The sequence below is a fragment of the Diadema setosum genome, chromosome 8, assembly GCF_964275005.1.
Source record: "Diadema setosum chromosome 8, eeDiaSeto1, whole genome shotgun sequence".
Lineage (NCBI taxonomy): Eukaryota > Metazoa > Echinodermata > Echinoidea > Diadematoida > Diadematidae > Diadema > Diadema setosum.
The window spans coordinates 13,284,886-13,405,531 of NC_092692.1; the positions used below are offsets into that span (position 1 = coordinate 13,284,886).

At 38.2% G+C, this 120,646-nt stretch overlaps 2 protein-coding genes across 2 annotated transcripts; both read left to right on the plus strand.

Moving 5' to 3' along the window:
- Window positions 1–423: 423 nt before the first annotated feature.
- Window positions 424–90,370, plus strand: LOC140231476 (sodium/calcium exchanger Calx-like). The gene is made up of 10 exons (XM_072311607.1): window positions 424–465; window positions 45,526–46,161; window positions 46,493–46,634; window positions 76,471–76,703; window positions 78,708–78,889; window positions 81,967–82,196; window positions 83,925–84,263; window positions 86,160–86,338; window positions 87,348–87,683; window positions 88,487–90,370. The coding sequence occupies exons 2-10, from the start codon at window positions 45,637–45,639 to the stop codon at window positions 88,721–88,723; spliced, it is 2,403 nt and encodes an 800-aa protein (XP_072167708.1). The 5' UTR covers window positions 424–465; window positions 45,526–45,636; the 3' UTR covers window positions 88,724–90,370.
- A 9,773-nt stretch (window positions 90,371–100,143) lies between these two features.
- Window positions 100,144–117,041, plus strand: LOC140231840 (uncharacterized). Its single transcript, XM_072311991.1, has 13 exons — window positions 100,144–100,369; window positions 101,890–102,084; window positions 102,791–102,947; window positions 104,067–104,240; window positions 104,765–105,660; window positions 106,818–107,008; window positions 107,938–108,053; window positions 108,716–108,814; window positions 110,738–110,887; window positions 111,922–112,040; window positions 114,100–114,258; window positions 115,839–115,954; window positions 116,945–117,041. Exons 1-13 carry the CDS (start codon window positions 100,144–100,146, stop codon window positions 117,002–117,004), a joined length of 2,658 nt encoding a protein of 885 aa, XP_072168092.1. The 3' UTR covers window positions 117,005–117,041.
- Window positions 117,042–120,646: the final 3,605 nt, after the last annotated feature.

Genomic DNA, 120,646 nt, shown 5'->3' on the forward strand with positions numbered 1-120,646 from the left:
CGAAAGAAAGTAAAAGTTACTCCTACGTTTCCCTTGCAACTTTTTACTGTATGTACGTGCCCCTGGAGCGGGTCTCAAGTGCCTAGTGGCAGTACGAGTATTCTTTACCGTATCAATGGACTTAGGCGCGTCCATTAAAATACTATGAGGGGTTAGATTTATGACCGCAACCAATTTTTTTGATTTGACACGCGACAGTTTTCGAGATTGTTTCTCATGAGAAAGATTTTATTTATCATTAAGCTTGCATGAAGATGAATTTGTTTCATTTTAGATCATCAGCAGATTCAGATTTCGTCCACAAATTAGTCTTCTTGAAAAAAATAAAAAGAGAGAAGAACCCCTATTTTGAATGGAGTGTCCCTAACTCCTGTGTTTGGGTGCGGTGGCCGTAGGTACTTGTATGGCATCCAATGGTTGCAGATCGTCACTTTCGGGAAATGGACAATCTTCCAGGAAAGTAAGGTAAATTAGCCCTTTCGTGTGATTTTACATTGTTTTCAGAAATGTTTTGATACCATCAGATATTGCAATTGACTTTTTCGACCTAATGTCGTAGCATTGTGTTGTTTATACTCTAGAAAATAGATTTAGACCTAATATTCTACACGATGAATCGTACGTACTGGCATACGTTAACACAGCGAACTAACCACTTGCCCATTCACGTGAAATTATTTTTGAGTGTACGCTGTGTACCAAACCAACCTGCTGATCTTCGTGGATTAGTATGCGGTCGTGTCTAAATCGCCGGTGCGGTTGGTTGCCCGGGATCTCTGGGTGGGGGACAAGGTCAAATCATACTAGAAAACATCCGGCACTTCAGCAGTAAATTCGGTCGGAAATATTCGTTACTCTGTGTAAATGGGCAATGAAATCACATGAATGCATCTTGATCTAGGAATAAACATTACAGTAATTTTTTTTCTTGTAAAAAGATGCTGTCTAAATAGCATGCTAAGTTGATTAAAGTAAGTTTCACCACACTGTTCGAATTTAATTCTGAAATATTTTGTGGGTAAATTACACTGTATTTCCATGCTCCAAACAGTCGCACACATCAACAATCCTGACAATCTCAGTTTGGTCTGCAAGTCTTGTTTAGGATACCTTACATAGCATTTGAAAAAGATAATGCCTCTGCCAAATGGTTCAGTGAAAGTCTTTTGAGTCTCACTGCTGAAATTATCACCGTCAGTCTTATTACTGCTGCATGCTGTGAACTTGTGTGTACATTCTAGGAACTGATACAAGACTCTACATAAGTAGGTCCAATTTCCATGGAACTTTAATGATATGAGTAAAGTCATAGAGATGGAACATGCAACACACTTCATCTTCCCGTTTGGTGAGATTTTTGCAGAGTCAGTTTCATGTAAGTTAAGATGAGAAACAATGCTGCAAACGTCACTAATATTCAAATAACACACTTAGATCAGGGCACTGTGATATGATAAATGGAATGCTGCTTCGAAAACTGATGTTGTGTTGGAAGTTTATGCATGACTTGGCAAATCATGGAAGGAATTTGCAAGGGGTGTAAATCACAAGATACAGTAGGCCTATAGATCGGCCTACAGGCATACTCTTTCAAATCTTTTGTACGGTAATGTCTTGATACATGTAATAGCAAGACTTTATTTAGTTTCGAATTCGTAGCAAGACTTTATTTAGTTTCTTATTCGAATCAAGAGTCAGCCTTCTGCTGATGAAGATACATATTTTTACATATATAATGACTGCCAAGAATTCTGTCACAACACAGATTTTGTACTTAAAAGGAAGAAGTGCACTCATGAACGACATTAAAACAAATGGAAACATCCACACTGGTACCACAGAAAATACCATGCCGGGGGAAAAAAGACAGCAAAATTAATTGTTTGTTGCTGGATTGATTGAATAAACACATCAATCTTGGTGAAAAAAAATCACTAAATGCAGTTTTCTAAAGGCAAACTTGATCAAATGTGTGGCGTACATTAACCCGTTCTATACTAAATCCTGAAATCCCCATCATATACTTCATACACAGGCCACCAGGTTCTCGTATGGAACAGGTTAAAGTAAATCCTAAAAACCTCCAAACTTTTCTTGTAGTGCTACAGCTGTTACCAAATAACGATCCCCCTAGTGAAAGCAAAGAGGGACTTTTCTACAGTACTAATTTGTGTGGTGAGAGCGATGAGCAATTACTTCTCAGCGTTGACTTTAGTGAGAGCAGAGAGAGTGGATTTGACAGATGACAAGCTGGCAGTTGACTAATGCCATCACATTCGACCTTGGTAGAGCAATTAATAGGAAGTCTGATACAACCTGTAGTGCTCTGTATTAGCCTCGGAGGTCACATCAGCTAAATTGTTCTGTTGTTTCGAAGGGAAAAAAAAAGATAATTTGTGTGCAGGAGGATGAGAAATGGCCCAGAGTTAGCTATCATACTGTATATTGTGCATGAATAATCATGAAAGTAAGCCGAACACACAGAAAACAGCATGAAGTCAGAATCCTGTAAAGATCGTCTGTATTTGCCATCATTCATATACCATACATTATGAGTTTTATTCATCAATGGTGTCCTCATAGAGGTCAAGTATCATATACACGTACCTTGTGTGCCTTGTTAGAATGTAAACCTTAGGGAAACAAAGGACAATGCCACACTAATCCACACTGAATGATATCCCTTTGTGAAAAACAAAAACAAAAACAGTGATCCCGTGCTATTTATAATTTGATTCAGGTGAATAAAAAAAAAAAGATAAAAAGTTGCCAAGGAAATCTATGCATATGCAATGCATAAATTGCTGAAGAGAACAAGTCCTTTGTAGGAAGCAGCAGACTTTTGTTAATACTCACTATGTTATCTGACTTTCTCATCTTTTATGCAGCCATTTGACACTAATGACAGAAAACACCTTGACAAAGTACCATCAATTAATGGACTTCCCCGTTATAAATAGATGTGGAATGATTAAATACATTATATCATATGCAGTCAGTGAACTCAGGGACTGTTTGTTGGGTTTTACACAATTGCACTTAGTCATGTGTTTGCACACGTTGACTGTGGATGCAGTAACAAGTGTTCCATATTTGATACTGTATACGCTATAATTTTCGCGTACATAAATTTTCGCGAATTGCCACTGTCACACATTTTCGCGAGTGGTTAAATTCGCGATTGGGGGACCAGAGAAAATATGAAGTGGCAAAGAAAGTAGTTACGTTCAGATGGCAGGCCCTAACCTCGAGGTTAGGAAACCTCGAGGTTTAGCTCATGCTCTCTAACTACGACTTGTGTCCACACGACGAATCTTAACCTCGAGGTTACGAAACCTCGAGGTTAAGCTTCTGCCCCCCGTAACTACGAGTGGGTCCCACGCGATGTTAAACCCACAAAACCGGAAGATTTAGCCCACACTGCTAACAAGTCGTCCATTTCTTCTTTAGTCCAACCCTGTCGGACTCGCTTACCGGTACTCTTTTTCCCACCGGCGGCACCAGCTTCCTCTGTCATGGTATGCAGAGATAGTACTGCACTGATGACTTTATGCTTTATGAAGATATTCGTCAAAAACAATTTTTTAGCGTCGGAGAAGAATATAGAATACAGTAGCAAGTTCGACGTGTTCAGTTTCAGAGATCAAGCGCATGGGAAGAAAAGATGATGTTGTTGTGATGTGCGTCATAAGTTTTTCACCTCGGGCGCACGTGTAGTGTATTTGTGGTGTACGTTTGGGAGGTTGACCCGGAAGCAGAGGGAAATTGTGGGGGCTGGAGTTCACGGCGAGGTCACTCTTAACTTCGAGTTCGTTGTTTTTTGTGTCCACACGGTGCTTAACTACGAGTGGGGACCCCCCGCGGCTCGTGGTTAGAGCGCTAACCATAAGATTTCTCGTGGCTCGAAACATCGAGCAAACCTCGAGGTTTGCTAACTACGAGTGCGTCTTCACGGTCCCTAACTACAAGCTCTAACCTCGAAGTTTCCTAACCTCGAGGTTAAGGGCTCCCATCTGAACGTAACTAGTGTGAATTTTCAACTTACTAGCAAATAAGAATGATACTAGTTATACACTGCATGAAAAAAAAACTTACCAAACTCTCCGAACTAGTAAGTTAGAATTCAACATTTTTGAAGTGGTTAAGTCCATCGCGCTAGATTTGTGATGAGTGGTCCCCTTGCGATAATGGATTGGCTGTCTACAGTATTCGTAAGTAGACGTGGACGTGCTATATGTACGTAAACAAGCTTAGCCAGTATGGTCTGTTCGGAAAGCCGTGACATGGTATACTAGTACTGAAATGTTCGTATCATCAAGGCAAGGGATTCGTTTTGGAAGGTAATATTTTCGCGTGTTGTTAATTTCGCTAACAGCTCCCGACTCGCGAAATTCGCGAAAATAAAACCCCCGAGAAATATATAGCGTATACAGTAGCTCTTTGATTTTCTCTTTCTTTTTGTTTTTGTTTTTGGTCTGCAGCATTGCAGTGTATATCCATAAATTGCCTGCAGTATATCAATAGGCCAGTAAAGGTTGATGTCCTCATTGTAATATCCTGGCAATGAGTTTACTGTTAGAGGGGCTCTGTGATACATTGCTTGTGTGTGATGATGTGAGGGAACTGATAAAAAATGCATCATGAGCCATATCAATTGCGAAATGTCATTAATGGCAAGTTCCATCATTATGTAATACATGTATGGTGTACTCTTTTCACACTTTGCTTTATTGACTGGACACTGATTTCATGCATATGGAAGATGAAAGTAGCGGGCCTCCGTTGGTCAAGATTTTTGACCATGAATAATGGATGCATCATTACGCTCAGCTGGAGCCAGAGATGCTGGGCATCGCCTTTTTGTGGATGCAGAGTCCATATCGTGTGAGACAGCTACGTTGGCCACAAGTGTACATAGTCATTGGTGTGTTGGGAGTTGTTGCACTCCTTTCTGCATGCTGCTTGTCTACTGTAGCATTCTGAAAGTAATCTTTTTAAGCAGAAAAAGGTGTAATTTGTTTCGTTACAATTCCATCCCATCATACTTTACCTAAACCACAGCATGTATTGTGGCAGAACGTCCTTACTCGAATAGATAGTCTCAAAGATTGGCAAAGTAACATTCATGGCTACTGTGGTAATGACTCAATGACATTGCAGTAAATCCCTGATTGAAAAAAAAAAATTAAAATAAATAACCAGGAGTATTTGTGATTAGATTGATGGATTCTTGATTAACAAGTCTTGTGAGAGAAAAAGAGGTTGATAAATGCATTGATGTGAACACCACTGATTTGACTAGAAGTCATCATATGAAGATAGAGAAAAGATCAACTTTAAAAGCTGTGAATTATTGGAAACATAATGTGAACCTTGCATGGTACGATGTCTAGTTGAGAAGACTAGTAATGATGTTCTGCGTGATCTCGCGGATTTTGAGGGAAGGAAATTTGAAAATCCTGATAAATGTCAGTGTCTGGAGGAAAGAGCAAAAGTTGTGGATTTTCGTAGGAGTAAAAAAAGAAAGAAAAGGTCTTGATATTAATGATAAGGTCACACTGCGAGACAGGGACCGTTCAGGAACGAGTGATCCTTTTAAGGATCATGATTAGGTCTGAATCAACCAAATGTGACAGAGCTAGTCAAATCCTTCATCTCTTCAAGAAGTAACCTTCATGGGCTCACAGGGACCACATGCAGTCGACATATGAACAGTGGGAGGAATGAGATCTAGGATGTTAACTGTTTGTGTACTTTGAGTGCCAATTGACTCAGAAAACTCCAAAGCATCATGCACACTGTCCAAAGTCCTTGGCAAAGAGAGGGTTAAGGGGATCCTCCCCCCCCCCCCACCCCTCACCCCTCAGCATCTGGTCACAAGGTGGCTCTTCACAGATGAAACAGTATCATAATCGACAAAAAGAAGATGTGCACACAAAGTCAAGTGCAATCACTTGTTGCAATAGAATATCAGTTGTGAGTATCAAAATGATATTCCACCTTGTATGTGTAGTATCCTGGAACAGAATGACTAAATGGCTCATCAGTTAATAGTTTCTAAAGTAAAAGAAAAAGTTGAACCCCATGTTATGATGATAGCATGCATGCGGTATTAAATATTTATGAAAATAAATGCTAAAGTAGTGGGGCCACATTGAACACACTTGCCAACTACGTATGCGATGTGGTCATCATGAAAGAGATGATTCGACCGTCATTACTTTTAACATTTAAAGGAGATTTTGCTATCAGAGAGCATAAGCTCCACCAACACATGTTTAGTGGTAATAACTGAATTACCCAGCTGAGTTACCCAGGGGAATTAACAGTCGAGATCATGGCTACGATACTGACCTTTCATAGCTTCACAAGTCGGCAGAAATAAGAAAAGGTCATGTTACGGGTATTGAAGTCTGTCAGAATGACAAAAACCCTCTTGAATATCAAGGCTATGACATTGTGTATATTGTACAAGTGTCGCAGGGAGTCTGAAGTGAGTTATCGTTTACTTGTGCATGCTCCCCCACAGATAATGCAGCTGTTTTCCTCTCAAGCCGATCCCGCGCGACTTCAGACCTTTTCATTAATGTTTTACGTGATGAGAAGCGTTTGGGTGCTGTAGAATTGCTCCCCATCACGATCCTGGCATTTAAAGATCCCTCTGCTTCGCCTCTGTGGGATTTCTTGCGGCCAAAAATATTCTTTGTGGAGATAAACAGCGCCCCGCTCCACTTCAGAAATAAATTTGTGCAGTCTGGGTGTGTGTGTGTGTGTGTGTGTGTGTGTGTATGTGTGTTTTGTGTTTGTGTGTCACAGAAGGAGGGGAAAATTCTGCAGGAGAAGTCTCAAAATTCCAAAGAAAGCAGTAGATTGAACAAAAGGCATCGTTCACATAACCTATTATCTGATATTTGAATCGCAGAGGATAGGAAAAATCTACCCTTACATTGCAATTTCTTCCACTCACATCACAATGAAAGACTTAAAAATTAATTTTGTGTCTTCAGGTCGAAATGTGAGAGCACATTTGAGTTTGTTTGTGTTTTTTTGTTAACATTTGCTCTGTCATGCTCTTTTATTATTCTGACAGTAATGCCCTTTATATTTTTGCATGTCACGTTTACCGCTTACCATTGTTGTGCCCCCCCCCATGGCCGAGGGTGTCCTTGACTCATTCAGGGGTTTCATACTACAGGTACTACCAGCAAATATTTTGGAGCAACTTCACACTGGCTCTACACTGTTCAGATGCAACGTTTATCAATGTTTCCTTTTGATTCAGTGAAACTGTGCTAAATACCAAAAAAAAAAATATTTTCTGCATTCTAATTACAAAAAACATCCTCATGTTGTTGTGGCATTAGCATGCTATATCTCATGGTAACAAAGGGGTTGAAGTCAGTGTATTTCTTTTTTCATGCAGAAAATATTTAATGCGTAAAACAGACAAACTAAATAATTCACAAAACTTACAAAATTTCAGATCTATGCATGTGTTTTTGAAAGTAGTAATGATTTATCATTTTTTTAAATCTTTGGCTGAAAGTGGTGGCTCATGCATTGCAAACTGTCACATGTTGTTGCATAGATATCAGATTGATTATATCCTTTTCTATTGCTAACAACACTCGTGACATTATCATTTTGCCATACATTACAGAATTCTATGTTTCTTTTTAAGTACGTTATAAAAAGTGTTGATATGCTCAGTTTTTGGTAGAGGTCGAACTGTAGTATTTGCCTGGTGCAAAGTACGAATGTAGCCTCCAGCTGCGTTGTAATTTTCTACTTCCTGATATATTTCCCCTTGTGGATACCAAAAAAAGAAAAGAAACTTGAAAAACATAAATAATGTGATACTAAATTGGATTTGCAAGTTCCACGCTCCTTCTAATTGCTTTGATTGAGCGGCAGGGCTTAAGGGAGGAAGTCCTGGCACACTTTGGGTGCAGTATTTTTAGCCGCAACCGTCGCTGTTTATTGGAAACTTCCACGTTAGTTTGCGGTCTTGGCAGAAGTGTGTTGTCATCACGACGTCACATGAAAGGGGGTACGAGCGGAAGCACGTTTTTGACGTAATCTTTGCCTCGGCAGCAGTGGGCGGAAGCGACTTTGACGTCATCTGGGGAGGTCAGGGGAGGCGGATTAAGGCAGGTGATATCCTGGGCCGCAGAAAAGACGGATCGGCCTCGTGCAGTCACATTAGCGTTGGCCCTAGCAGCGCAAACTAAGTTTGGGTCGGATGATTGTTGCTTTGGCAACAGTGTGAATAGGTTGTCAAGGCTTGGGCTTGTACCAGACTTCACACCTCTTCTTTTTTTTTCTTCTTTTCCTTTTTCAGATGTAGGGAGATTATATTCCAATTATCTATTTTTGACTCTGTCTAGCTCATTAAACCGTGACATGTGTTTGATGCTGAAAGTGTTTACAATGTAAATTACAAAGTTGCTGGCAGAAGTGTGGCAGATCAAAAATGTTTGTAGGTATTAAACTTTAGTTCTTTCATGTTGGGTTGTATGGTGGTATTGATTTTGTGCCTGAAAAGTTCTTTGCCAAGTTAGATTTTAGGAGCATTAACTACCGTAATAATGGTGGATTACTCAAGGAGGCCTACTCAAGCATGCACAGAGAAAACTTGCAATTCAATGCATTTCCCTCTTTATGTGCCATTCTTGGTCAGGTTAGCTATCTGATAATTGTCATTGTCTATAACAATTATTTCAGTACTGTTGTAGAAGCTGTCATATGAAAATTGACAAAACTTTCCTCAAACAAAGAAAAAGTCAAATTGTACCATGTGACAATCTGACTTCATTTTTGGTGATTGGCCTTTTGTCATTTTTTTGAATTGACTCTTTTGGCTGTGTGATCATCACGTCGCTTTGCAATGCAGATAAATTGTTTTTCATACAAATAGACCAAAAAGTTTTCTCCCCTAAATCTTTGAAACAAACAGGGAATTGCCCTCCAGAATATTGGAGTGTTATTATGTGTGTATCGTAATACATTGTATATAACACAGGGGCGGATCCAGGAATTCCGTAAAGGGGGGGGGGGGGGGGGGCGGAAACATTTCTGGTGCTACTTCGGGTTTCATCTCATTTTTTTTCTTTTCATTTCTTTTGTTTTAACAACAAATGAAGAGGGGGCACACGCCCGATGCGCCCCCCTCTGGATCCGGAACTGTGACACATTCATTTGTCAGGAGAGGATGTTTCATGGGAAATTATAAAAGGAGTGATATTCTGCATTTTATCCCACAGTACTAAAGGGGAAGCTGTATCATACTACACAGTCACATGAAGTAGATTGCTAATTTGAGGTGCTGATTTTGGCATCAGTACCTTTCAATGCTCTTTGACTTTCAGTATAATAGTTTTGCTGATGTTTCAGCATTTTTTGGGAGCTCTTTAAATTTTAATTATTTTTGTTTCATCATGTAGACTTGTTCCACGTTGGATTGTATTGCTGACTTTTAACATTAAAAAAAAAAAGATATTAAAAATTACCTATTTTGCCTATCTTTGATGCATAAATGCTTAAAGGTCCTGTTAACCTTTGGGAGCAGTGATTTCCAAAGTTTTCAAGATATCACATTTGATGCATATGTGTAGGTCTGTTGTATCACAAAACATCCTACCATATAAAATTTTTGCAATAAAGCCTAAAATATATGGAGATATGTAGTATTTTTCTCAATAAACCATAACTGTAGATGTTTTAATCAGGAAACATTTTTATTATAACTATTGTTCACATTTTGTATATTTAACAATACTTAACATTGAATATACAGATTCAAATTTTTACAGTGGTTGTTTCTATTCCCAACTCACATTTAAGAACTATTTTAAAGCACTAATGCAGGGTTTTTGTTTCATCTGCATATGGTAAATTATGCTTTTAAGTCTGATATGAGTGTATTGGAATTGATGATTATGTTGGTTCGGTTATTCCCTATATCTATGACTTAGAAATATTCATATCAATTTACGCTTGGTCTTCAAACCTGGTTTCTTGTTTAGCACGAACGTCATATTAAACTTTGTTCCTATGAATATGAAATTGATCTTAATGATTGCATGATTTTTAATACAGTATGCTCTGTATCTCTTCTCAAGTACCAGAATTTTCTCTCATACAATGTAACTCCACTTGGGCTGAAAAGGTCATTCACTCAAAGGCACTTTGATGAATACCCTGCAGGCCATAGACAATCAGCGTCAAGAGGTTTGCAAAGTATTTTTAACCACCAAACAATCTCTCTTGACATTCTGCAATTATGGCATCGTGCTCATGTGTAAAAACTGCTAACTGCGGAATGGGGATGATTAATGTTTTTAAAGTAGTGTAGGTTCCAGACCCTCCTCTTTGCTTTTTTTATTTCTATCATAAATAGTTTGTAGACCTACGTGTACAGCTACTGTATGCTGGATTGGAAGTGATGCACTCTCAGAAAGCCTAAAGCTGTCTCACATTGTAATGTACTTGATGACTATCGAATGGTTGTGAGGTGCAATCTTGCTTTGAATATGATCCATTGTGATATTAACAGAATAATTTGAAATAAAATGTAGAAAACACTTGTATGGAAGTCAAACTATCATTTGGCAGGTGATATGAGCCATGACTGTTGTGGTGCTAATGGCCATATGGGCTGCTATAGTATGACTTTTAGTATCAAATACTGTTTACTCTAGTAGCCTCAAAATACATATGTGCGCCTAAGTTTATCACAAAGTGCCTTTTGGACGAACAAAGAATGACAGACACAGTGCAAAGGTCTCCTAGAAAAAGTGAAATACTGTATCCAGGGAATATCATCAACATAAAAAAAAAATAAAATAAATAAAAGCCAAGTAGCAGAGATACAAATGCAACAAGTACCAAAAGTGCAAGCAGTACCACAATATCAACATTTACTGCAGGGGCAACTTTTACCCGTTGAGGACGGGCTGATTTTGGTACAAAATGCATTTCCCATAGACTCTTGCCTGAGTATACCTGAGACTTGTCCTCAACGGGTTAATATAATGTTCCTGCTGCTCATCAGGTCAGATAGACTTCTGCACCTTTCAAATCTTACTGAGCACTATCATGTAACCCATTGAGGATGGGCTGATTTAACTTGCATTTCCCATAGACACCTGCCTGAGTACACTTGTAATTAGTCTTTGACGGGTTTGCTAAGCATTAAAAAAAAAATCCTGACAAACAAAAGATTTCCTTGTATGTGGAAATTTCCTTTGATTCTTGCCACAAGCTGAACGTGAATGTCTGCATTTAACTTGTATCTCTAGATATTATTATTATTATTAGGCCAAGTAAAAAAAGAAACCAGTTTCTCGTCCTCGCGCGCATCGATTTTGGCCGCCGCATCGATTTTGTTTACTATTTACTATTTTCAAAATGGCGCTGAAAATACCAAGAAATTCATAATTCTCGTCCCAGCCCGCTCCCCGCCCGCATCGATTTTCAGTTGCCGAATCAACTTTTTTGATATTTATTATTTTTTCGGCTGCCGAAAAAAGAAATTGACAATAATATTCACCTACCAATGGTGATGTCTCATTTCTAATTACGCCTTGCATCCTCTACTTAGCTGTAGTACAGCTGTAGCTTCTGTAGTGCGTATGTGATAACGCATGCATTTCACACTGCTCCACAAAACAGTCGAACTGTAGTTGGATGGGCGGGCCGCGGGCGGGCCTGGGCTGTGATGTACAGCGCACTCGGTACGTCATGAACGCGATAGCAGCAACATTTTTGCGAACAATCGCTGATATTCCATGCGTATTTCGCGCATTGTTCGTATTTTTCCCCGTTTCTCATATTTTAAGCGGATGAATAACAACTGTACAAATGCTTGTGAGGATTGTATGGAGTTTGTATACATTTTCCTGTCATTGTGACTATGTGCATGTGCGTGCAGTGTCGGAAGGTACGGTAATGCAGTGGCCGTGCCGCACCGTCTATTGGCAAAGTGTGCGTGTCTGTAGCTGTGTAGAGGCCCGTACACTCTGCTCTGTAACGTTGCATCTGACGGCGATGTATTGTTATATTTTGAAGATAAAATGAATGCGCTTTTCCAGCAAATGTAGAATTATTAAATGGGTGTATCTACAAAATAAATAACTTTTCCACGGATTCTGGTTTGTCTCGTATTTCTGCGGGATACTTTTCATTACAATGTAAATTCACGGACACGGCCGTGAGTCGTATCATCTGTAGTGTGGTATACAATCATTCATCATCCAAATGATGAGTGATTATCAAATGTCTTTTTAGAACATGAAGAAACATCTTTAAATGTTTAATGCTATAATGCCATATCAGTATCATTTTGACATCCATCTGCAATTGTACAAGCCAGTTTCCAGTTGAATGTGCTACAATTGTACTGTGAAGAAATGCAGATACATACCAGCTGTGTGGACACAAAAAGTCACAAACACCAATGATAATAAAGCAGTGTTTTGAATATCATGGAATTTATTTCAGTCGTACATTGTTTGTTGAAAGACATGTTTTATACCTGTTTCAATTAATAGCACAATACATCAGAATTGCAAGTACACTGGTATCAGAAATGCCATTACAACACTAAACACCAGTTTTAAGATGGTTATTTTCCCTTGACATCTGTAGTGGAAAGAAAAAGCAAATGTATTTTTGCATGCATGAAGTTTCATTTCAAGTATGGTACATATATATATATTTGTTTGAAAATGCACAGAGTGCAGGCAAGACATACACTTGGGACCTGGTCTCTCATAACATAGCTACCAGAGTGATATTTCATTTCATAAATTGGATATAGAAAATAGTAAAGCCCTCTCGTTACCTTTCTCAGAATTACCGGACGAGAAACACATATTACTTTCATTTTGACAATCCTCGAAAAAATAGTAAGATATCAAATAGTAAGGACCTCCCTCATCGCCTTGCTCAAAAAACCCGGACGAGAAACTACTTTCTTTTTTTACTTGGCCTTATGTTAATTAGTATAATTCTGTGTTTACTTATTTGTATTTGTATTTATTTTTTTTATTATTATCTTTTCTTTTCTTTTTGAGGATCATGAGAAATAGAGCATGTGGTGTCGGTTTCACCCAGAGTTGTCTGGGGTGCCAGTCACATGATCACATGCGACAATCCGCCCAGTGGTGGCGCCTCCTGGGTGCCAGATCTCATGGGGCTGAGCCTGGGGAGTGTGAATTCAGACATGCTGTGTGCATCCTCCCACAGTGACTCTGATGACATCGTCCCTCATGGCAGAGCATTAAAGGCAGCAGTCCTCGTTTGCAAAGCATCTTGGGAACTCTAGAATATCAGCTCGCTTCATCAAAGTATTTTGAAATTGCCGAGATATCAAAAGAAAAAAAAAACAAACAACAACAACAACCAAATTGAGCCTAATAAAAGTTGGGTCCCAACTTTAATTAGGTTTTGAGATATCTCAGTCTTTTTAAAACATCACATACAGTCAAACTCGGATACCTCGAATTCGTCGGGACTGAAGAAAATGGTTCGACGTACGCGAATTTCGAGGTACGCGTACGTCGAATTTTCTTCGACTTATCCGATGTTTATCGATGTTCAACGTTTATCGATGTTCAACATGGTGTCTGTTATAGTGCCTACTGATTGTTTGCATGCTTGTCAATTTGAATTGAATCAACTTTTATATGAATGAATTGAGTGAAAATCGGAAATGAAATCAAAATTTCAGAAATAAAGATTTTGGTGGCCCGATCGCGCCATCAAAAAAAAAAAAGTCGGATGTTTGCCTTTACTTTTCAAAATGAACAGCGGTAACAATCGGCTACGTAAGATGCTAAAATAAATGTCAGAGTTTTGCGTTTAATTGTGGAAATGAATGACGGAAATATTCGTCTCGGTATGATACTAAAATAAATGTCGGATGTTTGCTCATACTTTTGGAAATGAATAACGATAAGACTCAGCTCCGTATGGTGCTAAAACTAATGTTAGATATTTGATTTTGCGTTCGGAAATGAATAAGGATAACATTCGGCTCCGGAAGACGCTGAAATAAATGTCGAATTTTTGCTATGACGTTCGGAAATGAAAAAAATAACATTCAACTCCGTACAATGGTTAAATAAATGTCGGATGTTTCCTTGTACTTTTGAAAGTAAATAGCAATAGCATTCGGCTCCGGAAGATGCTAAAATAGATGTCAGATGATCGTTTTTATGTTCGGAAGAAAATAGCAGTAATATTCTGCTCCATCATGTCTATATGATGCTAAAATAACTGTCTGATGTTTGCTTTTAAATTTCGAAATGAATAACAGTAACATTCAGCTGCGTTTAATGGTAAAATCAATGTTTGATGTTTGCTTTGACGTTCGGAAAAGAGTAACAATAATATTCAACTCCTGAAAATGATGAAATAAATGCTGGATGTTTGCTTTTTATGTTCGAAAGTAAATTGCAATAACATTTAGCTCCGGAAGATGCTAAAATAAATGTCGAATGTTTGCTTTGATGTTCTGAAGTGAATAACAATAATATTCAACTTCGTACGCTGATAAAATAAATGCCGGATGTGTGCTTTTACGTTCGAAAGTAAATGTCAATAGCATTCAGCTCCAGAAGATGCTAAAATACATATCGAATGATTGCTTTTATGTTTGGCATGTTTGGAAGTGAACAGCAGTAACATTCTGCCCCATACGATGATAAAAAAAAAAAATATTGGATATTTGCTACGGTACATTTCAAAATAAATATCAGTAACATTCAGCTATACGTTTCATAGTCCAAAATGTCTGATGTCTGTCTTGACGTTCAAAAATGAAAAACAGTAACATTCGCCTCCGTGCGATGATAGAATAATTGTCAGATGATTCATTTCACTTTCGGAAGTGGACAGCAATAACATTCGGCTCCGTTCGATAATGAAATAAATGTCGGATGTTTGAAATGAATAACGGTAATATTCTGCTCCGTACGATGCAAAAATGAATAACAGATTGTTGCTTTAACATTTGGAAATGATTAATGGTATTAATCCGCTCAGTTAGATGCTAAAACAAATAGCGGATGTTTGCTTTCACGTTTGGAAATGGATTAGGATAGTATTCAGCTCCGTAAGATTCTAAAATGAATGTCGGTTGTTTGCTTTTACATTCAAAAATGAATAACGGTAACTTTCGGCTTTTTACAATGCTAAAACAAATGTCGGATGCTAACAAATGTCAGCAAATGCTCCCATTTTCTCATTCCAAACGTAAGTTTTGACCTCCTCAATATATGGGCATCAACTTTTATTATAATATCTACGCCTATTGTCAAATCTTTAAACACAGAGTAAGATGATTGAATTTTCTATTCATTTGTTTTAGACATGGACATCTGTATCACTTCAATAATGCTTAATATTAATTTGTCTATGTTTAGTAGGACCGATTTAGTTTTTCTAATGTTTTTCCTGATTTTTTTTTTTGTCACCAGAAAATAAAAATCAATGATATTGGTGGCCCGATAAAACTTAGTGCGGAGCCCTGTGTATTCTATTCTTCATTGTGATCGGCCTATACTTCCAGATTTTCATAATCGCATTGCTGGAAAAAAAAAAAGTTTCAGTGCTTGCGTTCTCGGGGAAGTAAACTTTGTGAAAGGCAAAAAAAAAAAAATAGTTAAAAAAAGGCACTACGAGGTAGATTGATGTTTTGACAGTGGAGCGTGATTAATGGCACAGATATAACTGTAAACGTAAGCAGGTGCGCCCCGACGGTTGAGAAATCTACGCGCACGGTATGACTGTCTCGATCAAAAATCAAAACACAGTGGTTAAAGAAAAGCAAATGATGGGGCAGCGTGTAGTGCTATATCGTAAAGCACTCCATTGGCACGGGTGCTATGTGCATACCATGTACGTGTGTTGGTAGGTGTTGTGGATTTTCCTTGTCAGCTGTGTATCGGGTATTTCTTCTTGGGCGCGCGATTGTTCTGGTCTCAGAATATTTACAATCGAGTGTGAAAACATGTGACATGTCTTCGCTGTCCACGCGCACTTAATCGGAGATACTGAGTGATGTTTACAATTTCGATTCGAGCAACATGCTGGGAAAAACAATAAGTTAATTAAGATCGGGACATTAGATTTCCCTTCGAGGTAACCGAACTTCGAGTTATCTTTTTCGAGCTACGCGAATTTTAATACACGGAAACTCCATAGGAACAATCGGGACTTTCATTTTGCCCCCGAGGTAAGTGATATTCGGCTTATCCGACGTCGAGGTATCCGAGTTTGACTGTAAATGGTGTCCCCAATTTCTGGATACGCTGAGTTGCATCAGACTCACTCTTTTCTTGTTCCTTGTTCAGCAATGATGTTACATGCAGGGGCAAGTTTTACAACTGAAACAACTACTTCAAATTATATGGAAAAATTTTGTCCTGTTCTCACCCTGTATTCAATATAGACTTGCACACACATACACAAATGTGATTCCCAAACCCAGCACTCTACAGGTGCTGTACTATTAAGTAGGGCTTGTAACCACACCACTATGTATCACTATGCTACAGGCCTCATACAGAGATCCAATCTGTCTGTCCGTCAATCTTGAGAAGTAACAAGTCGGTGATAGTCGCTGCAGTCCAGACCAGAGCAGATGCATTAAAAGTGTCTGTCAGACGAGATGCTCTCATGCTGACGATAGATGGATGTGGTGGTTGTGCGCGTCACGACTCCTGCATGTTGCGAGGGATAACCCCGCCAGCACTCAGTATCGTGATTAAGGCCACGCTTGACCATCAATGATGGATGTCTTGGTGTGTGCTTATCCAGCTGTGTCCTGTTCCTCCATGGAGGCAGTCAAAGTTTGACAATCTCATAATTGCCTCCTGGGAATTTACTATTTGATGTGTTTCCTTTTCCCCTGTCATGCAATAAAAAAGGACAATTATAGCTCTAGCAGTGGATGTGGTCATGTCACCTTGTGATGGCATCTAATGGCAAATCACCTGAATGTGTGATTATCATCGTTTTGTAAAGTACCAATTTTGAAATTTCATATTTTTTGTCTTTATGATACTGTCTTTGATTCTACCAATCTTGTTGTCTTTTCTCAATTTGAGTTTCCCCGCGCCCTGTTGCATAAAAATTTATATCAAACGTTAGGCAAGTGGGTTTTATCAACCAATCAGAATTCAGTATTCGGAGACTTTATATGCAAGGCTGCATATACATGTATGTTTGATACATGTGACTTGTGTTTGATTGCAATTTTGTGCCACAAGGCCCTGGTCTTCTAGCTACCAATTTGAGTGTGTGGATCTATTTGCACCATTTGGTTTCGCTGTCCTTTTTCCAATGCTGATTAGATTCTGACCTTCTCCCGTTTCAAGTTCACCTTAATAACTCATTAGTAACTGAACCGCCCGAGACCGCCCATCTAATTACTCCCTAAAACACCCAAAACCACCCGTCTGTTTTTTTGAATAGTTTTATGTTTTGCCATTTTTATTGTTTTCATATAGAATATATAATTACATAGTTTGAAAGAGGTGAAAGGTCAACAAAGGTAGGTCAAAATTACTTCTGTAACCCATAATTCTCTTGGTAAATTCTGAATAGGCTTTCAAATAAACATGATTTACAAAAATAGAAATGCAATGAGCTATTTCACATATATAAAAATTTAGAAATTTGTCGAAATGAGAGTAATATTGCTGTACATTTGTATCTTCCAGGGAACCGTAGGCCATTATGTATTTAATCTTCAGTTGCTAAAGGGTTAAATTTCAGAGTATGAAGTAGGACTGTGGTGGAAGTCCTTATAGGAAATGCTTGCACCTGTATACTGTACTTTACAGGGTTGGAATTTAAGCTGCATAAAGGCTTTGTTGCATAACACTTTGAAATAGAAGCTTCCTATTAAAAGTGACCACCATTATATAGCTCTCGGCTTTTAAGATTTGCTTTTGTTACCTGTTGCATGTCACGGTAACTAGTTTTTGTTTTGGGGTGGGGAGGGGTCCTAATGGGGCCTAAATTGTACATTTTCATCTTCTTCTTGAGAACCCCTTGACCCATTTTCACCAAACTTGGCAGGTAGCATCCCTAGGGGGTTAGGATCTCAATTTTTAAAATGGGCACCATGCCCCACCCAGGGGGCCCTCAGGGGCCCCAAACCCCCCCCCCCCCCCAAAATGAAGGAATCTTTAAAAATCTTCTCTAGAATCAGAAGTTATAGAGCTAAGATAATACTATGAGTGAGTACATTCATGACTGTAGTTTCAAGTTTGTTCATAGCAGATCCAGGGGTGCCTCTCTTGGGGGCGGGGGGGGGGGGGGGAGGTCCAAATGGGGGCCTGAATTGTACATTTTCATCTTCTTCCTGAAAACCTCATGATGGATTTTCGTCAAACTTGGCAGGTAGCATCCCTAGGGGGTCAGGATCTCAATTTATCAAAATGGGCACCATGCCACACCCAGAGGGCCCCAGGGGGCCCCAATCCCCCCAAATTAAGGAATCTTAAAAAATTTGGGCCCTTATTGTACATTTTCATCTTCTACTTGAGAATGCCTGGTCAAATTTTAGTAGAGCTGTGAATAATTTAGATTAGTGACTGCGTGAAGGGTGAACTTGGGATACTAGGTGAGCGCTAGACCCGCGGGTCTCTTGTATGTTTTAGTCCTGCTCCACTGAAACCTGATCAAGCATTGAGTAAGTCTACCAAGGTACTTCTATGCCAGCATAGCCTGCATATATGAATATCACAGGATAAGTTGTTCTTGTATCCCCTACTACTATCCATAGTCAATATGGAAAGGTATATTAGATTCAGTGGTAGATTGATTGACATGATGCATGTCCAATGTGTAATATACAGTGTGTTAGTGATATGTGAACATCTCAAGTACACACACACACACACACACACACACACACACACATGCATACATACTGTATACGCTGTTATTTTCGCGAATAGCGAGGTCATAGACATTTTCGCGCAATGTTGTTTTCACAAATCGACGCAGACGCTTACACTGAACGTTAACGCTCTATACACAGTGCATGGAGACATTTTTGTGCGTTGTTAAATTGTCGATCCAACTGTGATTCGCGAAATTCGCAAAAATTAAACCCTCGCGAAAATAATAGCTTATACAGTATACAGTGTACGTACAATTTTTTTTTTTGACAATGTGTATAAAGGCAATATGAATGTCAACACTTTTGTGGCTGTATGTCAGAACAATGTAAACAATGGACGTTTGGATCTATTGTTTGTAACTGACTTTGATACCACTGAGTGGCTGCCATATGTTTTACCAGATGTGTAGTTCTAATTTCTATGGCTTCTGCTTTATGAATATAATATTCATGTTGTCTTTGCAGTCAGTGCTGTATAAACAGTGGCGTATCTAGGGAAAACGGTGCCCGGGGCAAGCACGAAAATTGCGCCCCTAATTTCTGAAAAAGTGTTCAACCCCAACCCCATCCCGGTAGGGACTTCAAAGAAGGTCCACATGATGCTTTTTCAAGCACTTAAAAGGGATCTTTTGAGGGTGATTTAAATGTACTGAATGTTGACAGATTTTGGCGAGCGAGCGCAGCAAGCGAGCCGAAAATTTTTGTATTTCAGCTTACAAAACATGGAATTCTTGTCATTTTTTGCTTACCAAATCTTACAATTCTAAACAAGATATATAGTGACGGCCTTATAGATAACGATTCATACCAAAAAAACTGAGGACTTTAAAAAATACTCTACATTAGTACGCGCGAGTGAGCTGAAATTTGTATAATATGTCCTCGTCATCATCACGTATTGTTCTTATCTTTTTTAATATAAATTTTGGCGAGCGAGCGCAGCGAGCGAGCCGAAAATTTTTGTATTTCAGCTTACAAAACATGGAATTCTTGTCATTTTTTGCTTATTAAATCTCACAATTATAGTGACGACCTTATAGATAACGATTTATACCAACAAAGTGAGGACTTGAAAAAATACTCTAAATTCGTACGAGCGAGTGAGCCGAAATTTGTATATTTCCGCGTCATCATTACGTTTTGTTATTATCTTATTTGATTCGGGGTTTTTTGCGCCCCCTCCCCCTTTATGTTCGAACCGTTGGCGTTCTCTTTTGATAAAATCGGCGATCGCTTCAGAACGAATGAAATTGCAGACGCTGCTCCGTGTAACATTTTTCCTGCTAAATATAAAATGACATGAGTGAACACAATAGACATTGTCATTTTGTCCGCGTCATCGTCACGTTTTGTTATCTTCTTCTCTTTTTTATACAAATTTTGGCGAGCGAGCGCAGCGAGCGAGCCGAAAATTTTTGTATTTCAGCTTACAAATCATGAAACTCTTGTCATTACCTTGCTTATTAAATCTTACAAATTCTAATCAAGATAATATTTAGTGACGGCCTTATAGATAACGATTTATTCCAACAAACCGAGGACTTGAAAAAATAATCTAAATTAGTACGAGCGAGTGAGCCGAAATTTGTATATTTCCGCGTCATCATTACATTTTGTTATTATCTTGTTTGATTCGGGGTTTTTTGCGCCCCCCCCCCCCCCGTATGTTCGAAACCGTTGGCGCCTTCTTTTGATCCAATTGGCGATCGCTTCAGAAGGAAGGAAATTGCAGCCGCTGCTCCGTGAAACATTTTGCCTGCTAAATATAAAATTACATGTGTGAACACAATAGACACTGTCATTTTGTCATCATCACGTTTTGTTCTTACCTTCTTTTTTTATATAAATTTTGGCGAGCGAGTGTAGCGAGCGAGCCGAAAATTTTTGTATTTCAGCTCACAGAACACGGAATTTTTGTGTGAACACAATAAACATTGTGATTTTGTCCGCGTCATCATCATGTTTAGTTTTTTTTCTTGTTTGATTTGGTTTTCTGCCCCCCCCCCCCCCCCCCCCCACCATTCTCCCTCCCCCTTCCGGGAGATTTTTTTTCCCTTCTTCTTCTTCTTTTTTTTTTTTTCTTCTTCTTCCTTTTTTTTTTCTTCTTCTTCTTCGTTTTTTTTTTTTTCCGTTTTTTTTGCGCCCCCAAGGAGTGGCGCCCGGGGCACGTTCCCCCCTTGCCCCCCCCTAGATATGCCACTGTGTATAAATGACATTGATATTTTATTCAAATTCTCATTGCTGCTACTAAATTGGCAGATAGTTTTAAAGCTGAGTACAGTTGAGTTTCATTATCTACTGGATAAAAAAAAAAGCCCAATACCTGCATCATAATTATACCAATACCGTTTGCAGAATATACAGCAGAGTTCGATATTGCTGTCCTCAAAACACTTAACAATAGTGTTATACATGGCAACAATTTTGATTTTAAAAGAAATCATACTGAGGGGGAGGATAGATTTAATAGCAAAATTTTCTTCAGTGCCTATATAATTTGGGTTGTTTTCACCATGTATGGGGCGAGTAGACAGGAGGTATTTATTATCGGTCAGATAAAAGTTTTGTGTAGGAAGTGTGGATCTGTGGCTGTGCATGCTAGCATGTCCACCTACAGTTCTTTGTAAACCCTGGTAAGCAGGCAGGCGTTCAGCTGGGATATGATAAGGATCTCTTTCAACAAAAGCCCATTTATGCTGGTGAAAATGCCAACTCTTGAAAGTCTGTAAAACTGACTTTTAGATCCAATGTTTGTTCACCCATGGTAGAAAAAAACCCCTGTTAAAAAAGCACTCACCACAAAACAGACAGATCTACAATGTACATGCTCTTGGGTTTGATTGAAAGATTTGAAAGTAATGTGCAGTAATACATATATTATATATGCCTTATGCCATGTATACATATGTTGCTGCTTTGTGGTACAGTGTTGAAAGTAATGTGCAGTAATACATTATATGCCTTATGCCATGTATACATATGTTGCTGCTTTGTGGTACAGTGTTGAAAGTCTTCAACAATAACCAAAAAATAATTTTCATATGTGAATGTTCATATAAGGAAATGGCAGAAGATAGTAGTAGTTAGAAAAAAAAATAAGGCTCACTTAGATACAAAACATATCTGTTTGTTAAAAATATCTGTAAGTGAAAATTTATAAGAGATCACATTTCTGGTCAGTTTCCTTTTGTTTACATTTAGTAAAAATGTTTAACACATTCATGATAGACTCGCTCATCGTTCAACCAACTAGACCTTCTTGGACAGTGTGTTTGGTATGTAAAATGCCAAGATCAAATTAGTTTCAAGATTGTAGACAAATTTAGCATCACACTTTTTCAATAGGGTGATGGGGGACCAAACATTTCAGCCATTATATCATTTGACAACTGAACAATATTGCCTCAAGTCTGTTGCATGCATGGCGGCATATTTCTACAGGTATTTTTCATGAGGATGAATTCAGATCAGACTTGAATGAATTGGCAAGGTAACTTGTAGGCCTATCTTGCAGCCCAATATGCTTCCATGCTCTATGCACCTGTCATAATACATGATGATTAGGCCTACTACAGCTGTAGTACATGTATGACTGTTGCACGTATCTGAACATCAGCAGCATGGGGCATGATATCACTTTGAATTATCATTCACAACACATCTGTATAATCACTTCATACTATCCTCAGTACACGTCATGCAATGTACAACATACTGTACATGCTTGTAAATACCCATTTACATTCAAATTACATGATATTATGATTCCCCATGGATGCAATTAATTACACACTGCCCCTCCACACTACAATATCCATTATGTTGTTTGGCTGGAAAGTGATGCCAAGGAGGTATTATACAGGTTCCGCACTATACATGTAAATTGAATCAGGCTTTTTCATAAGGATATATCCTGAAGGACCGGACTGGCTTTCTTCCTACTTTTCCTGTGGTAATCTAATCAACTCGTCAATCTTCCACTTCCAATGGCATTGGCCCCTACATTGGTACCAAGATGTTCAGATACTGAACACGCCTCTCAACTGCCGTACCTTCTTGTGCAGACTAATTACATGTAGGTTGATATGCAGCTGACTGCATGGACCCCATTGAGTCCTTCCTGCCAAGAGATCTCCAAAAAGCTATCAGCGACAGCAAATTGGTTAAAGGGGAGCCCCTCTCCAGAATATTGTTGCGTTCAGTGAATGCAGAAATATTTAGTAGTTACACAATTATCAGTGAAGTTATGGGGAAATTTGACAGTCCACTCAAAAGTTATGAAATGAAGTACCATATGTCCCCCCAAAAAATGACAACGGGACCCTCCGCAATCTTTCAAAATAGTGAATCAGTCTAAATACAAATTCAGGGTATGAATCTATAACTCATTGCCCACATCTTACAGAAAACCCCATTCGATTTGCTTCAGTGGTCAAAGAGAAATGAGGAATTTTGCAGAGGATGTCAGGAATCTCTTCCCCCCCCCCCCCCCAAGTTCTGTCTATTGTATTTACACACAGGAGCATCGAAGTGCTAAAATTGGAAGAATCAGACTCGTGACATGCTTTACAACAATCTACATTTCTCTGTGACCGCTTAACCAAATTGAATGGGGTTTTCTGCAAAATAGAGCTAAGATGTTATATTTTAAGACCCTGAAATAGCATTTAGACAGGTCAATCATATTGGGTGTTATCAATTCGAAAATCTGATTGTAATTTTTTTTTGACATACTGTACAGTTTTGGCAAAGTCCTGGTGCCGTTATCACTGAACAAGAACACTACAACAATTTGTGATGTCACAGTTGGGCAACAATATGAAGCAGATATAACGTGATGTCAACATATTTTTTGTATTTCTAGCATGACGGAAGAGAACCTGACTTTAATACCTTATCCTGAAAGCAGGTGGAATGATTTGTTTGTAACAAGTTGAAGGAAAGGGTATTGTCATAAATTATGAAATCTTGTGGAATTCTCTTTATGTTTTCTTTATTATCGTGGCCCTACTATGACATTACAAAATTGTTGTTGTATATTCATCCAGCTGTGATGGCGCATGGATTTAAAGGCACATGGTCCCGGTGGTTTAGTCAAATGCGTACGCGGGCGCACGGCACAAGTTTCTTATAGAGACCTACTCTATTGACTCTTCTTTAGCGCTTACACTTGACCCATTTCCCCAAGTCCAGAGAAGTCCGATCCACTGTAGTCAGTGGTCCAATCACAGTTCGGCTCATGATTCGGCTGGGGGGGATGACAGCTTTTATAGCAAACTTTTTTTTTAATGTCATACTGAGAAGCACATATGCACGCACCCTGGCATTACTACAGACTGCATGATGCGCAGAGAAGACAACGAAGGCAGCGTTACCTAGCAGCACCTACGCACTTTACTCTTGATGACAGCTCAACTTCGGTAATCTTCGTATCAATGCTAATGGTGATTAGCAGTATCATCAACAACGCCCTCTACACTACCGGGACTATGCGCCTTTAACCAAAATTTATAGAATTCATAACTTTTGCACAGACTGTCCAATTTTCGTCAAAGTTTTGTTTGCTGCTAATACAAATTGTATATCTGCATGCACACTGAATTCACATTTCAATTTTGAGGTAGATACCCCTTTAAACCCATGCCCTGTTCAAGGCTGCATAATGCAGCAAAGATGGCGGACTTTCTGATTTAAGTGGCTAAAAGTGGGTAGGTTTACATCCAGCCTATGTAAGTGTGCAGCTGAAGTAAACCAGACCCATTTGTCTGTAGAAAAAAAGAGCATGGAACATCTGACCTTTTGAAAATGTGAATTATGTACTATTTTGCTTCACCAGAGAGTCAACAAAAAGCAGTGTAGTGCAGTTTGGATTGCAAGCAAAAGCAGGGAAATTAAGCAAAGAAATATGTCAATAGTGTCATATTCATAATCTTTACATTGCTGTACTCAGCCCCAGGGTAGTTCTTTCATAGAATTGACAAGTTACACAAATTTTGACCAGCAGTCATAGATGCTGTGAAAATAAATAAATAAATAAATAAATACAATAATGATAATAATGATGAATAAATGTCTGACACATGACCATGAAATTCTTGGAAAAATACTGCTGTTTTGTGATGTATTTAATAACATTTGTCACTCTTTTTATTTTTAACAAATAAAGACAATAAACTGACCAGAAAGAATATAAATTATTAGTGGAAAAGTGAGCAAAGAAAATGGGATTCCATCGGGAGTCGAACCCGTGACCTCCGGATTGCTAGACCGGTGCTCTACCGACTGAGCTATAGAAAGCCCTCATACAGTGTTCGTCCCAGAAACCCTTAATTCTCAATGGTCGGGTGGTCAGAAGCTATAGCAGTGTGTTTGTGTGTGACACACACGCACACACTTGAACCTGGCATAAACCCGAAGGATAATTCAACTTGGGGATAAATGCGAGGGATCACCAAAGTGATGCAGCTTTTTGAGTTTGTAACAAATAAAGACAGAATAAACTGACCAGAAAGAATATAAATTATTAGTGGAAAAGTGAGCAAAGAAAATGGGATTCCATCGGGAGTCGAACCAAAAAGCTGCATCACTTCGGTGATCCCTCGCATTTATCCCCAAGTTGAATTATCCTTCTTTTTATTTTTGTAGACAAAGTCCTGTTTTCCTTGTGATTCTGCTCAAGGGAAAAATTGGATACCAAATATGTGCCTATTGATTCTTGAATACAAACTGTGCCTGGTTCTTGAAGAAATGTGAACCTAATTTTCAATCTCTACAAAAGATTCATTAATAGAGAAATGCATCACTGTGTCATGAGAATAGTAATGTGAAAATTCTGACAGGTTGTAATATCAGCTGGTCTGTTGATGCATATTGCTGTTGTATAAATAAATATGGTGATAGTTGTGGTAGTAGTGCGAGGGAGGGGGGGGGGGTGAGGTGGGGGGATGTGTGTACACAGCCAGTCTGGCCTGATATACGAGCAAATGAGATATGACCTGCTTTTCGAGCGCCAATTTCAGTTCTGCTGTTCTTTTGTCTGTGTTCGCCATTTATTCAAATACCGAATCAGCTTTTCAAGCACCATTTTCTTTTTTGTTTTTTGCTCTCGCACAAATTTATACTGATCAGGTGCCAAATTGGACTGAGAATGTGATTTTTGCTCTTTTTTTAGCATGTAAAGTGGGGACTGCCAGATATACTGTAAAATGCAATGTATGCACATGATGTTCATTGGATGTGTGCACTCACTGTCTGAGTTATATCATCAGATTTTCTCCTTGCCAACAGCCAATATTAAACAAACACGTTCCACAAGAAGAGTCGTACTTTGGGAAAAGGTCATTGATGAGAATAGTTTGCACAGGGGTGTTGCTCCAATGCCCAGAATGTTTTATTCTTGTCCGGATTGCTATTTTCTTTTTTACTCAAATAAAAACCCACTCCTACCCCAAAATGATGTGTTTGATTTTGCTTATGTAATGACAGGATGTGAGTGATGTTGAATGAATAAAACTGTTTTGACAACGGGGAGTGTTGGCTGCTATCATAGACATGACTACTGCATGCTCTCCTCTCAGTTTCACTAGCGTTTGATTTTTAGTGTAGTATCGACTTTACAAAAGCCACCAGTCTGTTTTGTTTGGTTTTGCTTTTTTAACATTAAAAAAGACTGATCTTTTGATTCTTCTCTCCTTTTCGAAAGTTCAACCATCCCTCAATGTTTCCAGAGATAATGCCGTAGTATTGCCAGACCCCTAATATCCCCAAAGTGCCAGCTTGATTTTGAAACAAGCATTTAGTCGGCTGATAATGGGATCATTACTCGCACAATTCCCTCCCATTGTTTACTCCGTCAAAGCGAGAGAATTACCGCCATGTGCATGCTCTGCAATCAGTTGATTCATTCCTGCCTTGCATTGTGTAGTCAAGATCAGACAGAAAACAAAAATGACTGGAGGAATGTATAACTGACTCTATCATCAGCATACTGGTATATAATACAAGTAAAGACTGCGAACATGATACGTGTACATAGCCTATACATCCGTCTTTGTCAGATTCTCTTCCAACTACATTGTTCTGTAGGTCACGTACCCAACGCGCACACTATGTTGGAAGTGAATGAGAATGTCAAGCTGAGTTCTACCTCTTCAATTTGTATTCAGTTTGAGAAGTCTAGCTATTCACGCTAAAAAAAGTGTGTATCCAGCGTCATGCAAAGCTCAATTGGAAATCACTCCCATACCATCATTTTCCTCTCATGACAGTGGAAAAATTGGACAAAAAAAAACATTGTTCAAGGTTGCTTTCATTCCACCGAAAGCTCGTTCGACGGAGCAAAATACATGTTTCTTTGCTGATCTAAACAGGGAAAACTGTGTCAGAATGCAAGTTGTGTTGGCAACTGTAGACATTTCGCAGAGCATAAAACCACAGTGTACACATGCATCAATGGCATGGTGGGAGTTGTGTGGGAAGTGGTTGCTAGGGCGTTCCCGGGGGAAAAGAACGATCATGGTCTCATATGTGGAAATCTAATCTTCAAAGTTGTACAATGACAGCAAATTGTTGTTTGAAGAGTGAAACGGAAATACGTCAAACATTACCCCCAAAGTGTATAGAATGTGTGCATTTTAAAGTATGGTTTATATGGCTCTATATCATAAATTGAGATGTGGTGGCTTGTAGAATGTGTACACATTGTTACAGCTTGTCATTCGGGAGGTTCATTACTCGTAAAGTATGTTAATCCAAAAATGAAAAAAGAAAGAAAAGATTAATCTGTTATTCTAAAGACCATCTTTACCCAAGAATGAAAAAAAAAAAAGTTGTTATTCCGAAGGTTCATTAGTCTGAAAAGGAAATAAGGTTTGAAATTTAGAAGGTCTCTTGTACACACCTGTGTTATTTCTCTTTTTTGGAATAATGGCTGTTATTTCATTTTAGGAATAAACCTTCGAATAAACAAACATTGTTTCATGTTTGGATTAACAAACCTCTTGGAAGCATGTTACTTGGTTATTGATTTCTATTTTCTAAGTGTTCCTACCTTTAATCAGATGAAGTCATTGTAAGATTTTTCATATTCAAGATAAATGGTAGGATATTTTTATTCTGAGCACTCATAACGTCAGTCATGCTTGTGTCATATAGTTTGTCATCTGTGTATACATCACAAATGTGTTTCTGCAGAAAAGTAGACCTACAAAAGTAGACCTACAAAAAAAAACCCAAAACAAAACAAAAAACTATCTGAGAGAAGTCTTCAACTTGCCAGTGTATGCTTGACATAGCTGTGTAAACATAAAATGCTCTCCAAGTTCTAGTGCAGAAACATACATTGCTCATGGCCAGAAAAGGATGACTGCCTTTGACATTTTTATTGCAATTTTATGGCTGTCAAGCCAGCATGCAGAAGTGTCTACAAAGCATTCTTTTCATTTCATTCTCTTCATTGTTATGAATCCTGTGAGAGCTGAGCTGATACCACACATTCAAAGGAAGTTCTTCTGCAGGAGGGCAAACACGGTTACAGTATTCTGTTTTGTATTGTTTTGTACTGTATTCCACAAGTTGATATAACTTGTCAGTGTATCGTGTACAAATTATATGTGATGAAGCACAGGTTTCTTTCTTAACCCGTTGAGGACGAGTGCCGAGTATGGTACTCTGGCAAGCATCTATGGAAAATGTGTGATGCAGCATAATCAAACCATCCTCAGTGGGTTAAGTATCTCTTTTGTCATCAGAATGCTGTTGAATACTAGTAGTATTTCTCAAGGGTTGGGAAGAGAGAGATCGGTGTATTGCTGTTGATATTTGTAAAAAGAAATGATATGAGGAAAATTGCTGTTTAGCTTCGTAATACATTTCAAAATACCTTTTGATTTTTTTTTTTTTATATAAAGTGCAATTGCTGCCTTTGTTGAATGGGAAGTTGGCTGATTTTTTTTTTCCATCTGTGAAGAATCCTTTGGAAATTTTTTTTTAGCATTTCATTGAATGGATGTGCCTTGCAGAAAAAGGTTTGCTTGTTTGTTTTCACTGAAGGAATGGAGTCATAAAGCCACACAAATTATTGAAATGACAAATGACATGTCCTTCATGGGGGGGGGGGGGAAGTCAGATGATACTTCTTGCAAATCAGAGTGATCTGCTTATTTCCTCCAGAATACCACCCCTCCCTCCCCCCCCCCCCCTCAAAAAAAAAAAAAAAAAATGGGGGAAAAATGAATAGTGGTTGAATAGCAAGAGAGACATCAACATGTTATACAGCAAAATACCAGAAACCAGCCTCCATAGCATGACTGATAACTGCCTGGGGTTGTACACGCCCACTCACAAAATACCACTTCTCATGTCTTCATTCAAACACATGGCTGGTTGGTCACCACACACACATACACACGCTCGCACACACACCTACACACACACACACACACACACACACACACCACAAGCAGCAGCACGCAAGGCAACCACCCCCACAGGACGGGATGACCACTCCTTTGAAACGTGGGTTGGTCTGTTTGTTTACTCAGATACGTACAGTATAACGCGTAGACGTTGTTTGCTGATCGTTTGTCGGAATCTCATTCCAAGTTCGAATTCCTGTATCTACCACCCCAATATGATCAGATCACTCTGCTATTGATCCATTCTTGTGGAAGGTCGCATTTGTGCACGGTCGTATGTTTTGCGGGATCAACAGATGTTGTGCGGATGTATACATGTCAGAGTTTATAGTAGTCTCCAGTGGTATGTACACTTGTTAACCAATATTATGCTTTCATTCATCATAAATAGATTGATGCTGATGTAGCGAGGAACTACATTGTAGCAAAGCGTATGCCCTTGACTACATGCACATAAATATGTGATGAAACTGTTTGAAGTGTGCCAGTTTGTGTAACCTTTATACTATTTATATATAATGATTTTATGACAGATTAAAGTGTTGAAACATATTTACACTGACTACTATGAGCACATATTTGTCTTTTTTGGTGTGCATATTGGGATTGACTTTGCTTCAGTTTCTCTTTACAGTCTACTGTCAGAAACATGAAAATATACACGTGTACAAGAAGGTGCATCATTCACAAAATACTCTACTTAAGGCATACTATAAACACAATATTTTTGAGTGTATGATCTGTTTTCACGAATTGCGACTTATATGCTGATTTTGTGAGTGGCTAATTTCACAATCAAGAACTACACTGCACAGTGATACAGTTCACAAGTTATTAGTGTTCAGTCCTTTTCAGAATAAAATTTACTGATTTCTACCCTTGGAGACAATTTATACAGTGCATTTCTGTATACAGGAGATAATTTTTTGAATATTGATCGACTGACTTGCAAAATTTGCAATTAAGAATGCCACATATTCAGTACTAATTCTCAAAGGGATTATGATCTGTCTCAATCACTCGATGTGATAATACAATTAGCTAAGGTGAACTTTGCTGCATAATTTATCATCTCTTCATCCTTAGATTGGCACCTCTAGGAATTTTCATGAGGGTATGTTGGGGAAATAAAAGGTTAGATATTACTAGTTAAAGGTCAATTCCACGGAAAGGTTGCATTTTATGAAAATCAAACTATTGAGTATAGATGATTAATGAAGCTTAATGAGATGATCTGGTATTGTTTACTCAAAGCAGCCTTTCACAACGGATATTTTGATACCTCATTTGTGAACATCGGTGAACGTGGAGTGGAGTTATGTCCGAAAAACCTTCATTTTTCATGAAAATTGCCAATTTTTTGCAGAATTTATGTATCATTTCTGATACACTATTATGACCATAATACAGCTTGTGTAATTCTCAGATGGCTTATTTTCTGAATGTTCTTTGGTCATAGATTGGTTTCATGATGTTCTAGAACTTGTTCCGGCATCAGTAAATATTATTCTTTCAATCTCAAAATGTGGTAGTTGATAGCGTCCCATAAGTCACGTTTTTGTGTCCCATCAGTCACACTGGTTTTCCCTATCCTGCTACTGTACCAATGAGTAGATATTCATACCACTTGGCTCAGGGTAAGCACCAACCCTTTGCTACACTCAGGAAAGAAAATATCTTTCCAGAGACTCTGTGTGTAAGAATATTTCAGAACTTACTTTCCCATGTGAAAAACGGTGGTCCTCAGATGTCCCATAAGTCACGACAGCAATTTTTCGTTGCTGTACGTAATGCAATGATACTTTTCAAACTAAGTATGGTGTTTTCATAAACTGTGATATGATGGATCTAACCATGAACTGAGAAAAATGCATTTGATGCAACTATTTTCTCAAAATACTGGTTCGAAATTGCCGAAAATTGTCACTTTGTCCCATAAGTCACAATGGAATTGACCTAAAGTCATTAGATGTGCCCCCTCCCCATAAAAAAAAAAAAAATGAGAAAGAAATTAACATTATTTGCCAATTTCAGAGAGAAACAGGAAATTTAATCTTGTAGAATATGTTACCAATTGATGAACCATGTATAAATGTAGCGATTATGTGGCTTTTTAAAATTTTGCACTATAAGTAGACCATCTTATGTGAACAACAATGTGTTCAGATGATATACTTTTTTTCCCTGCTATGCCCTATAAAGTACTTCAGTAAAAAAAAATATAAAAAAATCTTAAACTTATAAAATATACATTTAAAGACAAATATTTGGTTTCTGAGACGTAATACACCAAGGTCATATATGCTAATCTTTCAGGAAAGGAAGTGGTAGCTAATCACATTCTGTGTCTACTCCCTGCCGTTCAATCCTTGCATTACTATTAAAGAAAAGTGTGTACAGTCAGCTAGATTGTACATATATCTTGATGACTCTGGGTAGAAGGCTTCATGAACTATGGCGATCAAGTTTTATTTGTCTTCTCTGAAATAGAGAAGAGAATTGAACTGTGCCATTAGCTTTGCGCAGAGTCAACTGTGTCCATTCTCACTCATGGCTGTCTTGATTACCGTGATTCCATGGCAATTGCTACCAGAGCAGAGTTTCGTAGTTTCCGTTGTTTGTTGTGATCATATTTTTGAGCTTAATGACCTTCATTTGATATCTGTATGTCGGCACTGTATTGATGCTTAGTTAGTTTTTTTTTTGTTGGATCTTTTCTTTTATTTCTCCATTCACTGGATATTGTTATGAGCGGGCCTTGATTATGAACTGTCATGACGTGAGTGTTCTTGACAACAAGTAGGAGTTAATATTATCACGAAGCATGTCCCCCATCTTTGATAGTGAGATGAATGGAATAATTCTGTTTCCTGTTAACATCGTGATGAGTTCGATGAAAAGACACACCCACTCACATACATGTCAATCAAGTTCATGATCTGAATGGATTCATTGAACATACATGCTGTGGCATATTTTATTATCTTTTTTTTTTTTAAACTTTTTATCTTTCTACGGTGAAGTGTAGAAGTTTGAGCCTATTTTTTAAATTGATTTCTCTAAAAAATTGATACAATGTATGTGCACAAGTAATACAGAATTCTGTTTTTAAAATGGTCTAATAATGCTGAATTCCATCTGCAAATCAACATTTTAGGACGTATAGGAGGTATTGATAGAATAAAAAAGTATATAAATGGATGGAGTAAGGCTGCTACAGCTGTATAATAAGACTTGCGTGCCTAATGAATTGTTGTCAGTGAAATGTTAAAGGGATGGTACGGTATTGGTGCAGGCAAGGATTCGTCTTTTAGCTTTTTGTGTGATACCAAGAAACCACTTCTTAGAAAGTACAGAGCATACCATTCTTAAGACAGATTGAAAGTTTATTTGATGAAAATCGGTTTTGGAAAGGCTGAGAAATCAAAAAAAAAAAAAAAGAAAGAAAGAGAAGAAAGTAGATTAAAGCAATCATGATAAAAGGTGGTTCCCACCTTTTATTAGGATTACTCTGTTAGGGTATCTCAGCCATTTCCAAACCAATTTTTAACAAATAAACATTGAATTCCTCTTGGAATTACATGATCTTTCATATTTCAAAGGAGGTTTCTCATTATCTCACCCCAAAATGTTAAAAACGTGAAGTTAGGTCTCAACCAAAACTAAACGTTCCCTTTAAAAGAGGATGTTTGCCTTATGTTTCAAAGTAAAATCACAGTGATGTCATAGGTCTACATGTAACGCTCATAAGATGAGATTGCTATGGCTGCAGATAATTCTGACACTGATAAATTACTGTTGCATATTTGGATATGTGAGATGCATTGATATTCAAATTCATCGTAAAGCTTTATCATGAAAACACTCTCTGAGAGTATTATACATTGTGTGAGAAATTTGATGATAATACAGTGTATACAGGTGGAGGTATCACTTCACCTCCCATGGTATGAAAATCCAATTAAATCGAATGCATAGCTCTACCATGACCAGCGTGGACCACGACACGGCCTCTGATATACCTACTTTGTGTAATTCATTGCACAAGTATGCTAGTGGATAATACTCTAATAAGGACGTCTGTCGCCCTCCAGGTATAGCGTTTCCAATATCACATTCATTATCATAATGATTTTCAGCAGCAGTGTTGTTGGCATCAGCAAGCACGTATCCATGTGTTGCTGACCTTGCGTATGTAATAGGCATGTTCTGAGGCAGGATTTATTATGCAGTAACGGTATTTTATAAAAGCAGCTCATAAATCAAAAATTGCTATTGATACATGCATTCAGTTGAAGGAAAAATTTATTGAACTGAAATCTAAAGGGTGTGTACAGTTCTGGTCGAGGTGAGGATTTAGCTTTTAACGTTTTGCGAGATATTCAGAAACCACTCTATAAGATGTCAAAGAGCATGCAATTCTAAGGGGTATCAAAAGTTTATTTGATGAAAATCGGTTTTGAAATGGCTGAGATATCCAAAAACAAGGTGAAACAAAGAGATCCTAATAAAAGTGTGACCTGTCACCTTTTATTATTATCACTTTTTTGGGTATCTCAGCCGTTTGAAAACCAATTTTCATCAAATAAACGTTGAATCCTTCTTAAAATTACATGTTCTTTCATATTTCATAGGAGGTTTCTCATTTATAAACTGCGCTATGCAATAATTCATGGAGATTTTTGTAGCTGAAAAATCATTCAGTATTATCATTGAGCGAAGTATTTCCTTGCATTTTTAGAGTCATATTGTAAAAATTTCCCCTCAAGCTTTGAGTGACATACCATTTCATCCATTATTATAATTTCAAAAGATAATCGAATGCATGTACTGGGATTTGTTCTTTCATCATTCATATTAGCCTGCTTTATAAACATACTATTGGATTTATTAATTTATCATTCATATTTGCTTGCTATGTGAATCATCTCTGTTGATTTTCCAGTGAAATGTATTTGATTAATAATGATTTATAGTATACTGACCAAAAAAAAAAAAAAAAAGAAAAATTGCAGTATAAAGTATACTGATGGGTAATGAAAGACTTATATGTATCAATTGCCAGAAAAACAGAACAAAACAAAATAAAAATCACAAAGACTTTTACCCAATCCTGTCCCCAAGATCAGATGCCCCTTTAAAGGCATTATTTACCATTTGCAGATGAAACAAAAATGCAGCATTAGTGCTTTAAAACAGTTCCAAAATGTGAGTTTGGGATTGAAACAACCACTGTAAAAATTTGAATTTGTATAATCAATGTTAAGTATTGTTAAATACACAAAATATGAACAATAGTTATAATGAAAATTTTACCAGACTGAAATACTGATATTTCCTTATTTTTTCAGGCTTTATTGCAAAAATTTTATGTGGTAGGATGTTTTGTGATACAACTGACCTACACTTACAAGATGCATCAAATAAAATATCTTAAATAATATTTTTCAAATCACTGTTCTCAATGGTAAACAGTACCTTTAAGTTTCCACTACAGTTATGGTTGACACTCTGCTGCCATTTCAGATTCCAATCAGATTTTTAAAGTGGGCCAGGAATTTTGCAAATGTGAGCTCACGGGCGTGAGTCACGGGAGGAGAGAAGATTGCCAGAGACGCTCTTGAAGATCGAGCAAAATGCGGCGCGGTGCACGGCTGTTTGCCACCCAGCAGCTACTGATGAGTGAGACCATCGGGGAGTGTTGGGATGATGGGGAGAACAGATACCATCTCATGAAGTCATCAACATCTCTCTCTCTCTCTTCTTTGGTGATTTCTTCATTCTCTCACTTTTGACTGTGACACTGACAGAGAGCATGGGAGTGAAGTTACAGGCATTAATTATCATTTGCAGATGAAACAGAAACCCAGTTTTCGTGCTTCAAAATAGTCTAAAATGTGAATTAGGCATAAAAACAACCACTGTAATAATGTTAATCAGTTTATATACACAAAATGTGAACAGTAGTTATAATAAAATTGTTTCTGAATTAAACCATCTGCAGTCATGATTTATTGAGAAAAATAGTGATATCTCCCTAATATATTTTAGGATTTATGGCAATTGGATGTTTTGTGATACAACTGACCTACACATACAAAGTGTATGCATCAAATGTGATAACTCAAACAATTTTTCTTTTAATCTCTGCTCCCAATGGTAAACGGTACCTTTAAAGTCTCTTAATATCTCTCGGTGTTTTAAAGTGGTTGTATGTCCAGTTGCAGGACAAAGATGGGAAAAAAAGAGACAGAGAAAGAAAGAGAGAGAATGAGAAGTATATTGTTGAAGGGAAATTGACAATACACGTTGATTCAGTGAATGTGGCAGTATTGTAATGGTAGACCACAATATTGCTTTTCTGTCAAACGGTAGGAGATACCATTAGATGTTATGGGATTTTCAGTGTTCAGTGTTCAGTGTTTGACATTGATCATTTTGACTTGATTCTATGCAGTGGCCCACTTTTAAATCCATAGTGTTTGATACACTCTAAAACATCATTTGGGTTTCATTTGTCCAAGCACTTGTGAGTTGATCCCTGTACAGCATGCCCCACCCTGTTTTGAGACAACCTTTGATATCAAACCTTATGATACCCAAGGAGCTTACTAGACAAAGATTTTTATTATGAAATACTGCATAAATATGAATTCTTTCCTCTGGTCCCAGTAAATTATTCTAAATTGCTTGTCTTGTATTTCATCCATGTCTAGCTCCCAATATCAGAGCTGCTATTAAAGTCTCCCTTGTGCTGCAGGAGGCTTTCTAAAAACTTCGATAGTGCTTGCTGTCGTTAGGGATATCAGAATATAAAGATCTTCCTGATTCAGGTATTATTGCCCATTGAGATAAATGTAACACACAAGTATGTATACTAGAGTATTTCCCTGTTTGCTTTTTTGAAACAATTCTGATTTTTTTTTTTTTTTTTTTTATAGAACTGTGATATCTTTATCAAAATACATGCAATGATGAAGTTTCCCTATCCAAAGGACCTCTTTTTGCTAACTTTCCACTGTACCTTGCATATGGGATTTTTGACAGTGTTACTTTAGTAAATCAAAGTATGGAAATCAGACTAAGGCAGCACAGATGTCAGGCACCTGACTGTTCAACAGGCTTTTGTTTTCCGCATTGTTTATAATAATAGTCAAGTGATGTTGATGGCTGGATGAGGAGGGATTATTTGATTGAGTAGGAAAGGAAACTCATCATGGCTGGAAACAGGCAGTTTGCACCCATTGCAGTTCTTGTCAGTTTGGCAGACAGTTCATAAACAAGATATGAGACTGATGTTCCTGTCCTGGTACCTTTTTTTTTTTTTTTTCAAAAAGCACTTACTTTGTGAGCAGAAAGGTACAGAGAGCCGAAGCTGAGCATGTAAAAACATGCATGCATGAAACACGTGCATAAAACTTTCACGAATTTCATGAGGAGCCTGGATTCGCGAACCCCAGAGTGCATTGAATGCCAGTGGCAATTTGCAAAAGTTTTGTGCCGCGAAAATGTTGTCGGCTCCAGTGTGCAAAAGTTTCATGCCATGAATGTTTCTGGATTTACAGTAGTGTGAGGGCCTTTGTGGCTTCTGCTGATGTATATTGTGATTTTTGTGACCAAATGCTGGTAGCAAAATTTCATAATTCAAAGGCGTTAGTTGGAAACTGTTGAAAATTAGGTTAACAATAAACATGAAAGAACTTTATACAGATCTCTTACTCCACTGCTGAACATGGATTTATATTCTGAGGTAACAGCCTGCAAAAAAAATTGTTTGTTTGTTTGTTAGGGTGTCTGTGTGAAAAGATTAGTTTTTGAGGATGGCATTTTCAGCTTTTGCCTTGTTCGTTGCCTGGTGTAGGTGATTGGTCATACAGTGTAGTTCATCAAACAGACTTACAAGTACACTGTACCTTGTAATATAAATACCAACTGCTACATGCTCACAAGTCTAGTCCAGTCATAATGTGTTCTTGAGTCATGAGAAGATTGTGTAAGATGACAAGTATGTGTAGCATCTAAGATGCTTGTAACTTGATATAATAAAACAGTTGATAACATGTTTAGAACCCTCTCCAAGAATGAAAATTTGGGGGTTATGTGCGACCTGTGGTGTATCTCTATACAGTGCACTCCCGTTATAAAAAACATAGTTATCTTAAAATAACGAAAATCCAGTTATAACAAAAAAGAATTTCAGGCCGCAACATTATCCTTTCTATGTTTTTATTGCTTGTTCTGTTACAATGAAATTTCGATATTACGAAAGAAAACTGCCGGTCCTGTGGACTTCATTATAATGGGAGTCTAGTGTAATTGTACTTGAGTAGGTAGGTACTGTAGGCTGAGATTGAGGTCATCTGACCAGGCTCCTTAAAATACTCCTCAATGGTTTAAAGTAGGACTTGTAAGCCCCTAATTTCCGTGGACCATTTATTTCCTTTTGTGTTTGTGTGTGTGTGAGGGATGGGATGGTTGAGAGCCCTTCTGCACCGATGCATGAATTCTCTAGCTGATCCATGGGGTTAATAGCACGGTGTGTATAGTATAAGATGCCTACCATGGACCAAGGAGGTCTCTCATACCTCCTTGCATGGCCTTATCTTTTATGGGCATACTGAATTTAAATGTAGGTGCAGGGAAGAAGAGGTAGAGGTGGGCGTGTCAGAGACGGTTGATCTGTACATGACAGTCACCCTGCCTGTCTTCAGTTCACTTACAGTGTACTTCCTTGATAGCATTCAAGAAGGACAGGAGAGTAGGTGGGGTGGGGGGGGGGGGGAGTCTACAGCCTTGTTTTGATGAATAGCTGAAGGCATACCAACAGTTACATTTAGTGGTTTTTTTCCCATTATTTTGTACCATTTTCCCTAAAAAATAATGATAATAACAGTATTTGATAATGCTTTTTACATAGGGTAAAACTCATAGTGTAATTGTCCCTCTGTTTGTGCTCAAGGAAAGGAAAGACTATAATAAACTATATAATTAATTTAAAAATACTGCAGATTTCATTGAAAACACTGTTTTTCCAAAATTGTATAACAACAAACTATTCATGTTTATTGCGCGAAAGGTAAAATGTTGTTTTCAACCATACTCTATGCCCCTTTAGCCCTCAGAATACAGGAATGCTGTTTAACAAGATTGGCTTGTCTGTAGCTTTGATCAGCGAGGCATTTCCAGTAATTAAACACGACCATTTATCAATTATTTTGGATTTGTGAAAGCCTTGAATTTCATATACTGGTAGCTGTTCCTCCACTGGTGTGTATTGAAAATTTCTAAATGATATGCATGGGAGCGATACAATTGTTCACCATTAATTTGTCTGTTCTTTTTTGTCTTAAGAGTACATTGCTTGATGACTCACTTCATACTGCACAGCTATGGAAGAGCACTTTTTAGTGACAGTGTTTACTGATAGTTGCAAGTCCCGTATCATCACAACAATTTGTAACTAATGATAGCTGCTATGGCAAGTTAATTATTAGCCAGTGATTTGAGTGTTGATTTTTGTTTGTTTACAGGGATAGTACACAGTAGAGTAGAGTCTCATAAGATTGATCACCAAACCTGACTACTGCAGAATTATTTCAATCCCAATTACAAATGAGTCTACATATGTACGTGTATTTCCAACATTTCTGAAAAAACATATCACAATCAAACCTGTCTATAGTGGCCAGCCAAGGGAGAAAAAAAAAAAAAGTGGCCAGTGGTGAAAAATTACTCACGCAAAATCAACTTTTACAGTTTTACACTATCTTTTTTTTTTCTCTTTTTTTTTTAAGGTTGTTGTTGTTGTTGTTGTTGTTGTTGTTGCTTTGTTTCTTGTGTGCTGGCTTTTACAAATGTAGGTCAGAAAGAATCCAAAGTGATGCTTTCCTCCACTAACCATGGCGTGTGGTGTCATAGATCTATTATCATCCATCACGTCGTTCAAAGCTAATCAAATTTGTGTGTCTCCTCATTCGATTTCCTGCAGGTAATGCCCAATCTTCTCCTCTGTGCCAAACAATTACGGGGTGCAGTGATTATGAGGGTTAATTGGTGCATTGTGTGAATGATGTAATTATATCGTGCCGTGGTACCATCATCAATTCATAATCGGGCTTGCTCCCCTGCTATTTTTGCTTGACTGCAAAGACAAACATGTAGGCCATTCAGAAATGTGGCAGCCCCCACCTTGTGCCCTCTCACGCTTGGAGCAGAAACCATCTCAACTAAAATGAAGATAAAGGAGCTCAACTGTAATTGCTAGATGCTGGCTGTTTAATACAGAATAGAAAGGATATTGGGTCAAATACATAACATTTTTGTTTGATAATGAAACTTATTATCTATTTTTGTCCCTTTCAAAAATAATTTTCTCTGAAACTGTTCCATCTTGTCATCTTTGCATTGTAGGTAAATGTACATTGTCATATGACTGTAAGCAAGTTAACAATAGGAGCATCAGTGTTTTATTGTCAAAGCAATAAAAGTAACATTTCAACTTACGATCCAACCATATCTTAAAATTGGGGAGAAAAAAATCTCTAACATTATGCATGCTATGAAGGCTAATGAATACTAATCTTCATACCATCAACTCTCTATTCAAGGAATGCTACTGTATTAAAGATGAAGTATCATTAACATGCAGTGTGGATGGTATGCCTGAGGTAATGAAAACGTTATTGATACACGGTCAATACTAGGGTTAATCTTGCATTTGCAGTGTATGCATCCTTACGGGGGTTGCATTAAGAGCGCACTCGCTCGTGCTAAGCATCCGCCGAAGGCAAGGATGTCATCAGGTTAATCAGAGAGATGAATTATTAAGTGGCCTCTGGTAACAAACTCAGCCAGCCAGCTCGCTCGCTGCTTTTACAAATGAGGATTTCTACACAGGTTCCATCATTTTCACCCCACCCCCTCCCCTACAGCTGTATGTGTGTTTTTCGTGTATTTAGGCTCGTCATTTGATTTTAATGAGGCCATCCATGTCATGAACAGACAGTGTGGCCTGAAATACTGTTTACGCTGAATATTTTGTGAGATTTGTATTTTCACAAATTCCACAAACAGATGCTACTCGCGAGCTTAAAAACAAGCACTCATGTTAAAGGACAAGTTCACCTTCATAGACATGTGGGTTGAGTGAATGCAGCAATATTAGTAGAACACATTGCAGTGAGAGTTTGAGCAAAATCGGACAATCCGTTAAAAAGTTATGAATTTTTTAAGTTTCTGCTCAGTCACGGCTGGATGAAAATACTACTATAGCTTGTGATGTCACATGAGTACAACGATATAAAGAAAGAATAAAGAAAATTCAACATATTTCCATTTTTCTCGCATAACAAAAGAACACTCGACTTCTCTCTTTCAGAAGGCAGGGGGAATAATATCACCCTTAACATACGTGAGTAGCAGGTCGAAGAAATGTGCACTTTTTTCAAAAAGTAAAGTTTTGTGAAATTCTCTTTTTATTTTCCTTATATAGTTGTACGCATGTGACATCGTACACTGTAGTAGTCTTCTCTTCCAGCAGTGACTGCGCAGATACTTAAAATATTCGTAACTTTTGAATGGATTGTCCAATTTTCCTCAAACTTTCACTGATGTGTTCTACTAATATTGCTGCATTCTCTCAATCCTTATGTATATGAAGGTGGACTTGTCCTTTAACTCTGATCCCGACATGAATGTGACATTTTACATATATGCATACAATTCTCCATTTAGTACTGTACTTCACAATCATGAATTTAACCACTCTCGAAATTGTCAGAAAGTTCAGATTCTCGAAAAATTTGACTCGCTATTAAAAATGCATGGCATATATACAGTTTATTCACGAGTAGGCCTACTTCCAAGCCTTTCATGCTTCTTCCTCGCTTGCAAGGATCGAAAATGTTAAAAAAAAAGTGGTGAAAATGTTGAATAGGTGTGTGCATCTGTCAAACTACAGCATGATAGTGATTGTACTGTGGCAGTAGGTTGTTTAATAGTGATCTTGTAAAAAGAGCAAAGCAACAGTCCTTTGTGATATTTTCTCTGAACTTTTTGGCTCAGAAAGCAATACACGTACATATTTCAGAGTGCGTCGCTTGGTCTGGGATCTGAACCAGTCCCTGATCTCTGTTTTGGTGTTTTTTCTGGAACTGTAAACATTGGCTTCAAAAACGACTTAAAAGAAAATCAACATGCCTTTAGTGCACTGTATTGTCTGGGATTTAAACCTGTCCCTTTTTGTCTTCCGAGGTAGCTGTGTTTGTAGGGGAAATTATTACTTCTTCATCACAGCTGGAGTTTGTGTGGGGCTTGATTTGGAATGTTGCAGTTGTGACAGTAAAATTTAGTTGAGATTAAAGTTGAGGTGAACAGTGGGAGAGCAGACCCAGCACTTTGCTACTGCTGACACTTTTGAGAATGCTGGAATTATAAGGAAAATGTAATAATTGAGAATGGAAAATATGCAATAATTCGTTGAAGGGTCAGGTTTTAATGTAAACTGCTAACTCATTTCCCAGTGATAATTTGGTATTCTGTCGAAATCCATGCCACAGCACATTTTGTTCTACAGATACCGAGACATACCCATGGAAAAAATATATATCGACACACTTTCTGACGGCAATTTGGTTTACGCAAATCCATGCAGACTGTGTTAAAGAGCACATCCATCTAATCATGACAGAGATACGATTGATGTGGTGCGAGCCCATTTGTCATTTAAATGCGGCAATCAACAGAATTGGGTCCATTAGAGCTAGCGAGCGAGGGAGCTTAGAGTAGGGTGGACCGACGTCGGCGTTGCCTTAGCACCACATGATGCTGGAAAGTAGCATCCAGTTCGGGGTTTAGCCTCGTCTCCCCTCATGCTCCACACCTGTTGCTAGGCAACCCATCCAGCCTGTTGTGACATGATGCCAATGACGGGATGACAGCCTGCATCTCTGATCAAGGGCAATTCAAAGGCTCTTGTCCCAGACAGCCATGTGTACCTGGTTGATAGGAGCATGTTTAGTGCCGCTGCATCATGAATGTGAATTTCCTTGAAATATTGACATTGAATGGTAGTGATCCAGTCAGCTTTATTTTCTGTCATGTTGCAGTGTTGATTGGCAAAGAACATGCAGGCTGCATTTATCATCTTTCCCATGTTTAAAACTCACTTTAATACCCACTGTCAAAATGGTGTTTGCTGAGGCCTTCCGGATCACATTTCTTGAGTTGTTGTGTTTATCAGCTCTATCACGAGGTGAGAGGAAGGCCTTGTTACTGCGCAGCCCCATTCTGCAGTTTTACCACAGGAGCAGAGATGTACTATGTAGATGTGTAATTTGTAGGTGTAAGATGTCCGAGATGTAAGCGTGTTTTAAAACGACTTTACTTTTATCATCTCTACAGAAACACATTTCTGGCCTAAACGCATTTGAGATCACACTTTTTGTTGGGCATTTCAGTATGGCATTTCTAGCCCCACTTACTGGGTGCAGGCAATGTACCAACACAGCGTTGGAATGCTGCGTGTGAAGCATTCCCTGTTCTCCAAAAAAAAAAAAAAAATGCTTGTTTTCACATTTCAAACATTTGATTTGTGTGCTCACTTGGATGTGATGCTTCTGGTAGAATACACTCCAATAGTCGTGCAGGGAGTAAACGGACATTCGTGCTTAACATGTACAAAAGTGAGGAGAAAAATTTGACCAAAAGAAATCTAATGTGTTTTTTTTTTTTCTACCAATGAGCAGCAAGTGAATGTGGCCATTTGCAATTTAACCAGGCAAAGACTGCCAGAGTTTGAAAATATCAAAAACAGCAAAAGCAATAGAAAATACTCCATATTTATTTGCACTTGAAAAAAAAAGAATCTAAGGGGTAGGAAATCTACATGTATGATATAACAGGTCATTGCAGAGCAATTCTAGTGAAAGTACAATATATATTATGACTACCCCTTCCATTATTTTCCTGCAAGTATGAATGCTCCCAGTGGTTGAATGTATGTGTGTTTTGATTTAGAGCCAAATATGGTGAAATGATAGATAACTACATGTATGTTGTAATATTTATATGATCAAACCCAAGCCCATTGACAGATCTTTTGTGCATTGTTGTTTATTTCTAGGAGGCACTAATAATAAGCAAACATTACTGAACTCAGTCCTAAAATCTGTACAGACGGTAGGTCTTGAACACCAGGTTTAGAATTACAGGTCGGTTTGACACCATTATTAGAGCAATGTATGCTGTCTATTCAGGTTAATGATTTGTGTATTAGAATGCTATGATACAGATTCTATAATTAAACACACACACTTAAACTTGTCTGAAGCTTGAGGGGGGGGGGGGGGGGGAGTATGTCACCTACAGCTACGGTACTCATATCTGTGTGAACGCTCACTCGTTCAGTGTGACTGCACAATGCATTGTGTGACCTGTAATTGAAGCTCATCCAACTATTACTGAGGACTCCATATTCACACACATTGTCTGGATAGCCAACCCTGGTGCAAATATTTGTTCTTATCATGTGGATTATTTGACAGCCAGTCTGCGCCTGACAGACGGAATAGTGGTTGTCTATGATGAAACGTATATTTGCACATGACTTTACGCTGTTTTATTCTTTATTATCTGCGTGTAATTGATGCAAGAAGAGTTAGACGGGCTAAGTTTGCTACAACAGGCATTTCCCATAGACTCCTGCCTGAGTGTAGTCGGGCATCCCCAACAGGTTTTCGAGTAGTAATAAGCTGACCCACTGCTGCAGTTATCAATTTACGGAATGATATGATTCCATTTTGAAGAAGGCAAATTAATGAGTCATATTAATATGCAGGAGGGGTGTTGAAAGCAAGTCTTTGGATTTTTAAATAGATAGCAGAATGTTGTGAGGACATGAATTTCTTATGGTGATACGGAGGAATGGAAAGAAGGCAAAAATGCACTTCAGAAAAGAAAAAAAATTGTCACCTCATTCTTACTTCAAGTGTACAATATACAACATTCATACAGTTAGTGTAAAGTTATACAGTAGAGATATTTCTTGTGTGTTTTGTCAGCATGTGTAAGATATCTATTAAAGAACAATCTTTGGAAGGTGGAATATCGTTTTGAACATTGAAAATTTGCCATTTTGTATTTAAAAAAGATGCCGTCTGGCTATAATAGCATTTATAATCATCTCATATCACACATCTTGCACAGTTGCTGTTCAGGAAATGCAAATCAATTATCAAATAGTGACGTTGGAGTGCTGACATATTATCTCTCTCCTATCTACGCTAAATATTCTGCCTAGGGTGTGTCCCCAAGTATCTTTCTGTGATAAACATGTACATAATCTTCATAGAAGATCAAGCAGTGGCGGTCATATTTCCTGGAAAAACAACAGGAAAGGATGTTACCAATAACTCAAAATGACCAAGTGTTTGTTCTTTCTCAAAGACTGACCATCATTTTTGAAGAAAGCTGCTGAATGATTAATGTTAATAATTAATAATTAATGTGAATAATTAATTAATGGTAAATTACTTGTCTGTAGTCAGAAACAGATTATTGTGTAATCACAGCAACAGAAAGCAATGATACTGCACATTATAAAGAAAATAATGTGCTCTTACTGTCTAATCACATTCAGTAATCACAGGAATTCTGTTCCCTTGTTGTTTTCCCAAAAGAGTGCAGTTGGTGGATTTTTTTTTTAAACTCTAATTCATGAGGTCACTCAGATTAAGCCAGAAAACAGTAATTTCCTTGCCACAGGGAAGGTCCATTGAAAGACTGAATCAAATACAATGAATAGAAATAGATAAGGAAAATACACAGGTCGGTAAATCTTCTTTGTGCAGAAAATGTTCAAATTCTATACTTTAGATCAATGCCCCACAACAGTTATCTACATCAAAATATGACTGAAGAGCCATACTTGGGGCAGAAGTTAGTGATTGCGTGATAAGGCAGTTCGAAGCATTCCAGTCAGCTGTGTGATAAGAGCGAATTGCTGAAGTTTGTGTGTCGTTATTTGTCCATATCAAACTAATAAAGTCCTTCTCATTCATCCAGTCAAAGAAGAGGGGATCCAGCTTCATTCGCCTGAGGAAGCCAATTGATCACTGTAAAAATATCACTTTCGAGTTTATTTCTAGTTGTTTGATTCAGACGTATAATTTATTTGTCCACGTCTTTATGCAGGTCATGAGAACGAAAGCCTGAGGCGGTGTCTGCTTTTGTCGGTCCTAAAAAATTCTGTGAGATCACCAGTGGAGTAAAACAGATTGACTGTCCACCCCCCTCTCGGCCGCGATGGACAACTCAACCGATCCCAAGGCCCACTGTACGGGGATCATCCTCCCGCTGACGGACGAGTCGGGATGGAACCTCGGGTTCCGCACCTTCATCTACCTCCTCGGGCTCCTCTGGAGCTTCATGGGCGTGTCCATCATCGCCGACATCTTCATGTGCTCCATCGAGGTCATCACCAGCTCGACCCGGAAGCTGAAGCGGGTCAATGCCAGCGGCGAGGTGGAGGAGGTGGAGATCCGCGTCTGGAACGACACAGTGGCCAACCTGACCCTCATGGCCCTGGGCTCCAGCGCCCCCGAGATCCTCCTCTCCATCATCGAGATCGTCGGCAACGGCTTCGAGTCCGGCGACCTCGGGCCCAGCACGATCGTCGGGTCGGCGGCCTTCAACCTCTTCATGATCACGGCCATCTGCATCTCGGGGCTGCCCGCCGGAGAGACGAGACGCATCAAGAGGATAAAAGTGTTTGCCGTCACCACAAGCTTCTCAATGTTCGCTTATATTTGGCTCTATATCGTACTTCAGGTGAGGGTTTCTTTTCAGTACTTTTCTCTGTCCGATTCAAATTCAAACCTTCCACTTTGCATTAAAGAAAAGGTTAGAAGTACCATAACAGAACTTCTCTGTAATCATATTGTTTTATATAAAGATTTGATGATGATAGATATTATACTGCATCACGTTTATCAACTTCGATCCCACCTGTCATGCCTTTTTCCTTTCTGGGAAGAATCCATCTGCGATTGGTGATAAGTGTACTGCATTCATCAACATTGTAATGTTCCAATGCATATTTCTTTTGGATATTATTCATTTATTGATAAAATCAATTCTTTTTTAATGTGGTCTTGTTCAGGTGCAATCACCCAATATTGTGGAACTCTGGGAGGCAGTGGTAACGTTCATCTGTTTCCCAATCCTTGTACTCATCGCTTACATCATCGACAAGGATTTCTGCGGAGCTAAAGAGCACGAGCAAGATATGGAACTCGGTCTTGGTAAGACGAGGATTACTACCTGTCTCTTCTAACATCCTCCTTTTCATTTCTGCAATTTCTGTTATGATTATTAAAATGATATTCTGTTTTGTTATGCACTTTTTTTATCACTAAAATATTAGAATTAGGTTTTCAGTATTAAGATATAATTTTGTCAAGACTGCAAGACCTTTCTGAGTGGAATTTCAGTATTGTGATCTGTTGTAAAATGGCAGTTTTGTCTCATCACACTTTGGTGTCATGTTAGAGTAAGATACATTGTACACTTTCAGCTCATCAACATATCTGTACAAATTTTATTGTTTGATGGAATTACTGAATTAGAATACAGTATAACTGTATTATGGGATGATTGCTCTAATCTGTGATTAATGTACAATGTTAAAGTGTTAACACTACCTTGAGTATGACTTGTTCATGACTTTTATTGGGAACATAATGTGCACTAGAGTGTGGATGTTGCCCTGGTGCATCTGCTGATACACTGAAGATCATCAAATTATGGGTCAAACAGCTAGTCTCTCATCATGAATTCTGCTGTACATTTTTTTTGCTACCCTAATATGTCTTTTAAGGCAGATGTATAATGAGAGAGCTGCTTTGTTATGTCTTGTCGTATCCCTGTTTGAGATGGCTGCTGTGTATATTGAAGCTGTTTAAAGGGAGACATTCAGTAAGACAGTCCAAGTGTGACGAATCTTTGATGGATGATTTTTTTTTTTTTTTTTTCTAGCGTCAACTTCTACCACCAACTACGGAACGATGCCAGGGTCGCAGAGATGTAGGGAATTCTGACATTTCGTCACTGATTTCTTTTCTTTCTTTTTTTTGTTGTTGTTAATACTAATTAATCATTTTCCTACATATCTTACTTCATACAGGTATAGAATGCTCCATTCACGTAACCAGTCATAACTAATGTCGAAGTTAGTTTTCTGTGTAGGTTGCTTGTCCCGCTGTGGAGACATCTAAAGTGCCTTGTGAAAGTCCTTCCGTGGTAAATTTGTCAGCTGTTGAAAGTTGAGTGTTCATTTGTTTGTTGATTTGTCATCAGCAGTAGCCCGAGTTGTCCACCGAGAGTGAACATTTTCATTTCTTGTCTTGTCTGCAAGATTATCACCCCAAAGATGTCCAGTTATTCTGGATGCAGGCATGCTGATTAGTTATTGTCGAAGTTGTCATCTGCAGATATGTGTACCCTACTCATGATACTCATGTAGTGCGTATAGGTTTCTGTGTTCCATGGTTCATGGAGATACATCATATGTTCTCCGTTAGAAGCAGTGAATAGAGTTGACTGTACTTTGTATGTCTGTTCATATCGATCATCATAGATATAGGAAAACGTGTATGTGCCAGTGTGACCACTGTTCCATGGTGTGTTTGAAGTACATGAAAGGGTTACCGAAAGGCAGGGAGAAAAAAAACCCAAAAAAACATAGAGGAAAATGTATACTTGTAGATAGATAAACAGATAGACAGATAGACAGATAGATAGACAGGCAGACAGGTAGATAGATAGATAGATAGATAGATAGATAGATAGATAATTTAAAGCAAGATATTGTCAAGGCATGAAATTTTCTCGAATTGTCACTGGCATTTAACGCAGAGAGTATAGACAAGAACTTTCGTGTGCATTTTAAATTTGCGAATTTTGGCTCTCGCGAAATTTAAAAAATCAAAACACACGCGAACATTCTTCATTTTACAGTAGATAGATAGATCTCTATAGATAGATAAATAGATGAATAGATAGATAGATAGATAGATAGATAGATAGATAGATAGATAGATGGATAGGTTGATGATAGATAGAAAGAAATACCGGTAGATACTTGAAGCTAGCTAGCTAGCAAGATAGATAGATAGATAAGTATAAGCGAAGAAAAAGATATATCAAAAAATAGAGATATACATAGATAAACCAACATAGATGGAAAGAAAGAGATAGAGAGGTAGGGCTGGGTATTAAACAGAGAGACGGACAACTTTCCAGTAGATTTTATCGTTACATTCCTTCCTACAATCTATCTGCTAGCTAACTCTCTTGGGACCAATTCTGTACAATGTCGTCAATATTTTACGCCGTATGATTACCAGTAGTAATGAAAAGGTTAATGTAGGGCAGCAGTATAATGGATCACTTCCTTCTGTAATATCAGGTTTGAGGTACATGGGTGTTGCCCTTGTGAGATATGGATTTATTAGCTTAGCCAATTCTAGCAGTCATTCCTAATATCTTAATTGAATCGGTGTATCCCGAGGTCTGTTTTATATATAGTATGACCGTGAAAATGCTTACACTTATTTCACTCGAACAGTGACACGATTGAAGCGTACTCTATTAATTTCACTAATGCATTCCAAGTTTTCTGCCACTCTGCAGATATTCTAAGAATGTAACGTCATTGCCCCCGTCATTTTTCTGGGAAACTAAACATAATCAGTTTCAGCATAATATTCCCAATTCTTCCAACGTAGCAGTATAGTTTGCCAATATCGAGGGAGGAGAAAGTTAGAGTACATTATATATGGCTACATGTCATGAGTACTAGTCAAATTACTGTAAACCCAGAAATTTATGCGTGTGTGAAATTTTGCAAGTATGAATTTCGCAAATTTTGCGAGCAGCCAAGATTTGCAAAATTGAAGTGCATGCTACACTATATGCATTGAATGCCAGTGGCAGTTCAAGAAAATTTCATGCTGCGAGAAAGGCTGTCAGCTCCAATTCGCAAACATTCCATGCCACAAATATTTGTGGTTTTACAGTTGGCAGTTTCATCAATTGTTTCATGATTCCTGCCTCCCCCTTAAAAAACAACAACAACAAAACTGTGCCAGTCTTGATTCCTGTGGAAGTAAATCAAGTATGCTGAAATGTAGATAGGGAGGCAGGCACATCAAGTGAAAATGCATAGCTAAATTTAACACATGTAGAACAATGAGTAATTGAACAATGACTATTGATTGTTCATGAACAAAGGAATAAAACTCTACACCCTTCCTCTTTTGCGGACTCTGTTTACATTTTTTTTTTTTCAAAACAGAAACATGAATTTCATATTTCAGCTGAGGGGGCGGGGAAATGTAATGGGGTTTGATGATATCAAAATTAAGACATACATTGTATATATTTCTTCCTCTACCATGAATAAAACTGGATAGCTTTGATTATTCTTTTGGATGTTTTACATTTTGCTTTTCCCTGACAGACCAGTAAAGTTTACATCTTGAAATATTGATGACCAAATGGGAGGTACAAATAGCCTCTTTTTTTTTTTTTGTCTTCCATGGTGCATTTCTGTGCAACACCTATGATGGATTTCGTAGAATATGTGCAAGGGATGTTCACCCTTTTCCAGTTTGCGCACATCTGCAACACAGCTGGAGAAAGTGGGAATGTTTGGGACGTGAGGAGCCATGAGTAATCGGTGAGCCATGCCGCATCGTATCGCCATGGTGCTGTCTACATCAGCCCCACCTGTTTTGAATGGATAGGGGAGAGGGTGGTGGATTGATGGGTGAATAACTGGCTCTCAGTATGCTCCGCTACCTCTGCGGTGCAGGGGTAAGAGGGAGATTAGCATATCTTCGGAGATGACGCAAGGGTTTTCGGCCGTGTGATTAGGTAACCGAATATGCGACAAGTTTATCGGAGGCAGAACGGGAGAGTCGAATTGAGCTATGACTAAGAGGTTTTGATTGACACACCGTGGGATTGTTGAAGGCGCATTAAAAACGATGAAGGATAAGTGGATGTTGCAGCACTAAGATACTGCAAAGTATGTGTGTGTGTGTGTGTGTGGAATTTACCCCTAAAATATTTCATGTTTTGGAAAACAGCAAACAAACCAGTGATAACAAAGATGCTTGTAGGCACTTGAAGGTAGTGTGAACTTTGACAAATTATATGCACAAAGTGATGGCTATATTAAAATAGATCTACATGTATGTATTGCTAGTAAAGATATGTTAGTAAATTACTTGGGAGTTGATTCAAGCTAAGGGCTTATAATCTTTCTTTCTTTTTTTAAATGCATGAAGATTTGATGACTTTGAACCAAACAGTGGTTTGTGTTTTCTCTACATCAATTGTAAAAATTCACAAAGGTATTCTAGAATTTGCACAATGATTTTTTTTGTGTGTCTTTAATAATAGAAAATGCCTTGCACACAACATGCAAGCTGTATTTGCAGAATGAATAATCACCCTCACTACAGTTTTGGAAGCGTGCCCCATTCTAAAATAGCAAGTGCTCTCAATATCTAACACAATTGCTATGACGACATGACCTCCATGAAGTGTTAATAGCAATTATTCCTTTTGTTTTGTACAGCAATGGGCATGGTCCATTGTTGCCTTTGGTTTTCTCCTGGCATTTGTGCTATTTTTGATGCAGCCAGTATCATAGCTCCCCATTACTGTGATTTCAGAATAACTAGCGGCCTCATCAGGGCAAAATCTAATCATTTTTTGGGGGGCTTTTCTCCAGCCAAATTTGTCCTCTGAGGCCCATGAGCAGGTCAAACAAATTGAGTTACATCGCTGTAATGACAATACTATCTACTTCTTTTATATTGATCAACCTTTTAAATCCAGCTGGCACTTTCGTTGAATCATCTGATTTTTCTTTTTATATTAGTTTAGTGTGCCTTTGGTTACCCATGACATAGACGCACTGGGCTACAATGTATTTGTCTTTCTATATTACATTCTCTTTCTCTGTCTGTCTGTATGTTTCCTTCTATCTTTCTATCTATCTCTCTGTCTTTTCATCTATTTATATCTCCATATCTTACTTTCTCTACATTTCTACATACTTTTGCCCTTCTTGGCAATTAAATGCACCATGGTTTATTTTTCAACTCTTTAGAAAGAAAAATAAAAGCAGCTGTCAACTTTTAATGTTTCAATAATTGTTTTATTATATATTTCTCAAAATGAGCAAAATGTTCTGGTAACACAGTAGACCTAGATACATTATTTTTTGTTAAACATGCACAAAGAAACAAAATGCCCAAAACGAAAATGCCACAAAAGCCAATGCTGTAATTGTCATGATTAGTCATATATGCAGATTATTGTAGACTGTGTAAAAGAACAAAAAAAAAAAAAAAACATATTAAAGGAAACCAACAAACAAACAAAAGCTTATAATAGCACCTGTTTCCATGAAGGACATCAATGACATCATGGATGACCTCACATCACATGACATAACGGTGACCTCTCTTGTAGTTTGCAGATGTTATCCATTCTCTCATGCAAAACATCATTGAAAGTTCCAAGTAGAAATCATTGGGCTTTAATATTGTAGTGAAATGATATCTCCCAACAACCCCCTCCCCCTTTTTACCTCATCGTTTGAGTCGTAGTGAGAGTTAGAAATTTCGATCATGCACGAATTGTTATACGTTTACTCTGTTTACCATACACAGTTCTATTTTTTTAGTGTTTTATCCTGTTTTTGCGTCTGAATCACCCCTCCGCCCTCATGCCGTGCAAATGATTGCCAGGTAGGGAGGAACTGAGAACACTGTTAGAGGCAAATTCATTGACACTGTTGTCACGTATAACAAGTATAACAAGGACAACTGCCGTGTTGATGGCTGTACTTTATGTTCGTAGGATCAGGGGCGGATCCAGGAATTCCGTAAAGGGGAGGCGCCTTTACAAAATTAAAGGGGGGTGCACGATCCCCCTCCCCATTTTGTTTTTCTTAATTCTTTTGTTTTAACCAAAAATAAAGAGGGGGCGCCCGATACACCCCCCTCTGGATCTGCCACTGAGGATGGTTGTGGCAAGGTTGCAGCACTGTAAATACCATAGGCAGTTCGAAGGCAGGTTTACATTCAGCTCCATCCTTCAAAATGTCAGATTTTTAAACACCTCTCTATAACTGAGACTGGTGGTAGACCAAAGTAAACTCGCTTCAACAAAAAAAAAAAAAAAAAAAAATCCACAATGTAGTTAATGGTTATTATCAAGACTACAGAGTACTGTCCAGGTGGATATTTTCGTGCTCAGCAGAGTAAGATGACTTTGGCATGGTCTTAATTCCACGGAATCAAGACTTTACATAGTGGTACATATAGCAGGCAAAAATATTTGCGTGCTTTAGGTTTCATGCTAGTTTCCTGTAATGCGAAATGTGCCCAAATTTCCATGAAAATTTCCTCTTTTACAGTATTTATAACTACATGGTGTATACCCCTTGATCTTTGATTTTTTTTTTCTCTCTCCTTCAATCTCTCTCTCTCTGTCACTTACCCTCTCCTGTCATGTATGAATAATTTGATTTCAAGCCCTTTTGCTCATGACCAGATCAAACAAAAACAAAATGGTAGTAATATTTTATGGGTAATCTGGAAATCCAATCTAGAAATTCAGTATTTTTTATGCCATTGCTGCTGGTTGTCTTACATATACCATGGAGCTAGCTCGATGTGTATACTATGCAAGCCTTGTTGTCATACATGTGTATGATGCATTGTATGTCTTTGAGAGAGATGAAAAAAATTATGCAAAATAGCCACTGACAATTTTTGTTGCAATGCTTGACTTTATATACAATGTTGGTCAGTTCTACTATGCTCATAAAAAAACAAAACAAGAACTGCCTGAATGTACAGGCCACACTAAAAAATCCACAAATATTATTATGATTCAATAAGTGTACTTTAATCTACTGAAAGCACAAGGGCACAGCCATTTGCATACCATGCCCCACAAATACCAGCACTGTGAATCGGTCATTCAGGCTGGGGCAAATGTCAGTGATGATGATTTGAAAATTGATAAGGGGTGAGATACTTTTGTGACAAGGGGGGCACAAAGGATTTGGATTTTATATGATAATGGGAAAGGCCCCCTGGGAAATTTGCTGAATGCCTCAAGCCAAGTACCTGACTTATTTGATTTCATACTTTTGTAAAATGTCAATTTTTCATTTTCTTTGCCCCAAAACCTCAGACAGTTGTTTATATCAGTATGAAAGCAGTTGTGGACATAGTGTAGTTATTCTGATTCAAGGTTAGGGGCAGAAATATGGATTTCAATATGTGAAGGGCATGATAATTATATGCAAATAATATATTGATGTTGATCTTTATTTTCTCGAGGTGTAAAATCAGCTTTAACTGGGAGACATCGTCTTTTACAATGTGAGTTGACAGTAGTTGGATGGAACTGTTGCCTGACTCAAAATTTAGAGGCGAAGTTTAAGTTTCAAAGTTAAAAAAAAAAAAGAAAAAGAAAAGAGAGAAAGGAGTTGACAGATGGAAAGTTGAAATAACCTCACACTGCTAGAACTAAGCATAAATTCAGGAATGATGACTTGTTAAATCAAGCCCACACTGAGATGGAAAATTAGTATTACATATAGACAAATGTGGGAGTAGGCAGTTGTTTTGGCTCATGATTCATCCCAGGAATATATCATGCTATGATGATGCGAATAAATTTTTTTCTCTTTTTTAATCATGTCTCAAAATAAAAGAATCTTGGCTTGATAAGCTAGGTTGGGCTGCTATTCCCATTGCTGAGTTGTTGTTGTTGTTTTATTTTCATTTTAAATGACTATCAGCAGAACGATTGTTTATCATGGCAACAACCCTGATAAAAACAAACAAAGACTTCTCCAAGGTAACCGGAGGAGACTTGAGTCGTCACCCGATAAAGGTAAAATAAGAGAGGGCAGCTGCGTTTAGACATCACCTGAAACCAAAAGGAGATTTAGTTGTAACTTGCAAATGACAGCAAGTCATCCCACAAGAGGAAATCTCGTCTTTCTTTTGCGGAAGAACCATTACCGTGACTACCCTTGGAAGGTCTCATAGGTCTCAATAACGTTTTAAGAGACATCTGTGAGATATTAAGAAAACAAGCAAAAGAATTTTTTTCACCCCTCTTTTTTTTTTTTATCCAAGCAGGCAAACATATTTTATGCCACATCTAAAGATTTTCAAGGTTTCTTTCCCCTGTAGTTGTTTTACTTGGGACCTTTTGAAAGAGAAACTGAACATTTAATTAGGTTTTCATTCCCAACTAATACAAGATGATTGTTTTGGGGGTTTTTTTCTCTCTTTTTCCAAGATGGAAACATTTGTTTTGGTGTTTGAAGGAAAACAAGTCCAACCTTTTCTTTTTTCCACTCACTCCTTAGGAGGCTCCTATCCATGTTATATACAAAGTAACACCTCCTTTAATGACTTACCGTGGAAGCTGTTTGCTCAAAATAGCATCCACAGTTTACAGAAATTATAAATGTCACTTGACATTTCTCAAAAGTTTAACTTTTAGTCACTGTTGAGAGTTCACTCACTCCATTTCCTTTCACCAACTTCAAAGATCAGAACAGGAGTTCAAGTTTGGGCCATTGTTCATGCACTTGAATTATAGCTTTGTTTTGTTGTTGTTGTTTTCTTTGCTTCTTGTCTGTGCTCCTTTGTATCTTTTAATCTGTTTACTTCTTTTACATACACATGGTAAATCAAGAAGACAGGAAGTGTTTAGACTACTTGTTGCCATGTCAACATGGAGTTCTATTTCATTTGACACCGGATTTGGAGGATGTGGCTGTAGAGTTGAGGCAGGGTTTTTTTTTTTTCTTTAATATTGAGATTAGTGACAGATTCACTTGCGAAGTCAGCAGAGTATGCCCCTGTAATATTTTGTGATATCATTATTCTTAAAGCTTGACAGTTTGCTGTTTACAAGCAGTTAATATTGCTTGTGATTAGTTTAAAACAGAAAACACAAACCTTTGCTATCATTATGGTTGATTTTTGTAGCTTGTGATTGATAACGAGCTAGCTAGCTGGCTAGCTTGATGGCTCCTGTGATATGATGTGCACTTGGGCTCAAAGTACCAGAATGGATGCCACAAATGTTGGGAATTGTTTTGAATATAGGCACCCAATTATCACAATTCCTCACAAGACAGTTCTCGACTACTTTGCAAATTCAACATGATTTCCTGATTCTGGGCATTGTCCTGAGTTGAGAAACAAATCAAAAAAGAATCAAAGAAGTAAAATGGGCAGCTGTCAAGAACTTGGGCAGTTGCAGACCGATACAGCGCGCATTTTGCTGCTGGCCATTTTTTACGTCCTTTTGGAGCAAACCTCGCAAAAGCACACCAGTCTCGGCGCAGGTCAGTCAACATGATACAGGCAACATCATACATTACTCCTAATACTGACCTTTTCCATCGCCTCCATGCAGTAGTCAGCCCCTACAAGTTTCATAGTGTACAAGGTGTCTCAGTTGGTGGACGCGCCCAGTCGTCCATCCTTCAATCTTGAATACGAGAGGAGACCGAGCGAGACACCCACGGACGACTGACTTCACGGTCTACTTCCATTTTAGAGTTCCGTTTCCTCTGCACGCCTGGGACTTGTGTGCCATTCGACGCTGATCTCTGCACTTGATCATGAATGTAGCCATCAGCTGGTATTCTGTGTCAGAAATGCAGTGTTTGAGTATCTAGATCCATCCCCCCCCCCCCCATGCTTTACACTCCCTAAAGGACGGTACTGTTCAGGCTTTTTTATGATCATTTTATGGGGTATGAGGGTATGGGTTCAAGTATACTCCTTCAAATTTGTTTACTTATTTATATTTGTAGCTGTCGCTACAGAGGTTGCCATAGTAACTGCCAATGTTCTTCTAAAGCATGCTGGAGGCTTGCCTGGCATGGCAACAGATAATGTAGATCACTCAAAGTCCAGCAGTGACTAAGAATAGCAAAAAAACACACAAAAAAAACAACCAACAAACAAAAAGAACAATAAACAGGTTCCATTGGTAATAAGTATAAACAGAACTGGTACATCTGGTACTAATCCAGGAACACTTGTCAACATTTCATTTTTTGCATACATGTATTCAAAGCTACCAGATATGACAGTACCATACCATTTCGTCACTGCAGAACTTGAGAGATGACAAAGTCCATAGACTTTGTACAGAGGTGACGCCTTTCTTTTTGTTCTACGTGTGCCTGATGATTAGCAAAACAGATCATCCACCATATGGAATGGTGTCGTCACTCGGGTGTACCAACTTGAGTTGGCGCCTAACAGTTTCTTACAATGTCAACCTGTACATATCATTCATATATTTCACACTATGGTGTAGTTATATTTTGCATGGGTTTTAATAGACAAATCAGAATTATTTATATTTTCTGTTGATACTTGCTGATCAAAAATTGTGTTATTTATGAACTATATACATGTAGGCAGAGATGCACACATTTGTTGTGACAGATTTCACACCCCCCCCCCCCCACACACACACACACTCACGGTACATGGCTGATTGTATCTCATTTATACAGGCAATTAGAGCACTCCTGGAGTGCCCTAAATTCCGTATAAACAGACAAAGTGGTTCCGAAGTGCTCCAAAATTATGCCCCTATATTTGGCTGTGTTCAGGAGCACTCATAAAGAGCTTTACAAACTCTCAATAAACACCAACACCAACATTTACATGTAGAATACCGTACTCTTTAAGTGGTATGTAGCGGTCGCTGTTCATAGAATGTACATTATGTTCAAAGTTCATACGATTTATATGCTTGCGAACGTTACCATGACAGGTTATGCCTCCCTTGATAGTCACTTTGTGTATACCGGTAGTCTTTATGGAAAGTGACTCTCTGTAAGAACAAACTCAAGCTCAAAGAGGCATATAAGTGGAAGCACTCATGTGCAAATGGGGTGTTGGTGACATTTTAGGGATATCCATCACCAGACCAGGTCGCGAGGTTTTAATTTTCATGAATTTTGCAAATTACTGTTGGACCATACAAAAATGTTACCATATCCTAGAGTGATAGTACACTTAGGATAGCTATGGTATCAATTTGCGTAAACAACATCTCGTGAAAATGCCTGTAACCTCCTCATTTGCGAAAACATCTGTATGTGAAAATAATGGCTTATACAGTACATGCCAAAAAATTCAGTGCATTATATCAAAATCCACAAGCAAATATTTCCTAATTAATAGTTGGAAGGGAGTGAGGGTTTGTATTACAAGTATAAACATGTTTCTTGACAGCAGTCTTCGTCCCAATTACAATAGCGTAACGCATGTACATTTTATGCACTCTATAATTCACTGATATCAGGTAAGGTCGCATGTTGAAAGGGCTTCCTTTACAATCTGTTGTTCTTGGTTATCTCTTGTAGACACACCTTATCATCAAACAATAACAATCTCTGTTGGGTAGTGAGGTATTGGTTTCTAGTTACCAGGTAATATGGGGCGAATGATGTTTGTGGTGTTGTAATTTGAGTGGTTTGGAAATCCTCAAGTTTGTTTTCAGGCAAGAGGAATGACATTAGGCGTGTCTTCATCAGCCCGAAGTTTCAAAATAGCGCGCTATCTTACGGTTACCAAACTAGTCCGATGTCAAAATAGCGCGCTATCTGTGTAGTGAAGACGCAGATAGCGCGCTATTTGATCGGGAAAATTTCCCCCAAAATCTTGGTCTAGTTCGTCAACTAGAGCGCTAATTCGTGAAATAGCGCGCTATCTTGGGTGCGTCTCCATCAGCCCGAAATTTTCTCGATCCCTCCACGCTTCTGGTTAGCCACCTGGCAATGGAAAGCGCATGTACAAGCAGCTAGTGATTGTGTATACTAGTAGTACATTACACGCACGGTGTATTCAAGGATCACATGTGTGTACTACTGAACCAGGGAGGTGATTTCTCTCACCTCCCTATTAAAACTCAGTGCCGTGTGTGCTAGCTCTAGCTGTTCTTTTGTAAACTTCTTCTTTTGGTCCACTCTACCTTAGCTGAAGATTCTTGCAGATTGTGTGCATTTTGGATTTGTTTAAACATTGCAATTTGTTAATTTCATATAAGATGCCTCACTGGACAGAAGAAAGAGCAGCGTTATTAATATCCCTTTGGAGAGAATTTGCTGTACTGCTCACCTCCCTGGTCGTAGAATCGTACATACGGTGATTATGATTTTGAGCGGGGAAATCCACTTTCGAACCGCGAGCCAGGCAGAGTAATATTGCAAAGTGCGCATGCGTCAATTTTCGGACTAATTTCCCGAAGCAGGCTGTCCGAGCTGATGAAGACGCACATTCGCTGTATCGGGCTATTTTCTAAGACCGCAAAATGTCCCGCTAGTTTGAACTTCGGGCTGATGAAGACACGCCTATTAGCAAGCAAACAATCTGGTTTTGGTGGTTATCTTCAAGATTTAGGTTGAATTTTACCAGAAGTGGAACAGTGTAGTTTGTAAATGAGAAATCCTTTGATTTTTCTTCCTTTATTTTCTTTTCAAGTGGCAGGCTTGAAAATGTGTTTATTGTCCTTGTAAGTTTTGCATCTCTGCTGGCAAGAATGTAAAACATACAAGTTATATGTTGTAGCTTTATGATTGTCTGTTTTGAAAGGGTCCTTTCATTTAAGTATTTTCTCAACTTTCTTTTGTGGAATGTAGTGAGCATAGTGATTTTGCCTGCGTTTATCTAAAAAAATTTCTGAGGCAGAATCACGATCCTAAACGTGTTTGAGGCATTTTCAGGGGTTTAGATAAGCGCGACCGTGTTTTCAAACGCGTTTAGAAATGCCGTTTTGAAACGCCTTTCAAAGGGCGTTTTGAAACACGTTTGAGACCACGATCGCCGTTCTGTGAGTAGATAAACGCAATGCCGTTTTGAAACGCGTTTATATCTCAAGGTCAAATTCCAGATGTTTCTGGTTGTGTTCTCTGCCTATTATTTGTGTTTGACTGATGAGGCTTGTTTGGTGGTATGCAGTTGACCTTTGCTTCCCGGGTCAAACGGCGCAAAGCAGCTGCGCAGTGACACCACTTGAATCGCGATTGTATGATGGTTAGATAAACGCGGCACCCGGAGAATCGCGTTTCAAACCACGTTTGCAAACACCGTTCCAAACGCGTTTAGAAGCGCGATTCTCTCTCTCTAAAGTTAGATAAACGCAGCCTTTGACCATACTACTGTAGCTGATTGCTTACCTTGTGTCTGCCATTCGTACATTCCCCTTCTGTGATTTCTTGTTTAATTTTTTTTTTTCCTCACCAAAATTGATGTGAATCAGACTAATATAAATTGATTTTCCAGTGAGTTTACATTTCATTCTAACAAGGGACTGGATGCTATAGATTTTGTCTCACCTTTGTCATGAAAGTATGATCTACAAGAGATACCAGTGGACTTATTTCTAGTCTACAATAGCTGCATTCACATAGATAGGAGTTTTGCAGCATTGGTTTTTGCATCGCGATGTGACACTCTTCATTTACCACCATTCGTGCGTGCAATGTGCGAACAAATTCGTGCGAAAGTTTCAGCAACCAGAAAGTCACCACATGTGTCCGAGTGTACGTGACTGAACTGTGGTGAGTTGAATTATTGGATTTTAAAAAATAGATAACGGTCACCACGTTTCATTCACTTACACACCATAAAAGGCAAATTATCATGATAGTTTGAAAAAACAAACAAACACATTTTTGCATCTGAATGGAACAACAAATAATGGTTTTTCACACACACACACACACACAGAATCCATTTTCAAAAACAGTTAATTTGAACTCCTTATTCTGTGCGAATCATGTCTACAGCAATTTATATTACTCTGTCAAAGATATTGACAAGGGCTGTCTCATTTGTCATCCCATTACTTTATCAAGCTGTTAAACATTAATCTGAAGGATGTTCTTTCCCCTTGGGGTAAGAGTCATACTACCTTCCAGCTCCATTCCAATCCCCAGACAGATAGACAGACAGACAGAGCTATTAAAGTCTTTTCACCTGTTTCCATAAAGACCTAAGGATACGTCAAGGCAGCAAATACATTGCAACTGATTCTGAAAGTAATTAGCAATGTCACGTATGTTTTCTGGATTTCTTAAATGTATTGTTTACCAGTGGGAGCAGTGATTTAAAAAAAAAAAAGTTTGATTTATCACATGTCATGCATATGTGTAGGTTAGTTGTATCACAAAGCATCCTACCGTATAAAAATTTTGCATTAAAGCCTAAAATATAAGGAGATATCACAATTTTTCTCAATAAACCATAACTGTCGACAGTTTATTCTAGGAACAATTCTATTATTACTATTGTTCACATTTTGTATATCTAACAATACTTAAACATTATATAATGATTAACATTTTTACATTTGTTGTTTCTATCCGTAACTGACATTTAAGAGCTATTTAGAAGCACTAAAGTCTGTTTTTTGTTTCATTTGCAAATGTTGATAATGCCTTTAAGGCTATGTGCACATTGTTCAGAAAAAACACACACAGACTGTCAAACACATAAAAGTTTAAGTAGTGGGAAATAATGCCTTCATGTCTTGCAAAATAAAAATATATTTCACAAACTTCCCTCTTTGACAAGATATACGCATCTTTTCAGATTATATGTAGCAAACTTCCTTTTTATTTAAAAGAAAATGTCAAACAAGGAAGACCCCATGAAAAACACTAACTATTGTTCACATTTTGTATATTTATATATATCAATAAAATGTTGAACCCAACCGAGATTTTTAGGTTTATTTAGTGGATTATAATTTACAAGAAGCATTCATTTTAAATGGATTTTCCCCTTGAGTCTTCCAGTTTATAGCAGGATTATGGTGTTAACAGGAAGGCCAGATCAAAAATCTTATCTGTACTTCTTTTTCAATGAAGCTGTCAGTGCTAGAATGTCCCAGGTAATTTTAGATGTACTAATTCCTGTATGCTGCTACTCATATTCATTACAATAAGAAAGCTTGGACCCCCTAATTCCATTGTTACAGTCTATGGCAATATTTTGGCCAGCAGTTCAAATGGATCAATTTACCGGTACCTACTGCATTGTAGGATATAATTGTCTTATGTTCATGGCTTGTCATGCAAGATAGTAATAGGGTCACAGAGAACATATGGCCAGATATTATGAGCTTTGAGGAAATAAATATTTAACTTCATTCAATTTCTCACACAGTAATTATTCCTCTCCCATTATTGTAGTTTATTCTCATGACAATTTTATGATACCACCATATCTCCTTGAGAGCAATATTATTATGTGCTCACTTAGATTTAGTGATGTGGAACTGCACTCAGATTGTGTGGGCAAACCTTGCTTTGTAAATCTCATCTTGACAATAAAATAATGTAATCTTTTCCTCCTCTTTACAAAGCTGTTTTTTACAGACTGGCAACTATGATATAAATTGAAAACTGAACTCATATTTGATCAAAACCTTGATGTCTACATTTTAACCCGTTGAGGATGGACTGATTTTGCTACAACACGCATTTCCCATAGACACCTGCCCGAGTATACTCGGGACTCGTCCTCAACGGGTTAAACAACAATTTCTGTACCTATGCCTGTGAGTCATACAAACTTCTCACAAAATGTTTTATTATGTTCTATGACACTGAGTATTTGATATTGGTATAATTTCATTTTGAAAGCACAGTGTTCATCACCCCAGTGTGAGCTCTTAGTGAAATGAGTACAGTTTCTATTAACCTGGAAAACAAAAGTGATGATAAGAGTTTATGGTCAATAAAAGATTTCAAGCCCTAATCATGCTGTAATTTCATAGTATAAGTATATTTCAAAGGTACGTAGGAGAAATTTACTGGTATAATACATGTACATTATGTACATGTATCTGTGGCAGCGACACCGGCGAGAGTGTGTACGCTGCCATGGTGCCGTAAAGATAACCACTTATCGTGAAATAATTGAACGTACAATGGATATTGATTGCATTGTGTAGTAATGGACACCCTGCCGTACAGGTGCCAGCAGCTATAGTTTATCTCAAAACTGTGTATGGGTGAGTGTGTGTGTGTGTGTGTGTGTGTGTGTGTGTGTGTTGTGTGTCTTAGCAATGAAAAAAAAAAAGAAATCCATGAGGTTTCATTCCCATGTTTTATGTTTAATGACTATTATGTGCAGTTGCTGGTTGTACACAAATTAAGAACATCCCCTGCATGTGGCATATATAATGCATGTTTTTGAAGGTTATGACATTTTGCAGCAAAAGGAACAATCAGATCATCACTGTATGGTACATGGAAGAAAGAAAGAGAGACTTTCAGTTTGAAATTTTTAGCAAAATATGATGCCAAAATTACTCAGTGTCATTTTTGGTGTCCATGAAATTGCATCAAGCCAAGCTGCTGTTTACACTCATACTCCACATGCATTTAATTTCTAGTGTATTTTTTTTTTTTTGGTGGCACTTTTACATGTCAGTTTTGCCCTTGCAAGTGCATTAGCCATGATGAAAATTGCCTTGCAAATGTTCATAGCCAGTTGACAGACTGAATACTCTGCCGTCCGATTTTCTATTGAGATTTTAAAGCTGTTTTGCAAGTTTCATTGAAACATCGAATATTCCAAAAATCATGTTCATTGATGTTAAAAGTTCAGAAAAAATGGCAAATGGTAATATAAGTACTCGCTTATTGCACTAAATTAAAACCTTATGATTGAAGAATAAAGTAGTTGTGGCTTCTTATGCACTGTTGATGTTTTTGGTGGATTTTTTTTTTCTCCTCAGGGCACATAGCAGCTTTTCTGTCCCATCTGTTTGCCAGTTTCTAAAATACACTGATATTAAAATTAATATGCGGCTGAAAGTCAGTACATGCAAGCACAGGTAATTCCATTATATAGCTCCATGTTTCTAGCTCTGTACAAGCTACATACACTTAGACTGTAGATCTGTGTTTCATCATTTTAGGGGGTATGAATCTTAATCCTGAAGCACTATTATGGTGCCTTATTTGATTTTTAATTGCAGACAATATCTTATTGGACTGAAATTATTTCTATTCAGCTTTCCTGCGGCATTTTACTGTCTGCGCCTACCTGACGCTCGATGATTCACTTTATGGTTAGATATCACAGCAGTATTTGGAAATGGTACCATCCCTTTTGGAATAATTCAAAACATCTGAAATGGAGACTACAACTCTGTTGACCAGACCAGAAGTCTGTGTATTTTTACCGTGAACCAAACACTCTGGAAGTTTATTTGAATGAGGTTAGAATATTTGACTTGGAATGCACAGTTTTCACGAGGGAGGCTTGTCTACACTCAATTTTCACCAAGAGAAAATATGTATTTTGATATATTATTAGGCAAAGTGTCATTCAAACAGAGGCTTTTGACAAATATTTTCTGGATTATTGCAGAGGGACGTATTTGGCAGGAGCAAACAACAGCAACCTACCAACTCTCCTTTAAATGCATGTTAGGGAAGAGAAATGAAAAATGTTGACTTTTGTTGAATAATTCCATGTACAGAATCGTGCCTTTCCTGCAAAAATGCAGCCATTGTATGAACAGTCAGACTCCCCCCCCCCCACCCATTTACCTTTAAAGTGTGGAATTTACTGACAAAAATAAAAACAAAGAAAAAAGAAATAAGAAAAAAGAGAAAAACCACTACATAGCTGAGCGTATATACAGTGTATACATTGTAGATATCAAGACATTACTTATGGACAATGGAAATCTTGTCAGTGAAAATATTGCTAACTGCGAGATGTGTACCGGTAACCCTGTGTGTACCTGGAGTGTCCATTGACACAGAAAACCCTATAGCGTTTTTTTTTTTCACTGTCTCCAATGTCCCTGGCACTGAGGGGGTTAAGGTGCACATTCCATTATTCTGTAAACCACATGCACTCACTTAATGCACATTAAAAAAGATAACATGAAGGAAACATAATTATATCAAGCAGAGTGGCAACGAAATGACTTACATGGGCATGGTCTAAATGGGAACTGGTAATTGTTTTCTGTCGAATCTTTGATTTTATGAATATATTCATTTATCATATATACAGAAACTGTCAAAATGTAAAAACAAAAACTTGTTTCCCTGTCTGCACTTTGCTGATGTTTTTAGACAGCATTTTTTATGTGACTGGCGAGTACACCGACAGATGGCAAATAGAAATGCTCTCTCCCTTTCTTTTCCTTTCTTTTCATTCAGTCAATCAGTTAATCTATCTATTGTCTATCTGTCTGTCTGTCCATCTATCTTTCTCTGTCCGTCTTGAGTCAAGTCTGTTTATCTCCCAATCTAAACATATATCTCCATAAATATCTGGATTACATGTTGGAGGATGGTGCAGCTCTTTTCAAAACTACGTACTGGGTAGATGGAATTTACAAGTGGATCTCCCGAATTTGTACAAAGCCGCACATCGCTTCGATGGGAGCTCATTGTCGCCCCACGTGGATTTGAGGTTTGGCCAAGATCCAGCCATATATCATGGTTCTCCTGACTCCCAACCGCAAATGAGGGAAACATTTCATTCTCAGCCAAGTCTATACCAGCCTGCTGGATCTCAGTCACTGTCTGTCATGACATACACCCTCCTCATTAATGTCTCGCCAAAGTTTTCCCCATGTGTAGATGCTCATGGCTTTACAGACCGCAACATGGATTTAAAGAGAGAACAGTGGTGGATCCAGGGGATGGGCATGCACTCCTTCAATTTTGTGGGGTTTTTTTTCTAAATAAAAGAAATAGAAAGAAAAAAATAACATGGTGCACACCCGCTTTAATAAAAAACAAAAATGAAAGTATGCATGAAAATACAATGTAGCACAATGACTCCCTACTGTCCCTCGTCAGCCGATTGTAGTGGCACCAGAAAATTGCCTTTTTTTTTTCTTTTTTTTTGTTGTCAGCTGATGAAACCGGGACTGGCACAAGAAAATTCCTGTTTTGAAAAGGCCTTTTTTTTTTTTTTTTTTGCTTGTCAGCTGATTAAATCTGGAAATGGCGCCAAAAATGTAATCTGCTTTGTTCCCCCCCCCCCTTACAGAATTCCTGGATCTGCCCCTGGATCTGCCCCTTGAGAAGGGGGAGGGGGATACACTTTCTTGGCACCATATTAATTAATAAAGTAATTGCTGTACAATGTATTTTCTAGATGCTTTTGCACTATTTGACATGTGTGCGAGTACAGCTACTCATCAATATCAGTATGATGCCCAAATATAGTGTTTTATCTCTATCATAGATAGTGGATGGAGGGACAGGAGTTTGTAGATTTTCAGGTTCATAAAAATGTTTCCAGTGGATGAAGTAAATACTTTAATCTACATTGTATGTGTTATATAAATTGCTTTACAACCTGTTTTGGCGAGGAAATTACAATTACGTCACTTCTGAGGGTCACTCCGTGCGTGTGCAGTGTGTCAACAGAGGTTGTCGTTGAGTTGTCGTCATAACTTGTCAGAAATGCGTGCAGGTTGTTGCTGGTCAACTTGTCAGGAAATCCACTCATGGTTTTTAATTGTTGCCAACCAAGTCAATGCAGGACTGCCACATGGAGGACACTAGGCTAGTATTAAATCATTGATAATGAGCTCCAGACCCATCTCTCCTGAAATACTTGGGCCCGAATTCAGGAAGGTGGTACGATTGAAACCATGGTTTAAAACCATGGTCTGAGGGTCACTCTGCGCGTGTGCAGTCAACTCAGTGTGTCAACGGAGGTTGTCGTTGTCGTCCTAACTTGTCAGAAATGGATTGAAACCATGGTCTGATGGTCACTCCGTCACTCTCAAATACTTGGGCCCGAATTCAGGAAGGTGGTACGATTGAAACCATGGTTTAAAACCATGGTCTGAGGGTCACTCCGTGCGTACGTGCAGTGTGTCAACGGAGGTTGTCGTTGTCGTCCTAACTTGTCAGAAATGGATTGAAACCATGGTCTGAGGGTCACTCGGTGCGTGTGCAGTGTGTCAACGGAGGTTGTCGTTGTTGTACGATTGAAACCATGGTTTAAACCATGGACAAAGGCCGTAGTTTTGTATGAGGGGCCAAGTGTCGCATGTCCTGTTGCATTAAGAAATCAGTCAGACGTAATGTTTACATTTCGTAAAGAAATGAACATTTCGTCGACGAAATCAACGAAGTGACTGATTTTGTAACGAAATAGGCCATGCAACACCTAGCGCCCCATACAAAACTACGGTCTTTGTCCATGGTTTAAACCATGGTTTCATTTGTACCACCTTCATGAATTCGGGCCTGCTAGTCCAGTCTGTGCTGTCAATGACCGGTACCTGCATGATACCACTGGCAGTCTGAGATGTTGGTAGTGAAATGGTTAAGGGAGGTCATGCACCTGCTAGTGTTGTTCACTCAGTTACCGAGTGCATCCATTCAGCCAGGACAGGACAGGGCTGGTGACTCGCTGTGGCTTCAAGGCTCCAGATGAACCTGCAATTGAGTGGCCTGCTGCACATCCAGGGACTGTTGTTCACACCGTCAGTTGTTCCACGACAGTCGTTCCTCGCCAATGATGGAGGGACACACAAAGATGTGCTTGGCAACCGTATTGGTGTGCATCAGACTTTAGCCCTCATTGCTCATACACTTGTAGCCGGCCGGTGCCATACTTACTATTTCCTCCTTACATCTTTGTTTACTATTTTGACAGAGTTTCCCTATGACAAAATGATGTTCAAAGACAGGACATTCAGATTCGTCTAGTCTCTCTGATTTTTTCTTGTCAGTAAACTATTTCCTTCATGCTCTAGCAGAGGTATGTTCTATACACAGACCTCTCTGATTGGGGGATATCATTATTGTCACCTACTGATGTTCATGTAGCACGTTTTTATGCATTTCATGATGTTTTTATTTATTCATGCAATTCAATTTGAACAGTGCTTAAAATGTACATCATTTATTAGCTTAGAGGAATGCCATTCATGTAATTTGCAGGTTTCATGCAAGTACTATGTGTAATAATAATGCTTTCACATTAAACCTGCATTTAGACATACATTGTAGTATTTGAATATTTGCTTTTAGCATGAAGTAAGCCACATAATTAGCCAAAATCATAATAATTTAGTTTATTGTCTTCAAACTGTAATTGGCCAGTTTACTAGCATATGTAAAGATCTGTGAGTGTTTTCCTGAAGGTCTGGTAAAAAGCAAGGCAAAAAAACAAACAAACAAACAAACAACAATCTTTTTGATCAGTGTACATATTTGCATTACATGCTGTTTGATATATGAAATTCAGATTGCCTGTGGTATAATTCAGTGCTATCTCATGCAAGTCTTGGGCAAGTATTTTGATTCTCAGAAGAAGAAAAAAAACACAACCTTGTCATGAAGGTATAATACATAGAATCACACATTTATAAAGTAAATTGGTCAATTTATTGTCTAGACAATTATGGTTAATCATTTTTTATGGATAATTCTTTTTGTTTTTTGCATTTAGACTGTCACATAATTTTCTTTTACATGTATTTGATAGCCAATCTTGTATATCTATCATCATATTGTTCATTGACTAACAAGTCTTGAATGTAATTTTGTTCTCTCTTTCTTTTCTTTGCCCATGTATTACGATATGCATGGATTCTACCATTTCATCCAACCGATTATCTAATATTCTGCCCCCCTCAGATGGCAAATCGGGTAAATAGAAGGCACTGCACGAATTAGCTTTGCCTCGTACCTCAAACACGCATCACCCTTTAACCCTTCCAGCTATTAATTGTAACCAGCATCATCTGAAACTAATGCATTCTGTGCATATTTCATGAGTAAAGTAATATCACTTACAAATAGCATGCATTATTTCAGGCATGCAATATAGAAAAAAAAAATGTCTGTCATCAAACATGCATTTCCCAGTGTATTGACATCATTTCTCAATGATTTCAACTAAGGGTAGGCACATTCATATCTATATATATATATATATATATATATATATATATATACAAATATATATATATATATATATATATATATATATTTCCCATGTTCAAGGAATATGTGTAGACGCATCAGATCCAAATCATTTTTTTTTTTACGTGTCAATTGTTGCAGTGAAAAAAAAAATCAATAACTTCATTCACATATGGGCCATATAACACAGAAATTACCAGTCAAAGGAATGTCACAGCCGTCGATTGTAAATGATTCATTTATTTTGATTGGTCACTTTGAGTTAGCACTTGAATAAATAGTCGATCATATACTCTAAGGATACTACTTACCCTTTGAAATCTAGACATCATCTCTTCACCCGTTGAGGACAGACCGATTTTGCTACAACACACATTTCTCATAGACACGTGCCCGAATGTACTCGGGACTTGTCCTCAACGGGTTAATAGACAATGTCTTACTCCTTGTACGATCTTGGGTATGATACAGTAGATGGCGAAGGCATCACCCTTCTTCAAGATCAAAGTTTTGGGTTCATCATATTCACATTGTCTAATATGAAGCACATGCTTCCATGAACGAATAGTGCTATTTGTTACCTCACATGCAATAACCGCAAACTTTTTCCACCTAACCCCTGCGTTGATAGTGCATACACCCCGCAGAAAGTGCGCTGCACCAACTTGAAATTGAACCTGAGCCTGAGTGCTCCCATATCAGTCCCCCCCTCCCTGCCCCCACTCCGCATATTTTGTTTTGAGCATAAGTAGTGTCTGCCCATCAAACTACTTGCTTCCCTGTTTTGAGAGTAGTAGCCCCACCCAATGTTTGATTCATCAGAAAGATTTTACCAATAGGAAAAAAAGCTGCATTTACAAGCTTCCTTTAAAGCATCCTATAAAGGAAGTATTAACAGGAATGAAACACTTAAACACGTAAACAAAATCTGATGCATGAGGGATATCCTAAAATGCACATTGTATTCACCTGACCTGTTACATGGTCTTGTACAATGCACTGATATTGCTATTAACCACCGTGCAGATTAAATAGACTTATCATGAGCCAAGAGAAAATGTTATGCCGCAGAAAAGTGGTATCGGAAATCTGTCATGTGTGAAACTAGTTCGATACTGATTTCAGTCGGTGCGTAAACAAGCCGTTCCTCTCTGGGATCTGGCAGAATTGATTGAAATTTATCGAAGAAGATAGCTTATGCTGACGACTTATTATGATAGAAACCACTATAGCATGATGACACAAATTGACCTGCACGGTATCTTGAATTGATGAGATTCATCGAAGATGTAGCAATCAAATTTTTGGCATAAAGTAAATTTTCTGTGAAAAAATGAACTTGTTACTCCATGTTTATTAAATGTCACCCCCCCCCCCCCATCATTATAGAAAAACAGCCATACCATGTCTGTAGGCCTCCCTATTGAAATGTTATTTCGATATCATGTTACAGAAAAAATGTGATACAGGATTTGATGCAGTTTCAAAGTTTAGTGACTAATTTAAGATACCATTAATATCAACAGACAGAGTGAACTATATATATGACAACTAGCCCCAAAGTTGCAATGGGCCACAAATGTAAAACATTTTGACAGACTTGTTGATATTGGTGACTCAATATTCTGGTATAACAATTAACAAAGGTCAGACTGTGCTTTAAAAAGGTTTTGCCAATTAAGATAGCTCCCCCACATTATATTTTCCGCCTCCTCCATCCTCCTCCTCCGCTGCTGCCTTAATTTGAGATTAACTCTCCGAGGTATGCCCTTCCCTCGCATAAATTGATTCACGCTTGCTGTAAAGCTGTTAGAGGTCACCGCCCTTCTTCCGACCTTATGCCAATAGTTTTCCCTCCCCGTGGAAACGACTGCATTTTGAGCTTCCCCCAGGATGCTGTGGATGTTTGTGGGCGTGGCAGTTTTGATGATGGAGCCTTTACTGGCAGATGTTTCCGTGTTAAGGTTGTGGTGATGTTTGCAAACATTAAAGGGGGAAGTCATTTTAGAGAGAGTTAGAGAGAGTTGTTCATCCACATCATGAGAGCAGATGTTTGGCAAAATTTTGTGCAAAGTTGATCTGGTATGAAGTTTGAAAAGTATGTCCATATTAACGTCATCACAATTGTGTTTGAAAGAATTTGTGACATTGGAAATAGAATTCTAATTAAAATTGAATTGAATTCAATTTGACTGAAATTGAAGAAGTTGATAAAACTTTGATTGCCAGTTTAACATTAGTCACAGCACCCCGTGTGGTCCTTGAAAACTGACTATCATGGTCATCACAGGACTATATCTATGTCAGTTCTTTTTTAAATTGTACACACTGAAAGATCCCCCCCCAAAAAAAAAAAAAAAAAAAATGTAATTTCTATAGAATCTGTAAGAGGAAGTTGGTTCCACCTTTATAGAGGACATGCCAAAATATGCAATTTCCCCGGGACTTAAAAATTCTTCTGTAATGTCTGGCCACTGAACCAAGCAGTGGGAATCAACGTCAGTCTATCATGGCTTTGAATTTGGATTTTAAAACTGCATTAAAAAAAAAAAAAAAAACAGTTGAGAGTTTTCCATAAAATGCCTGAGGGAAAAAGAAAGATTTATTATGTTTAACATGCCTCCATCATACCATAAATTGAATTCATCTTACCATATACCGCTCATTCTAAACAGTGGTTATATTGTTATGTGAATATGTGAGTGTCAAAAACCAATTAATCTTCATGCAGCTCATTTGCCAATGTAACCTATTCATATGCAAGTGCAATTCATCTTTAACTGCTTCGCCATTGGGAATCGAGGTAGTTCATTCCATCTCCGTTTGAGGGCCCTTTACCGTGTGATTTTATTCATAATCTTACTCTTTTCTCGTTTGTTTGAGAAAGGAAGTTTGAAGAAAAGTATGGACACCAACAGAGGAGCTCAGTGAGAGTTATGAAAGCTACCTACATTGTATGTACAATATTTGTAGCATGGTCATTTTACGTTTCATTGCTCCATTGATTCATCAGCAGCCGAAGACATCAGCTTTCATATCTTGTAAACAAATCAAGATTCAAAACTGAGATTCCTGAGAACAATCTTTTACATTTGTGTGTGTTGTTGGATCCTGGAAGACACTGTGAAAAGTTTTTGAAGGAGGACAACAGTCAGCCCTGTTGCTAAATCACATTCAATTCAAACAGATTAAGATGCCATTTATGTTGGTCATGGTTACTGGAACATTTGATACACCTTCATTGTTTGTGCTTTGTGTCAAAGTTCAGTCATGTTTTTGATGGCCTGAATGTTGTCTTTGACTCTAGAGTGAGTTATTGACAAATTGAAGTACCTTCCACTCAAGATGAATTAGTTTTAGCAAAAACAAAACCCAGATTCGTTAAAACATCCATCATAGTTTTATAGTTAAATGTGCAGTGTTCATCTCAAACTCCTAGCAGATATATACTTGAAAATTTGAAAAATCTCTGAAATTTAGGCATTTTTTTTTCTGAACTATTCAGAAAACCGTCAATTCCCTTTCATTCATAAAATGAAATAGGTCTTACTTTACCACAATGTTTTATCAGATTTCCTAGTCCTGAATTTTGCTGTGTTCACCTGGATGAGGACAGTCACTTTTGAAAACTTTTTTACAAATTATGACTGGCTTATGATACAATTTGGATCAAAATGACCTGCATCCAAATATAATAGGTTTGCCAACACTGGATTATGGCTATTCCTCCCCCATCACATATTTTATCTGTTTTCCTCAAACTTTGCCCCTATTTTATTTTTATTATTTTTTTTTTATTATTATTTTTTTTTTTTTGGGGGGGGGGGAAGAGAATATTGAAGATTTAAGCTTGGGATTATTATTTTGAATGGATCTAATAAAACCAATTTGATGCCAATCTCCACATATCTTGTTTGGAGGTCCATTTTCATTTATAGGGAAAAAAATATTTACAGATACTGATTTGAAACTGCAAGAGACCATTGATGACATTTTACAACTGTTTTATGGCATTTTGTATAATTGTGATATTTCAATCAGCTGTCTTTGGTGTCATCTTTCACACATTCTACTTCACTTTCAAATGTCACTTAAATCACAGATGCACCCGCTCTAGGTTTGTATTCAGACTATGTTACTTAATGTTGAACTGGCTGACTATTTTCAGTGTCTTTTCTTTTCTCTGTTTAATTTCTGTTTGTTCATATGTGTGTGAATGTTTGTATGTATAGCTATTCTTTCTCAAAGTTCATTTTTAGAAACCTAACACATCTCTGTGAATTTTATGTGCAAAGCTTCGGTGGCTTCGCAAATCAACAAAATGTCAGTTGCTGTGGAAATACAGGAAAGGGAAAGAAAAAAGAGATTGTAGAGTCAATTTGCTCGTTGTGAAACCATAGGTGGTGTTTTGCACACGGTTGTTTGTGCATGGAGGCCCCTCATCTTAAAGGGATCGTATAGTTTTGGTCGAGACCTAATTTCAGGTTTCTAACATTTTTGGTGAGAGAATGAGAAACCTCTCATGAAGTTTGAAAGAGTATGTAATTCTATGAAGAATTCAAAGTTTATTTGATGAAAATTAGTTTTGAAATGGCTGAGATATCCAAACAAGAGCGATTGTAATAAAGTGTGGGACCCACACTTTATTACGATTGCTTTGTTTTACTTTGTTTTTGGATGTTTTAGTCATTCCAAACCCGATCTTCATCAAATAAACATTGAATCGCTCTTAAAATAATATATGTTCTGTACTATATCATAAGTGTTTTCTTGGTATCTCACAAAAATTTAGAAGCCCAATTCTCATCTCCACCAATACTGTACCATCCCTTTAATGCATGTCGCGTGCAACCCCTGTCTGCAATTATGAAGTAAAATATCATGGTTCAAACAGTGTACCTCTCCCCTGTCGCAATCTATTTGTTTCAAGTTTTAAGTTTGATTCTTTCTGTACATAAAAATTCCTCGGTGCAATCTGCCTCAATGTATTTGATGTATCAGTGTTCTTAAAGACCAGCCTAAGAGTCAAGTTAGACATGTGTGCATGAGTCATATAAATCCCCCTCCCCGTTTTTGCTCAGATTGCTTACAAAAGTAATTTTGAAGGTAGAGGGGAAATGACAGGAAATTTTGCCTGAGAATTTTTGTCCAATAAATCTTACTTAGCCTCTCTATTTCTTGGTGAGGCAATGGTGAGGAAACTCAAATACTGTTCAGGTCAACTGAATTTCATGCAGAATGCATATAATGAAGAAACATTTATTTGCCCAAAGGACCATGAATTTTTTTTCTTTTTTTTTTCTGAAAGACAAATCTTGAGAAAAAATGAAATAAATTATTACTTTTTTTTTATTATGATAAGTCTGATATAAGGTAGTGTAAATATGTAGCATCAATGGTGATACAATCTTCCTCTCTGAGATAAAAACCCCCAAATGGTTGCCATATAACTTAGTTTGGTCATATGCAAGTATCCATTCAAAATATTTCTGCACATGGTAAACATTTTTATGAGAATTCGTATCACAGGCATAATTGTTTGCACAAAATTAGTCTGTTAGCTTTCACTAACATTTGGGGGTTTTTTCTGCACAACATTTGGCGGTTAAAAAGAAAAATTGTATGTACTGCACATAGCAAACAATAGCTCTTTTTCTTTGGTTAATTTGTTCATTTTCTTTTTTTCTTTGTAATGAAAACATATGTTTGATGTTTGGTCTTCTCATCTGATGAAAAAGCATTTTCTCTTCTCACTGGACTCATACTAGATGGTAGATTTACCCGCATGAGGGCCTTGCAGAAGGCATATAGAGTTCCTGCATGATATATTTAGTTGTAATTTGCATGTCTGTTTTGTATCTCAGTCAGTAAATATCTTACCTAGTGAATAAGTCATGCAAAGTTTAGATTCAGTATGTAGCAGAATTGGATATAATCACAAAGTTCTATTCAAGCAATGTAGGCAAAAATCCCAAACTAACAACCACTTAAAAAGAAAAAAAAAATATACACCAAACATTTCCATAGGATTGATTTATGCAGCAGGCATTCTTTTGACTTGCAAGCCAAAAAATGTTAGCGTGTGTGTGCCATATGGTATCAATAAGACTCGAGATTGAATTTGAATTTGGAATTAATCCTGCTCCAAACTCAAGTCGCAATAGAAGTGTGGAAAAGCGTAATTTACTTCTGTCAGCAAACAACGACTGGGTGACATCCAGGAGGCAGACTTGTATTGACGTATTTCATCACGTGTATGTGCACGTCACTTTCCCGTCCGTAAAATCAATTTCACAAATGTATTAAATGCTGCAGTGCTTTCCTCTATACAATACGTCTGCAGTATGTCATCAAACAGAATTTCAAACTCATTATGCGTACCGTGATGCACTCAAGGTTGTTCTTGTTTGAATGTGCAATATCATGTTATTTCCAAGTTGTAAATTCATCAGTTTGCTGAGCTAATACTGTGTGAGTGTATGTATACATGTCTGTCTGTCTGTCTGTCTGTTTCACAGATAGCTTTTCTCTCTTACTTTCAATGCCTTTCAACTGTGTGTGTGTGTGTGTCAGGTGACAAGAACATGACAACTGTTTATCATTGAGTTGCAAGGCCGCAATAACTTTTACTCGTAAATAATTTTTTTTTCATTCACTGGCAAGTTGCCATCTTTCATGACCATGTTACACATTTTATCTTTTGTGTTTCCGTAAAGCTTTTCAAAGTGGATGATTACGTATAGATTATTTGCAGTGTCTATTCCATCTTTATCAGCTCAGTCAATATACTTTATGTATTGCTTAATGTTCTCATTTTGTTGTGTGTCTTGTCCAGTTAGTTGCGCCATTGATGTACAATGGTCTGATCTATTTCAGGAATTAGTGAAGAAATGAAATGAGACAGAAAAGTTTCGCAAGAATGTACAATCAAGTTAAGATTGATGCATTCAGCTTTATAAGGTGACACCATAAAAAAAAGACAACAAGATTATATTGAAGTCAATAATGCTTAAATACCATGATGTAAAATGGTATGTTTGATATTACCAATATCTTACCACCCTTCTCTTCTTAATAAAAGAAAATCAGAGTAAAAACTAAAGGCACGATGAAACTTTCCCAGGGGGGTGCTGTAAAATATTTTCTGCATCCCTAATTTGGCCATTTGTTCAACAGAAGTTACCGGCAGCCAGAATTAAAAAAACTCATTTGCCCACGTGAGACAAAATTTGCATCGTGATGTATTTTACATGATGTGTTACTGTCACCAGCTTTCACTGCAAAGCTGATAATTTGCAATTGCCCCCACCCTTCCTTGGGATGTTCTCCCCATCTCGCGATAAATCTTTCCATAGATCATCACACTTAAATATTCTCATATCTCCAGATTTTACAGTTGCTTTAATAGTCATTGGGCAAGTTGTCATTGAATTATACCTGCCCAAGTGCTGTTAAACTTGAATTGCTATGGGCAAGTGCATAAACATGTATATACAACACCCTTCCCAACATACTTGACCATTTTTGCTTGTTCCCAGTTGCCTCCTTATGTCAATTAAGTCTATAATTATGCTGTCACGGAACAAGCAAATGTCTGGCTGGCCTCATCTTAGTTAACATGTTAATCGCAAGGCAAGTGTCGAGCAAAACAATGACTCTTGCTGTCAAAGTGTTGCGAGACTAGCTGCCGCGGCAAACTTCATTAAGAACTCAATGGCGTTCGTCTGTTGAAAGTGATCAAGTAATTCCCTGTAGACACAGTGAGGATATCGTGCCATTTGAGTGTTTAAAGGGGCATTGCAAACAATTTTGGATTAAAGAACCTTCAGAATATCGAACCTTGAGAATATCAAACCTTTGGATGTTTGGATGAACTAACCTTTGGAATAACAAACCGTATTTCATTTTCAGATGAATAAACCTTTGGATGAATGAACCTTCGGAATAAAGAACCTTCAGAATAACAAACTTTAGAATAACAAACCGATACCAGTATTTGATTTTCCGATTAATGAGCCTTCAGAATGACAAACTGTCACCCTTCTCTCCGCCCTGTACAGCTCCTGGGATGAACTATCTGACGGCGGGCAACGTGGACAAGGAGGCGGTCGGAGAATTCATGAAGGAGGTTGGGAAGCACCCAGACCTGGATGAGAACACCATCGCCAAGCTCCTGGCCCTCGAGGCGCAACAGCATGAGCACCACTCCCGCGGATGGTACCGCATCAACGCCTCCCGCGCCATTGCCGGTCGCCAGAGGGTGTCGCCCCACGTCGACCCCAACGTTCTTGAGGTACGCCCTTCTGTAGATCCCATGCGTGGCTGTCACAGTCCTAGTTGCGTTGTGCTGAAAGATAGCATGCCCTAGGTATCATTAGCAGAGGTTGCAGGGGGGCTCCAGTTCCCCTCCGTGTACTGCATTCTTTACAAACTTTATCATTCTGTGCTCTCATGTCATCATTCTACATTACTCCATATAACTTATGTATTTTGCAAGGTTATCGTATTTGCAAATTTTGTGAGTCACATGCTATTTCCAAATACTTAGTAACAACACACAAAAATATTAACTCTTATCCCAGACTGAACACGAGGCTTGCATACATTTCTCGTTCAAATAACTGTACCCCATGATCGTAGATTTAACCTCTCCTGAAATTGTTGGGAAGTCCCAATTTGCAAAAAATTAGACTCCCTAAATGGTGTATACAGTACCATAATTATATAACTTAAACAGATACAGCAAGAGTACTTAGAAGCTGATATGAAAGGGGGGGGGGGGGTTGGGAGAGAGAGAGAGAAGATAAATAAAAAGAACTTTCTAGACCTCAAGAACTTTCCTTTATAATTTTATGTCTTTTTTGCATTTTTTTCTATATTCTTTCTTTTGTAAACATGTACAATGTATGATGACTTAAAAATGTAGGACTGTTTTAATGAACTATTATCAAACAGTGTAGTCAGGAGAAAAACATAATGAAAACACAACTATAAAGCATGCATTGTCAGGCTGGAGAGAAGCACAGCCCTGCATGTTTATCAGAGTAGAAAGACAGCGATTGTCCATGAAACATCATCACGTCTTGTCAAACATGAAAACAGAAACGATAACATTGCTCTATTGGCGAGGCAGCGCTTGAGTAAAATATTCATGACGTGACACCTTCCACGGCATAGGGAAGAATCAGCCGCATCACTCTCTGCGCTCACATCATACCAACCATCTCTTACGAGCCACAGATTGCTGGTGTGGATGGCCACATGAACTCTAGACAGCCTGCTCGTCAAAATCTAATCATGACTTTAGAAGCACTTGATTGCCATTTTACAGAAATGAAAACAAGCAAAAATTTCATACTCTTGCCGTGTAATACACTGGGAAGACTTTCTCAGTAATTGAACTTCTGTATTTTTTGGAACAGTGTGCAAAAAATCTAGTTTAAAAATTTCATGAGGTGTCAGGGAGTGCTAGAATTGAGATGGGGTGCAGCTGGTAGCTGAATTATGAAACGAATGCAGCAGCAGATCACAATTTGAGTGGAATTAAAGTGACAAAACAGCTGTACAGAGGCAGCAGAATAACAACTTGATGGGACTGAAATGTCCACTGACAGTGTGATCCCTTATCAGATTCTGGTAGTGGATCATTATGAACTATTATTTGTTTCATATTAATGCTCATTAGGTTATCTATTGTGCACATTTTACAATGTGATTTGTGTTTGACACAGGGCTCCCCTGTCAATTGAATCTTTGTGACTCTGAATGGGACTACCCTGCTTTTCTTAAGAGAGGACTGCAGAAATGTGAATAAGATCATCATTTATTATTTTTTTCAGGCTTCTATAGGGAATTTGAGATGTAGTTTCTCCATTGAAAACAATGCAGCCACTACAATAACTAGGTCAACCATGTTAAGTGGATTCAAAGTAAGTGTCGCCAAGCATTCTTAAAACACTGGAAACCATGTTTGTGTGCTGTGTTTAACCCTATGACACCCACAGGTAAAACTTGTGCAGAAAATCATTGGTTCTTTGAGACAGTGGTGCTTAAAAGGAGTTAAACTGGTCCCAAACTGTCTATTACGGTTACCTGTCCATAGCAGTCGCCATCCTTGGTATATCATTGGACTGATAACAAGTGAAGGTTCGACAGAACAGTTGTAGGTTTTTTTTTTCTTCTCTGCTGCTGGAAAACTGCATCTGCTTTCTATTTCTGTTGAACAAAAACAACAACAACAACAACAACAAAAACCCACAAAAGTTGAGTTGGTCTTGTCTTTTCAAAATGTCCGCAGCTGTACCACAAGATCAAGAACAAGGAGGTTACAACCTACAACCCCGCTTCGGACCTGTCGAATGGCGGCACCCGCTCGGTCGTAGAATTTGCGGCAGCGTCCGTCGCCGTGTTTGAAAACGAGAAGAAGGTGAACATCGTTGTCAAGCGTTACGGCCTCATGAGCACTCAGCACATGGTCAAGTACGTATGCAATGCTTCTATTCTAATCTTGATACTCCAGTATGTGATATGACCGAAGTATATCTGCATTGATCTTATGGACATTGTATGTTTTGAGGAATAACAAGACAAAAGAGACACTGGCTAAAAGTTCTCTTTTAATAGTGGATGTAAATAAATAAATCTGCAATAATGATTACTTATGCACAACAACAATGAAACAAAAGTTCTGGCATTGCTCTTACTTAATACAACTGCAAAATTAAATATTTACGCACAATTGTTAGCTATTCATTCCCATCTTGATGGAGTGTTTAGCCAGCACAGTTCTTATTGCTCTTTCTTTTTCTTATTTTCAATTTGTGGCGAGTGTTCAATTTTCCAAACATAGTGGCTTTCGCAGAACATCTCGCCAGTGATGTATTTCTGTGAAACCTCATCAATCTAACGCAGTGTGTAATTTGTCAGATTGGCACTCATGGAGATGTTTGTGTAATGGCCAGATGAATACATTATGACATACGCAGCGCAGTGTCATTTTAGAATGGTAGAGGCATGAGCAGCTAGACTCAATGTCTGCACATTTATCATAGGGAATAGATAAGCAAACGAGCTCAGACAGACGGCGAAAATGCCAGGCACATTTTGTGCGAAAGACACCATGTGTGACACTTTCAAGGCTATTTGCAGAACTTTTTTTTTTCTTTTCATTAGAGGCACTCACCATAGCATATTTGCCACGAGATTTGGAAATTTTACATTTCTGTTAAATGCGAAATGATAATGATAATAATCAGACAAATTTGTATAGGGCAGCTATTGTATAAATATACTCTACTGCACTGTGGTGTAACAGAGCTCCTAACATTGTTACTGATTAAACACACAAAAAATAAGTAACAAATTAATCAAAGGCTTCTGAAAAAAGGTATTAAGTTTTCAACAAAGATTTTAAGACAGGAAGTGATGGGGCCTTCCTCATTTTCTCAGGCAATTTATTGATATTGATATTGAAATAAGAAGGATAATGAATTGGGTTTTTTTTTTGCGTGTGTGTAATATAGAATAAACTTTCATTACAATTCTGTTTGATTCATTAATGTGTGTCATCTTCATTTCATAAAAAATGGCATGATACTCCAAATATCTCTTGGGAGGGAGAGGGGGGATGGATAGGGTAACTGCTGATGTTTTCTCTTCCCCCTTCCCCCTCCCCCCCCCCCCCCACCACTCACTGTCCCAACCAGGGGCTAATGCAATACCAGAGGGGTTGTAACATGCGGTATGGTAATGATGGCAATATAATCCTACAACGGAGAGAGGATGGGATACAGTAACTGCCCACACTGTCTCCCCCTTTCCCATCAATGGTCCCCCTCCCCCCCCCCCACCCCACCATACCCTCCAAACCAGGGGGACAGGGGTCAATGCATTGCCAGAGTAATTTTCACATAATACGTGAAAATTACTCTGGTAATGGTGATGATGGCAATATAATCCCACAATGAAGATAGGATGGGGTAACTGCTGTACAGTCTCTCCCCCGCCCCTCCCCCCAGTGGAGGAAGAAGAGTCTGAGCATCACGATCAGCTCCCCCCCCCACCCCCATCCCCTCCCAACCAGAGGGGGTTGTCAAATACACTATGGTAATAATGGCAGTATAATCCAACAAAAATGAAGAAGAAGACCCCCTCCCCCCCCAAACAAAAAAAAAAATGGACCTTGCAAAGGAAGTGATATCCACGGGGATACTCGAGAGCTCTGAAGCTTTGTAGATCTCATCAATGTTCATCACATGATCAATCAAGTGTAGCAGAGCCTTACTCTGTAGGTTTGCACTCTCACAAAGTCAGTGTGATTGATGAAAAGATGATTTTTTAAATTTTTTTTTTAGCTATCTTTACTCTCTCTGCTGAACAGTGAATGATGTTGAGAGAATAGGAGCGTTAAGGCCATTGTATTAATAAGGGAGTTCTATTTGCATTATGATGCCACAGTCTGAAACAAGATCACATCTTTTGTTATGATGGGAACGTGAGTGAGTGAGTGATGATTTTGTTTTTGTTTTGTTTTTGTTTGTTTTTTTATGATTGTGATAGCAGGAGAGCTGTTGAGAGTGTGATGCTACAGTCTGTAGCCGTGTTACAAGCTTCAACAAACCTTATCAAGCATATTGAGACTAACTTGCAATAGATCTCTCTTGTCCAATTTGATATTCACATGTTACGTGCCCATGACTTTTGCCAGTGTATTTCAAATTTAAGACTCTTCGACTTTCATGATGATTGCGCATCATAGCTTTTTTTGTGTGTACGTGTTGAGTGCGGTGCTTGATATCTCCCGTACATTTGTGATGTTGCGCTGTGGCAAATAATTAAATGAATTAAGAGCCACTACGAGTTGCTTAATACAGTGTGCTGTTTTCTGTTATCATCATGCTTTATAGTCAAGGACGTGGAATGAGCCGCGACGCTCTCTCGCTCATTGCTCGACGCCACGGCATTGCCATTAATTCTGTTATGCGTGGTCAACCGCACACACAAAGAAGTAATGGGATAATGCACTATAGTGCGTGGCAGTAATGCAGCCAGATAGACAGGGCTTGGCCTGTATGTGTGATAAAAGCATTTGCCATTCCAATCAAATATGATGTGCTGATGGCATTATGAATTTCCTTGAGGTTGGTGAAAAGTAAAAAATGCTCCCGTGATCAAAAATTGTGTGTCTGTGTCAGAAAATGGCAGAAGAATCATTCATACACGGTGTTATGCAGTTGCTGCTATACATGCACAATACAATCACGGGACCTACCCTGATGGAGCCAGTATTGTAACTCCATACATGGTTGATGTGTACAAATGTCCTATGCTTTCTTTGTAGACTATAGACTGGCTTATAATGTATTTGAATAGTGTGTGAGAATTGCCAGAATACACACAAACATACACACACACACTACACACACAGATGCAAAGAATAGACCCATTATCGTTGTTGCAGGTAGTGGGTTAGTACAATGTCCAAAGCAAGTGATCATTGGGGACATAATATTATCGGCGGGACCATAATTCTTCCACCTCATTACCCCTCTCTCTAGGTTCGAGACATTTGATGGCACCGCCGAGGCGGGACAGGACTACATCGCCAAGAAGGGCCAGCTGATCTTCGAGCCCGGCGAAACGACGAAGAACATCGAGATCGAGATCATCGACGACTACGAGTGGGAGCCGGACGAAACGTTCTTCGTCAAGCTCCAGGTCGACACCAAGGGAAACGCGATCATCGGCAAGAAGAGCATCATCGAGGTCACCATTATCAACGATGACGGTAAGGGCGCCATGATTCAATGCTGACAAAGATTGTAGATTAGACTTGTGCCTGCTGATCAAATTTCTATGGAAACATGATATATAGGCAAGAAAGGCAAGCATATAATGCATGTCATCTTGTCCTAGGTTTGACAAAATTAAAGATGCACATTAATTCAATATTCAATTAATTTCATGTGGTCTGGGGAGAGGACCTGCCTGAAAGTGCATTGAACTCTGACCAGCTTATTTGCATATATTGAAATGAAGCCCCTGAGCATTTATTTGACAATTAATATTAAAAGTAGCCAAACAACCCAACTGAATGCAATATCGCAGTGCTGTAAAACAGTTAAAACAGCCTAAACCTTTAAGATAGCTCCATTTTTTTTCTTGGTGTTAAAAGGATCGTACAGTTTGGGTTGAGACATAATTTCAGGTTTCTAACATTTTTTGGTGAGATAATGAGAAACCTGTTATGAAATATGAAAGAGTATGTAATTCTATGAGGAATTCAACGTTTATTCGATGAAAATTGGTTTTGAAATGGCTGAGATATCCAAAAAAGAGCGATTCTAATAAAGTGTGGGACCCACACTTTATTACAATTGCTTTGTTTTACTTTGTTTTGGGGTGTTTCATTCATTCCAAACCCGATTTTCATCAAATAAACTTTGAATTCCTCTTGAAGTGGTATGCTCTGTACTATATCATAAGTGTTTTCTTGGTATCTCGCAAAAAGTTAAAAGCCCAATTCTCATCACTACCAATACTGTACTATCCCTTTAAGTCCTGCAGAAAAGTAGAAGTGACTCTAAATAAGTATTGTAAGAGACTAAACTAAACAAGATATCCAAGGTGCTATCCATTACTCAGTGGATACTCATATCAAGCATATTAACCTGTTGAGGACGAGCTGATTTTGCTACAACATGCATTTCCCATAGACACTTGACTGAGTATACTTGGGATTCCTCCTCAGTGGGTTAACTATGTGCCCAGGCATTTTGATGTAACTTGCTGTATTTTTTTTTTTTTTTTAATGGTTATCAGGATTTTGGCTTCTGATAATTCCTCCAAACTTGACCCATTTGTAAGCTGGCCTGCCCACTCAGGCTTAGCAATCTGCCTCAGGTTCAACAAGGAGGTCATGGTGACACAATAGGGTTTCAGGTGATTAGGTAATCCCCATTCATTGACAGTTAAAGGGATCGTATAGTTTTTGTTGAGACCTAATTTCAGGTTTCTAACATTTTTGGTGAGATAATGAGAAACCTCTTATGAAATATGAAAGAACATGTAATTCAATGAGGAATTCAATGTTTATTTGATGAAAATTGGTTTTGAAATGGCTGAGATATCCAAAACAGAGCAATTCTAATAAGTGTGGGACCCACACTTTTATTACGATCACTTTGTTTTACTTTGTTTTGGGATGTTTCAGTCATGCCAAACCCGATTTTCATCAAATATACTTTGAATTCCTGTTAGAATGGTACGCTCTGTACTACTTCATTAGTGTTTTCTTGGTATCTCGCAAAAAAGTTAAAAGCCCAATTCTCATCTCCACCAATACTGTACCATCCCTTTAATAGTTGCTGTGCACATCTGTGCCTGACTGAACAAGGAAGCATACCAAGACAGGCAATGTTGGTCTTTGAATAAAGCACACTTATTGTTAAGAGTTTTAAAGCCTCCCATGCCTCTCAAATATCTGTTTGTCTACATCCCTCAACTTTTGTCTCAGAACCCGGCACCCTGGAATTCACCAAGACCAGCTACATCGTCAAGGAGAGCATCGGCTCCGCCGTGCTGCCGGTCATCCGCAACCAGGGCAGCGATGGCAAGATTGAGGTCAAGTGGAAGACCAAGGACATCGAGGCTGTCAATGGTCAGGACTACACCGGCGGTGAGGGCACCCTGGTCTTCGAGCACGGCGAGCGGGAGAAGTTCATCGAGATCCCCATCATCGACGACCAGGAGTACGAGAAGGACGAGAGCTTCGAGGTGGAGCTGAGCGAGCCCACCGGCGGCGCGCAGCTGGGGCGCCTCAAGAAGACGGTGGTGACGATTATCAACGACGACGGTGAGCACTTTATCAAACTGATGTGGCCTATCGTTGACGAATGAAATTCTTTACCTCAGACCACAGTAGATTTACTGTAAACTGTTTCTGTAAAAAGAAATGTGGAACAAGCCCTCATTTTTTTTTTTTTTTTAAAAGAAAAATTGCCTGTCTCGGAATTGAAATTTCCAGTGTGTGCTGTCCACTTTGCAACCCTCAGAAAAAAAAAGAGGCCCCCACACTTTAATTGATGTTAATGATAAAGAGACCACTAAATCTGACGTCAGTCATTTCTGTCTTATGGAGCAGTTGCTTTTTTAAAAAATTGAAATTAAGCCTATGTCCAGTTGATGAAGCTTGCGTGTACATTTCTATCTTACAAGCAGTGCCATTCATCTACATGTATAAAGCAGTATTCAGGCAATAAATACTCTTTAGAACTAGTTTTTCAGACTAGTTTTTATTACTATTTTTTTTAAAACAGGTTTTTCAGGCAAATGAATTATGATGACTTTATTTGACGTCCATATTCCAGACGAATTTTGCCTAATTTAGTTGAAGGCATCATTTGTGTATTACTGAGATATAGAGCTTGTTTTTGCTTTACAGAGCAGAATGATTGAACCAGTAAAAACAGTCGAGTGCCGTTATACATTTTGGTTATTTTGTGATGCCTTATTACCTTTAATGTTTGCCATTAATTAATTTCCACCTGAAATGACTACTCAATGTTTAGTTAATAATTGCATGTACCCTCATTTGTCAGCCAACTTCAGTGGTAGAATGAGCTGTGGCTCCGTGTTTGCAGTGTTAAGAAGTTATAGCCATTAGAAGCCCAGTAGTTAAAATCCCTGATCATGTGTAATGGATAGAGAGGCATTTGGCCTGTAAAGAGACTGTCGTTTCACACCAAACAAAAGGGTCATTCCTTGACAAAAAATCTGTGAGTTCAGTTTTTTGTTCAATGAATACAACCCCCCCCCCCAAAAAAAAAAGAAGAAAAGAAGTAAGAATACAGATCACCCACTTAACATGGTAAAAGTGTCATCAAAGTTGGATGTGAAATGGGAGACTTATTGAATGTTAGATTTTTACTTGTTTTCACCAAGTAGTGGTTTTGTGTTTTTTGGTGTGTTTTTTTTTTTGGACCAAATATGCCAATCATGTCACTTATCAACTTTCTAGGTTCTTGCCACGTATGACAAATATTTGATACAAAGTATGCAGGGTTTTTGTGGCAGATTTCATGTCCAAAACAGCAAGAAATTCAGTGAATACTTCTTTGTAGGTTAGTTTGAATCTTGTTATACTATGACATCATCAATTCATTTAATTTTCATATGTAGATCTTGCCTCGAATATCACTGTTTGATGCCAGCATGCCAAGCTCTGAACCACCCTATCTTTCCATTTGTTAAAGACGATTTGGATTAAAAAAAAAAAAACCTAAATTATTTACCCTTTTATTTTTTATTTATTCTATATATAAAAACCAAGTTGAATGTGGTATGGAATAGTGCTTGAATGCCACGGGAAAGAAAATACAGAAGTAGATAAATGTTACACATGGCTTCAGTGTAGCTGTAGCACTTTTACCTGAAAATTGAAAGAGAAATAGTGCATCTTGATGGTGGTGTTGTTGGTGTTTTTGTTGTTGTTATTTTGTTCCCATAAACTATAGTGAACTGCTACTGATAGGTCATACTCCCATGTGTTGCTACTGTCTCTATTTGGGGATGAAACATTTCTGCTGGTCCAGGCTCTTGTATCATGTTACCTAATACATTCAGACTTCCACTGATCTGTAATGGGTAAAAGGTAGTCTTATTCAAGACTCTCATGTTTTATTGCTTTTCAAATGCTAGTCTTGATTTCAAACTCCCATCTGTAATGCTGCTGCTTGTCCATTCCTTCCAGATTACACTAGTATGCTGGACAGAGTTGTGAAGATCACCCACGTCAACCTCGATCGCCTCAGGATCGGCAACGCGACCTTCGCCGACCAGTTCCGCGATGCCATGAACGTGAACGGTGGGGATGTGGAAAATGCCACCGGATTTAACTACGTTATGCACTTCCTAACATTTGGTTTCAAGGTACAAATAGAAATTTCACAGAAGTTTATTGCATCGTAATACATTCTACACTTTTGAACCAATCTGAAATCATGTCCACCATGTTGAAAGATTCTGTCTTCATCCAGGGCACGTGTACGACTAACCTCTACAAAAAATAAGTACCCACCATAATCCACTGTGAATGTCATTGCATATATCTTGTTTCCATTCCACTGTTTGGGCAGTAAGAATCAGAAGGGTAGATTAGTTTTTTCATTTGTACATGAGTGAACAGATTTTGTGGGTTACTTGATCTTGAAGTGAATTCACTCTGTTGGAGGCAGCAAAAAAACAAAAACAAAAACTGAGGAGTACTCCATGCTCTTAGTTTAGCTCACAGCTGCAGTCTTCTGTTAGTAGTAAGATGTTTGGAGTAGATATGACTGGCAAAACTATTTGTCTGTCTCTCTGAAGTTGACACTGCATGAGCCATCGTAGCACCATGTCGAGTGTCCGTAGTATCCCAGTGCTTTAGTTTGACTGGAGTGTCGGCATGAGCCAATCATGGTCACTTGCAGAAATCCACTGAACTCCACTAGTGAGTTTTAAAAGCAGCTGTCTAAACAATAGCCCCAAATGTCACAATTTCCATCAGAACATAATATACATGTATTTGACAGGTTCCATCTTCCTACATGAACACAGACCCTCAAGAAGAAAGTGCAACAAAAGTACACCACCTAATTGTCTCCATTAGACAAAGGTGGCATGATTCTGTTGAATGTTTTGCAATGTTTGTTGCACCTGTTAAGTGAATTGAAAACATTAGTTTGTACTGCATGCTTTTGGATAATTCATGATTTCCTGTTTCTGATATTCTAAAACTTATTTGATGATCTCCTGTCTTGAACAGTCTAATATGTTGTCACTGAATTTCTGTGACTATTTGGAGTAAATTGAAGTGACACCTATCTACTACAAGCTGTGAATGAAGTTGTATCATGTTCTGACAGTCGCTTTTGCTTTCACCGCCCTACCGTGACGCTAGGTCATCTTCGCCTGCGTGCCTCCACCAAACTTCCTGAACTCGGGCGGATGGATCACGTTCGTCGTCGCCCTGGGATTCATCGCCGTTCTGACGGCGCTGATCGGCGACCTGGCCAGCATCTTCGGTTGTCTGATCTCGCTGAAGGACAGTGTGACTGCCATCACCTTTGTGGCCCTGGGCACCAGTTTGCCCGACACCTTCGCCAGCAAGACGGCGGCCAACAACGAGAACTCGGCCGACAACGCCGTCGGCAACGTGACGGGCAGCAACTCCGTGAACGTGTTCCTGGGCTTGGGTCTTCCGTGGCTCATCGCTGCCATCTACTGGGCAGCGCAGGTTAGTGACAGATTTTTGATTTCGTATGTTTCCTTTGCCCTCCTGCTTTGAAAAATGTGAGAGGCTGAGGTTAGATATGATGTAGTAGAAATATGGGGGAGGGGAAGGGAGAAGAGGATTAACATTATTATGAAAAGTTTATGTCTTAAAGTGTCAGTGGGTATTTGTGGCGATCATTCATTTGATTGGTCAGCAGGTTTTTCAGTAGAAGTTAATCAGTAACAAACTAGTCAATCATCTAGTCAGTCAGACGTGGATGTGAATTTTTAGTCCGATTAGTCTCTATAAAAGCTGGTCTGATACTGTCATAGAATTCACTGATATTTTTTCCCGAAACCTGGGACCAAGTTGTTTAGTTGAGCTATTCAGATGAAGTATGTGTGTTTAAGACCTTTGCACGCATTCCTTCTTGGATGTGGCAGGGAATCAATTGGCAAGAATTTTGTTTGTCAAGCACAAGCTTTTTTTATGGAGGAGTGCATGAAAGTGTGTAATATGATGGTCAGCCAGTCATGGCTTCTTTTTTATTTACTGCATATGATGCATCTGCATTTTATGTTGCCCAGTTCTGTTGCATGGAGCTCAGAACTATTTACAACATATTGTCAGTTGTGGCAATTCCACAAAAAAGTGCAAACAATCATTCAAGTTTCATACATACAATTGTATGTTCACATATTGGAGTGTATCAGACTTTGTTTATGTATAAATGGACTAGCACCTGAATCATTTTGTGTAGACAATCATTGATTGCAATATATTCTTACTCCCGTGCTCATCGGTGCATTTTCTTACGTTTCCAGGATGACACCTTTGCCGTCCCCGCCGGCAGCCTCGCGTTCAGCGTGGCCACGTACACCGTCTGCGCCATCGTCACCATCGTCGTCCTCATGATGAGGCGGTACTTCGGCTTCTTCGGCAAGGCGGAGCTCGGCGGACCGACGCTATCGCGGTACATCACCTCGGGGATCCTCATGTTCCTCTGGGTGCTGTACGTTCTTCTCTCCTCCCTACAGGAGTATACCATCATCAAAGTGTAAATAGCTAAAATACGAAATAATCACCAAAAAAACGGAAGACAATAATAGAGTTGTCGACTGATTCAAGGAGAACTAGCTCATCGCTGTATTCATTGCATCGCTCGCCATCAGACTACGATAGAAATTTGCAGGGGAAGACATGGCTCTGTATTGCATGACACAAAAATAACCATTGAAGCTGGGCTGGTCTGAGAACAGTATCGAATGTAAAACTTGATTTGATGAATGTCCTATGACAAATAATGACATTGATCATCAATGAAGGTGTTGAACATCACTTCGTTGTTGTTGCAAACATGTTCTCATTCTTGCTTACAAGAGGAATCCGGACAAAATAAAAAGCTCATCTTCACACATCATACCACTCTTTGGCAGGGCATTACATTAGTTACTGTATACGCCATACATTTTATGAAGTTTTTATTCTTGCAAATTCTGTGAGTCGGGCGCTATTCACAAATTTAACAACATGAAAACAATATCAACTCTAACCTTAACGTGAATGCGACATGCATACATACATTTCTCCTTACATTGCTTTACTTCCTGACTGCAAATTCAACCACTCACAAAATTTTTGGAAAGTCCCGATTCACACACACACAAAAAAAAATAGACTCGCTAAATATATGGCGTATACAGTAGATATTCCAAGTTCTGTGCACATGCAGAAACCAGAAGAAGTGTTTTTTCAGGAAGTTGAGTCTCTGTGAGAGAGAGGGAGAAAGAGAGAGTAAGAGAGAGAGAGAGAAAGATAGAGAGCAAAAAGTGTAAATTGTGTATCATGTGGTCAATCAGAGAGGTTAGTCAAGAGAGATGTTTTTTTACTGACAGCTGTCTTTTTGTGTCGGGAATGGTAGTAGTCTCTCGCCGTTACAAGCCTTCCAGTCTCCGACAATTTCTAAATTACCACTGGCAGGTAGAAGGTGTGATGAGTCTGTACTCCATAACTTTTTCTGCTTTTATAACAGAGAATGTAAATAATTTCTTCTTCTTCCAGTCTCAGTTGGATCAGAATGCTTTCATTCGTCAAGTTGATGTTTGGTGGGGAGAACACGAAAATGGAATTGCATTTCACACTCTCTGCTAGGCTAGCCTGTTTTCTTCTGTTTTCATAGAACAACAAGGCAACTTGCTGGATATAGTGGGAGTTTGGGGCAGTGGGCAATCCTGTCGTTTCTTGTTTACACATATATGCAACAGTGAAATAGAACTTGCCAGCTTTTAAAAGGGCATTGCTATCTTAAATGGAAAGCCGATGATTGGTTTCAAAGATGTTTACCGAAAGTCCCCAAACAAACGAAACACTGGCGTTTGCATCAGTGGTATCAACAGAATAGATTGTTTTTCATCTTTGCTTTACAACAATAGATATTTATGTTTCTTGTGTTGTTAGCAAAGACATTGAAATTGTCAGTATTCCGTATTCTACTGCTGTGGAGCAAACAATGTGTGAAGAAAACCGACGGCATGTGTTGCAAAAGCGAAGGAAGAAAGAAAAGTGTAAATAAAATGCTTTCATTATTGCTTGAGGGCTCCTTGCTATTTTTACTGCATGCAATCCTTTTCGTTGCAGATTCTGCTCCATCTTTATACGTTTCTGCTTGTTGCTCGCTCATGGTTTATAACTCTCCAATCTCTACTGTCCTAGTCATCTCAACTTTGAAATTAACAACTTCTCAGAAAATCATTTCCTGTCAGCTGAGTATTTTTGTTATGCCGAAACAGACATGAAATACCTGGAAAGCAAACATACGGACAGAAAATTGCACACTAACACAGATTGATGAATTTTTTTTTTTTTTTTTTCGTGGAAAGTATATAACCCAGCAATGATTTTATTTTCTCGAATATACTCTGCTTATATATATCCAATTTGTCAGATTTGTCTGAGTAGAGCAACATTTAGATTCCCGTGATGCCAAGTTGGCATCACCGAAGCAAAATGTAGAGACCACCAGTGCCAAAAAAAAAAAAGAAGCAGAATAAAAGAAAAGAAAGTACATACTAAATGTATTAAAGTGACTGTGTATAAACTGTGTTGTGTTATCCTCCCCATTCTTCTCAAGAGTTCAAATGTGTAACATTTTGCACTAAACTTTGTGCATGGAATGAGAGCATTGTAAAGATTGGTTCATCAATTCAAGCACAGAATGCAAACAGGAATGTAGCAGTCCTTTAAATAGTTCAAGGCCGCATGGCCTCAAAAAAAAAAGAAAGAAAGTGTCAGCGCTTGCTATAGGGGGCAACTCACACTGGAGGATTTCTCCGGTACCATTCAATGTCGTAAAGTTTTGATGTCTGTTCCAAGGATCAGAGTAAGAGTTAAATGCTATTATCACAAGTGTGCTCTTTGTTTTTATATCTCCCCCCTCAAAAATGAAAATAATGATAATACCCATTAAATTTCTTCAAAATGTATTTTGGATCAAATACCATTTCAAGATGTGTGATACTTCAATAGTTTTTCTAACATTAGTATTTGTACTCTTTTTAAAAAACAAATCATAACCCGTTAACTGTTTGGTCTTGTATGGTATTGGGTGGTAAGGGTGGTATGTATACAAGTTGGTGTAATAATGGCTTTATTTTATGGAGAGAAGTGATAAATTGTCAATCAAGAATGGGAATGCATAAACGTCTTAAGAATTAACAGATAAATGGTTACATGATATGAAATGTTGAAGGCTTGCTATGTAATATTGATTTCCTCAATCATGAGAAGAAAATGTACCACGTTGCAATCTGCTGCTCAAAATTTGAAGTCAAAAGTAATTGTGATTATAATTTGTTTGTGAAGCTTGTCAGATCTTCCTGCAGTGCCGTCACATAGTACATGGATGGGGCAATTGATTTCCAGTTGACCTGATTTAGAGAAAGGGATGCGATCTTTTTTTTTCTTTCATTTTTTTTTTCTAGATTTTTACACCCTTAAGAATGCCGACCAAACATGTCGCTATTTATCCTGCTCGTTGATGCAGTGTGAATGGTACGATGCTGCGAGTCTAATCTCGTCGCGTCCTCCAAAAGAAAGTCAACTCTGCCGATGACCATTTTTCCACTACCATTCTTGATTCATCTGAGTGTATTGAATATATGCAAGCCTTTATCAGGGTTTATCACTTGCGAAAACTGTCCGTACATTTGTACTCGATGCTGTTTGGTATGTCAAGCAATATCGTACGTGTGAGGTTTTGTAAGTTGGCATGTTTCAAAAAGTTTGGATCCTAGAAAAGGACAGGTGAGTTAGATATGATGTCTGCATCAATGTGATATTTTGTTTGTTTAAATTTCGTGATCATGGATTTCTTCCATTTAAGCCTTTCAGTGCATTATCTCTGTCCTGAAATGTAAATGCAGAGAGTTCTAAAACTACAATGTATTTCTCTTTGTACAGAAATTCAGACTCAAAATGTTTTGAATATTCTGTCAATCATCTGCAAAAATTCTGTAATTTTATGTGAATTGCAAATCACTGCTGGATCTGCCCTTGTTTTATTATTTGTCTATCAAAGAAATAAGTCATGTTGATAAGCTGTAGATATCAAACATGCTTATGGCAACATAGCATGCAGGGTTGATATTTTATGTTCTACACTGATTCATGTTCAGTGTTGTAATTTCTTACCCACTTGATTCCATGAATTGACGTGAAAGTCATTGAACATGATTTTCCCGTCTTGGATCAAGTGAAAACATATGTACAAAGTCTACTGAATGACACTTACGTTGCTTTGGAACTGACCAAGGTATAATCGCTGTTAACAGCAAGGGTGTTTGTTTCACAGCAAGAGGATAATTTACTTGAATACTTTAATTGAATACTTGATCAAATTATGACCAAATTACTTCTTTTTGCAATATCTTTGTATCTTTTACATTCTTCCATCACATTGTATTTCCATAATGGTCTCAGTAGCCAGTGAGGGGTTCTCCTGCACATGTTTCCATGGCAACAGTCTGGATGTGCTGCTCTCATTGTGCCTGTTTAAAGATGACCTTGTTCGTAGCTATCTATTTTGAGAGAGTGCATGGTTATATGTGAGAAGAGATACATCCAGGGTTCAAATCCATTGTGAAACTGTTATATTATTATGTTTATTGTTGTCATTATCATTATTTATAGTACCAGAAAATGACTCTTGGATGTCACATACCAGCTTCACACTGACTTGCAATAAAAGCTGCCACTGTCTTTGTCAGTTGCCAACACGGGAATGCCCAAAATCGTACAGGGCTTTTAGTTGACACGTAGGGGATCTCCCTCAACAAATTGTATGCCCAATAGAGGGCGCTCGAGCCCATATAAGTTTCACTGACACACCTTACAACAATGTGCCTTTTTTAGCAATCTCTTTGTAACGTGTGTTGCCAGGGGTTTGTTTGCAAGGTGCTGCATTGGGTTTTAAGACCAATTGACTGTAGCAGCGGTTACAATGTTGATTGTCTAGGATCATACAAATTGTGTGCAGTAGTTGAAGATGAAGCGTGACCTGAATATCAACGCGTTAGTGATAGCTAGGCATAGGAATTGCAAGGTTTGAATAGCTGGTGATGCTATTCACCTCTCCTACTGATACTGTAAAACCAGGAATATTCACGGCATGAAACTTTTGCGAGTTGGAGCCATCGGCCTTTTTCGCGGCAGGAAGCTTTCATGGATTGGCGACTGGCATTCAATGCTTCGCGTGAACAAAAACTTTCTTGTGCATTTTAATTTCACGAATCTTGGCTCCTTTAAATTTTTTCAAAGCTTTCCATGCTTGGAAAAAATTGTGGTTTTACAGTTATTTCAACCACTTGCTGTACAGAACAAACATATGCATGAAATACTCATAGATTGAAACTTAAATCCTGTTCTATTAAAAACTAGGGAGATGCTCATTTTTCCAGTGTCAATTGAAGTTGATGTTGATGTTGGTTCAGGGCAACTGAGATTCAGTTTGAAATAGTGAAGAAATCTCTTACCACTGAAATGTGATACTTTTCTCTGATATTTTTATTTCTTATATCATTTTACATACTGTCTTTCATGAGCAATAGGTAACACACTATGCCTTTTGAAGTCTTACATACACTCTTTCTCACTTCTTTCAGCTCTGAAATCCTTTGGTATATTCAACACAGTCACATTATATATGTGTGAACTGGATATATTATGCTATGTATAGGGCCTGCTCGTGAGAATCATAAAAGATATTAGATACATTTTTAGTATGGCTTTCTAACTTTGTATGCAATAAAAAAAGTCTGTGATTGACAGGTAATTTACTGGAATTGATCAAAGCTTTTATTACTTAATTTGTTTGAGTGTTCATCTTCAAATGACAATACAGATTTGAAGTGGAAATTAAAGTGAAAAAGTTATGCATTAAACAGAGGACTGCAAATGGAAAGAAAAATCTCCTTATACAGACTGAAGGGACAGCTTGTTTTATGATCATTATTCATACATAACACTCACTGCACACCATGGCAGGTTGAATTGATTGGCGGGTTCAATTGTGATTGGTCCACTAATGGGTGGATTTGCCAATTTGTAAAACCGTTGTATACAGTGTAAAGAAAAATTGTACAGTGCATGATACTGGGCCTTGTCTGCCTTTGAAGATGAACGTGTCATGACAGTTATGACTGAAGCTGCCTGCCACATACTGATTAAGTTTTCATGCATTGTGCTCATTTGTTTCCTTGGAAACCAACTGAGGAATCGGATGTATTAAAAGGAAAAGAAGTGCGGGTTGATTTACATTTTTTGCAATTCATGCGCTACATCAAGCATTAACATGCACCGCTCTGTTTCCATTCTGTTTAAATAGCTTGTCCATACTAAAACATAACGTTGTATCATACCTGGAGGTGTTTAGAAGAAACTGACTTATATATTCATTCATTTGGCAATATTTATGGAAGAATCAGTAATATATGATCTTGTATTAGAATTATCATCATTTTTAGGTGTTTTTTATATATGTAGATTGCTCATGTGGCATTGTGTTGAAAACAGACTCAAACTTTCTTATTAATGTCTGGTGTATCTGTAGATAAAGGGAATTGTGCACAACCTCTTTGTTTAGAGGTGTGTGCACTATGTCAATATTTAGAAATAAAATATAGGTTGTGAAAATCTGTAAAAAGGAACAATAGTGTTTGCTTGTGATTTCCTTTGGTTTCAGACATTTATAGAGTGGTGTGTCAATAAATGAAACTCAAATATTGTATGTGAATTGAGGGAATGCAGCAATATTATTAGAAGAACACGTCAACAAAGTTTGAAGAAAATTGAACAATTTGTTCAAAAGTTATGATTTTTTTTCTGATTTGGTGCAGTCTTTGCTGGAGGAAGAGACTACAGTACTTTGTGCTGTCATGTATTAACAAAGATATAAAGAAAAATAATGTAAAGAAAATTCAACATTTTTATATTTCTGGTATAGGATAATGGAGAACTTGACTTACCTTTATCAAAAAGTAAAGTGGAATGATAGGTATACCCTTAATATGTGTCAGTAACAAGTCAAGGGAATGTGTGCCTTTATTTGAAAAAAAAAAATCTGGAATTCCCTTTATATTTTCTTATATCATCTTCCATACACAACATCACAAACTGTAGTAGTCTTCTCATCCAGCAAAGGCTGCTCCAAAGATTTAAAAATTCATAACGATTTTATGGATTGTCCAATATTCTATGACCTTTACTGATGTGTTTCACTATTAAGATTGCTGCATTCAGTCAATTGGCATGATATGAGTACTTGGGTTTCATTTCTCTTTAAGAGTACAAGTGAAGAGTTTGTTTGCAAAAACCGATAAGTCCATATTTGTCAATTGGAGATATTTGCGATTAAAGGTCAAGAAAAATAAAGAGAATAATAAGAAAATTTCTGCTTCTTTTCACCATAACTTCAAAAATGTACCTTTATATGTAGTGACCAATATATCATTTAAAAGGTATTATTTTGTACTTTATGACAGAGATCGTACTTCAAAATCTTAAAAAATGGACTTATCGGTTTTTGCAAACAAACCCTTCAAGTGTACATAGTAGCATGGTTGGGATAGTGACATTGAAAAAGGAGGAGAAAGGAAAAAACAGACAGACAGATAGACAGACAGAGTGAGGGAGAAAGAGATAGAAAGAGGGACAGAAAGACAGAAGGTGAGAGAAAGAGACAGAGTGGCAGGGAAAGAGAAGAGAGAGATATATACATAGGGAGAGAGAAAGAAAGAGATACAGACAGACAGAGGGGAAGAAAGATACAGAATCAGAGGGAAAGAGAGAGAGAGAGAGAGAGAAAGGGAAATGAAGAGATACAAAATTTGTCGCTGGGGCGACAAGACCTCGTATTTACAAAATGTCAAATGTTCAGAAGAGCCAAAGAACATGGCAGCCAAAGCACTAGAGCAAATGGGAAAGCATTTCCTTTGACATTCCACATGCCGTGGTGGTTTCATTTCTGGAGTAAGACAATTGGGATTTGGACAGGACATCACTTAACCCATTATTTGACCATTAATCCAAAAAAGTAATTTTCACCAAAAATGCAGATACAAGGTCTTATGGACTGGGAGACAGATTAGGAGAAAGAGACAAAAAAAAAAAAAAAAATGGGGAGAGACAAGCAGACAGAAAAAGAGAGAGAGAGAGAGCAGACAGGTATAAGGAAAGAGAGAAATACAGACAAATAGAAACACAGAAATATAAGAAAAAGAGAGAAAGACAAACAGACAGAGAGGGAGATAGAATGAAGGACAGACAGGAGAGGGAGAGGGAAATGAAGAGATACAGATAGACTGGGAGAAAGAAAGAGAAAGAGACGGGGAAAAGGGTAGAGACAGTCAGAGGTATAGAAAAAAAAAAGAGAAAGCAGACAGGGAAAAGGGAAAAAAGAAATACAGACAAACAGAGAAAGATAAAAAAAAAGAAAGAAACACAAACAGACAGAGGGGGAAGGAGGGGAGAGAATGAAGGAAAGATAGATCGAGAGGGAATGAAAGAGATACAGATTGAACTGGGAGAAAGAAAGAGAAAGTCCAAGAGATAAAAAAGAGAGAAATACAGACAAACAGAAACAGAGAAAGATAGAAAAAGTGAGAAAGGCAGACAGAGAGAGAAAGAGAGAGAGAGACAGACAGAGAGGGAGAGGAAAATGAAGAGATACAGAGAGACTGGGAGATAGAAAGAGAAAGAGATCGAAAAACAGGAAGAGACAGACAGACATGACAGAGAGCAAAGCGAAAAAGTGGACAGGGAGGAGGAAGAAAGAAATACAGACAAAAAAACAAATAAAACTGCAGTATGCTAGATCCAGAGAGAAAGATCCTTGAGAGAGGGAGAGAGGAGAAATTATAGAAATCATAGGAGATGTATGATCACAATAATGCTAACTGTGTAAATAAAGACAGATCCAATGTTATTGTCATATATTAAGATGATGATGATGATGATGATCCATGCCGATGCCGATGCATCGATGATGATAAATGATAATGATTATCATTATTATCATTATGATTTGATGTCTAAATTATAATCATAGATTCTAGCTAGGCCTAGGTACAGCAGCTGCACGGTTCATTTGTTACTAGTATTCCAGATGATCATTTTGAACCTTGAATGACGCGCCTTTATTTACACAACAACAAAAGCATGTCAGCAGCATCAATCAATGATGCCGTAAAGCTGCATGCATGACCTTTATATTTGCGGATTATTGTCTGCCGGAATGCACTACAAACAAGTCAGTGGACGCTCAACAACATTATCACAACGAAGGCAAAGATAACTGATATGAAATATATCGGAAGCAAGTAAGTGCACCATGGGTCGTACCATGTAGTATATTCTCCTGTGCATACTCTTGCAAATTCAGTCGTTTGTATTTGGTATTCTAGTATCTTTTTAGATAACTCTTGGGGGGAAAAAAAATCGAAATCTGTTCAGTCCCACGTATCCATATTCGTGTGATCGGATCTTGATACCGCTGTCGGTATGTAAGTATGTAATGTACTATAGGCCTAACATAGATCTAGAACATCTAAAATAACTGTTCTGTTTCTACACACATAACTGAGGCCTGACAGTCAGTATAAAGTATTAGGAGCCTACTACCGCCAGATCGGTTGGCCTACTACAGTGTAGACAAGACACTATTGCGACAAGTCTGTATAAAATTTAAAAATAGTTGAATTTAGATGTCTATAAAATACTCTTATCGCTTATTCTAGAGCTAGATCTAGAAATCTCTAACGTTAGGTCTAGTAGTAGGCAAACCTTTCTAGCTTACCAGATTTAAAATTTATCATGTTTATTCTTTGGAAAATTCAATTTGTAGATTTCAGTATAGGTCTCCTAGATCTAACGTTAGGTCCTAAGAATCTAAGATTCTATTTTTATCATGTAACATTGTATACGCATTCAGGGGCGCCGGGCGGATCCAGGAATTCTGTAGACTAATAGTAAAGGGAAGGGGGCACAACAAATATTTCTGGTGCCACTTCCGCCGGGCTTCTTTTATTTCTTTTTCTTTTTATTTCGTTTGTTTTTAACGAAAAATAAAGGGGGATGTGCGCCAGTTGTGCCCCCCTCTGGATCCGCCACTGTGCAGTGACCGAAAGGTCGGTCTGTATCTTGTCGGGGATATTGAATGATATTTTAGAAGAGTATTGCATGAAAGCACAATGTAGAACTCTATTCTATGACGTATTTACTAATTGACGAAGTTTTTCTTTCAAAATATTAAAGTTAGAAGCAGATAAGTTTGCCGGGCAGTTGACATCATAAGGAGCAGGAGTGGATCCAGGCGCCCAATGTGCGCCCCTCAGGATCTGCCACTGTAAGGAGTTGTCTATGAAACACTTTGGTGATAGACATAATAACATCAAAATTATGCTAATGGCAATGCGCTTCCAGTATTTGTGTAAATGTGTTCAAAGTTTTGTGGACCTGTTTCTTATCTTTTATTGCGTTCTTGAAAAAAAAAATGCTTGTATTTATAAAATCAAAACATTTTCTCTTCGAAAGTGATCATGATTGATATAAAATGTATAAATTTGCTTGCATCCTATTATTAGGTCAAACAGGTAGATGATGATGGCCTGACCCAACCGGTACAGCAGCCCCTTCTCTTGATCTGATGGACTACCAGTGCTCCATTTGTAGCGGGAATCAAACGTTCTCCAGTCTGGATTCGCTACGTGATCACATACAGTCTGTTCATCGTGGAGATGTCCTATCTTCATTCAGGTGGGGATATTTGAGAGGGATAAACATATGTAAACCATCCATTAATCTCATTGTTCATTCAGATCACATCTCCTGTTTGACTAGGTACTGCATCAATACACAAGTATGACAGTACCGGTACCGGGACAAACCACATGAAGTTGTTGACACAAAAAGTAGAAACCAAAATCAAAGGCTACTTCAAATTTGCAGATATTGTAATGATGATATATACTGTAAAAGTGGAAATTTTCGTGGTGTTGAAATTTTCACGCATTTCGCGCAACCAGAAACTAGCGCGAAAAGAAAAGCACGCGAATACTTTTGCTTGCCATATGTTCCTGTGCGTGATGTCTTGATTCCGCAGAATTAAAAACATGCGAAACTCTTCTTACCCGGCCAAGCGCGAAAAATTAGTCGCGCGAAAATATCCACTTTTACAGTAAGCTTATTGTTTGGACTATCAGAAGTCATTTGGCACCTCATCTATCTCTGCCATATGCATGCTTTAAAAAAAAAAAAATTAAAAATGTTTTAATAATATTTTTTGTGAGCTGAGAGATGAGGGCGCCCCCATTTGTGAGAGATTGAGACAGTGTCACATTCACGGCACATTGTCCATCTTTGCTCTTGTGGCTGTGTCTGGAGCAAGGAAAGCAAATGTCACTTCAAGGCAGGTAGCAATGCTAACATTTAATATTAGATGTGGTGTGACATCTCACCACTGCTAAGACATCCTATCCCTCAGCAAAGTCAGTTAGTGACTTATGCATGAACTCACATCTTGCATACTACATACAGTTAATTCATTTTCAGTTGACGATGAAACCTATCCACAATATGGTTTCTTTTTCAGCTTCTGTATATTCCATGCGCTTCATTATTGATCACCAGTCTACTAATGCAACCATTCTAATGCCGCTTTAAACATTCATAAAATATTAATGCTTCCGTTATGTGATTTCAAATGGTCTTTTCATCTGCTAACACTTTTGTTTCAGTAATGTTACACATTTGTGGTTTTCCAAAAGTCAGAATGTTCTTAGGTAAATTTTAGAGAAGTTGTCCTGTCCACAAATTATACCAGTGCACTCAGATTAGGTCAAACTGTTGTCCAGTTGATTGATAAAACACAGATTGCATTAAGGTTTATGCATGTCTTCCCTGTATTCCGCATGTTCGTGGCAGAACAGGCATGCACGCCCCCAAGTATGTGGCTAACACGCCCCTTTATCAGGCAGCCGAGCCCACCCACCGCAGCGGCCTGTCCCCCAATGCGAGGGAGCTGGCCCGGCAGATAGCTCTGGCACGGGAGCTCATGCAGAAACAGAGGCGTGCTGAGCAGAGAGCAAGCAGTCTGGTGACAGACCGTGCTCTCGGTATACCAAGGCCGTCAGCTCAGATTTATCCCATGCGACAAGGTATACAACGTTATATGTGTATTGCATGTGATCTCTAAGATTGCAGAGATACAGTACTGTAGTTTAGTGAGGCAAAATCTCTGCATGAGAAAGTTCTAACCAAAGATAGTAGATAACAAGATACGAAGGCGCGCGATAAAAATGGACACAAAATGGCTGCCCTACATGACAATACAAAAGAGAGCTAAGTACAAACTCAGTACACCTAGAAACATCATTCATTTCCAAAGGTAGTGGTATCTTTATTATCTTAAAAAGATTTAAAAATTATAGTCGTAGCTTTTTTTCGATTAAGGGGATTATGTAGAAAAACGAGATTTTAGAGTAATAAGGATTATTTCGTGGAGGTAAAAATTTGGCAACAACATGATCTCACAATCAAAACGCTTGATAAACAACAACAACATCTTCAAAGACAGCGCGTCTCAGGCAAAGACACACATCACCTGAGACGCGCTGTCCCTGAAGCCGCTGCTGCTGTTTATCAAGCGTCAAGGCAGCGCGTCTCAGGTGATGTGCGTAATACGCTTGAGGACCGCACGCTGTCCATTTGTTTTGTACAGGATTAGCGCGCACTTTCGTGTCTTATTAAGCGTCTTTGGTTCTAACATAATGAGGAAGAGAGGCTTACATTAACAAATTAACTAATTGAATGAACATGATTACTGTGCAAATACTAAAGCCTCTTTCGTCCTTACCTTATCAAATGTTTTCCCAGCATTTCGTCAGTAGATGGCATTTCCCTTCCTTTTTCTGTATGATGTGGAATTCAAATATTTAACATTTTTCTCCTTTTTTTTTCATTGATGTATGTGAGCAGGGATAGTTCTCCTAGTTCCCTGTGAAAATGAGTTTATTTTTCGCTTGCATGCAAATATCAAGGTTTTGTCATGTGTAACCTTAACGACCCAGATTCTGTGCTAAATTCAGGGTTTTTCTGTTCCATGCAATTCTGGTGGAGGCCAGGAGGAGGTAGCTGCTATATACATTGTATTTCAGCACTTTCAAATTTGGATTTCATTTATGTATGTCCAATGATAATGAGATGTGAAGTAGGGTTTATCTAGTTTAAAATTACAAAGGGTACCAACCAATACTGGACCCAGACAAGGACCGTGTTGTGTGATGTTTAGTCCAAATCAGGCCAGCAAACTTGCCCGCATAAACACCTAAGAAGACCAGCCATTTTTCCACATTCATGAGTGCATTCAACCAACAGCTCTAGCAAAAATAAAAAAGGCCTCTGTATTGGCAAACAAAAAGTGAAAAATTGGCAAGTTACACACATATTATTTTTTAAAGGGAAGAAAATTGTCTTTGAATTCATTATAAAGCAGTTCTGCATCAACTACAGAAAATCTCTTATGTGGCCCTGCAAGGGTTTTGTACCAACTACAAGATAGCCCGTATCTCGCCGATATGTTTTAATTGCTGTTGATGAACAAAAAGACATCCTCCATGCAGAAAATATAATATGCCCACAAATCCCATTTCTGGCATCTTGTTGCGCGCATGTACAGCGTCAAATCAACATCACAAGTCAACCACCTCTGCCCGTTTTGGTGATGGTGTCGATGATGACGATGATGATGATTATTCACTCGTGAAAGATCTGCTGTCACAGAGATCTTCCCTGAAGTCCCACCAGCAAGACTCAGTGATCAATGGTAGCCTTCGTTCAAGGACTAACCCTCGGTCATCAATGATGCAGAAAAGTGAGTGAGGCTGAGTGTGCTAATTGCTGTGTAGTGATAACTGTATTTAATGAGAGAAGTTTTCAATTACAAGATAGTTGTTATGCTTTGAAATGGAATGAACTGATCTTCAGGTTTCTTTGTTTGATTTTTTTTTTAAAGCATATCAGCAGTTTTGACATTCCACATTTATTTGTAAATTAGGCAATCTTCCATGGAACAAAGGTAGGACCTGAAAAAACAAAATGAGGAAAAGAAAGATAATGTCATTAAGTTTATGGTGGGAAAGAAGAAATAACCTGGATTTTCATTAGTGCACCATGTGACTTTGTTCTATTTTTCAGTCCACGTCATATAGATATATTATTCCAGAAAGCAATCTCAGAAATACCAGTCTGGGATATACCTGGTCGATAAACCTGAAATGCATTGTGGAAAAAAGGATGGTCTGTATTGCTTCTATCTCTCTTTTTATCCTTGTTTTTTTCTTCTCCTACCTTTTCTTCCACTTCTGTTTTTTCCCCTGCTTTTTTTTTTCTTCTTCTTTTCTTTATTTAGTGAGTTTCAAGAGAGGCAGTGGCAGGTAATGCAGATGCTGAAGGATTAACCTGTTCAAAACGAGTCCCAAGAATACTTGGGCAGGTGTCTGTGGGAAATGTGTGTAATCGCAAAATCAGTCCATCCTTAATGGGTTAATGCTTCTAACCTTCTTTATTGTATGCACTAGGTGAACACAAAAAGACTGGTGAGGAGCTCATTGACAGGTGGAAAGCTCAGAGCGAGATACGAAAGCTGGAGGCCAGACTCCAGAACAAGACCAGAGAAGTGGCCGACCTCCAGACAAGAGTTGACCACACCCTCCGTCTGACTCAACAGAAGGAAAGGTGAGGTGTAGAGACTGCTGTGATCATATTGGTCTTAGCAGTAAAAGGAGATGAAGTGAAATGAAGATTAAGAGATGCTACTATAGTGTTTTGGCTGCCCTTCCTCCCCCTCCCTTGACAAGGGTTGACCCACCCTCCTGACTCACCAGAAGGAAAGGTGAGGTGTAGAGGTGGCTGCAATCATATTTTTTATAATAGTAAAAGTAGATGAGATGAAATGAATATTCTGAGGTGCTACTTTAGTATTCTGGCTGCTCTACCGTACCCCCCCCCCCCCCCACAAGGGTTGACCACACCCTCTGTCTGACTCTCAACAGAAGGAGTGGTAAGGTAAAGAGACTGCTGTGATCATATTGGTCATAGCAATTAAAGAAGATGAGATGAAATGAAGATTCTGAGGTGCTACTTTAGTATTCTGTCTGACTCTCAACAGAAGGAATGGAGAAGTAAAGAGACTGCTGTGATCATATTGATCATAGCAATTAAAGAAGATGAGATGAAATTAAGATTAAGAGATGCTACTATAGTATTTTGGCTGCCCTCCCCCCCCCCCCTCCCTTTACAAGGGTTGACCCACCCTCCTGACTCAACAGAAGGAAAGGTGAGGTGTATAGACTGCTGGGATGATATTGCTCATAGCAATTAAAGAGGACAAGCTGAAATTAAGATTACGAGGTGCTGCTGAAGCATTCTGGCTGCCCTACCCCACCCACCCCACCCCAGTCTAGTGTCATAATAAAAGCCATTGTGAAAGCCCATTTTTCTGTTGATTTATTTCTCACATTGAAGCATGGTAGCAAGCACAAAGCTGTTATGAAAAATTTCAGCTCTCAAAACAAACCCAAAGCAGAATTTAAAGATGACTTCTTCGTGTTGCACTAAAAAAACTTTCTGCAAAACCTCAGCCAAGTTCTTGGAAGTTGCCATGGGAACCGTCAAATTTGGTTTGGCCTCAGATCACCATCTTCTCAATATGACATCATTTTAGATATGACCACCAGAAATTTCATCAACTCTACAACGACTGAACAAGTACAATTTTGTCACTGTCTAAATTATAGTGACAAAAATTAACTGCATTACTAAAAGTTGAATAATTCCAACCTTGTCGCCTCTCAGGAGTATTGCGGACATGCACACCTACCTGGAGGAAACTGCAGCGAAGCAGTCGGTGGCCAAGAGGAAGCTCCAGAGGTACGTCGACGGTCTCCTGGTGAGGGCAGAGAGGGCGGAGTATCAGCTGGAGGAGATGAAAAGTTCATTGCCCCCGTCTCGTCCACCTTCTTCCTTAAGGTACCAGTCTAGTAATGCAGGGAAATAGTTCATGTTTATGGTGTTTTTGTTTTTTCTCTTTTTTTCATTAAAAGATAAGTCTTTAAATATACATGTACTTGCTGCAGTGGGCGCCTTGTTGAAAATTTTTTACATTATATGCATATGCGTGTGTATGCATGTTTTTTCCTTTTCCATCCGTGAAACATCTATGTAAGATGCAAAGATTAATCACACTACTTTCACCATGTTTATAGAAGGTTCAGCAGTTTTTTGTTTTTATTTGGTGTCTATCAAATCTCCTTAGCATTTTGCTGCAACTCTTACTCTATCATCCTCTTTCTCCCCCTACATTTTGTATGGCACAGTTACTCAAAAATAGCAAAGTTTCACAGCAGTTTTGTCTTGCCCAGAATTAGTAAATTAATCTTTTTCGATTACATGAACAGTAGTTTTGTCTTGCCTAGAATTAGTAAATTAATCTTTTTCGATTACATTAATTGAGTGTGAATATTCTTTAACTTCGCCTCCCTCACCACAAAAAGGTCAGACTTGATGGATGGGCACAGGTCTTCAACAGCAAGTGGAACTGTGAAGAGAAATGACACACATCTAATGGAACCAAAGAGTGAGAGTGTGTATTCCGGCAGCACATTCTCCAGAAGTAAGATTCTTCCACGGGAGGAAACTGCTCCCAGAGATTTGCTCTCTAATTCCAGACTGGCAGCTGACAAGATCTCCCTTGGTCCGTCTGAAAATGAACTGAGGTATCCCCCCAGCAGCATTCAGACTCACATACCTAATGGAGAAGGACGTGGAGGTTACTCTGTTAAGCCAGCATTGAATCGGGGTGGTGACACCGATTGCGCCTCATCAAGCTACGCCCCTGCCAACTCCGAGCCCCAAAATGCCCCTCTCTATCACACCCTTGATCCAACGGAAGAAGCCATCTCAGCCCAACTGGTTTCTCCGGCCTATGAAACGCCGGCATTATCCACGTCGCAGTACGACAGCGCGTTGCTGCATCCCAGCCTATCTCGCTCCATTCTCAGAGACGATGCTTCCGCAAAGCTGCTGCAGACGGGGTCATCATACTCACCAAGATCTCTGTCCAACTACGGTCAGCAGGGAGGTTGGACGGGAGACGGGACCAGGAACCAGCAAGACTGGGACCTGGACTTCCTCGAGGGGGTGATGAAGGATGTGCTGGCCCAGCGCGAGCAGAAAAGCAGACTAGGGGAAGTGGACTCCCCTCTCCTCATGCCAGCGTCCATCAACAGAGAAAACAACCCCACCTCTCACTTCTCCCACCGTGCCGAGCTCAGGACACAAGGTGGACACCGGTCAATCCTAGGACATTTGGATGATGGGGACAGCTCGGGATCGGATGTCTCCGTCACGTCAGTATCTCAGTTGTCTGAAGAAGGGAGGAAACATCTGGGTCTTGAGGAAGGTAGATTGCTGACCAAAAGTTTCATTTGTAGGAGTTCCTGTTAAACACAATATTTTCGCGGCATGAAGTTTTTGCAAATTAGAGCCAACAGCCTTTTACGTGGCCTGAAATTTTCGCGAGTTGCCTGTAATATTCAATGCATATAATGTAGACAAGAGCTTTTGCATGCATTTTAATTTCGCAAATCCTGGCTCTCGGAAAATTCGCAAAATTAGAATGCATGCGAATATTCCTCGTTTTACAGTATGTCAATCTCCTGTCACTTAGTAACCATCCCCCCACAAGTTATTGAATAACAGGTCCTCAAGCAAACCATCATTCTTTGCAATTGATGTTTGCATTGATGTTTAATCGAGGTGTATTTTATCAGTTGATTTACGCATCTCTCGTACATGATTTGTCCTCCCAAGGTTACCTGAAGATGTGAATACATATTTAAGCAGTAAATATTACATTTCAGGAAAATTAATGAAAATGAAAATAGTGGAAACTGATTCTCGTAATGAACTTGAAAGTAAAGTGAGTATGTCAATTGAGTTCAGATAAATTAATCAGCAAGCCAGCACAGGGATGCAGATTAGGGACTATGGAGGAGAGGGGAAGGAGTGGAACAGAAAACAGCCAATAAAAACTACAACAGAAATAGCAACAACAGCAGAAGAACTTGGAATTGATGATGATGATGATAATAATAATAATAATAATAATAATAATAATAATGATGATGATGATGATGATGATGATGATGATGATGATGATGATGATGATGATGATGATGATGATGATGATAATAATAATAATAATGATAATAATAATAATAATAATAATAATAATAATGATAATAATAATAATGATAATAATAATAATGATAATAATAATAATAACAATAATAATAATGATAATAATAATAATAATGATGATAATAATAATAATAATGATAATAATAATAATAATAATAAATTGTCAATCAGTTGCAATGAAAAACACCTCGACGGAAAATTTCATGAATTTGAATAAACAAACAAGCATATACCAAATAAAGGATACATTTGTTCCAAACATTATATACGGCAGTTATAGTCCTCACTATGAGAGGAACAGATACATTTTAAGCTTGGATTTGAATATATCCATGCTCTTTTCAGGAGGAAGAGAGGGATCCCTGCAGAGGATGGAGGCAAGAAGACGTAGGGTGGCCCTGTTCCTGGTCTTCTCTCGTCTGAACACACCCAACCTTCTCAAGTGTGCAGCCGTCTGCAGGGAGTGGCGGTCAGTCAGCAGGGATCCAGCCCTGTGGCAGTACGTCCATCTCTACAACAGGAGGATCTCCAGCAAAGTGAGCTTAACTCATTTGCTTTATCTTTATTCATTTATTCAAATGTATCATTTGATTATTCATGTTTTTATGTATGTGTGTATGTGTGTGTATGTTTAATGATTTATCAGTAATTGATATATTTATCAGTTCATGTGTTCATTGATTTGTTCCTTCATCTGTTCATTATGCATTCCTTCTGTCATTACTTCATTTATATTTTTATTTGTTTATTGATGTATTTGATTCATATTTTTATACATTTATACATATTTCATTTTTGCATTTATTCAATTTTTTATTCATCTATTTGTTCAATCATTCATTCACTCATATTTCTGTACTGGGTATTTGCAAGATAAAAAAATGAAATACAGATTTATCCAAGTCTATATGAAATGTGTCAAGCACAAAAAGAAGATTGTCCATCCTAAGTGTTGGCCAGAAATAACGTCTCTAAGGCCTGAATTCACAAAGATGGTACAAATGAAACCATGGTTTAAACCATGGACAAAAACCATGGAGTGCCAAGTGTCGCATGGAGTATTTCATTACGAAATCAGTCATTTCATCGATAAAATGATTATTTTGTAACGAAATGACAACATTTTGTAACTAAATGAACATTTCGTCCACGAAATGATAATTTCGTTAACGAAACAGTCATTTTGTCGATGAAATGACTCGTTTCGTAACAAAATATTCCATGCGACACTTGGAGCTCCATGGTTTTTGTCCATGGTTTAAACCATGGTTTCATTTGTACCACCTTCGTGAATTCGGGCTTATGTGCACTACTGATATCGTATGCCTATTTGTATCTCTCTCCTTTTGAAAAAGAAAAAATAAACAATTGTTCAATGAAATTAACATCTGCGATAAATGTATATCAGAATGATTTCTCACAGCATTATATGTTCATCTGACTTTTTCTCCCTTCTGGTGTATAGTTTCTGAAGACTCTGGCTCAGTGGTGCAGCCAACTAAAGTGGCTAGTGCTGGAACGGCTGTCTCCAAGAGAGAGGAGGAAAGATGAGAGAGTGGACACGTATCAGAAGAAGATCAGGTAGAGTGACAAACTTTACCAATATTTTTTGTTGTAACTCGGGTAGGATGCAGAGTGCCTTAGTTCTTTAGTGGTTGATCCACAGTCACACTCAACATCATTGTAATTGGCAGGTTGTGTGATGTCAATGATAGTAACACCTGCCACTCTTTTGACAGTTGGCACCCTATGGATTTTGGCAGAGACTATTCAGTGGAGGACTTTGAACATTGTAGATTGTGTGTTTTGCTTGACACACAGTAGAAAGAACAATGCGCTTTTTCTTGCTGTTCGAAAATGCATGACCTCAAATGTGGGCCTAAGTTTTGAGTCCATGAGACACATCTTTGGCTGTCAGGAGTGGAACTGTCTTGGTTTCTAGCATAGTCCCACAAGTAAATATTTGTGTATACCTGTTCCTATCATATGAGATGATATCAGGTATCTTTTCAATGATTGGCAAAGACAAATGGTCTGTCGTTTACACCTCTTATTATGAACATAAAGAAATGTATTTTTGACTTTGTAACTATCTTAAACTTTGTCTGTTAGATAGATTCTGTAGTAAACATGTTCATACAAAATGGAATAAATGCTATTTTGTAGTGTTCATGACATGCGCAAGGAGTATTTATGCGAGATCATCTTCCCTCTGTCTTACCTCAATTCTGTCCTGTGTTCAGAGGAACTTTGGAGCCGGGACTTGAGGAACTCCTCCAGGCATCTGGGGATGAGCTGCTCACCCTGAAGATTGTGGACTGCCCCAACATCATCACAGAGCGGTGAGTGCCAGACATTTGCCTTCTTTTCTCATGCCCCTGGCCGGATACTTTCGAGCTTGTTTCGACTCTGCTTGTGTGGTGAAAGAGACGATCTTGAATAGATTTGACTCGTGAATAAAGATGGCACAGCCTCTTGTGGCATCTCTGTCTTTGAGTATACCAAAAAATGGTTTTTGGTCATAAAACTAAGTTTCCTTCAAATATATATACTTTAAAGAGGAGATTTTGTGTCATTTGATTTTGTCCTTTTGAAATTAATTCAGGACTGTGTGCATTGATACTTTTGGAGTTCCATTGTGAGATATTAACTATGAATGGTAAGAGTAGAATCATACTTTCAAATCTTTTTGTAAGGTATGAATATCTTCCAGCTCAACAAAATCTATGTCTAGAATAGCATTGCCACATCGACTTCGAGTTTTATTCCATATGATTATGAATGAGATTTGTGTGATTGTAAATGTTGATGATGAAAATTAAGAAATACAGGGATTTAGCAAAGTTGACACAGCTGATGTTAACACTAAATTACTTTTCTCGAATTTTTCTGTTTTTGTTCCAACTGTGTGAATGCTGTTGTTCCAGATTCTAGATTTATGATTGACATCTGCCAGAGGAGGTACTTACATTCTAAGCTGCTGCCGCTAAACTATTTCTTATACTCTTTCTTAATTCCATGTCAATAGATTTGGAATGAAGGTGCTTTCCGTTTTGTCATTTCTCATTTCACTTCTCCATTGGCCTGTTAGACTGTGAGGTTGTGTGGATTGCTTTGTTGCGGTACACTTTTTGTCGCATCTGCGTAGGAAAGATGGTTTGGTTATCGCACACTTTGTATATTTTCACGCTCTGCAAACTCTAGGCAGCCTTCATATGTGACTGAGTAATTTTTGGCCAAACATACACAAGTTGATTTGTCGTTTGCTTTGCAGTCATCAAAAGAATAAGAACCTCCACAGTGCACACATATTTGTGTTTTTGAATTGCAAGAACCTTGATTGTGATTCAGACAATGGCATTCAAGCATTTGTTGGATGTGTTTTGTGACAAATGTGGACTTTAAAGAATTTGTCACAGAGGTGCACTAATTCTGGCAGCTTTTTGCAGTTAAACAAATGCAGAACAGGCCCAATTTCATGCAAGAAGCCCTATTTTTCACAAATCTTTCCTCTTTTCCTACCTCCTGGTCCCTGAAATTGTATACAAATATTTCATGCTGTAAACCTTGCTTGTTTTTGGTGTTTGACACCACGGTTGATGCTGTTGAAAGGTTCACATCTTTTCACAGACTCCGACGTCCCCACGCACTCCGTCAGGTGGAGTAAACTTTGACACCTCTTTCACAGGTTATCACATGATGAAGAGTGTAGGATTTTTCTCTCTTTTTTTTTTTACATTTTATCACAGAATGTACACCTTGAACACGAGCATTCATTTCCTGCACAAATTAAAGTGACATTCAGAGAACACATGCACTCTGTATCCAAGGCAGAAATTGTGGTTGTACACATCTGTGTATGGGTAAATTGTGGTTGATGATTTGAGTGTTAGATTGTGCATCATTTTATTTCTTTAAAAAAAAATCAATTTAGTAAAAATGGATGAGGAACACCTTGGTCTTTTCTTACTCTTATTGTGGAAAGGTAAGCCAATGATTCATTTTTTTTTTTCTTCTTGAAAGAGTGAACTTCTTCATCCAAAGCGTCTAGGTTGCAATCACTGGGTCTGCTGTACGTACATCACTACCATGGGTCGGGGAGTGGGGAGGTCAAATCTGTCTATTGTAAAGCAACATATATTCATGGCATGATATTGTCGTAAATTGTGACCTAAATTCATCACACAGAACATGCATTGTCCATTCAGATCCATATTGATGGTATAATGACAGGTGTGTGTGTTTTATGTATTGCTGGTTGGCAGGGTTCTGTGGTTGTGCAGCTGTCATTGCCGGAACCTGCGAAGCGTGACCTACATCAGCAGCTCGGATCCCGTCGGGCCCGAGGTCGTCTGGGCGCTCGGAGCCGGTTGCCGCCGCATCGTTTCCCTTAAGATTCCACCGAGACATCCCTGGTAAGTCTGCAGGATGTATCCATTTTTCTGAAGGGGGTTTCACACCGGGCTTTGCGTAGGGTTGCATAGTCTTGCGTACAGTGACTACGCAGCACTACGCAACTATACGCTGTGAGTACGCAACTCTACATATCACTACGCCAAAGGACGCAACTCTATGTAACAGTACGCCGAGGGATGCAAAATAGGTACGCGAGATGTACTCAAAAAAATGTAAACACGTTTAATCTTTTGCGTACACCTCGGGTACCTATTTTGCGTCCCTCAGCGTTCTGTTTCGTACAGTTGGATACTCACAGTGTATAGTTGCATATGTTGCATAGTCACTGCACGCAACACTGCACAACTCTACACGCAAAGCCCGGTGTGAAACCCCCTTAGATGTCAAAAGATGAAGGCTGCATCATCTCAAACTTCAAAAGGAAAAGAAAAGAGAGGCCATTGATATGCTTACCTTGACACTGAAATTCTTTGATCTGTTTGTGCTGTTTTTATCCTGTGTATCACACATGCTCAGTCATTTTTTTCTTTATAATCTTATGCTTGAATTACCATGTAGATGTAAGATTCAAGCATTCCCTCATGTGAATACCTCTCATACTTGTTGAAAAGTTGTACTGGTGTGAAATTGATTTTAAGATATCTATTAGTGTCGTAATGTATTCATGTGTTTTATTTTGTTTTGTTTTTGTTTTTATTTAGCAAACCAACTCGTTATCCCTCCCTTTATCACTGAATATTATTCAAGCACGATAGTGTGCCAAATTATTTGCTTGTATGTGTGTGGCAGTTTTTGTGGTGTGGTTGTCTCTGTTTATGAGCAATTCCATGTTATGTTTGGACTGTTGCTGGAGCAAATTTTTCAATGCAACTGATTGAATTTGTCAATCAGTTGCATAAAAAACCTCTCGATGGAAGAATTTCATGAATTTGAAAAATTTTCTGTGTTTATTAGGCAGATGCTACCGATGAATATCAGTAGATGAAATATGTTCCACTGAATATCTTTACATCACTTTTTTGTATTTTGACAGCGAGAAAGCCAAGAAATTCAGCAGCTCCTGTGTGTCTATGATTGGAAGATGCTGGAGCAATCTCCAGGCACTCAGTGTAGGTGGACAGTTTGTGAAGCCAGAATCACTGGCCATCGTTGGTAAGTACGAGTGCATGGCTATGCACTTTTCAGGCATATGCCCCTCAAGCTTGAATTCCAGTACAAAAAAAAAGAAAAAAAGAACACCCCCATAACAGACAAAAAACAAACTGAAAGTGATGCCTAGACAAAGGAAAGGAGGCATGTGTGAGTTGTTTTATTCATATTCTTCATAACTAAAAATTTGCTTATAGTATTTCATGGCCAATATCCGAATTGATGTCAATATCACGTTAAATACATGATTGATAAAGAATAAAGAGAAGGCAACACAGTTGGTGGCTATATCTCCTTCTTTATTATACATAAATTTAAAAGCAGAAATAGAAGTGTGTTAGAATTTGGGACACTTGAGTATTACTGAGTTTTGTGGAATGTGGTGGACAAATATATCAGCCTGTCTATATCTATCTATCTGTCTATCTATCTATCTATCTATCTATCTATCTATCTATCTGTCTATCTATCTATCTATCTATCTATCTATCTATCTATCTATCTAAACATCTATCTATCTATCTATCTAAACTACCTACCTACCTACCTACCTACCTCACTACTCAGTCGATCAATATGATAATAATGATAATAATCAGTTTTTAGAAACACATAATACCAAAAGATCTATCCATCCATTTAGGATCTCTAAATCATCTATTCATCCACTGTATTTGTTTATCGATTCACCCATACATCCATCCATCCATCCGTCCATCCATTCATCTGTCTCTCTCTCCTCTACCAGCAAAGTCCAGCCCAAACTTCAGGTGCTGGAGCTTGACCACATGGTGCTTACCTGTCTACCTATGTATTTATCTATCAATCTAAATCTATAATTATGTATCTATCCATCCATGTAGGATATCTTAATTGTCTATTCATCCATGTATTTTTTTTAAATCGATTTATCCATCCGTCCATCCATCTCTCTCTCCTCTACCAGCAAAGTCCTGCCCCATACTCCAGGTTCTGAAGCTGGACCACATGATGCTACCTATCCATCTCTGTATTCATCTTTGTACCCCCGCCAAACGAAGTTTGAAGGGGGTGTATAGGAATCAGCGAACGGTCGGGCGGGCGGTCGGGCGGTCGGGCGGGCGGTCGGGCGGGCGGTCGGGCGGGCGGTTGGGCGGTCGGGCAATCGGTCGGGCGGTCGGTCGGGCGGGCGGTCCGTTGCAAATCTTGCGTCGCGAACTACTTCCTCAGTTTTCAACCGATTCCCATAAAACTTGGCACAGATGTGTGCCTTGGGTTGTAGATGTGCAAGATGTATTTTTTGACAGTACCCAAAAGTACGTTGCCATGGTAACGGCATATTATGGGCAAAAATGGGTACAAATCTTGCGTCACGAACTCCTCCCACAGTTTTTGATCAATTTTTATGAAATTAGGTACAAATATTCATCTGAATATGTTAATGTGCAAGACACATATTTCCGCAGTGGCAAAAAGTGCATTGCCATGGTAACGGCATGTTATTGGTAATATATAGGGCAAAATGCTTCATGGCAAAACCGCTTCATCAGTGTTCTTCCAATTCTCATGGAATTCATATTGAATGTTTGTCTTAGGATGTAGGTCAGCATGACACATTTCTTGACAGTGACAAAAAGTATGTTGCCATGGTAACAGCTCACATATTATGAGCCAAAATGATGGAAAATTTTGTGTTGCAAACTACTTCCTCAGTTTTTGCCCAATTTCCATGAAACTTAGTACAGATGTGTGCCTTTGGTTGTAGATGTGCAAGACGCATTTTTCGACAGTACCCGAAAGTACGTTGCCATGGTAACGGCATATTAATGGCAGAAGATCAAGGAAAGATCTTGCGGATTTAACTACTTCCTCAGTTTTTTGACCAAAGCTTATGAAATGTTGTTTTGACCAAAGCTTATGAAATGTTGTTTGGCGGGGGTATAACCAGTCGCTGTAGCGACATTTCTAATTCAATTATTCTATTTGTATCTATCCATCCATCTAGAATATTTTTATTGTCTATTCATCTATGTATCTGTCTATCCATTTATCTTTTCATCCTTCTCTCTCTCTCCTCTTCCAGCCAAGTCCTGCCCAAAACTCCAGGTCCTAGAGCTGGACCACATGGTGAAGGTGACAGAGGACAAGGCGGTGGTGTTGTGTCGCAGCGGACTGCGTGGTCTTCACACACTCATCCTCAAGCATACGCCCATCACCCCATCTGCCATCATCCACTTCAACGGTAGGAGACGGCTCTCCTCGAGTAGATGAGCAGCATCCTTACGTGTGAAAAAGTTACAAATTACTCAGTGTGAAGAGAGTACAGTACACTCCCGTTAAAACGAACATGGTTATAATGAAATTCTGGTTACAACGAAATAAGAATTCAGGCCGTAAAATTATCCACTCTTTGTTCTTTATTGTTTATTTGTTCGGTTATAATGAAATTTCGATATAACAAAAGAAAGCTGCCGGTCCCGAGGACTTCGTTGTAACGGGAGTCCACTGTATACAATGATGAATTCATATTTGTTTTCTGCAAGTCTCCATGATTTTATTGATTTCTGTGTGTAACAATTGACAGAATGAAAAAAAAAAAAGAAAGAAGAAGACAGAAACCATTTTGGGTTCTTTTCTATAACATTAGGTGTCAGTTATACCAGGGCTCCACACTAACTTTTTTATTTGGTGGCCCAATGGGGCCACCAAAATCATCAATTTCAAATTTTTGGTGGCCCGAGAGAAAAATTTGGTGGCCCCCAAAAAACAATAAAAAACAATTCCTGGTTTTTTTTTTTTTTTTATGAGTCAAATATTTAAGTTTTATCATAGTAAGAATTGGAAGCTGGACATATCTACTCATAAATTCAATTCAATTCATTTATTTCATTCTAATTTTCTTTCCAACAAAACATAACACAAGGTAAATCAGAAAATCCATCATTAGCATGTATACAGTACAAAGTGCGAAGGATTAACGATATACAACAAACTAATAGAGATGAATCATGTATGCATACGGGAAAATACAAAGTTATATTTTGAGGAGAAAAAAAGAGAACTGAGAGGTCCACTAAAAAGCAGTGCTTGTAGATTGTGGACCACTCAAGAATTTCTTCCAAAAATACAGTACTTCACATACAATTACAAATACATTACACACACAACAACATGACATGACTAAACTATGGAGATACAATCAAATGGAATGGGACAAAATAAACCTCAACAAACTCGCAGCACTCACTCTCGGGCACTCATTCAGTCCTTTTCATCCATCCTTAAAAGAAATTTGACTGCTGAATGGTAAGACTAAAGTATAAATATTCATTGACAGGCACATAGGTTGCAACATCTTAACATAAATAAATTACACTTTTCAAAAAATTTTGGTGGCCTGAGGCGGGCCACCAAATTTGCCCTTTTTTTAAATTCGGCGGCCCTACTTCATTTTTGGTGGCCCCGGGCCACTGGGCCACCATTAGTGTCAAGCCCTGGTTATACATTTCAAATGTATAAATGTTTTGTACACTTTGATGAAAATGAAAGCGAATGTATGAAATAAAATGAAACATAATGCTTTTGCTCTGGCCCACTTTTGGTTTGAATTATAAGGGACAAAATGCTATTAATACTGTTTATCAAATAGGGTTGCAGCAATCATATCAGGGTGTGCTTTGATATGCAGTAGCGTACAGGGGTAAGATGTCTTATGCAACCAGTTATCCTTGTGTAGGTTTTATTGCTTCTATTTGATTGGTTTGACACAACCCCAGTATTGATTCTCAACCTATGATCCCACCCCTTTCTTTTTGGTATTAGGAGCCTGCCCTCAGCTCACCAAGATCTCTGTCTACCTGAGCTTGTCAGATTTCTTCCAGCCACCTGCCAGTCCCGGTCAGAGGAAGGAGTACAGTAGAGCCATAGAGACCCTCCTGGTGAGACCTTTGAATGCATCGTCTTGGAGACAACTAAAAGGGCTTTACCTCCTTCAATCTATTCAAAGAATTCAGTGATACTTTATTTAGGGTTCCATGCATCTGACACAAATGGTTGCTTGAGGTATTATTGTTTCAGGTTGGGGTTTAGCAGTGGTTAAGTTTGATTTCTGGAATTTGATTTCTACTTAACAAAGCATGCAAAGCCATCATAACATTTCAGATAATGGGTGGATTGGCTAAATGTCCAAAATCATATATCAGATCGAAAGCTTTACCTGCTGAAATTTCCAAATATCTTCTCCTTTATTCTTACACGTAACAATCCTTCCAGGGGGAATATAAGACAGCAGCATGTGGTCGTGTCTCAAACCATATAGTTCATATGAAAAACATGGGCAATTTACTGTCTATTTTCCATTTGCTAGTTAATTTTATCACCAGTCATCACAGTTTCAATTTTGTTCATAAGAAGAAAAGAACTCCCATGAATATAGGATTTTATTCTTTTTCTTTTACAAAGTGGCCATTAGTTATATTTGACAATATCAAAAATGTAGACCTCTAGGCCATGTTCAGGCGTAATGACGAGGCATACTGGAATTACTTTGTCTAAAAACTGTGTCTCTTCTTTTCACCTTTTCAAATCTAATTTTTTTGTGCAGTCATGATGTTCTTTTAAATCAAATTAAGTGATCATTGCTGTAATTTATGTTTTTGCAAATGTGTGAGGTCTATCAACATTTGAGGTTTTTTTTTTTTCATCTTAAAATATCCTCTCGGTATATTCCTAATGATTGTTTCGAGTATCATTGTTGATTGATTGATTGATTGACTGACTGATTGCTTTCAATCAGTCTATCAAATTGCAATCATGCAATATCATTGCAATCAATGTATCAAACATTAATTGACTTGATTGATTGATTGATTGATTGATTGATTGATCAATCGATCGATCAACTAATTAATTGATTGCTTGATTTGCAGGATCTCAGCAAACACAGGATTCTCACAGACACACTGCAGGTCAGAGCTGACTACAAGTAGCCATGAACACTGCAGGAGGACTGGTTGAGACATGGTTTAAAAGGATTTATCATGCTCATTGTTTCCATATGGCATTACAAATACGTACGGTGCTCACCCTTAACATTCCCTCCTGAAATATGGAACCTGTCCTTAACGTGTTATCTATGAAATATCTCAAGGGGCAGTGTGAAGTAGATAGTATTCATCCAGGGTGCTTGAAACAGTCTTGTCATTCATTATATGGTGCTGGTCACAATGATGTGCACTTACAAGAAGATGCCTATTATTAAGATACCTCTTGATACCGCAGAAGTTTACCTTTTATGATGTGAGACTTTAATACACTTTAAAGATGTTTCAAGACATGTGTTTCACAGATACTTATTAAAAGCTAATACTTTTCACGAAACAGAATCTGTTTTCTTTAGGTCGAAATGAATCTTTGTATAGCAAAAAGACTATTCCCCACGTATTATTCAATTTTTTTTTTCAAAGACTGGAAATTTATTTACAATGATTCGCAGTTAATTCTCCTTTGCACTCCTTCCCAATTTCCTGCTAAAGTTCATACGAAGATGGTGATTACCATCATAATTCTTAATAGCCTGTTTTAGATTTTAAAATCAAACTTCTAGATGTATCGGAGTGAAACAATTAGAACTTAGTGACAAAATACAATCGAGCATATGCCACCGACTAGGTCTGTGTTCAGTTGATATTCATTTGACCATCAGATAGCTTCCAAAAGAGGGCTACCACCCTTTTTATTTGGTTTGTCTGACTCTGATATTTAAGGGTTATTGCTTGTTAGATACATGGTAGTAAGAGTTTTTTCTTATTTCATGGTGTTTTTACTACAACTATTATGATTGATAGCCACATCTCACGTCCATTTCTCTTTTGTGTGATGTCATTTATAAACAAATGTGTGCTATACACTCCTTTGCTATTTCAGTACAATTTGAACTACCGGTAGTCTGTATACACTGTAGTGTTTTCATGTCCTTCCACCGAAAGAAATAGTATTAACTGGAATAAAAATTTGGATTATTTTTTATTGCAAGAGGTAACAAACTAACAAAACTGAATACGGTTTTGGCATGCATATAGTTTGGCTTCAGCCTGTATTGTTGTGGTGTGTATTATGTCTCATTGATAGGTTAGTCTGTGTTCAAGTCTAATCATCATTATCATCACAAAGACTTGGCACTTATCAACACACAGCCTATATGAGTATCTAAATGGTATGTGCAATATGTATTCACTTTCTATTAGGTGTATTTTATTCACTCACTTATTCTCATTAGATGTTTCAACATATTCGTATGTCACTGCATTGCATGTTAATGTGTTTGTTTTTTGTTGTTGTATATTTTGGTTTTGAACATATGGTAATCATGCAATCCTGTAATGATATCCCAACTTTTGATTCTCTCAAAAGACCTATCTTAACTTTTCAGTCTTGTGTACAAATGTTGCGGTGAGATATGGTATATATTTTCCACTGTGGACTGCAATAATTGATGTGTAAGTACTTTCAGAATAGATATATAAAATTGTTTAGATCTAAATCACATTTATAGTACAACAGATGTTTTGTTACTCTGTATGACAGAATTTGAAGCAACTTTGATTACAGGCAATTTCATACGTGCTTGCAATTACAAGTATAACATTTGTAAAAAATGAAAATTGAAACTTTTTGCCTTAAATTGGATAGTTGTCAGTACTTTCCAAGGTTTGATATATTAGAGGAAGGGAAAGTATTTTATCATTACATTAGTGGCTTCAGGGACTGATGGTGCCTAAATGAAGATTGCTGTTATAGATATCTATGGCATAACATCATTGAAATTGCCCTTATCATTTGAACATGTCTGCATAGGCCTATGTCAGAATTTAATATTTTATATGCTGAATTGATCAAACAAATATTGTGATACTAGTGGACAATAAAATGATTTAATTGAACTGAATTGATTTGAATTGAATTGAAGAATTGAATTGATAATATTGTGTGTGAGATCAGAGTAGTGCATGTATTCATGGGTTGAATTACTGCTCCAGGGTTCAGGCTGTATGTCTGTTAATTGCATTTTTATTTATTTATTTATTTATTTATTTATTTATTTATTTATTTATTTATTTATTTATTTATTTATTTATTTATTTATTTATTTATTTATTTATGTATTTATTTATTTGTTTGTTTGTTTGTTTGTTTGTTTGTTTGTTTATTTATTTATTTATTTATTTATTTATTTATTTATTTATTTATTGCACAGTTTCCTAAATATGAAAGCAAATGGTCAAGTGTTTTTTTAAATGTCCTTGTGTTTATTTCATCCAGTTTTCCCTTTATGGAAAATTCTACAATAAAATTCTATGATGTATCAATGAAGTTGATGTGTTCAAATTAAAAATGGATGGTGTGCAATGATTTTGGCGTGAGGATTATAATATATATCTATGCTTCTAGTTACATTTGATAATCGCTTGTGCTTGATGTGTCTGAAATGTTATTTATTCATATGGTTGTGCATGTAAAGGGAGATAATTTCTGGACAAAATTATTTTACTAGTAAATCATCTGTGAAAATTTGAGTAGAATAGACATAACTATGACTAAAATATACGTAATTATAGAAGATAGGTATCATGGACTTCTTGGGTACCTAAAATATCTATCATGGTCATTGTAACTTCAGGTTGGACTGTCCATCATGCAACACAGTGGCATACTTCTCCCTCAACTTTATTTATTATTCATTGGAAATCTCCAAATGTATCTTGGTGTATACATGTGATAGAAAAAAAAAAAGAGAAAGTGAGGACCTCCTCCAGTCAGTGAGCCTGGTAGTTAAGGATAGACCAGGTGATGAGGAAAAGCAGACTGAGATGGTATGGATATGTGGCTAGGAGAGAAAAGACACTTTGGCTTCAGAGAATACCGGTACCATTAGTAAAATTTTGCAGTTGATGGGAGAAACCTACATGGGAAACGGCGCAAGATCTGCAGGGGAAAAAACCCCCCAAAAAACACATCAAAGACAGAAAGGTGTCTAAAATCACCCACATCAACCCGACGGGCATCATGGAAGAGAGCCAGTTATTAAGGAAACGACCTGTCCAATCCCACTGAGTGGGTAAAATAGACCTAAAAAGGATGATGATGATGATGATGATGATGATGATGATGATGATGATGATGATGATGATGATGATGATGATGACAATGATTAGTGGGATAGATTGGGATAGATTAGGATGAAAAAATGGTCTGCCTTAAAGGTCCCCTGAAATCAAGGTTGTTTATGTGAACAGACGCTGTACTTATTTTGATCATGTAATTCTTAACTACCAATCATTGTGTACCGGTAATTGTTCATTTTTGCTGTTGACCACTATAAGCTCTGTGTTGATGACAACATCATTTTTTAGCATTTTTTTTAATGCTTGGACAAGATCATGAGTAGATGGATTGATGTACAGTGGAATAGACAGAAAGATGAATTAATGAATGGATAGATGGACCAGATGGAATAAGAGAGAGGGAGAGAAAGGGGAAATTAGAGAGGGGGGGGGGGGAATAATTATCCAAAGAGTGAATCTATGATTGTAAGGAAATGACAAGACAAACTTCAAAAAATACACATTAAT

What these genes read in the sequence shown, in the direction of transcription:
- LOC140231476 (XM_072311607.1), top strand. Translation starts at nt 45,637, where the DNA reads ATGGACAACTCAACCGATCCCAAGGCCCACTGTACGGGGATCATCCTC. An exon ending in AGCACTCAGCACATGGTCAA is followed by an intron (nt 78,890 to 81,966) that starts GTACGTATGCAA and finishes CCCTCTCTCTAG; the next exon opens with GTTCGAGACATTTGATGGCA. An exon ending in CCATCTACTGGGCAGCGCAG is followed by an intron (nt 87,684 to 88,486) that starts GTTAGTGACAGA and finishes TTACGTTTCCAG; the next exon opens with GATGACACCTTTGCCGTCCC.
- LOC140231840 (XM_072311991.1), top strand. Translation starts at nt 100,144, where the DNA reads ATGCACGCCCCCAAGTATGTGGCTAACACGCCCCTTTATCAGGCAGCC. An exon ending in ACAGGAGGATCTCCAGCAAA is followed by an intron (nt 107,009 to 107,937) that starts GTGAGCTTAACT and finishes TCTGGTGTATAG; the next exon opens with TTTCTGAAGACTCTGGCTCA. An exon ending in ACGTATCAGAAGAAGATCAG is followed by an intron (nt 108,054 to 108,715) that starts GTAGAGTGACAA and finishes TCCTGTGTTCAG; the next exon opens with AGGAACTTTGGAGCCGGGAC.